The 144,179-nt window shown below is 39.7% G+C and overlaps 1 protein-coding gene across 1 annotated transcript; it reads left to right on the top strand.

Annotated features, from left to right (window-relative positions):
* Nucleotides 1–39,208: 39,208 nt before the first annotated feature.
* SEC24D (SEC24 homolog D, COPII coat complex component) lies at nt 39,209–139,938 on the top strand. Its single transcript, XM_046656664.1, has 23 exons — nt 39,209–39,436; nt 41,617–41,778; nt 49,577–49,706; nt 56,123–56,271; nt 57,481–57,756; nt 58,054–58,181; nt 65,872–65,983; nt 74,234–74,361; nt 96,324–96,462; nt 100,138–100,253; nt 107,194–107,318; nt 113,243–113,434; nt 114,028–114,121; nt 120,177–120,293; nt 121,083–121,253; nt 122,496–122,592; nt 122,722–122,867; nt 123,892–124,030; nt 124,825–124,943; nt 129,372–129,551; nt 131,903–132,094; nt 134,871–134,960; nt 138,359–139,938. The coding sequence occupies exons 2-23, from the start codon at nt 41,661–41,663 to the stop codon at nt 138,497–138,499; spliced, it is 3,099 nt and encodes a 1,032-aa protein (XP_046512620.1). The 5' UTR covers nt 39,209–39,436; nt 41,617–41,660; the 3' UTR covers nt 138,500–139,938.
* Nucleotides 139,939–144,179: the final 4,241 nt, after the last annotated feature.

Here is a 144,179-nt window from a genome sequence, read left to right as displayed (position 1 = left end):
AATAGAGCCGGTAATACGTAGAATAGACTATTATAGCTATGGTCATCTTATTTATACAACAGAATAATAATGTAACTGGCTTTTATGTCAGAACATTTTGAGTTTACTTTTCCGCTAACTGAGTTGAGGGCTATATGGGATTTTGGTATCCATTTAGTATGTTGATGTTAGTCGTGAGGAAAGATGTGGCCTCTAAGGCTTAACTGGCAGCTAAATTCACCCTTCCACCCTGCCTCCAGATAAGGCGTGAATTACTTGTTATGGGATGCCAGTGGTTGTAGTGCGGGTGGAGGGGGGACCTAAAACTGGAAGAAGTTTGAAAGGTTGTATGAAAGAGGGGATTTCAGTGACTTACTTATAAACCTTGATAACATGAGCACCCGTGGGCTAAACTAAGGATCCATAACCTTTGCCTCGTGCAGTAGGCATTATGCGTTAACAAAATTGAAGATTCACTCATTCAGGCTTATTTATTTTTATATCATCCCCAAGGTCCCCAGGAACATGACTATTCAAAGGAAGGTTCTAGACGTGGTAACATCATAGGGGAGCATGTTCTATGTTGAGTTGTGAGGCCATGAGAAGGGAGTCAAGACTGGAGGGCCCAGAGACAGGTATTCTGACCCTGATGCTCATTGACACCTGTCATTTTGCATCTTCAGGCCTCGGTACTGGGAAGGCAGGCCTTTATAGAGAAAGGGATCTTTGGACCTGGAAACAGGAAAGCTGGAAACACATGAAATCTGCCGCCAAAAATCAAAGAGCAGAGCAAGAGTCCTCAGAGATTCTAACCCTTCTAGCCATCTCAGAAAATTGTGAGGGACAACATGCATTAAAATGCTATGTGAATGGAGGCAGGGGTGTATGGGAGCTCCGCTCGTCTTCCTCTTAATTTTGCTGTGAACCTAAAATCGCTCGAAAAAAAATAAAATCATTAAACATAGTGCTATAAGTTTCTTAAACTTTGTAATTTTCTTAATCTGATTATTTTTATCCAGACTTTCTATCCCACAATGAGTAACATAAAATTCTTAAATAAAAAGTGTCTACTATGCTTATTTTCAGAGGAGTAAGGAAGTGGGAGCTGAGAGACGATGCCTCCTCATTATACAGCCAGCAAGCACCAGAGAAGATGCTAAGAGTTTTAAAGAGGATGGTAAAGGCTAAAGCCCTCGGGCCTGTACAGCAGGAAAGAAGTGAATGCGAGGAGAACCAGCTCAGCATCAAGGGCTGACCCTGGGAGCTGCAAGATCCAGGAGCCCTGTGGTTGTCAATTATGCAGAAGTATAAACTGTAAAGAAAGCAACAGAAACGCAAGCTAAACAAGGAACAACCACCACTGCTTGATTCCTGTCGCTATTTCTCCCAGAATTACTTTTACAAGTCAAGGTAGCCAAAAACCCCTCAAAAAGGCCATTTACTTTCCTTCTAATAAGTAAAAATGCTCTAAATGTATCTTAGTTATGACATAATGATCACTATTCAAATAAATGGTTCTAGAAAAATCCATATAACTGCTAGTGTGAAAGCATTTTACTCAACTGGACGTTAAATACAAACAAACTTTACACTTTATTTCAGAGATTTTCTTTTAGCTAATTTTCATGTGATGTTGATATGTGAAGACATTTAAAGTTTTAGTAATTTCAGATTACTTAAAACATTTGATTTTTCTTTTAATTCTATCCTGTTTCAATGAACCATATGCTCTGTGTAGCTCTTTACTGGAAAGTCCAGAAATTTCTCCATCAAAGGCTTTCTACTGACAAATGCATCCAATCTGCTATTAACTTAGGTGTCTTATGAAGTTTTATGAAGTTTCCTGGGGAATTGAGTTGCTCTATATGGCTGTTACTTATACACTATTACCAATAATCCCTTGAAATGAAGAATTTTCTCATGTTAGTGTTTCTTTTACACTACCTTCTTAAATTACCCCGTGGCTTTAAAGCAGAAACTCGAAGAAGTAAGGCTTGTCTATTTTGTTCCTTTAATGTTTGGAACAGAATGGGAGTGACAGGTTCTATAAAGATTGCTCCAAGGTTAATACAACATAATCATATAGATAATGACGGGGTTCAGGGCAGGCCACCCCAAGATGCACCACTCTGGTATGCAGATTATTTCGAGCTGAAGACAATAAGGGCTCAGACTCAGCAAGAACATTCCACCTTTCCCCCCTAACTGCCTAAAAGAAATTTAAAATAAAGGCCTGTCCAGGACAGGCCATCACCATAGATAACTCTGGGTTCCGGTAGACTGGAAGGATCCTTGCCCACTCTTATCAAAGTCCTATTTACCAAACATTTGCTTTTCCATTTCCATGTGGGTTACCTTCCTCCTCTTGGAAGCCCCAAATCACTACCCCAAACGTCCTCCTTGTCTGTAGCCGAAGATACTTAAGCAGGCAGCCTCGGCCAGTTGGCTGAGTCACTCAGTTTCTTCCAGGTTTCTCCCATGTATACATGCTATTAAAGTTGGTTTGATTTTCTCCTGCCAACCTGACTTTTTAATTATCTGACCAGCCGTAAGAACCTTAAGGAAAGGGGGTGAGGGAGATTCTCCCACTTCCTCAGCAATAACTTGGTTATACATTTATTAATAAATTATTTTGAAGTGAAGGTTTCTTTTTAAATGACAAAAATAAGAGTCTATATTTTGGTTTATACCTATAAAGGATAAATCTGTTGAATATTTTATAGACAGTTTTTGAAAACAAAGTAAATTCACATCTTTTCTTAAAACACCCTACAGAAGAAAAATAAGAGGAGGATGTCCATTGCTTCTATACAGTTGAAGGCTCTGTGCATCCTCTTATTCACACTAACAATAGAACAAGAGGAAACGCTATATATAGAATATACAAATTTGAAATACTCTATGATCACGAGTGATGTTTAAGCACCTCAGCACCAACAGTGGCTCTGTATGAAGCTGTGCTAGTGAGGAGGCCTTGATCATCCCGCGGTAAGGTTTATAATGCCCCCTGGTAAATCTATACTCATCACAGAACTAGCTATGCGCTTACTCCAAAGAACAAGAAGATACAGGGTTATACTTCAAAAATATTTATTGAGAGACATCAATGTGTTCAGCCCAATTAGATGATCCAATAAATAAACAGACCATTCATTTCACAGGACATTTGTTGAGAATCTACTGTGTACCTTGCACAAAGTGATAAGCGCTGGGGATAAAGGAGAGTAAAACATGGCCCCGACCCCCACACAACTCCCTAGCTAGTTGTGGGACTAGGTATGAACACACATCACAATCTACAATATGATGGGTGCCATAACAGAGGCAGATTCACTGTGTTATGGTATCTCAGAAGAATTTTGCTAGGGGTGCTAATGAAAGAGGTGTTTATGGAACACTGACAAGAGAAGAAATGATATTTGAGCTGGACTTTGTAGACGGACAGAGAGAGAAAGAAAGAGGTAGAAGTAAGGAGGTAGGTAAGGAGGAAAGCAGAGAAGAGAGGGAAAGAAGGAGGAAGGGAGGCTGAAGGATAAGGCAGGCAAAGAGAGAGAGAGAGATCCTAACGAGGACGTGAAGGCATACGCAGGCATGTCAGTTTAAGGCCTACTAACTGAGAGGGGCATAGAGAATAAAGGCTGGGGTGGGGGCAGGGTGTGATGCTAGAGCTGCAGCCAGAAGCGTTGACTGGGATCAGATTATAAAGGATCTTGGTGCCATGGTAGACTTTGGACTTTATCTTAAAGGCAATGAACAGCTACAGATGTTCTTAAACAAATAAATGAGAAATTGAGGGGGTTTTGGAGGTTATTTTGTTTTGTCATAGTCTGGGAGCTGCTGTTGAGATGCGTGCTTTAGAAAGTTGCTTTGGGAGTAGTATGGAAGTAGATGTGCATCCTACAGTGCCTCTGCTACTAATGACACTTGTCCGATATTGACAAAGAACTGTTGAGAGATGAAAGGATCTAAACTACATCAATGACAATAGAAATGAAAACTAATTATCAGCTATTGCCTCGAGAGGTGATATAGTGGGGTGGTAGGCCCTGGAAGCAAACAGCTTAGATTGGAATCCAGTGATTAATTGCTTAAACTTTGGCAAGTTACTTAACCTGTCTAGAACGGTTTCCTTTCCTATAAAAAAAGCAATAAAAATAATACTTAACTCATGAAGTTGTCAGGAGGCTTAGCTTAAATGAGTTAACATGTTTAAAGCACTTAGAATAAACAGTACCTGACACATAATGATTGTCATATGAGTGTTAGTGATTATTACCAGCACCTTTTCAGAAATAAATCTCGTCTTTTTGGAATGGACGAAGAGGAGAGTACTTAATTTGGAATGTAAGGTGTAGGAAAAATTCCAAAAGGCAAAGACGGCAGGAGCTGAGAGGGTACTCCAGGAGGGGGGAATAGCAAGAGCAAAGGCCCAGAGCAGAAACAGATAGGAGATGCTCAGGATCCAGCAAAAGGTTCGAAGGGTCATTCTTTGGCAGGAAAAAAATGTTTCTTTATCTGAGAGCCTAAGGGCAAGGAAGAATCAATATTGCCCTGAGCTTGACAGTTTCCTTACGTATTAATAAGGGACTATAAAAATTTATCATCCAGCTACGACACTTTGAGAGAAAAGAACAGTAAAAATGATGAAAACTACATAACTTAATATTTATTTTAAATATTATTTCAATATATTTTGAAATATTTATATATTGACCAAAAATTGTTTTATTCAAAAATTATTTTCAAATGTCTTTCTAGATACAAAACAATATATATCTATGTACATTAAAGGAAATTTAAACAAATTTTATATTGATTATATGAACATTTAAAAATGACCTAGGCATAATAATTATAAGAAAAGAAAATTATAGGTTAATATCTGTCATGAGCATAGATGCAAAAGTCCTGTATAAGAATGAGAAAATCTAATACAGGACATATAGAAAGGGTAATATGTCAAGACCAAATGGAGCTTATTCTAGAAATGCAAGACTGGTTTAGCATTCAAAGTTCAATCAATGTAACTCAATACATTAACAAAATAAAGAACATACAGTTCTCTCAACAGATGCAGGAAAAGTATGATCAAGAAAAAAAATACCTCTCAGGATGTGGAGAAAAGGAAACCCTTATACACCGCAGGTGGGAATGCAAACTGGTACAACCACTACGAAGGGGATGACTAGGCACGTGTGTACTGTATGGATGGAAATTAATCTTTGGGTGGTGCATATATGTTTACACATTCGTGTTTTCATGTTCTTTGGATAAATACCCAGCAGTAGAATAGCTGGATCGTATGGCTGTTCTATTCTTAAATTTTTGAGGAATCTCCATACTGTTTTCCATAGTGGCTGCACCAGTTTGCATTCCCACCAGCAGTGTATGAGTGTTCCATTTTCTCCACATCCTCTCCAACACTTGTTATTTCTTGTCTTGTTAATTATAGGCATTCTGACAAGTGCGAGGTGGTATCTCATTGTAGTTTTGATTTGTATTTCCCTGATAATTAGTGATGTTGAACATCTTTTCATGTGTCTGTTGGCCATCTGTATGTCTTCTCTGGAAATATGTCTGTTCAGATCTTTTGCCCATTTTTTAATTGGGTTGTTAGGGTTTTTTTTGTTCAGATGTATGTGTTCTTTGTATATTTTGGATATTAACCCCTTATCAGGTATATGGTTTGCAAATATCTTCTCCCAGTTGCCAGGTTGCCTTTTTGCTTTATTGATGGTTTCCTTTGCTGTGCAGAACCTTTATAGTTTGATGTAGTCACATTTGTTTAATTTTTCTATTGTTTCCCTTGCCCTGTCAGGCATGATACTTGAAAATATGTTGCTAAGACCAATGTCAAAGAGCGTACTGCCTATGCTTTCTTCTAGAAGTTTTATAGTTTCAGGTCTTACATTGAAGTCTTTAATCCATTTTGAGTTAATTTTTGTGTATGGTGTAAGATAATGGTCTACTTTCATTCTCTTGCATGTGGCTGTCCAGTTTTCCCAACAGCATTTATTGAAGAGACTTTCCTTTCTCCATTGTATGTTCTTGGCTCTCTTGTTGAAAATTAGCTGTCCGTAGTTGTGTGGGTTTATTTCTTGGCTCTCAATTCTGTTCCATTGATCTGTGTGTCTGTTTTTGTGCCAGCACCATGCTGTTTTGGTTACTATGGCTTTGTAGTGTATTTTGAAATCAGAAAGTGTGATACCTCAAGCTTTGTTCTTTTTCCTCAGGATTCCTTTGGAAAATTTGGGGTCTTTTGTTGTTCCATAGAGATTTTACGATTCTTTGTTCTATTTCTGTGAAAACTGTCGTTGGAACTTTGATAGGGATTGCATTGAATCTGTAGATTGCTTTAGGAAGTATGTATATTTTAACTATGTTGATTCTTTCAATCCAAGAGCATGGAATATCTTTCCATTTCTTTGTGTCTTCTTCAATTTCTTTCAGCAACATTTTATAGTTTTCAGCATATGGATCTTTCACCTCTTCAGTTAAATTTATTCCTAGGTATTTTATCCTTTTTGTTGCAATTGTAAATGGGATTGTATTCCTAATTTCTTTTTCTGCTGCTTCATTGTTAGTGCATAGAAATGCAACTGATTTTTGTATGTTGATTTTGTATCCTGCAGCTTTACCATATTCATTTCTTATTTCTGAAAACTTTTTGGTGGATTCTTTAGGGTTTTCTATATATAAAATTAAGTAATCTTCAAATAGTGAGTTTTACTTCTTCCTTTCCAATTTGGATCCCTTTTATTTCTTTTTCTTGCTGGATTGCTCTAGCTAGGACTTCCAATACTATGTTAAATAAGAGTGGTGAAAATGGGCATCCTTGTCTGGTTCCTGTTCTTAGAGGGATAGCTTTCAGTTTGTCTCCATTGAGAATGATAGCAGCTGTGGGTTTGTCATATATGCCCTTTATTATGTTGAGGTACTTTCCTTCTATATCCGTTTTATTGAAAGTTTTATCATAAATGGATGCTGGACCATATCAAATGCTTTCTCAGCATCTATTGAGATGATCATGTTGTTTTCTTCCCTCATTTTGTTAATGTGGTATATCACATTGATTGATTTGCAGATGTTGAACCATCCCTGCGTCCCTGGTATAAATCCCACTTGATCATGATTTATGATCTTTTTAATGTATTGTTGTATTCGATTTGCTAGTATTTTGCTGAGGATTTTTACATCAATATTCATCAGTTAAATTGGCCTGTAATTTTCTTTTCGTGTGTTGTTCTTGTCTGGTTTTGGTCTCAGGGTAATGTTGGCCTCATAGAATGAGTTAGGAAGCCTCCCCTCCTCTTCAATTTTCTGGAAGAGTCTGAGAAGGATAGGTATTAAGTCTTCTTTGAATCTTTGGTAGAATTCACCAGGGAAGCCATCTGGTCCTGGACTTTTATTTTTTGGGAAATTTTTGATTACTGTTTCAATCTCCTTACTGGTGACTGGTCTATTCAGATTCTCTATTTCTTCTAGTTTTAGTTATGGAAGTTTGTATGATCCTAAGAATTTATCCTTTTCTTCTAGATTATCCAATTTTTTGGAGTATAGCTTTTCATCATATTCTCATAATCTTTTGTATTTCTGAGATGCCTGTTGTAATTTCTCCTCTTTCATTTCTAATTTTATTTATTTGAGGCTTTTCTCTTTTTTTCTTGGTGAATCCAGATAAAGTTTTGTCAATTTTGTTTATCTTTTCGAAGAGCTAGCTCTTAGCTTCACTGATATTTTTCTATTGCTTTTTAAGTCTCTATTTCATTTATTTCTACTCTGATTTTTATTATTTCCTTCCTTCTACTGATTTTGAGCTTTGTTTGTTCTTCTTTTTCCAATTCCTTTAGGTGCACTGTTAGATTGTTTGAGTATTTCTTGTTTGTTGAGGTAGGCCTGTATTGCTATAAACTTCCCTCTTGGGACCACTTTTGCCATATCCCATAAATTTTGGCATGTCATATTTTCATTCTCATTTGTCTCCAGGTATTCTTTTATTTCTCCTTTGATTTCTTCATTGACCCATTTTGTTTAATCTCCACACATAAAGAAATTTTAATAGCATTAAAATGGCACTGAAAAATAAAATACGTAGGAATGTCTGAAAAATGATGTGCGAAACTTCTGTGCTGAAAACTAGAAAATATTGCTAAAGAGAATATAGTCACGTGGCACTTAATGATGAGGATACATTCTGAGAAATGCGCTGTTAGGTGATTTTGTCACTGTGGGAACATATACAACGTATAGAAGGGGAACAAAGTTTGCTGTTCGAAAATGTGTCTCTTTAACATAAAAATTATTTTAGGCTGATTATTTTTAAGAAACAACAGATTCAGGAAGTTTTTCTTGTTACCTCCCCCTTAACTGCCAAAAAAAATCTCATATAAATAACCTGTCTCAGGAAGCAAGCTCTCAGTTTAGCATAACATGAACTAGGTGGTAGACAGGGAGGAACCTAGAAAAGCCTGTTCGTTGGACTCCCTTCTGTGTTCTTCTGTTTCTTTGTGGTCAAACACTTGTTTTCCAAATGTTTGCTCCTTTTCACCTACCAGTGAGTTGCTTTCCTTCCCTTTGAAGTCCCTAACTCTCCCCACCCCCAACATCTTCTTTTGTCTTTAGCTATGGATGGTATTAAGGTGAGGGCTGTGGCCATTTTGGTGAGTTATTTGGTTTTCCTGGGTTTCTCCCATGTATACATGTTATTAAACTTTTGCGCTTTTTTTTCTGTTAATCTATCTTATGTCAATTTAATTCTTAGAGAAGCCAGAAGAACATAGAAGGGTAGAAGAAAATTTCTTCCTCCTCTGTAGTACTTACACAAACCTAGATGGTATAGACTACTATACATCTAGGCTATATGGTACCGATCTTATGGGACCACCGTCATATACACAGTCTGTCATTGACTGAAACGTCGTCACTGTATAAAACCACGACTGTATAAATGCCTAAATAAATGCGAGGATATTCTACGTTCATGATTGGAAGATTCACAGTAGCAAAAATGTCAATTCTCCCCCAAAGAGATTTATAGATTCAAGGCAATCCTAATTCAAAATCACAGGAGGCTTTCTTGTGTGTACCAATTGACAAGCATATTCTAAAATTTACATGAAAAAGTGAAGTACCTAACATAGCCAAGGCATCTTGAAGAAGAGGAAAAAAGTGGGGAGAACAAAGATATCAAGATTTGTTATGAAGCTACAGAAATTATGACAGTGTGGTATTGGTTCAAGGACAACATAACAATGTAAGGAACCCAGAAACAGATCCAAATGTAAACATTCACTTGGTTTATGACAAAGTCACCACTGCAGTTCAGTAAAAGAAATGGTAGTCTTTTTAATAAAAGAATGCCAGAAAAAATTGGATATAATACTGGAAAAAATTAAACATGACTCCTATCTCACAAAAAACTTAATTTGAGATGGATTCTTCTGTAGACTGAATGTTTGTGTCCCTCAAAAATTAATATGTTGAAACCTAATTTCCAATATGATAGTATTTGGAGGTGTGGACTTTAGGAGGTGATTAGGTCATGAGGGTGGAGCCCCCATGAATGGGATTAGTGCCCTTAGTAAAGAGACTCTAGCGTGTCCCTTACCCCTTCTGCCAAGAACCAGGAAGCAGGTCCTCACCAGACACCAAACTGCCTGTGCCTCGCTTGTGGACTTCCCCACCTTCAGAACCATGAGAAATAAATGTTTGTTGTTTATAAGCCACCCAATCTGTGGTGTTCTGTTACAGCAGCCCAAATAGTCTAAGACAGATTCTATACCTAAAGGTGAAAAGTCAAATAATGAATTTTCAAGAAAAAAACACAGAACATCTTTATAGCCTTGAGACAAGCATATGTTCTTAAATAGAATACAAAATTCAACTGTAAAATAAAATATTGATAAATTTGCCTCTATTAAAATTAAGAACATTCTCTTTATCAAAACCACCACTGAGAGAGTGAAAAGGAAGCCACAGATTGGAAGAAGACATTTGAAATACACATATCTCCCACAGGACTTGTATCTGGAATATAAAATAAACTCATATAAAACAATAAGGAAGAGACTCTTAGCCCAAATTTTTTTAAATGAGCAAAAGATTTGAGTAGGTACTCCAGAAAAGAAGGTATCTAAATCACCAATAAATATATAAAAATATGTTCAATATTATTAATCACAGTGAAATACAAATTAAAGCAGTAATAAAATACCAATGACACCCATTAAAATGGCTATAATTAAAAGGACCATAAATACCAAGTGTCAGCAAGGAGGTAAAGGAACTGGAACCTTAATATATTGCTGGTGATAGTGTTAGTTACAGTGTGGGAAACTGTTTAGCAATATCTACTAAAGCTAAACATCCCCAAACTATGAGACAGCAATATCCAACGTTAGGTATGTGTTCAAGACAGATGACTACCTATGCCTGCCAAATACATATACAAAAAATTTCCATAGATAATTGCTCATACAGGCCCCAAATTGGAAACAAACCAAATGTTCATCAACAGTTCAATGGATAACTTAAAGGTGGCATATTCATATAATAGAACAATATAGAACAAAAAAAGAATACAGCCTGCAGTACTCCAAAGCATGTATGGATCTGATAATGCTGAGTGAAAGAATTCAGAGACAAAAGAATGCATACTGTAGTGTTCCATTGATATGGAGTTCAAAAAGAGGCAAAATTAATTTTGGGGGACAGAGGTCAGAATAACGGTAACTTATTGGGGGCTAAATTGACAGGAAGGAGGCAAGAGAGAGTCTACTCTGGTGCTGGAATGTTCTCTTGATCTGAGTGGTGCTTGCCTAAGTGTATACATATGTGAGAAATCATCAAGCTTTAACATTGGTTAATTTTACTATATGTGTTATATCTTCACTTTAAAAAGATAAATAATATAGATAGTAAAAAAGATATAGGCAGAATTGTTATTCTTGCTACATCTCCATATATTTTAATCAGTTTCTTAGCCATATATGTTTGTAATGCCATGTCACTGGTATTTTCCTGAAGAACATTTTCTTTTACTATGGTCTTATTATTTTGTATGTTTTCCATAAAATTACCTGCAATCTTTAAAGTGGCATTTTATTGTCAATACATTTGAAATTGTTGACATTGTCAGTTGATTTTTTCTGTTTCAACCATACTATTGTCAACTATGAGAATTCTCTACAGTTGCTGTGGTACCTGTTCAGATCGAAAATAATGTTAAATTGAGAATATTCCCAATTTTAATTGCATTATATTGAAATGTGCTAATATCTCAGCCAAAATATTTTCACAGGTACTCTTTTTTTGCCTCAGGTATATTTATTCAATAAATGTTTTATCAAACAAAACTCATGAAGCAAATTATCTCTCTCTAAGATTCTTTTGAATGTTTTGCCAAATTTAAATTCCTTTAAATTTCACTCTATTTTGGCACAGAGAGTAATTTTCTCCAAATAAAAGTAGGTGTGCAATCAAAAGACATTCAAGATATTACAAAGATCTATTATTTAATTTCAAAATCAAATCTTGTACACCCTTTGCACCTCATTAATTCATACAAGTTCTTTTGTTTTAGTTAAAATAAATTGCAAAGAAATCCTGCTTGCAAGTCTTGTATTCAGTAATTGCAACTTGCTAAAAACTTCAAACGGTGAAGTTCTGGGCACTCTATTTATTGACTACTTTGATTTAATATTTCCAAGCAATTTTGAACACTTACGACAAAAGTCATTATTGTATTGCACTTACATTGGTTTACAAAGAACTTCTTTTAGGGTTCTAGCATTTTTAAAATTTGATTGATGATGAGTAGCAAAGAGAGAAAGCACCTCTCTCCATACTGAATTGGAATTATTTTTTATTTCAACATCCAGTTTGTAAAAAAAATTACATATCTCACTCTAATTGCGTGTATGTACAAAATATTTATAAAATTTGACAACTAAGCTTCTATTTCAGTTGCTAGATCATCATAGCTCTTTTAGGAGGCAATTATGAATTTTGTATGTACCACAACCAATACAATAAACACATTTCTTCATTGTATTTTTCTTAATTTAGTGGAACATTGCTTGTACTATGTTTCTACAAGGTTCTCCATCAAAATTTGTATTTTTTGTTATTGTATAAAGCAAATAATTTTATCTCAAGGTTGAACTTTTACACTAAATTAATAATGGCTTTAACAATACAGGCAGGTGTTTTATCTTGATAGAATGAACTTTAAATAGTTTTACTTTGATTCCATGATTTTTATGGGGAAAAAAATTGAAACATTTTTAATTGACGGTTTACTATTTGTAGCATCTGATATGTTGCTATAAGATTCTCATCATTTAACTTTCTGTGAAGTTATTCTGTTAATGGAAGCAATAAAGTGATAGTGATCACTTCACTTTTTGTATGATAATAAGAAAACTTGGAATCTAAAAAGCAAAATTTAGAAGTGAAATAGTCAGACCCAGATGGAAAGTCATGCTTCACGGAGCGACATGTAAATACCCCTTCTGCAGCTGTGCATGTGAACTCATGATCTCCAGGCTCAATTGTCTTAAAATAACATTAACTTTTGAAGTGGATGCTTTTGGTTTTCATGTGGTCAGCCATTACGCCCCCCTTGGACAGGGAATTTTAACATTTTTGAAAATTACACCTTCATCATTAGCTTTCTTGACAAATAGAAGCTCAGTACTTAATTTTTCACTAAATATTTGTCTCATTACTACCCAAAGAGTTTATTGTGATTTTTTTTTAAAAAAAAAGCATTGATAACAAAATAAAAATTTGAAGATTTATACTATAAGATTCTGACAAAACTGCTACAGTAAGAGCGTTCAGACCCTTCTGGATACACATTATGGTAACCAGCCTCTATTTCCTGTACATGTTTCATGAACATCTAATCCATAGTTACCCATATTTCCTAATGACCCTGGCAGCTTGTTCCACCTTGAAACGTGTAGCACGAACCATGGCATAATTTTCTGGACCACCAGACAGACCGCAGGAGCAAGTGTGTTGAATCCATCTTCCTCTACCCCCAAGCCCTAGGATTTAAGTGTTCCTAGCCACTTGCATCCAAGCACACGTTATTTTATCAGTTAAGACTCTGCTTAGTGTTCTGAACAGCAACTGGTAGTTATTTTGCACTTAGAAATGTTCTGGAATAGAAAGATAGGTTATCTCTGGTTGTCTTTATATGTGTTAAGGTGAGAATTCTTTTCCGTGCATATTAGTCTCACACTTCTAGATGAGACTATAGCGGAAATTGCAAGTACAAAATAAAAGTCCATCAAGTTGATCCTCATTTGTTTTGATACAACATTTAGTACTACTAGTGTAAATCAGGAAAAAAAAGTCTTAAACTGGATGGTATATGGAGGGAATAGGCATGAGTGGGGATGGCCTCAGGCAAAGTGGGGCATAAGTACACCCTGGAGCAGTTTAGATTCACAGCGGAAATAAATGCAATTCAAGTCCACAAATATTTGTGGAGGACCTGCTAAGCTCAAGAACCTCTGTTTTAAGCTGAAAGGAAAATACAAATAGGAATTAAGCCATTTCTTTCCTTTTCCCTCTAGAAAGATAAGGCATATATACAAAGGATTCATATTCAGAGTAGAAAGGTATGACATTTTCTTGAAAATGAAGAAAGTTCTCAAAAATACATTAAAGGAAATAATTGCTGGTATTTATTTCCAACGATAAAACTTGAGCTTTCAAGTGAAAATGAGAATTTGGAAAAGTTGTACTTGTTACTATGAGATTAATATTTAAAGCCTTTTCTGAGGAGATTGGTAGTCTTATGAACAAATGTGATAATGAAATGCATCAACATTTCAAAGAATTGCATAATTCAGTGAATCAATATTTTCCAAATGACAAATGTGTAAGCAATGTTACAAAAATCACGCATGGGTTAAAAAAAAAAATGGCCATTCAAATTCTAAGACAGACAAGTGGATTTTAACATAACAGTTTGAAAATTTTATTGATATGGTTTCAGAATCCATATTATAAGTAACCTTTAAGAAATAAATCCTTGTTAAGTTTTGGTGTATATCCAAAAAAGAAAGAGTACGCATAGTTTTCTGAAAAGGCTATTACATATACCCTTCTTCTGTGTAAGGCTACATTTTCTTCCCGTAGTTCAACCAAAACAGCTAATCACAACAGATTGAATACAGAAATGGTTATGATAATTCAGCTGTCTCCTATTAAGCCAGGCGTTAAAGAGATTCACAAAAATGTAAAACAATACTACTTTTCTCATTAAATTGTTCTGTTTTAGAAAATATATTTTTTCATTAAAATATTATTTACACTGACATGTAAAGGCTTTATTACTGCTATTTCAAAAGGAATTAATAAGGATTGCCTTAAGTAATACAGCTATATCCAATTTCATGATGCTGGGATTATTGGGAAAATAGAGGAGAGAGATTATGAAGGTGACGACCAGGAAAGCTTTCACAAAACACCTGGCATTCCAGTTAGACCCTGAAAAGTAGGAGTTTAAGAGGAACTGATTTTTAACAGATGAAAGGTCATGAGTAAAGGCTTAGAAACAGGAAAGCTACTGATATTCTCAGGTAGTGGTGAGGAATGAGTTCACTTGGCTGAAATATAAGGAAGACATCACTCTTGCTTGCTTCTCTTCTTACCTCTCTAACCATTCCTTTTGTCTCTCTCTCTTTTTTTTTTTTTTTTTGACTGTTCTGTTCTTTCTCTCTCTCTCTATAAATGTTGATGCTTCCACCGGTTTTGTCCTTGGATCTCTCTTCTCCCTCTAAGTCTCGCTTACCAAGCGCTCCACCCTCAAGACCGGAACTTCACTTTTTGGCTGTGGAATCCCAGATATTTATCTCACTTTCCTTCCTGAGCTCCAGAACTATACATGGTGGATGTATTGAAAGCAACAAACCTGCCATGGAATAAAGGCTTTCCTGGAGACCACTCCCTCTCCTATATCCCCTTTCTTGGCACTGCCCACTCACGAACAACTCAGGTCAGAGTCCTCTTAGTCTTCCCTCCCACCTTCCTCCCCCATATTCATTCAATTCCACCCCCCTCCATCACCACTGTTCCTTATTTTTCATTTCTGTACTATCACACTATTTTCTTAATTCTTTTCGGCCACTAGTCTCACAACCTTCCATTCCATCCTCCATATTGCTGCCGGAGCCAATAGTACAAAAACAAGTCTAATCGTATTTCCCTGTTTTGAAACCCTTTGATGCCCCCCTGCAGGGACCCCCTAACACATGAAACATAAAACGCCATCCTTTATCCGGTCTTTGATTACTCTTCCATCCTTAACGCTTGGCAGGTACACTCCTCAGCCCATGACAAACACATTCTTTGATTCTGCCATATCAAAGAGCTTGCGGTTCTCAAAATGTCTCCAGGTTGTTTTACGCATCTGCGGCCTTGTTCAGGTGCTTTCTCTTCCAGAAATGCCTTTCCCTGCTCCACGAACAAAGAATGCCAATTCGCTTTTCATGATTGTTCTAGAGACCTATTTCCTCTAAGAATCCTCCTCTTCACATTGGGTTAAATAATATCTTTATCTTCCTCTTTCAACAGTAACATTTTAAAAGTGATTATTAAATTTGAAATCTGTTTCTGAAACTATTCCTAACTAATTTACCCTTTCTTTAGCACAAAATACCACTGTATGAAATATTTTGCAGAGGCTCATGTTGTTTTAAATAAAAAGTAAAGAAAATTTAAATATCTAGCAGGGAGTACCCACATAGGTATTTCTTTTAACATTCTAACATTCTAACATATAAACTGGCAAACAAAGAGCTAAGGTTTATAAAACACATGTCCAATAGTGAAGTGTGTATTATGTCCTTTAAAAATTTATTTCACAAATGATTTTCTATTGTTGGAATTCCTTGAATATTATGCAAATTTAATTTTTGATAGATGACATTCTTTTATATCACAGAAGGTACTTTGTTTTGAGAGTTTTTTTCTCAAACTGAGCCAAATTTCTAGTCTTTCATATTAGCATAGCTGGTCATTCACAGCTCATTTTAAAAAGGATTAAAATTCTTAAGTGGCAACATCATAGCTGTATAGCCATCCCCTGAATTCAAGTGATAGCAGAGGTACAGATAAGCCTGCCAGAGACTCACTTCATTACTGGGCTCAAGTCCCCGTAATCAGTGAGCTCTTGTAGTTTTCTGTGAAAAATACAAGAACTTGGAAGAATGTTTTATGAAGTCAATTTGAAAAAATGGAACATGCTTAGTTTTATCCTAAGTTAGATGATTCACCTACATCTAACATTGCCTGTGAACACCTAAAGAATTGAACTTTAGAACTTCATTAAGATGTTTCCAAGTCTACTACTAAAAGCTAATCTATAGGAAGAATTTTGTTAAAGAAAAGATTTACAATAAGTGACACCACAAGGGTGTCATTCTCATACTTAAATTCTCGTTGCACTTTGTTTTCTTGGTCTTAAAGGCAGAATATTGACAATATTCTTAATAAGGTGCCTAGAGACCATGTTACATTGAAAATTGCCTAAACACAGAGCTAGAAATAACATGTTTAAGATCTAAAAATCAAAATTCGGCTGAGTAAATGTCAAAGATCTTATTGGCTTTAGTCAGTAATTCATGAATCAGGCAGCATCCAATCTGGCAGTTAGAAAGGAACCCCTTGGGGCTGGATGAAATGAAAGGCTTTTATAGGCAGAAGGGAGCAGGAACAAGGAAGTTATTTTAGGCGGAAAAGTGGATTGGTTGTTGCAAGGTTTTTTCCTTTAGGGGAGGGCAGGGGTCTATCAGGCAGATTACCTAGTGCCCATCGGGCATCTCCTGTTGACTGGTTTTAGATTTCACTTCTAGAAGAGCTGAAACTGTGTTTAAGTCTCAGTTTGGTGACTTGGGCTTAGCATGAGCGACTCCATTTGGGGCCGGTTGTCTTTAAAAAGACAAATTTGGGTGGAAATATACATGATTTACTGAGGAGATGCAAAATATTCACAGCTTATAAACCTAATTACATGAGGAAGACATTGTCCCAGTTACGCTAATGACAGGTTCCACATTTACACCTGGGTATAGACTTCAGGGTCTATTACATTCATGCTAAGAGCAGAAAATGTAGAGAGAGTTTGGAATCATGGAAAAGGCCTTGTCATGCAGATCAAGAGATCTGGGTTCCAGGCCCAGCTTTTCAAAATCCATGTGACTGTCAGCTTGACTGTCTGAACCTCAACTTTTCTATCAGGGGAATGAAAGTACTGGACTAGAATATCTCTAAGGCTTCTTCCAACCCTGACATTTGAGTATTCTATGACATCCGGGTGAAGTAGAGAGTCACCTTTCATGTAGCACGTTAATATCTGGCAGAGGCACACCTAAAGTGTAAAAGCAGGAGAGACAAAATCAGCTTCTGAAATACTGAAATTGCCCCCCTCAACAAAGCAGTAGCTTTGCTTGTTACTTTGTAACAAAGTAGGAATAAAAAGATCACATTAACAGCAACATGTAGTACTTGTTACAAATGAATAGTAGCAAATACCAAAGAATACAATGTATAAGATCACCAAAGTCATGTATGCTGGGCTGCCCTTACTAAATCTTCCAGGTGAGATAGATAATGCAAATAAAATTTAGATATCAAATAATGCAATGACAACACAGTAAAAAATCCAGTGAGAAGTGAACACTCTCCTTGGAACAGTGTTTTGACGTATCTTCTTGTGTCTATTTACTTGGCTTGCCCACTCACCAGCTGTGTGTACTTGGGCAAGTTAATTATGTGTTCATTGTAGGAAATTTGGAAAATATAGAAAAATATCAAAGCCTGAAAAAATAAAGCCTCCATGAAAGGAATTCTGGAAAAAGCAGTTTTAGCTTTTCAACCTTTATACTAAAGGAAAGCAAGTCAGAACAGGTGTTTTTGTATTTGCTATGCTTACCATCTTTACCTAAAACACATATGCTAAAGACATTTTCTTTAAGAGTATAAGCAGACAGAAATGTACACCACTAAGTTTATTAACCAACATCATTTTGGAAGTTCCGATGAGTGCGATAATAAAACCTAAAGGAAATAATTTATAAAACCACTGGAATAGAAAAAACGAAGGGCTGATGATGCAGCTGTACATCTAGACATCGCCCCAAATTGCAGTTTGGAGTAATAAAATAAAAAAGAGAGTTTGCTAATTCTATCATTTACTCACATAAATATATATTTAAAAATCAATAGCTTCTTCATTACTGTCAATAAACACATAGAAATGGAAAAAACCCAAACACATATAAAATAGATAATAGTAAATAATTAAGCTACATAGAAAAATACAGGGCCTATATGTTAAAAAAAACAAAACCCCCAAAATCTATACTAACATATCAAAGGGCTCAAAGGCAAAGCAAACCATGGAGCATGTTCTAGGTTGGGAAATCTCAATATCACACACACACAAAAAGTCTCTGGAAAAAATGATACATTCAATGAAAAAATTTAGCAGCTTTATTGAAGTACAATTGAAATGCAGTAAACTGTACATATTTAAACATACAATCTGAGACACACACACACACACACACCCCCTGTAAAACCATCGTCACAATCAAGATAACGCACGTTATCTATCACCGTCAAAAGCACCCCTTTGCCCACTGGAAATCCATCCCACCCTCCCTCTCTGCCCCTTTCCCATTTCCAGGCAACTATTGATCTACTTTCTGTCACTATAGATCAGTATGTGTTTTCTCAAAATTTATGTAAATAGAATCTTATAATACGTTCTTTTTGTTTGGCTTCTTTCACTTATAATTATTTTGAGATTCATCCATTCGTTGCCTGTGGTTCATTCCTTTTTATTGATGAGTATTTCATCGTATGGATACACCACAATTTGTTTATCTATTCACCTGTTCATAGCAATTTGGGTTAATTTCAGTTTTGAGCTTTTACAAATAAAGCTATTATGAATATTTGTATGGACATATTTTTTTTTCTTGGAACTCTGAAATTTCTAGAAGAAAACAGGAGAAAAATCTTTGTGATCTTGATTTTAAAGTTTTAGGTTTTTCATTTAGGTCTATGTTCCATTTTGAGTTAATTTTTTCATATGATGCAAGGTAGAAGACAGGAATTAAGTTCATTTTTTGCATGTGGATATCAAATTGTTCCAGCACCAATTGTTGAAAAGTTAAGAAAAATCTGTTCTTCTTTACATCTTTGTTGAAAATCAACTGACTGTATATATATATGTTGATCTATCTCTGGAATCTCTAATCTATTCACTTAATATTTTTGTCAATTTTGATGCTATAGCATATTGGTCTGATTATTGTAGCTTTATAATAATTCTTAAAGTCAGGTACTATACGTCTCCCAACTTTGTTCTTTTTCAAAGTTGTTTTGATTAATATAGGTCTTTTGTATTTCCATGTGATTTTTTTTTCTTTTTGAGGAAGACTGGCCCTGAGCTAACATCCGTGCCCATCTTCCTCTACTTTATACGTGGGACGCCTGCCACAGCATGGCTTGATAAGCGGTACATAGGTTTGTGCTGGGGATCCAAACCAGGAAACCCTGGGCTGCCAAACAGGAGTGCGTGAGCTTAACTGCTATGCCACTGGGCCAGCCCCTCCACGTGAATTTTTGAATAGTTAGTCATTTTCTCAAAAAAAGTCTTGCTGGTGTTTTGATTGGGATTGCATAGAGTCTATAGATCAATTTGGGAAGAATTGACTTCTTAACAATATTAAGCCTTCCAATTCATCAATATGTATATTTCTTCATTTATTTAAATTATTTAAAAAATTTAAATCTTCTATAGTTCCTCTCAGCAATGTTTTGAATTTTTCTGTGTATAAGACTTGCACATCTTTTGTCAGATTTATCTCTAATATTTCACATTTTGATTCTAGTAGAATGGCATTGCTTCATTATTTATTAAATATCAATTTCTAATAGTTTGTTGCTACTATATAGAAATATCATTGATTTCCAAATATTGATCTTGTATTTTTCAACCTTGCTAACTTTGTGTATTAGTTCTAATAGGGTGTTTTTGTAGAATCCATTGGATTTTTTTACATGGACTTATGTTGTGTGCAAATAAGAGTTTTCTTTCTTCCTTTAAACAAGATGACTCTTTTTTCCTTGCCTTACTGCACCAGCTAGAACCTCTAGTAAAATATTGAATGAAAGTAATAAGAGTGAACTCCCTTGTATCATTTCTCATTTTGGGGGAAAGTAATTCAGTTTTTCATCATTAAGTATAACGTTAGCTGTAGGTTTTTTGAAGATGCCTATCATCAGGTTCTTCTGAAGAAGTTCATTTTTATGCCTGATTCACTGAGAATTTTAATCACTATGGATGTGGATTTGGCCAAATGCCATTTTCTGTGTTTATTGAAATAATCATGTGGTTTTCCTTTTTAATCTGTTCATATGGTGAAGTACGTTGATTTTGGAATCTTAAATCAATCTTGTATTCCTGGAATAAACCCCTGTTGGTCCAAATATATTGTCCTTTTTATAATTTTTTTCATTTTATTTGTTAAAATTTTAAGGTTTGCATCTACATTTATGAGAAATATTGATTTGTATATCCTTCCTTTTAATGCTTTTGTCTGGTTTTGGTATCAGATAATGGTAACATTGCAGAATTATGAGGGAAGTATTCCACGCTCTTCAATTTTTTTTGAAGAATTTCTATAGAATTGATTTTTTCCCCCTTCTTAAATGTTTGGCAGAATTTACTAATGAGGACATCTGTACCCAGAATATATCTGTCAGAAAATTTTTAATCATAATTCCAATGTTATAAATGTAAGACTATTCAGGTTATCCATTTCTTCATGAGTGAGCTTTGCTATGTAAGTTATCAAACTCATTGGCATAAAGTTATTCATAATATTCTATTATCTTTTAATATTGGTAAAATTTGTAGTCATGTCATCTCTCATTCCTGATTTGGTAATTTGTGTTTTCTCTCTCCACCAACCTCCTTCCTGAACTGTCTGGCTAGAGGTTTATTGATTTTATTGTCTCAAAGAGCCATCTTTTGATTTTTACTGATTTTCCCTATTATTTTCCTGTTTTCTGATTCACTGGTTTCCCTTCTCTGGCTTTTATTATTTCCTTTTTATGGTTTCCTTTGAGTGTCATGTGCTCTTCTTTTTCTAGTGCATTATAATGGAAACTGGTACCATTGATTTAATATCTTTGTTTTTTCTAATATAGCATTTTAGGGCTATGGATTTTCCCCTAAATAATACTTCAGCTGCATCCCATAAAGTTTGACATGCCCTACTTTCATTTAGCTCAAAAGAATTTTAATTCCCTTTTTGATTTCTTACATGACCCACGAATATATAGAAGTGTACTATTTAGTTTCAAAAAATTTGGAATATCCCCAGATACCCATAATTGATTTCTAATTTAATTCAATTAAGGTCAGAGAATATATTTTGTATGAATTGAATCTTTTTAAATTTATTGAGATCTGTTTTATGGCCCAGTATACTCTATCTTCATAAATTGACTCCAAATGGATCATAGACCCAAATGAAAAACCTAAAACTGTAAAACTTCTAGAAGGAAACATGGGAGATGTCTTTGTGATCTCTAATTAGATAAAGATTCACTAAAAAAAAAACTAGCAAATTAAATTTCATCAAAATTAAGAACTTCTCTTAAAAGACAGTGTTAAAGAATAAAAAGCCAAGCCACAGTCTTGGAGCAAATATTTGTAAATTGCATATCTGAAAAAAGGCTTGTATCTAGAATATGTGGGGAAATCCCCAAAACTCAATGAGAAATCAAACAATCCAGTAAAAATGCACAAAATATTTGAACGACACTTCACCAAATATGATGTGCGGATGACAAATGAACTCATGAAAAGATGGTTGACAACGTTAGTCATTGGGGAAAGGCAAAATAAAACCACATCAGGATACCATTACACAACAATGACAATGTCTAAAAGAAAAAATACTGATCATAGCAAGTATTGGAGAGGATATGGAGCAACTATAGTTCTTATTCACTATTGGTGGTAACGTAAAATAGTACACTACTTTGGAAATATCTGGTAATATCTTAAAAAATTAAACATACATCTACTATGTGACCCAACTACTCCACTCCTGGGTAGCTGTCCAAAAGAAATGAAAGCATATGTCCACACAAAGACATGTGCATGAATGGTCATGTCAGCTTTATTTGTAATAGCCTTAAACTGAAATAACCCAAAGTCCATCAGCTGACGATGGATAAACAAATTGTGGTATATCCATTCAATGGAATACTACTCAACAATAAAAAGGAATGAACTACCAGTACACACACACAAAATAGGAATCTCAAAATAATTATGTTGAGTGAAAGAAGGCAGCCAAAAAGAAATAGTACATGTGATTCCATTTACATAAAATTCTAGAAAATGTGAACAAACCTTTGACATAAAGTAGATCAGTGATTTCTTGGGGATGAAAGGGTGGAGAGAGGAAGGAAGAAGAGATTACAAAGAAGCTCAAGAAGGCTTTTAGGGGTGGTGGACTTGTTTTAACTATGATGATCTCACTAGTGTATACATATGTCAAAACATCAAATTGAACACTTTAAGTATGTGCCTTCTATTGTATGTCAATTAAATAACAATAAAGCTGCTAAAAAATAATACATGTCCTACAACTGAAGTTCAATGCTAGCAACATAAATTTAATATTTATTTTATTATCCTTTAATTATCTTTTAGGTGTCACTTCAATTCCAGAGAATATATGAATTTAAATTTCATTCTTTGAACTATGGCATTTTCCTATGAAAGTACTCACAAAAATTGGTTTTCTAATGTGAAATAAAAGATATAAAATATAAAAAGTTTTATAAAATTGTATTTCACTACTAATATTTATATAATATGTCTAAAATTATAATGAGTTAAGAAATAAACGGTTGAATGAATTATTTCCACTTAGAACAGTTCTTTCACTTCCTAAGTACTTTCTCACTCTGAATTGAAGCCTCAATCTTTATTCAAGCTAAATTAAGATGTTTGCATTTTATTTCACCTCAAAACACTCTCCAAATAATGAAATATTCAATTAACTAAATATTAATTTAATTAGTAATAAAATTAAATATGAGTGCACTTTACTTTAAGAGTCAAGAAGTCAAAAAAACAATTTAAGAATGCAAAGCAAACATCACATTGCCTTAGAACATCTTTTATGAATCTACCTAGCTGGCGGTGCTTTGACATCACTCTATGGTGTAGCCAGGCCTGCATTCTTTAACTACCATTCAACACTCCTCTGAACTGCAGATCTGTGTATCCAGTCCCTAAAATGTGAAATAAAACTGGACATTTGAAGACGAACCTAAATTTGTTAAATATTACGGTTGGAATTTCACATTCAAGATGATTGTGCCCACGTTTGGTATTTCCAAATCAGACTTCTCCTCTGACTTCAGGTTAAAACATCCCAATTCATGCTTGATATTGTCATTTGGATGTCTCATATACATCTCAACTACAACTTGTCCTAACCCGAACCCAATTCCCCACCCTCATTCCTCCTCACATAGTTTTCCCTATCTCAGTAAAGGGCACTATTGCTCAAACCAGTTGCCTATAAATCCTTAGCAGATGTAAGTTCCACAGAAAGACTGTAGCCATTACATTCCTTTCTGGTGCCTGTTAAGCACAATGAACATAAATTGATACTGACATCATATTAGTTCTACAACAAAGACGTTCAGTCAACATCTTTAACCATTTAAAATGAACTCCTCTTTTCTAATTTCTGAGGCAACTCATAATCCCTACTTCATTTTCTTTTAGTAGTTATAAGAACAAATATTGAACCTACAGTTGCACAGAATGAGAAAAATCTCAACCTATAAACAAGTCTCAAAAATCTACCTATAGAGAGAAGATGTTTTCTCAGGAGCTGATAAACTATCACTTGCTGGTGAAATATACATATAAGTTGTTGGTTTGAAAACTGAACCTGTGCATGGAGGGCAAGGAGAGACCAAAGAAAGAGGCAGCCACTCCAGATTGGTAGGTGGTGCTTTTAATAAGCAAGGGAACTTACCTACAAGGCTTGTCTTCCATGGCCGCAAGACAGTAGTTGTCTGCACCTGTCTGCCAGAACCGTGAAGTCTATATAGAGGCCATAACGGGGCTCAGTCACACACACAGTCCAGACAGTTTCAACAACACATTACTCTCTCAAGGCTGTGTCCTTGAAAATGGCTCCCACTGTGAGAGGAAGGCACCCCCAAGGACAGGGGAGGAGGCAAGGAGCTTCCGACAGCCAAGTCCCACTGGAGAGTCAACCTGTGGTCATGTCCTCTCCATGACCTCCTCCAACATAAATACATATGTATACATAAAAATCTCACTAGGCTGTGATTACAAAATAAAGTTACACTTTAAAACATAACCCAAATTATTATGGGACAAGCCCCCCCCCCCCCCCTCCAGTTCCCTGAATTCAGTCCCCAGGGTGATGCAGCGGTTTCTGAAGGCTCCTCAGGGTGCTGAATTACATGTGCCTCTGAACTCAGTTCTCAGATTCTTCCACTCTGGCTGGGTCTTGCCACCATGCCCGGTCATCTGTGACTCCTCTATTCCTCAAATCTGAAGCATGAGAGAACTGTGCCCTCCTCGCCTCTAAATAATTGCTCTCACTCTTGTTTGTGGAGATGGGACTAGGAATGCTGCTGGGAGGCTGAAGGGTGCTCCAGAGGAAATGGGCTCCCACTGACTGCTGCCACCAACACAAGACCTTTGTGTGGCCAGGATGAGCTCTCCAGACCTGCTCCCCAGCTGGCATAGCTGCACACTTCTCTCTGTCTCCAAGTCTAGACTCAACTCTTACATGTATGGGAAAGGGGAAAAGGAAACATCTCATTTCTCCATCCAAAAAGTCATCTAAGTTCTTGACAAACGAAACATTATCCATTTTGATTAACAACAGAAACATCAGCTCCCTTCAAAGAAAACTCCATCCTTACCCATTAGGGGATGTTTTTAATGCTAGGCCCTTTTAAAACAATAAAATCACCAAACTGTCTACACATTTTCTGCCATGTGCTGAATTCAATCTCATCCATAGTCCTCTCATTATTCTAGTATATAGACTGGTCCGTTTGTTAGTTTATGTAGATTTACTCTGACTAGTAAAATTTATGAGTATCTTAATTTTTTAAATATACTAATTTAAAAAAGATGATTATTTGTTGTAAGAGGTCCCTCCCCCACTCAAAATTAGTGGCTCAACCTATAGAGAGTTTATTTTTCTCCCTTGTAACAGCTCGGCGGCAGATGTGGGGTTCAAGGTGAGTGGGTGGTTCTGGTTCATGGAGATACCCAGGGACCTGAGTTCCTTTTGTCTTATTTCTTCCCATCAACACTAGAAGATTGTCTTCATCTAGATGGTTGATTTGGCTTGACCACTACCACGTGTACATTCCAGCCTGCAGGAAGGTGAGAGAATCGGGATGAAAATTTTAAAGATGAGACAAAGAAGTTGCACACATAATTTCCACTCTGGTTGGAAGTTACAACCGGCTATAAGGGAGACAGGGGCTGTAGTCGCTGGCCGAGCAGCCACGCACCAGCTAAAACTCAGAAGAGTGGATATTCCTGAAGAATCAGCAGTCTCTGCCACAAACAAAATATTCCACAATCTAAGTTTCTGATATCTTCATTTATAATAATATAGGACTGCATAATTTTTCTAGGTAATCAAGTAAGTAGATTTGAGGAAGGAATCAAAAGAAAATCATTTCTTCTTGTTAATGATCATATAGTCAAGCACTGACTTCAATTAGATTGTTAGTTCCATTTCTGCTTCTTCCTACCATTATTTTAGCGAGTTATTGGGTGCTTTTTATTTCTCACTTTCAATCCTAATAGAAAAAGGAAATATTTGTGATAGAATATCACATAATAAGCTTTCAATATTATAAAGGTGAGAGTACATTCCTTACAAATATTCTGCAACATAAAAATTGGGTCTCATTCGCCTCTTAAGTGCCTGCTCTCCCGCCTTCTTAGACCAAGAAAACAGTGCCATGAAAAACATTGAGTCGTATCTCATTCGCTTCATCAATTGGAAAACCTTTCGAGTCCCCAGGAATGTGGTCTGAGTACAGAGGGAGCTCTGAATACAGCGCTATGGCCGTGCAGCAGTCACGACTCCATTTTTCTTTTTTTTTTTTTTTTTTTTTTATTAATGTTATGATGGATTACAAGCTTGTGAAATTTCAGTTGTACATTTTTGTTAGTCATGTTGTGGGTACACCACTTCCCCCTCCGTACCCTCCCCCCACCCCCCCTTTTCCCTGGTAACCACCGATCAGATCTCCTTCTCAATATACTAATTTCCACCTATGAGTGGAGTCATATAGAGTTCGTCTTTCTCTGACTGACTTATTTCGCTTAACATAATGCCCTCGAGGTCCATCCACATTGTTGTGAATGGGCCAATTTCGTCTTTTTTTATGGCTGAGTAGTATTCCATTGTGTATATATACCACATCTTCTTTATCCAATCATCAGTTTCTGGGCATGTAGGCTGGTTCCACGTCTTGGCTATTGTAAATAATGCTGCGATGAACATAGGGGTGCAACGGACTCTTGAGATATCTGATATCAGGTTCTTAGGATAGATACCCAGTAATGGGATGGCTGGGTCATAGGGTATTTCTATTTTTAAATTTTTGAGAAATCTCCATACTGTTTTCCATAGTGGCTGTACCAGTTTGCATTCCCACCAACAGTGTATGAGGGTTCCTCTTTCTCCACAACCTCTCCAACATTTGTCGTTCTTGGTTTTGGATGTTTTTGCCAATCTAACGGGGGTAAGGTGATATCTTAGTGTAGTTTTGATTTGCATTTCCCTGATGATTAGCGATGATGAACATCTTTTCATGTGTCTATTGGCCATATTCATATCTTCTTTTGAGAAATGTCTGTTCATGTCCTCTGCCCATTTTTTGATCGGGTTGTTTGTTTTTTTGTTGTTAAGCAGTGTGAGTTCTTTGTATATTATGGAGATTAACCCTTTGTCGGATAAGTGGCTTGTAAATATTTTTTCCCAATTAGTGAGCTGTTTTTTTGTTTCAATTCTGTTTTCCCTTGCCTTGAAGAAGCTCTTTAGTCTGATGAAGTCCCATTTGTTTATTCTTTCTATTGTTTCCCTCAACTGAGGAGTTACAGTGTACGAAAAGATTCTTTTGAAACTGATGTCAAAGAGTGTACTGCCTATATTCTCTTCCAAAAGACTTATTGTCTCAGGCCTAATCTTTAGGTCTTTGATCCATTTTGAGTTTATTTTGGTGTGTGGTGAAAAAGAATGGTCGATTTTCAGTCTTTTGCATGTGGCTGTCCAGTTTTCCCAGCACCATTTGTTGAAGAGACTTTCTTTTCTCCATTGTAGGCCCTCTGCTCCTTTGTCGAAGATTAGCTGTCCATAGATGTGTGGTTTTATCTCTGGGCTTTCAATTCTGTTCCATTGATCTGTGGACCTGTTTTTGTACCAGTACCATGCTGTTTTGATCACTGTAGCTTTGTAGTATGTTTTGAAATCGGGGATTGTGATTCCGCCGGCTTTGTTTTTCTTGCTCAAGATTGCTTTAGCAATTCGTGGTCTTTTGTTCCCCCATATGAATTTTAGGATTGTTTGTTCAATTTCTGTGAAGAATGTTCTGGGGATTCTGATTGGGATAGCATTGAATCTGTATATTGCTTTAGGTAGTATGGACATTTTAACTATGTTTATTCTTCCAATCCATGTGCAAGGAATGTCTTTCCATCTCTTTATGTCATCGTCAATTTCTTTCAAGAAAGTCTTGTAGTTTTCATTGTATAGATCCTTCACTTCCTTGGTTAAGTTTATCCCAAGGTATTTTATTCTTTTCGTTGCGATGGTGAATGGGATAGAGTTCTTGAGTTCTTTTTCTGTTAGTTTATTGTTAGTGTATAGAAATGCTACTGATTTATGCACGTTAATTTTATACCCTGCTACTTTGCTGTAGTTGTTGATTATTTCTAATAGTTTTTCTGTGGATTCTTTGGGGTTTTCTATGTATAAGATCATGTCGTCTGCAAACAACGCGAGTTTTACTTCTTCGTTACCTATTTGGATTCCTTTTATTTTTTTTTCCTGCCGAATTGCTCTGGCCAGCACCTCCAGTACTATGTTGAATAGGAGTGGTGAAAGTGGGCACCCTTGTCTTGTTCCTGTCCTCAGAGGGATGGCTTTCAGCTTTTGTCCATTGAGTATGATGTTGGCTGTGGGTCTATCATATATGGCCTTTATTATGTTGAGGTACTTTCCTTCTATACCCATTTTACTGAGGGTTTTTATCATAAATGGGTGTTGGATCTTGTCGAATGCTTTCTCTGCGTCTATTGAGATGATCCTCTGGTTTTTGTTTTTCATTTTGTTGATGGAGTGTATCACGTTGATTGACTTGCGGATGTTGAACCATCCCTGTGTCCCTGGTATAAATCCCACTTGATCATGGTGTATAATCTTTTTGATGTATTGCTGTCATCGGTTTGCCAAAATTTTGTTGAGGATTTTTGCATCTATGTTCATCAGTGATATCGGCCTGTAGTTCTCCTTCTTTGTGTTGTCCTTGTCAGGTTTGGGGATCAGAGTGATGTTGGCTTCATAGAATGTGTTAGGGAGTTCTCCATCTTTCTCAATTTTCTGGAACAGTTTGAGGAGAATAGGTATTAAGTCTTCTTTGAATGTTTGGTAGAATTCTCCAGAGAAGCCGTCTGGTCCTGGACTCTTGTTTTTGGGGAGGTTTTTGATTACCGTTTCTATTTCCTTACTTGTGATTGGTCTATTCAGATTCTCCATTTCTTCCTGATTCAGTTTGGGGAGATTGTAGGAGTCTAGGAATTTGTCCATTTCTTCCAAGTTGTTCAATTTGTTGGCATATAGTTTTTCATAGTATTCTCTTATGATCTCTTGTATTTCATTGGTATCTGTTGTGATTTCTCCTCTGTCATTCCTGATTTTGTTAATTTGCGCTTTCTCTCTTCTTTTCTTGGTGAGTCTGGCTAGGGGTTTGTCCATTTTGTTAATTCTTTCGAAGAACCAACTCTTTGTTTCATTGATCCTTTCTATTGTCTTTTTTGTTTCAATATCGTTTATTTCTGCTCTTATTTTTATTATTTCCCTCCTTCTACTGACTCTGGGCTTTGTTTGTTCTTCTTTTTCTAGTTCTGTTAGGTGTCGTTTGAGGTTGCTTACGTGAGCTTTTTCTTGTTTAGTGAGGTGAGCCTGTATTGCGATGAATTTCCCTCTTAGGACTGCTTTTGCTGCATCCCAAATGATTTGGTATGTCGTATTCTCATTTTCATTTGTCTCCAGATAATATTTGATTTCTTCTTTAATTTCTTCAATGATCCATTGTTTGTTGAGAAGCGTGTTGTTTAGTCTCCACATTTTTGCACCTTTCTCTGCTTTTTTCTTGTAGTTGATTTCTAGTTTAATAGCGTTATGATCAGAAAAGATGCTTGATATTATTTCAACTCTCTTGTATTTATTGATGTTTGCTTTGGTTCCCAAAATATGGTCAATCCTTGAGAATGTTCCATGTGCACTTGAGAAGAATGTGTAACCTGCTGTTTTTGGATGAAGTGTTCTATATATATCTATTAAGTCCATCTGGTCTAATTTTTCATTTAATTCTATTATTTCCTTGTTGATTTTCTGTCTGGATGTTCTGTCCATTGGTGTTAATGGTGTGTTGAGGTCCCCTACTATTATTGTATTGTCGTTGATGTCTTCTTTTAGTTCTATTAAGAGTTGCTTTACAAATTTTGGTGCTCCTGTGTTGGGTGCGTATATATTTATAAGTGTTATGTCTTCTTGGTGGAGAGTCCCTTTTATCATTATATACTGTCCCTCTTTATCTTTCTTTATCTGTTTTGCTTTGAAATCTACCTTGTCTGATATTAGTATAGCGACACCTGCTTTCTTTTGTTCATTATTAGCTTGGAGTATTGTTCTCCATCCCTTCACTCTGAGTCTGTGTTTGTCTTTGGGGCTGAGGTGTGTTTCCTGGAGGCAGCATATTGTTGGATCTTGTTCTTTGATCCATCCTGCCACTCTGTGTCTTTTGATTGGGGAGTTCAATCCATTTACATTTAGAGTGATTATTGAGACGTGGGGGCCTACCACTCCCATTTTGTGTCTTGTTTTCCGGTTTTTTTCAGTTTCCTTTGTTTCTCGTCCCATGGTTTAATCTGTTCTGATGTAGAGCTGCTACTCTCTGTTGTTGTCCTTCTACTTATCTCCTCTGCTCTTGGTTTTGTAGCCCCTTTCCTTTTTTGGATTTTTCAGGAATGAGGGTTTTCCTGAGGATTTCCTGAAGAGGAGGTTTTGTGGCAATGAACTCCCTTAATTTTTGTTTATCTGGGAAAGTTTTTATTTCTCCATCGTATTTGAAGGATATTTTCGCTGGGTAGAGAATTCTCGGCTGTAGATTTTTGTCCTTCAGATTTTTGAATATATCATTCCACTCTCTTCTAGCCTGTAAAGTTTCTGCTGAGAAATCTGCTGATAGCCTGATGGGGGTTCCTTTGTAGGTTAGTTTCTTTTGCCTGGCTGTCCTTAATATTTTCTCCTTGTCGTTGACTTTTGCTAGCTTCACTACTATATGCCGTGGAGTTGGTCTTCTTGCATTGATAAAGTTTGGAGATCTATTGGCTTCTGTCACCTGAAGATCCATCTCCCTCACCAGATTTGGGAAGTTCTCAGCCATTATTTCTTTGAATAGGTTTTCTGCCCCTTTCTCCTTCTCTTCTCCCTCTGGTATACCTATAATCCTTACGATGCATCTCCTAATTGTCTCTGATAATTCTCGGAGAGTTTCTTCATTTCTTTTAAGTCTTGCTTCTCTCTCCTCCTCTGCCTGCAACAATTCTATATTGCCATCTTCCAAATTGCTAATTCTTTCCTCCATATTATCGGCCCTACTGTTCAGAGCATCTAGATTTTTCTTAATCTCCTCTATTGTGTTCTTCATTTCCAATATTTCTGTTTGGTTCTTCTTTATTGTATCAAACTCTTTTGTGGCATAGCTCCTGAACTCGTTGAGTTGTCGGTCAGAATTCTCTCTTAACTCATTGAGAATCTTAATGATGGCTGTTTTGAAGTCATCGTCATTTAGGTTATACATCTCATTTTCTTTGGGATTGTTTTCTGTATATTTGTTGCTTTCTTTCTGTTCTGGAGATTTAATGTATTTTTTCATATTGCTTGATGTTGTTGATTTGTGCCTCCGCATGGAAATAGAGTTTAGTTGCTCCTTTCACTTGTTTCAGCTGCTGCGGTGGGAGGAGCAGCTGTTTATATTTCACCAACCAGGAATCCTGTCCGTAGTTGCTAACTGGGCCTGGGCCCCTCTTCGTAGCCACAGTGGCCCTTTGGATTCCCTCCTCTGCCGTGGGGGCCGTCACAGGGGGGCTTCAGGCTGCAGGTGCCTACTGTTGCAGCCCACCTAGATGTGCTCTCTCCTTGGGGTCTGCAACGGTGTTATGGGCTTTTCCAGCAGCCGGGGTGGGATCACTTATATTTGTCGCTCCGTTGCTGTCGGCACCCACCAAATCTCACTTGTCCTCTATAGGTCGCAGGAGAGCTATTGGCATCTTCTACAGTCTGTGGTTAGTACACCTAGCTATGCTGCTTTTGCCCTGGGGTCTTCCAGCCTTGTGGCTGGCGGCTGGGTGCCTTCTACTGGTGCTGTGCAGAGGCTTTCCCTAAGGCTGCTGTGAGCCTGTAGGGTTTCCCCCTAGGCTACTAAGCTGGGTCTCTGGAACTCTCTCCAGCCCCAGTCCTCTCTGAGATCTCCAGCAATCCCTAGCCTCACGGGGTGGGCAACGGCAGCTGGGGGTCGCCCCGCCCTCAGGGATTCTCTCCGGGCCTCTGCCGGAGCCGTGAATGCTGGGCGTGGCCCCTCTGCCAATGGCAGACAGAGAGTTTTGTCTGCTGCCCGGGCAGAGCTCCAGCGTTTCCCCTCCGGGTCGCAGGACCGGCCTTTGAAAATTCCCCCCGCCCCGGTCCTCTCCGAGATCTCCGGCAATCCCTAGTCCCACGGGGCGGGCAACGGCAGCTGGGAGATCTCCGTGCCCTCCGTGTCTCTCTCTGGGACCCTCCGGGCGCCCCGAGCACCAGGCTGGATCCCCCCGCCAATGGCGGGGAGAGACTCTCCCCGCGGGCTCAGGTGTGCAACTCCAAAGTTTCCCTCTGCGTTTAGGAGTAATTGCAGGGGGTTTAGGTAGGGTTCTGGTCACCTGTTTCCACCGTCGCTCCTCTGTTGTGTTCTCGCTCCTGCCCTAGACGTGCGTGGATCCTCTGGGGGCGTCCGTTGGAAGAAAGCCGCTTGCGGGTACCAGGCTGCCCGTCGGGGTCGGAGAGCCCTCACCTATTTCCACATCCTCCCGGAGGAAAGTCCATCCGCCTTCCGATGTATAGTCGCGTGGGTGTCTCAGACGTCCTGAGATGCTGTCTGGATATCCTTTGTCAAGCGATAAGTGTCCACATAATTGTAGACTCAAAGGGCGAGAGACAAAGAGGACTACTCACGGCGCCATCTTGGCTCATGGGTCCGACTCCATTTTTCACCTGCTTTTTATGGTAGGTTATAAAATGACATTTGCCTTTCTCCTCAAATCTTAGCTTCCGCCAAGAAAACCTATGTGAAACCAAATGACTGCAGGGTAAACTTCTGAGGCTTAAAATCTCACCGAAACTTTGTAAAATAAATGCTTTCTGAACACCATGTTCTTTGTGAAGAGATGCTGCCTCCCATATAATTTTAAAAAATACACTGAAAAATGTGGCAGATGACTTCGTTCCTCAGTTCAAAACGTCAAATGACCCATTTTATCACCAGGGTAAAAACCAAACTCTTTAAAATGGCCTTAAGGACTTACACCACCCGCTTCCCCTCTTACTTCTTGGCTTTCCTCTCCTACAACTTTCCCCCGTTCTCTCTGCTCCAGGCTGGTGGCTTCCTTTTGCTCCTGGAACATGCCAGGCACCCTCCTTCCTGACACAGGGACGTCCCGGGCTCTCTCTTCTGCCTGGAATGCTCCGCCCCCAGGTAATCTTCATGGCTAATTCTATTACCTCCTTCAAGGCTTTTTTTCAAATGTCACCTTCTCTGTGAGGCTGTGTCAGTTCAGGTCCCCCCAAAATCAGACGCCAACATGGAATTAGACATATAAGATGGGAGGACTGGGTAGGATGATCCTCAGATGGCAATGCAGCTCTGAGAAAGTCTTGGCCAGGGTGATGGGAAGCCCAGAGGAAAGATTTCTTCTTAGAGGCGTCCCATGCTGGGCAAAAAATACTCTGACTTTAGTACTCTCACTATGCTTAGTCATTGGTTTGGAACTATTGAGAGAGCGTTTGCTTTGGGATGGATGCTGTACCCAAAGGCATGCAAGCTGAAGGCTGTCAGCAGGTTATCTTGAAGGGAGATCTGAGTGTCCCACTTCCAGGGCCCCATAGAGCCCTATGCTAACTACTCCATGCAATCCTGCCCACTGCCAAGTCAGCATTCCCCATCCTCCTTACCCTGCTCTTCTTTTACTTTGTTCCATAATATTTATTTATTTTCTATCATTTAATGTTCATGATCACAGTGAGAAGAACGTAATATCTCAAATTTTCAAAGAGTAAGCCAAGGTTAGGAGGCTCAGAAAGTGCACCGCTGTACGGTTCCTTGGGGTTTCTTTTGTCCTTAGACTTTATCTACCTACATTCAATTGTCACAGGTGTGCTGTGAAGACTGACAATTACTGTGACCAGCCCGGTGACTGAGTGCTTAAGTTCATGCTTTCCACTTTGGCGGTGGTCCAGGGTTTCGCCGGTTGGGCACAGACCTAGCACCGCTGGGCACAGACCTAGCACTGCTCATCAGGCCATGCTGAGGCGGCGTCCCACATAGCATAGCCAGAAGGACCTACAACTAGAATACACAACTATGTACTGGGGGGCTTTGGGGAGAAGAAAAAAAAAAGATTGGCAACAGATGTTAGCTCAGGGCCAATCTGAAAAAAAAAAAAGGACGGTGATGCCATAACAACATTGTTCAGCACTTATTATGTACTAAATGCTGTCCTAAATGCTTTACCTAAATCATCTCATTTAATCCTCAAAACAACCTTTGAGGTTAGTAGTAGTATTCCTCCTATTTTTACAGATGAGGATACTGAGCTTTAAAGAGGGAACACACAGCTAGTAAGTGGCAGAATAAGACGCATGACTTGGTCTGACTGCAGAGCCCCATCCCTTGTCTGCCAGACGGATTTCTAAATCTTCATTTCCGGCTGCCTTCTCTTATCTCAAGTATAGATCCCTACCCCAGCTCTAGGCGTATATAGCTGGTGGACAACTAGATATCTCCACTCTGACGTCCCACAGATACCTCTGAGCACACATCCCCCAAATGGAACCCATCTCCCACCCCACATCTGCTCTTGTTCCTCGTTCCCCAGTCCCTTGAATAGCTCCACCATTCATCCACCAATTCTGCCCCATGAAAAGTCCAGGCACGGTCACCTTCACTCTGCCTCTCTACCCCCGCATTCTGTACCCAGTCCTATTGATTCACCTTATAGGAATCTGGCCTCTCCACGCACAATCCACTGCCTGTGCTTCCACCATCAAGGTTTCTTACCTGGATTGTTGCCAACACTGTCCCAACTGGTCTTCACCCCACCACTCTTGCCCTTCTTCTGCTCCATCCTTTCACTGACTCCAGACAGATCTTTCCGGGGGGGGAGGGGGGGAACCCATTGTGTCATTCCCTTGCTTAAAATCTTTGTCTCTCCAGTGCCTTTGAGGGACTCCATGAGCTCGCCTGGCCCACCTGCCTGACCTGACTCCTCCCTTCACTCTTCCAGAACCCCACGCTGGAGGTGCTCTGGACTACTCGCTCCTCTGAACGCCGATGTTCCTCGTCTTCCTTGACCTGCTCCTGCCAGACCTGCTGCCCTCACTCCTTTTGTTGCCTAACTTATTCCTGTCCTCAGGGCCTTGGCTCGGGTGCCAGCTCCACAGGGAGATCTCTCTCACTGTCCAAGTCGGAGTTTAGTGTGCCTTCTTACATTTTCTTACAGCAACTGGTGTCCCCTCACAGAACACCAATCCACTGTACTGTAATTGTAGGTTCCACCAGATCAGGGGTGGGTAAGCTTTCTCTGTAAAGGGCCAGGTAGGATATATTTTAGGTTTTGTGGGTCTTATAGTCTCTGCCACAACCACTCAAATGTGCTGTTGTAGTGCAAAAGCAACCACAGGGAGATTGTTAATGAAAAGCATGGCTGTGTTTCAATAAAACTTTATTTATGGATACTGAAACTTGAATTTCATATCATTTTCATGTGTCACAAAATATTATTCTTCCTTTGTGTTTTTTCAACCATTTAAAAATATAAAACCCATTCTTAGCTCGCAGGCTGTACAAAAGCAGTCAGGGGGGGGCAGATTTTGTAGTTTGCCGATTTCTGTACTATTCCATGAACTTTTAACAGCCAGAAGAGTGTCTCATCTGACTTTGTATCCACAGTGCTTAGTACAGTATCCAGTTTAGAGTAGGTGCTTAAGAAGTACTTGTTAAATAAATAAAACTTGCATAGCTAGTAGCGAGTGACAGTGTCAGGATTAAAACCTGAGTCAACCGACTTGGCAGTGGGATGTCACACTGCCCACTCTGGCCAAAGCCATAAGTGATGCAGTATTCTCAGCAAGATATTCGAGCTATTCTAAAGGTAATTTTACCTAGGAGTGTAATTGCACGGTCATTTGGTAACAGTATGTTTAACTTTTTTATTCTATTTCTTCTTGAATCAGCTTTGGTAAATTACATTTTTTTCCCTTGGAATTTGACAATTTTATCTAAGGTTTTAGGTTTTATTGGCATAAAGTTATTCATAATTTCCTTTTACCTTTTACTGTCTTAGTATCTGTAATGAAGTCAGATTTTCTTATTGTTAATATTTCTATTTGTGCCTTTTTTCTTGATAATTCTCACCACAGGTTTCTATTTTAATTAGTTTTTTATTTTCTTTTTTTAGGGGCATGGCACTGCATATTTTATTTTAAAATTAAAATCTCATACCGAATGATAACGTTGCACAGTTGCTAAGAGCACAGCCTTTGGAGCCAGACTGTCTGGGGTGTTTTTTGTTTTGTTTTTGAAAGTACATCGTTTATTTGGGGTTCCTAAGAGAAATGAAAATATATATCCAAGCAAAAACTTGTGCATGAATGTTCACAGCAGCATTATTCATTATAGCCAAAAGGGGGGAGCAACTTAAATGCCCATCAACTGATGAATGGCTAAATAAAATGTGCTATATGCCTACGATGGAATATCATTTGACAATGAAAAGGAGAAGTACTGATACGTAGTACAACAGGGATGAATCTTGAAAATACTATGCTAAGGGAAAGGATGGTCACAAAGGGCCACATACTACATGATTCCATTTATATGAAATGTCCAGAATAGGAACACCTATGCAGACAGAAGGTAGATCAGTGCTCGCCTGGGGCTGTAGGTTGGGAGGGTAGGGTGGGGGCAAAGAGGAGTGAATACTGAAGGGTAGGGTTTTTGGGGAGGGATGAAAATGTTCTAAAATTGATTGTGGTGATGGCTGTAGAACTCTGTGAATATACTAAAAACCATTGGATGGTACACTTTAAATGGGTGAATTGTCAATTATCTCAAAAAAGCTGTTATTAAAAAAAAAGAAAAAAAGTAATTCCAGAAACGCCCTGGTGTTGGGCCTGGTGACCACTTGAACTCTACTGTCACTGTTGTTGGTTGCATTCAACTTAGTCTACCATGCATCTCTCACCCCAACCCCACTTAGCTTGGCCTTATTTACTGGGCTTCCAAGTATTTACCATCATTTAGGTCCCAGCCATTTCAATTTTTTAAAATATACAGCTTCTTCAAACTGTAGCTTTGGAATCAGAAACCTCCAAACTGAAGTTACATAATGCTTAGAGCATCAGAGCTCTGACTTTCCAAAGAACCCTGAGTACTGTCAGGAATTGCCATCTCTTTCTATATAGTCTTTTACAGAATTGACTCTGCTTTCTTTTCTTTTTAAAGTTAGAACAGAAAGACCTGAAAGAACACTGAACCCCAGCACATGGACATTCCCCATGACCTCACCTTTCGATGAGGATATGGTTACTGGACGGAACAAGTTAATTACCTGTGGAACATCAGAGGCTGAGCTGAGGCAGCAGCAAGGCAGGTCTGACCAAGGAAGACTGGGAATCTAGGCTGACCTTGAGTCTGGCGCAGGCCAGTGACCCAACCACAGGAATAAGGTCACTTATTAACTTAAGTTAGTCACTGAAGGGGTGTACACCTGGGGCCATGAAAAGGGAAGCAGGACTGAAATCAAAAGTCCACTTCATAAGAAAAAGAGACTTGTGATTAGTAACTCCAATCTCTCTTGGAACTGTGTGGTCAATTAATATTTTAGTTATGTGAAAGCTTGAAATATAAGGCCATCACAGGAGAAAAAGGCAGAATCAGCTAACAGAGAACGGCAAATCAAGGATCAAAGAGGAAAAAACTATGAGGTGAAAGAGCTTTGGAGCTAGGATCAGAATCTCTAAAACTAGTAAGTCATTCTCATTTTCTAAACCTCAGTTTTACTAATCTGTAAAATGACTGGATTGAATTCAGTCCTCACTGAATATTGAGTTGAATATCCATATCTCTGAAATCTCTTCCAGCTTTGCACATTTAGGAATTCAAAACTTAGAACTGAAACCACAAGTGGTCCTGGAGCCCCTGAGGAAGGCGTGGAAGGAATTTACAAGTTCAAATCTAGTTGTTTCGCAGGACAACAAGCCAACCAGGTCATCACATGGTGTTCCTATTTCCAAGTGACTCTCCTCTCTCCTACGCTGTGACATAGCTGTGATACAACTTTTTTTTTGCTCCTCTTGCAAGCTGTACTGCTTCAACACTGGCCAAAATTTCCTAAACTCCATCAAACATTTTCATCATATTGAGAACAGAAGAAACAAATTTAAACCGTTGTGGATTTTTAAACCTGACCAGTACTGAAGCTGCACAGATGCAGGGCGTCACACCTTAAAATCTTATAAAGGGAGAGTGAGGAGAGGCACCACTCGTCTTCACCACGCTCAAACAACTTAAAACGCCTGCAACACTCAAGCAGCGTTTCAGCAGGAGCCTCATCGCCACGTAAGTTTTAACCTTGATATTTCATCAGTAAAGGAATTTGTCAAGTAGCTTTTATTTTCTTGTAGCCCCGAAGAAAGTATATTTTGGAAACAAAACGCTGATTTGGCTTCACTTTTGTAAGTTTGAGCAAAGCGGTAGCTATACCAAACTACGGCTCGTTGAAGGCCTTTCTATTTAGCAGTGGGAGTGTGAGAAACCAGGCAGATGGTGCTGATTTTTAAGGCTAGATAGAGAAGTCAAGTTCCAGGTCTCACGTAGGTTGCTGTCTTTCTCAGTTCCTTCTCACAGTACTGTGAGCTAAGTGCTGGATGCTTAGACATTTAGTTAGTGATCCCTGTTTTGGGGTGGGATCCAGCCATCCTATTTCACAGACAACGAATATGTGGACACTCGTTGGAGGAGCCATCCCAGCGTCCATGAAGACACCTCTTCCCACATACTTTTCGGTTGAAACAGCTTTTCCTCCCTGTGTTACATGTTGCCAGGCTGCCGGGGGCGTTCCTTCCTCTGTAGCGCGGGGCACGAGCACGTCATCAGATTGTCCATGCACACGCGCCAGATTTGCCTTTAAACTGTGACTCCTCGAGGTCCGGAATGGTGCACCTTCCTGTTCCGGCAGTGCAGTACCTAGAATGTCGTAGTTACTCAAGTAATATGTGATGAATGGATAGGTGAACCTGCAACCTGTTGCATGAAAGAATGAATGAACTCTCAATACGCACTCCCTCCTTCCTACGGGGCTCCACAGTGACAATGTGGCTGCGATTTAGCAACTGCGTTACAATCTTTGACCCGCTGGAGGGGAAAAAACAAACAAACAAAATAAAAAACCACGCCGGAAAGGGCGTAAAGAGAAAGATGGGAGAGTGAGCGGCAGCGCGCCGGCCCCGCCCCGGGCCCGCCCCCGCACCCGGCGTCTGTGCGCGTGCGCCGGCGGGTGCGCGGCCGGCGGTCGGAGCCGGCGCCGGGGGCGCGCGGCTGGGAGAGGGTTTGACGTGGCAGTTCCCAGCCCAGCTGCAACTCGGGGCGCGAGAGCAGCCTGTGGGGACGCCGGGCCGGGCGAGGCGCGGGAGCGGCGGCCGCAGCGGGAGCCGGGTCACCGGGGGCAACCGGCGCCAGGAGCAGAGCGCAGGCTCTCGGAAGCCCGGCGGCGTGCGGAGCCGAGCAGGTAATGCCCGCCCAGCCTGGCTGAGCTCGTGCGGGACGGCCCCCTCCCCAGGCGCCGCTGGAGCGGGTGCGGTGCCCGGCCTGCGATGGGGGTGGCGAGGGGCTGGATGCTCACCTGTGGCAGGGGCAACGGAGGAGACCTCATCCTTTGCTGCTTTAGCCCTTTCGTGCAGTTTAATAATGGGGGGCGGATTGGGGGGTGGGCGTGGGCATTTTTTACCCGCCCCATCTTTGTGTCTTGGGATGCTGGAACTGCCTGAATAGGGTCCTCAGTAGCCACAGTATTCCCCCGCCACTGCCAGCGGTTTTCTCGTCTCCGTATCAACTTAATTTCCTCTTTTTTTTGGAGGAAGGGAATGTTAGAAATATCCATAGTAAAAATGGCAACTGTATCTTCAGGCTCCGGGACATCCTGACTGTGAACCTGATTTGTCCACATCTGCCCTTCGTCCGGGGTGCGAGGTGCACCTGGCCTAGAGTTGTCGAGTGACAGTGGGCTGGGGGTGGTTCTGGGATTGGAGCTCCCCAGATTTTGATCCTAGGCCTGCTCGTGCCAAGTGGCTTCTTGCCATGTCGCCGCTCGCAGCTGACTCAGGTTTCTGTAACTTGGTGCTCTGTGTGAGGAAGTTTGACGTGGCAGGCTGGGTTGCATGAGGAAGCAAATTCCTCCCAGGACCGGTTAAGAAAGACCCGGCTGCTTCCTGCCCTTCGGAGTGAACATCCCTGCCTTCCCTCTCTGTCACTCAGCAACAGGCTGCTACGTAGGTGTGTTCCTGCTGACTTCCTAAATGCGCTTGTTTAGATGAGCTTGACCAAAGCTCGGGCTGCCACGTCTCTCTCTGCGAAGTGGGAGGAGGGAAAAGCGTTGTCAGGAACAAGGTGGACCGGCAGGCCTCTGCCTCTCTCTCCTCTCGTTAGTACTCCCCTTCCACGGAGAAGAAAGTGATTTTATAACATTTTTCCTTGGTTGCTTTAATTTTGGAAACGTATAGTTTAATGTGAAAATGAAACCAAATGGAGAATGCTGCTTCCTGAGTATATCTATTTCACATCTCAGCGGGTATCATTGATCTTTTACCTTAAAAGATAGCACCATAAAATAAGAAAAGGAAGGATATTCCTACGCTGGGTGAAGAAACTGAGGAGAAACTGTAGAATCCGTGTTTTATATCCAGAAAGGCTTTTAGAGGCTTCATTTTGTTAGGGGAAACTGAGGCCCAGAGAGGACTGAAGACAGCTTGTTCCATGCCACACAGCTAAGTATTGGCAGATTTGGAGTGAAATCCTGCTTCTCTTGTGAGGATTCAGAGCTTTTTCTGTTATAAAAATTTTTTGAGAATAGTCTGTTCTGTGAAATGTTTGTTATTTTGTGAAACCTGGAAAAAAAATGGAAAGATTAAAACAAATTGATGTTTAGCTTCTGAGTAGATTCAAGATGCATCTGTTGTCTTTGTGAGTGTGTGTGTGTCTAAACACATGAAATCGCACTTCTTTTCTTAGTTCATTAAATATATGTGCCTATGTTCTTAGAGGTGTGATATTTAAATCAGACAGAAAGTCTGTCATCTTTGAGAAACACAACTCTCAATGCCACCTGGCTTGGTCAATTTATCACTCATAAAATAAGTCCATTATCAACTTCTTTATCTTCTGTTGTATTTGTTGGACTACTGATTTTTCTTTGTCCTAACTGCCTGATTATAATGATTAATTAGGATAGCACTAAAATGACACAAGTCATAAGACATTTGATTGCAGACTCCTGCCAGTTCTGCTAGTCAGTCAATTGAATGACACGTGCCTATCGCCAGTGGCATGCTCTGTGCTGAAATGGGGCCGTGGAAACCAAAGGCACAGAAATAGTAGATACACTTATAAGAGACAATCTGTGAAACATTTCCATCTTCCAAGGAAAAAATGATTGGCAATTGTTACTCAGATTTCATGCCTGAGAATTTGCCCAGGACTATGTGGAAGTGAGTTACTGAGTTCCATAGAGCTATAGTTAAGAGCCTTTTGAGGGATAATGATTTGATATATTGTATAATATGACGATGTCTCATGTACCTGATAATTGTACCTTTCCTCAAACCGTCGTAAACATTTATTAACAGTGTTTATATTTTTAATAGCATTAAGTGACTCAAACCTTTTGTTGACATTTTTTTTCTTCTGTTGCAGAACCATCCCTTTGTAGAACCATCCCTTGGAATGATATTTTCATAATGAGTCAACAGGGTTATGTGGCCACACCCCCCTATTCTCAATCCCAGCCTGGAATAGGCCTTTCTCCACCGAATTATGGACACTATGGAGACCCATCTCATGCAGCTCCTCCACCAGGTAAAGTGCGTTATTTTGACTTTATGTGATTATTGACTTCTAAGGCTTAGAGACATAAGATGTTCTGAAAAAGCAGCTTGGGAGTGTTGAGTGGTCATTATATGATCCAATGGCTTGAGATTATAGGATCATTTAGAAAAGGCTCCCATAGAAGAAGCCTTCATCATTGGTTTGATTACTGCATGGATTACAACGAATTTGGTTTTTAAATATAGATTAAAACAAAGAGGTTTCCTGAGTGTTTTATTTTTACTGTTAGACTTGCTCTTGCTATTAATCAGTGGTGTAAGGTTATTGTAAACATCCAATAAAAAAATTTATATATATATAAATATATATACTATATATACTAAGTATATATTATACAGTAAATATATATATGTTATGTACTAAATATATACTAAATATGTATATACACATAGATACACACACACACTAAAGTGGTTTTTGCAATCATAAAATCAATTTTGATATTGAAAAAATATTAGATTTGCACACTAAAGTTTATTCACCGATAATAATGACAAAAAAAACTTGGCCTTGCCTTAAAATCGTTATTGAACGATATTGGTTGCTTTCAAATTAGGTACCCAGCAAGGAATCTTGGCTTTTAGGGCAGAGGTGGGAATAAAAGGAGAATGGAGTGGGACAAGTATAGCTCTGATGGTACTTGACACCAGGAGGCCACCTCCCTTTATCAAGGGGCTGCTCTGAGAGACCAAGTTTCAGGGTCAGAGGTGAGGCTAATACTAGCTTGTTTCAGATCTGATGGTCCCAAATTCCCTGAAAGTATTCGTGTAAGACAGTTCTTGGGGCTTCTGAGACGATGCTGAGGAATTCAGCTCCAGTCTTTGGTGTGCGTGGGCTGTGTATATGAGTGAGTATCTCTTGGGGCTCCTTGGGGCTCATTCAGACATGGGGGATCCAGGCTGTGGTGGATGTGCGTATGGAGCGCAGAGACAGCACAGGTGAGGAAAGCGCTGTGTGGGAGGCTTAATGGGAGCAGCCACACACAGTTTGCTGCAGAAGATGCTCTGAGACTGTGAATTTCCTGTGGAAAGCCACCCTTATGATTTAGTCTGCCCCTAATTTTTAAAAACCTCCTTTTTCCCAGGACCCATCCTCCCTGTAACATTTGCATCTTGCCTTTCTGGATTCTATAGGAACCATTAACTCATCTTTCTCCAGTTTGTCTCTATCTCGTGGTCCATTCACTCTCAGCATTTATATACAATAATAATTATAAATTATTCTTTTTTGAGTGCTTACCATATGTTAAAAACTGGTCCTAAAAGCTTTACGTGTATTATCTTGTTTAATCCTTATATAGTGGTATGCATCAGATTATTAGCCCTGATTTTATCGCTAAGAACACTGAAGGTCTGGTATACTATGACTGCATCACGAGCTAATGGCTTAGACAGGATTCATACCCAGAAGTCCCAAGAAAACAAACAAACAAGTTCCAATAAAGACCTGAGTATAACTCTCAGTGTTATTGCCCCTTCCTTCCTCTCTTCACAGTCATCTTCTCAAACAAGCACTTACTTCACTCGGTGGCTCTCCATCCTTGCCCCTCTTGTCCCTCCATTGTTCAGTACGGTCTCCACTCCAAGCTTGGGCCCCATCACCCTCTCCCTTCTCCCACCAGGGTCATCGGTGGCCTCCTTTTACCGAAAGCAGTAGACACTGTCCTGTCCTCTTTGAATTTCACATTGTTTACCGCTCTTGTTTGTAAAAACTCTCTTCTCCTTTGATTTCAATGACACTATCCTTTTGCTATTTTTCTTGGTGGCTTTCTGGAGATCTTTTTCTAAGGAGCCCCCCTTCTTCTATGAGACCCTTAAGCATTGCTGTTTCTCTTTCTTTGTTCTATCCTTATTCTTCTCCTCTCACTCCATAGATTTTTCCCTAAGCTGTGTCATTCCCATATGAAGTGCTAGTCTCAGATCTATTGCTGCAGCCCAGATGTCTCTCCTAACTCCAGACCCATATTTTCCATTGCTCACCTGTTTACATAGGTACATCAAACTTATCTTGTCCAAGACAATTCAGTATTTTTTCATAAAACCTATTTTTTCTGGTATTCCATATCTCACTCATTCATTTAGGCAAATTGGAAACTTTCATTATGTAAAAAATCTCTCCCTTTTACCTTCTTCAATCCAGTTGGTCTCCCTAATTCATTTGGATAATCGTAAACCTCTTTCCTACCTGCTTCCTCCTTTCTGTCCCCCGTCACTCTTATTGTTCAAACCATCCATCTCTCTTGGATTACTAAAATGGTCTCTTAACCATTATCCCTCTCTCCAGCACTGCCTTGCTACAAACAATCCAGTCCTGTGCTGGAGGGATTTTTATAGCATGCAAATCTAATTTTGACTTTCTTTTGCTTAAAACCTTTTATGGTTTCCCATTGCCCCTGATTGTGTTTGAAGCTCCTTAGGCCTTCATTAGTTTGCCTATTGTCTTTTTCTCAGCTCATGTGCCACATTCCCGCAATGTTACTCCAGTGATGCTGAGCTATTAGTTATTTGGGGGCTAGTTTGTGCTTGTGCCCTGTTTCGTCCTCCACGCCACCAGAAAGCCTCTGTGCCTCCATGTTGTCCTCCCAGCAGGGTTTGTCCTCAGGCTCGTCCTTCAGACTCAGTTCAAGTGTTGTGCTTGCAGGCATTTCTGACCACCATTCTTCCTCAAGCTTATTTATAAATGTTCTTCTCCTTTTGTGTTCTTATAATACCTGCGCAGGCCTCTCTACCATTTAGTACACTGTGTTATAATAGATGTCCCTGGAGCAGAGGAGGCCCTCATGAGATGTTTATTCAACGAACCAGTGAATGACAAGCCGTGGCATTCATCAGCGAAACACTCTGGTGTTTACCAAATATTTTTAAAAACCTGTCTTTGTTGGATTAAATCCTTCATGCTTTAAATTAAACCTGTTTCTCCTTATTTACTTCTCAGATGGATACCAGGCTGTCAGCCTCTGTGTAACTCTACCTTTCTGTAAATTATGGTGTTTTGTTTAATTATTTAAGGCTGTCACTAAATTACCTTAGCCTTTATTTCTCAGTGCTGAGTAGCCTTAGATGTCTTCATCTTCAATCATCATGTGCCTTCTTTTCTAGTCTTCTGGTGGCATCTTGTTGGTTTTCTGACAGACAGGTAACCTCGTTGTGGTTCCTTGAAGGATGTCTTCTACCACAGGTCTGGCCAGTGCTAACTCTTGCTTGTATTTCTCACATACTGTATGTCCCTTTGTGCCTATTACTTGTGTTTTTGTAATCCTAGTGCTATATAGTAACAGATTTATTGAGTGAGCAGAATACTAGTAGTGATATCACAATGAATTAAATAAACTTAATCTCGATCCTGAGAGTACTTACTTATCTAGTGGGATGTACATTAAGTAAATGGACAATTACAATTCAGGGGAGCACTGTCATCAAGGGAGTGGAGGGTGGAATGGAAGCACCCGGTGGGGACACCTAACCAAGATTTGTGGGTGAAGGGAATCTTTCTGGAGGGAATGAGTTGAAAGATGCGCCAGAGTCAGCCAGGGATGGAGGCACCTTGCTGGGGAATGTGATGGGGAGATGGGACTTCCGAGGACCTGCAAAAGGTTGAGCATGGCTGGGGTGTAGAGTGCCAGCAGTGAGAGGTGTGCCTGGAGTGGAAAGTGGGGCCATCTTGTGACTTTATTTAGACTTTATTTTAAGGGCAGTAGGGTGCCATTGAAGCGTTTTCACCTGGGAAGGGTTGTGCTCCCATACATATTTTAGGAGTTACACTCCACTTTAGAAAGTGTGGAGGAGGAATCAGAGCTGGGCACACTGCTCTCTGGAGCAGGGTTTCTCATCCTCAGCACTGCTGACATTTGGGGCCAGCTAATTCTTTGCTGTGGGGGGCTGTGCTGTGCATTATAGGACGTTTAGCAGCATCTTTGGCCTCTACCCATTAGACACCACTACTCCCTCTCCCACTGCCACCTCTGCCCCCAAGCTGTGGCGACCCAAAGTCCTAGACATTGCCAAATGTCCATTCAGGGGCAAGATCACCCCTGGTTGAGGACCACTGGTCTGGAAGCTGAGAGGCAAGAACTATTGATGTCCGGAGACTGGGGTAAGTGCGATGGGTGGGGAGGCTTGTAGTAAACAGCGAGCTTACATAGGCACACCACCACCACTGCAGTGCCTCGGGAATGATAGCCGTTATGATTCTGCCCGTAAACAGGGAGCTTATCTTTGTTTATTTTAGGTTAACATTTTTTTCACAAATGGTTTTTAATTTTGGTTTTAGTTTGTCAGATCCAGGGCCAAATTCACAGTATGCTTTTTTGTGATGTTGTTTTGGTCAGGGTTCTTTTGCTAATAACGGAAACCACTCTAGTGGAAAGGGATTTGTTAAAGGGTATCCGGAAGCTAAGATATTATTAGAGAGCTAGAGAACCAGGCTTGGGACTATGCCATCTATAGAAACGCATGTATCATGCAGGACTATTCCATCAGCATCGACTGCCTTTCTACTCCAGGACCACCATCTCTGCCCCCTGGCCAGAGTCTCTCCTAGGTTGCTTTGCTGAATTTAGATCACGTGGCAACCCAGTTTGTAAGGGAGTCTAGAAATGGAGATCCTGTCTTTCCAGCTCAGGACCATACGGAAAGGCAAGCCAGAAAGGAATTGGAACTGGTATTGGGTAAGCTAGTCTGTGGTATCTACCACTATGTTAAAAACCAGTTTGTGATTTTAGATATTTTTCTTGTGGTATAAGCATAGTTAGTTCTTTCTCATGGTATAGTTTTCCTTTCCTGTTAAAATTCTCATACTACTGTATAAAGAACCTGATTTCTCTTTACCTCTGATCAGTTTTGAAAATGCTAGTAATGTGGCCAGGGGAAGACTATGACTTTGCAGATAGCAATGATACTGGCATCGTCCCTTTGCCCTGAGGATAGAGTCCAAATGACACAGGACTTTATGGTCTGACCTCGACCAACCTGGACACCCTCAGCTCCAGCCACCTTCCTCTACGATCTCTCTATGCCGAGTCTTTTGCCAGTCTTTGGTCACGCCATGCTCTCTCACATCTGCTCAAGCTTTGCTCTCTGGCTGGAATCTTCTATCCTGTCTCTATACCAAGAAAACGCCTGCTTGTCCTTCAATTCAGCTCCAGCTGTCCTTCCTCTTTGAACTCTTCCTGACTCCCCTAGGAAGAACTAGGCAGTCCCTCTGCCTCTCGTGATGCTCCTCACATGGCACCCCAACTGCTTGTTTACGTGTCTGTCTCTGCCATGAGAGCTCTTAGGCGCATGAATGTAGGCTGAACGAGAATGAGTTCAAATCATTACCATAGAGCCGATTTCCAAAAATAAAAGAAAAGAGCATTTCAGTAAGATTGGTGTAAAACAGTTCTGCTTGAGCATATGAGAACTGTTTTTAGTTTTTGTTTTTGTTTTACAAACAGAAGTTTATTAACATGTGCGTTGTGCATACCCATGCGAATAACCAAACATGAGTAACTCTGAGAACTATTTTTTGATTCTCTAAACATATGAGAGTTGTTGACTAAATTGTTTACCTACTTGTTTAAGAAATGAGAATATCTTTGGTATCTTGTAATGCATGTAGTTACTATTTTAGCACTAGTATTATGAATTTTCTACTTTGTTCAAAATAATGTTTTAAATTAATGTTCAATTAATTTAATTTGAACAGATTAATGTTCAAATTAAAATAATGTTTAAATGAATGTTCAAATAATGTTTTAAAAAATGCAAGTGTGCATGTGATTATGGTGTATATATCTTGTTAGAATATAAATCCTTGAAAAAAGGAGGGCAGGGGATAAGGCCAGGAGAGGAAACTAAGATTTGTTGAGTGGTTACCTTTATATATCAGGCATTGTTCTGGATGCTGTCGTACCTATTGCTTCATGTAATTCTCAGAACAATCCTTGGAGACAGGGGATGTTATTGCCATGACACAGTGTTAAAAGTCCAGGTTTCAAAAGATCAAACTATCCTGTCAGGGTCACAGCTCTTAAATGGTAGGGAAGGAATTCAAACCGAAGTCTGTGTCACTGCAAGTCTCATGTTTTTCTAACTTTGCTGGGTTTGGGGTTTAGAACTTTATATAAAAATGTAGTGTTATGAGAATAATATTCTTGTTTTTGTTCTTGGTATCTGAACACTTGCTAAATAAAACTGTGACTGTAAAGTTCATATAAAATTTTTCTTAAGTTTAAGGAATCCTGTTTTAAGAGAAGAAAACTTTCATAAAAGTTTCAATATTATTATTCATGAAAACTGCCACTTCACTGGTTATATTTCATTCTAGATTACCCAAGCATTTGAAAGCATGCTCTCGAATATATTATGATGACACTATAAGAAACTCGTCACGGGCCACTGCCAGGTCTTCCACGCAATTCCCTTGTTGTCTGAGGGAATAAACTTTCTAGAGAAAGTAAAAGAAGAAAAGAGATGTTGAGTGTGAAATCCGTGATGAGGTCAGACGGAGCAGTGCACAGAAGGCAGCTAGGAGTCCATTGATGACGGTGCCCGAGAGGAGGGTTGGGTCAAAAGTCAATTGAATGGGCTGGAGCAAAAATAAGTAGGATGCGAATGGAGAGAGCAAATAGAAGAAATGTACTTTTTCTTCTTTTTATTTTAAAAGCCTGGAAGGGTTGTCATGGGGGATCTACACTAAGCCTTTCCTTTTGCAGTGAAGGGAAACAGCTCCTCAAAGATAAACTTCTTGCCCAGCACCACTGAGCTGCTAGTAAGTGGCCGGGTGGGGCCTGGAACTACTCCAGTGATTTTTCTAGCTCAATGATCTTTCTCCTGTACCACCATTTCTCTAGAAGAAAAGAGAAAAATGTCTGAGAACAATCCGAAGGAGAAATCTTTAAAGATCTCTGAGAAGAACTGCTTGTCAGTGAGCACACAGTCACTGCCAGGAGCATCTAGTAATCGCCTGTGATCCTGTATTTTGTATGAGTGAGTGTGATGACTTGAGTGGTCCCTCAGTTGTTTATCACCCCACTACTGGGGATCCTGGAGAAATTATTACCTCTGAGGGCTGTGCTCTGGATTTGCTGGAGAAACAGATGCTGCTCTCCATTTGCCTGCCTCATGCTATAACTGAAATAAAGGCATTTTTAGAAGTCTTTTTTTTTTCATCATACTTAGAGTTAGGACACTTTATGATGCCTCATACTGGTTTTTTTCTAGATTTATTTTCTGATATCCAACTGGCATTTTTCATCATGTATTCTGGCATTCTTTGTGTGATGGTGTGTTCCATCAAGGTGCCTCCACCAATGCAAAGGCGACTTCTTCTGTGTTAGTTTCTGTTTCATGTTAAAATGCTTCCTTTCTTTTGTGCTCTCCTATCATATGATGGTCAAATAACTATGCCAGAGCCTGGCATTGATAGGCCTGTGATGGTTAAAACAAGTTTCAAAGGGAACTGGCCCTGGGGCCCCCCTGGTGGTGTAGTGGTTAAGTTTGCGTGCTCCACTTTGGTGGCCCGGGGTTCACTGGTTTGGATCCTGGACGTGGACCTACACACTGCTTATCAAGCCATGCTGTGGCGGCATCCCACATAGAAGAACCCGAAGGACTTACAACTAGGATATACAACCATGTGCTGGGACTTTGGGGAGGAAAAAAAAAAGGAGAACTCGTCCTCACCCATTTTTCCCTGCCTCCCACTCCTAGACTACATTTTCACCTGATGTCTCTGCATCTGCTCTTGCACGTTCATACTCTTCTAAATTCTCGGCTTTCCGTTGCAGGTATGATGAAGCCAGCAGGGCCTTTGGGGGCTGCCGCTCCTGGGTGCATGATGCCTCAGGGTCCTCCACCTCCTGGACCCCATCAGTTTGGCCAGAATGGAGCTCATGCCCAAGGTCATCCTCCCCAAAGGTGAGCTGGGTAGCTTCCAACCTTCATTTGTAGATTCTACTAAAAATGTCTCACGTGTCTCTGCCAAACTTGCGTGTTTACTGATTGACAGTTTGACCTCGTGATACCGCTCACATCCTTGGAAGGATCTACTAGAAAACTGCCCCAGGAAGCAAAGCATTTAGAAAAGTTAGGAGTGAGAAAAAAAACCAATACCAGATGTTAAAAAATAACATAAAAAATTACTCTTATCAATGCCACACATTTTAGTTTTGGGTTATATTCATCTTATTTTAGAATTTTGTATTAATTTCTAATTCCTTCCATTGTCTATGGCCTGTGATCCTCAGTAAAATTTTAAATCACCTATTCTCTTGAAGCCTTCAGAGAACTGAAGTCAGAAGTGGCTCAATGCCAGTAGGTGCTTAATAAAAATATTTTAAAAATGATATGAGGTTGTGGCCAGTGGTAAACTGTAGATTTGATGTGGAAGGCACACAGGTGCCAGTGAGAGACTCTTAAGAGGCAAGATGATAGTTAAAAAAGACACAGGAAGTAGATCTTTGGTTTGTGTTTATAAGAAATTAAGGAAGGGAAAAGTTGGAGCCCTGCAAGCCACTCAGCACTGTCCCCTGGGAAGAAGCCAGCATCATACCTTCCCTGTTGGAGATCCCATTGTTGCTTGTCCTGGGAGGTGTTGCTGAGAATCCCAGTGCCAGGCTGTAGACAGTGTTTACTTGGGAGGTTCTCCAAGGATTGCCCAGAGGCTTTGTTCCCCAGCTTCCTTTCCCTGGTTGGTTGTTAGGCTGCAGGGTTGTAGTTGGGGGAGGAGTAACTTCCCAGTGTGAATCTGGACCCCTCTAATGGTAAAGCCATTTAGTTGCCTTTTCAAGGAGCCTATAGTCCCTAAGAGTGGGAAAACTCCCTCTGGAACTTTTTAAATCAGCCAGTTGATTCTCTCACAGGGCATCTGTGAGGTCGATGTATCCTGGCTCTTGTTTGTTGTGATAACATTTGCCATTGAAATGGTATCTGTGAAATGCAGAGTGAAGGCTAATGTAGGCAACAGAGGATGAATCTAAGTAATTTGGTCAATGTGTGACTGTGGTTTGAGTAAGGAGCCAGAAGTCAAAGGCCTGCTTGGGGACCTGACCCCCTGCCCCGAGTCTCACAGGTGTGATGGTGGGGCTCAAGGGGAGAGCAGACAGACTGAGAACCAAGAAGCCTCTTCTGGTTCCAGCAATTAACCAGCTGTGTGATGCTGGTGACGTTCCTGGGCCTCTGGGCCTCATTTCCCTCACCTGTAACATGAGCAAATGGAATTCTCAGTCCAGAGTAGAGGGAAGAAGATCTGGAAAAGTTCATTGTTGTGAACTGCCAAGCATCTCAGATTTTTATTCAGAAGAAATGCAAAGATTGAACAGCTGCTTTGAAGTTGAGAAAAGCTTTGGTCACTGGTATTAGCCTAGATTGGATTGATCTTTTTGGTTCTTTCCATTTGTTTCACTCGAGTTAGGCTGCTTAGGAGTAAACAGATCACAGACTTTGCCATCAGACAGACCCTGGCTGTGTGGTTGTGAGCTCAGCACAGCGTCTGAAGAAGAGCGCAGACTGTGGAGTCAGGACAGCTTTGCTGCTCTTGGCTCAGGCAGTCACTAGCTGAACAAGTCACCTCCATGTGCCTTGGTTTCCTCCTCACGAGTGTAACAATAATAATGTGGTTATGAGGATGTTGATGATCAAGACGTGCACAGAACCTTGCACAGTGCACAGCACCCGTGAAGGACTCGGTCCGTGTTAGCTGTTATCAATGCCGTTTCCACTGGATATAGAAAGTCTGGTGTCTGTAGCTTGTCCTACCTACCAGCTCCTCATGGCAGCTCAATTTAGGAATCTGCTTTTAGTGTGATTTCCAGGGAAACACTGACAGATTTTTCCCCCTCTCCTCCACTATTCACTTGCTTCAACTTGAACCATGAATTGAAGGTTGGAAATGGGGTTAAAAAACGGAAAAGTCAAGGAAAAGTCTGGTATTCAGATTACTGTGCTGCCTTGCCCTCCTGGCACGTACTTCTGTGTATATAGTTCAATGCAAGGGCAAAGGGCACTGTGATTAGACAGGTGAAATCATACCCGTCTGATGCCAGGGTTGTCAGAGAGCACAGATGGCCCACACGCCCTTTCTTTGATGATTATGGCACTTCACTGGAGTTGTCTGTGCTTAGGAGACTCATCAAAGAAGTCTCTTAATTTTTACTGGATCTAAACTGTTGAATGAAAACAAGATATGATTTGGAGTCATTATATTGACTTAAATTTAAAATGTATAATTTTTATTTTTAAAATGTTATTATTTCAAAGGTAATGTTTCATAAAATTTAAAATTCAGGGGCCGGCCTGGGTGGCGCAGTGGTTAAGTTCACACGTTCTGCTTCGGCGGCCTGGGGTTCGCTGGTTCGGATCCCAGGTGCAGACATGGCACCACTTGGCAAGCCATGCTGTGGCAGGCGTCCCACATATAAAGTAGAGGAAGATGGGCATGGATGTGAGCTCAGGGCCAGTCTTCCTCAGCAAAAAGAGGAGGATTGGCAGCAGATGTTAGCTCAGGGCTAATCTTCCTCAAAAAAAAAAAAAAAATTTAAAAATCAATCCTAGTCATGTGTCCTTTTGATCTTGGCTGAGGCAAGATCAAACTTTGTTAAACTTTACTTAAATTTTTATTTAAACTTACATTTAGTTTAATATATTTATATTAAGTTTACGTTAAACTCATAAATGGTATGAAAGATATCTTCAGAGGGTTACTGGCTGGGTAACTACTAAATAAAATGTACAACTTAAAAATCCATTTCTTAATTATAAGAGGAAAAGTCATTTAGTCAATTGTAAGCAACCTATTTTGACTGAGAAATGATGAATTGGGGGCCAGGGGCTAATAGTAGACTCATCTTCCTGAAATGAAGCTGATGGGTGTGATCTCCTGGGTAAGAAATTGGTTGTAATGGAAAAGGAGGGAGCAAGAAAAATAAGAGAAGTAGTTGTTTTCTCTAACTTTTTGTTTGTGGAAAGCAGTGATACGGTTTGGCACAGCTTTTGTTTTCTCTTTGGACTTTGTATTTAAAAATCCAGATTTTGTTTCAATCAACTCTTGAATATTTTGACACCTTATCTCCACATTCTAACAAACTTCAGCATGCAGCCCACTTCTTGAGCAGTTTGTGGCAAACTTGAAACGAGAAGTGTTTGAGGTTGAGCAGGCCACAGACAACTGAGTCAGCTCTGCAGAGGGTTAGGATTAAACCGAGGCTCAATTTTCATGTTTTATTAGTCCTCTGGTAGTAATTCTTTATTGACTATTCTTTTTGATGGTGAATCTGCCCTTTTCTGACATTCAGTGAAGCAGTAAATTAGAATATACAATTGAGTGCTTCTCGGCCCAGAAACAGATTAAATGAGGTAATCAACATAAGAAATATTTGTCTATATGATTCCTAATTTTAACCACGTTATATTTATAGCAGAGAAAGGGATCGGTCCATTCCTTTGGCTCATTTTTACTGTTTGAAAGCTGAGAGCTGTGGAGGTTCGGTGGCTTGCCCGTGGTCACACACCTGGTCTCCAGGCCAGGAGGTCCTAGGACCTGGATTCTTACCTAAGTTCCGAGACTCACAGGCTGTATGACCTTGGATAAACTAATTTAGTAAAGTCATGAAATTGAAAAATATTAAACCCCTTGTATGTTTAAAATGTTCTGTTAATCTGTTTTCCCTTATGGGTATGAGAGTTTGTGTTAGCCCTTTAATACCATTTTATTTTTAAGTTGATAAAATTGCTTTTAAAATTCAAGTCTGATTGACAACATTTAAGTTGGTCAGAAAAAAGAAAAATTTATTTGTGACTTTCTGAAGCCTAACCCCAGGACATATATTAAGCAATGAATGAGAAGTAGGCATTTATGAGTCAAAGAGTAATGGCTAATGATTGTACATTCTCTCATTATATATTTTAAATCTTTAACCTTTTGTGAAGTTAAAAAAATGATACTTGAGGCTACTTGTATTTGAAACATATTTCATCCTATTTATACTATGTAATAAATAATTCATACAATTTTATATTTTAAAAATAGTATTAACATTTGTGAAATATCTATGAACATCTTTTTGGGAATTTTTAACTCAAACAATTGAATAACACGCCTCCCCCCATTTAACCAGTCATTTCCAGTTCCTGCTCATCAGATCCAAACCCTGTAACCGTGTTTCACGCTGCACCACAAATATATTCTTACAGAGCATTTACAGTCTGCCTGTGTGGAATTATTCCATATATTTACCCCCCATGACTGAGTTTTTTAAAAAGACAAAAAGTATCATTTCTTGAAAAAAAGAAATATCTTTTTATGAAACAATGGGTTTACAAAGCATATATTTAACACAATTCTTGAAATCATTTCTAAGTGAGCACAATCTATTTTAAATGTGTCAAGTAAGCCTAGAGTTATATTTTGCCCCACCTTTTTCACCCCTAAGTGTCATTAATAGATGAGAGATATAAAGAAACCTTTTACCGTGGAAGTTAACTTGTTTTGTTGTTTTGGTGTGGAAGATTGGCCCTGAGCGAACATCTGCTGCCAATCTTCCTCTTTTTTTTATTCTCCCCAAAGTCTCAGTACATAGTTTTTTGTTTTGTTTTGTTTTTTGTTTTTTTTTTTGAGGAAGATTAGCCCTGAGCTAAGATCTGCTGCCAATCCTCCTCTTTTTGCTGAGGAAGACTAGCCCTGAGCTCACATCCATGCCCATCTTCCTCTACTTTATATGTGTGATGCCTACCACAGCATGACTTGCCAAGCGGTGCCATGTCCGCACCCGGAATCCAAACCAACGAACCCTGGGATGCTGAAACAGAATGTCCGAACTTAACCGCTGTGCCACGGGGCCAGCCCCAGCCAGTACATAGCTGTATATCTTAGTTGTAGTCATTCTAGTTCTTCTATGTGGAAGCCACCTCAGCATGGCTTGATGAATGGTGTGTAGGTCTGCGCCCAGGGTCTGAACTGCTGAGCCCCAGGCTGCCGAAGCAGAGTGCACAGACTGAACCACTACACCACTGGGCCAGCCCCAAAAGTTAACTTTTATAATTTTCTGTCTTTATTCAGTTTTTCTCCCCCAAAATTATTTAAATCAAAGGATGCTCAGTCTAACTGCATTGGTCTTTTTTCCATTTTTGACAGGAGAAAAAATTGACAGCTTTGCTTAGCAATATTTTTTGAGTTAAAACACTATCCATTCTAACTTTATAACCCTTTAAAACCAAGTTTCTGCTATAGGATAGCTTATACACTTACATAGAAAAAGCGTTTTGCTCATTCATCCGTTTAACTCAAAGTTTAGGATATCATCATTCTGAAATATGCTTAATACCATACAGAGTAATGGTTTGAAGATAAATTTTAAGTTTTGTTTATAGTAACTATTCAACTTAAGATCTATAGAGAAAAATGACAAGAGAATATTAGTGTGATGTTTTGGAAAGTGTACTCACTTAAGACCTGGGGAAAGGCTGGTTCCAGTTTTGTCACAAATGAGTTGTGGGACTTTAGGAGGCCCCTGGCCTCTCAGGCTCTGCTCCTGACCTTTCAGTGGCAGTGAAGGATGGAAGACAAGAGTGTGGGCCACTGGGAAAATCATTTCCAGTTTACAGAGAAATTGAAATCAGGGTGTCCAGCTGGGAAAATTTAATTTTTATGTAAAATTTAAAATTGATAAGAAGTCATAATGTGACTCTTAAGGGAAAACTTTACCCTCATTTGGCAGATTAACCATAATAGGAATGCTCATCAGATGGTGGTCACTGCTTCATGGAAAACAAGGAAAAATAAACATACAATAAGTTCAAAATACGTCAAAGGTAAAACATGACGAAATTATTAGATTGAAGAAAATGAGCAATTTCAAAACTTTTTACTTGGTTGCTCCTTTTCAAGTACTATTTTGCAGGCAGTGTCCTGCTCACTGAAGTTATAGTGCAAGTGAAATTTTGTTTTCAAAGGCTGGGTAGGCTATAAGGAGAATAGTCATAAAGCTACAACCACCAACCATTTGAATTTTCTTGGTTTCTGTTCTATTGATCATTAACTCTGTGGTGGGCTCAGCTTCTCAAATTGATTTCCAAAGCTGGTTCTGTGTTTACACTAGGAATTTTTTTTTTCTCTGAGTATCTTGACATGTTCAGCCTGTGAGCATAGATAGGGATGATGCTACATGGTTCATTTAGAGCTCACATCCAGATTAATTAAAGACTTAGCATATGATAGCAGTCATTTGCCTGGTGCCCGCTAGATGGACTTATTTAATCTTACGAGTTGCTGACATTTGTTGTATGTTATTTGCATATCAAACTCTATGATATTATTTACCCAGCTTTTTCTCTCTTAGATTTCCAGGTCCTCCACCTGCCCACAGTGCGGCACCCTCCTACGCACCGTATTCACCCTCTACACAATCGTCTTACCCAAGTCCTGTGTCCACTTCATCCGTCACCCAGCTGGGCAGTCAGCTCAATGCTATGCATGTCAACAGCTATGGTAACAGTCTCGTTATTAGTGTTCATTGACTGCCTTGTGTCATGAAAATTCTTAATGAGAAAGGCTTTCTTCATTTTCAAAATACACGTAACTCTGGCACACGACATTGAAATAGCTTTTTGGACATTTTTATATAAATCATCTGTATTATGTATGGCTATAATTAATTGTTTTTCCTGATCATGCTGCCATTTACTTCAGTTTAATTGAAGGACTCTCAGAATACCTTACAGTCAATACTAGAACAGTAAAAAACAAAAAAATGCTGACTTCACAAATAAACATTAGAACAGTTAAATTATTTTAAGAAATATGAGGGTAGTTTTAGCCTTGTGTTGTGTATGATGGGGCCCTAAAATAAAAATATGATACTCATTGTTTCACAGCACAGTGTAATTCTGTCTTTAGATCATGGGAAGAATAGAAGCTCAGATGTCCTGAGGCAGAAAGAATAACAGGAGGGAAAAGAGTTACGGTGCTGAGATTGACATCAATAGAAAGGCTGTGTGATACAGAGGCCATAGGAACCTCCACCAAAGGAACAGTGTAGTCAGCCATTTGTCTTGATGAACAATGTTTCCATTACTGAAAGTTAGTTTTTTAGAAGTATCAGTGAAAAACCCCCAGAATATTCTGTCTTTTACTGATTTCAAAATGGATATGTCTCCAAGCAGCCACGTAATTTCATGTAATGAGTAAGGAAAAAATAATCTGGTTTTACAACTATTTCCATGATGATTGGAAAGCATGTTAGAGGTCCATCCCTTCTCCCTGGTTATTTCTACCTAGTTCCAAAATCCTTGTACATTTATGGACTGTATCTGCAAATAATTTATTGAATGTGTAAGTTATCTGAATGAAGCTTGTTATGCAATAAAATATTCTTCTATATGATTTTCTATTGTACCAGTTACAATTCCTTAATTAATAGCATGTAATCATGTAAAGTTAATACAACTGAGTTAAAATTTATCCTACTAATTTTCTCCCTATAATTGTAAATATTGCTTTTACTCTTTTTAAATTGTCCAGTTAAAATGCCCCAAATAGCATTTGCGATCTCATGGCAAAAAAAGCAGTTTGTAAGGGTGCCTTCTTGCTCCTTCTTGCTTTGTATTCGGAAAGCGAGCGTCCCTGTTGTGTACTTTGTAGAAGTTGGAGAGTTGAGAAATGTGGTGTTTAGGTGGGCTGGTCTTCTTTCCCACACAGGTCCAGGCATGGCTCCCCCCAGCCAGGGGCCCCCTGGCCCTCTGTCAGCACCATCGTTCCAGGGTCCTCCACGACCTCCACAGCCATCCGTTTTGCAGCCTGGATCTCAGGTTCTCCCACCACCGCCCACCGCACTCAACGGCCCTGGCGCCTCCCCCTTGCCTCCGTCAACGCACAGGCAGGACGGGCTCCCCGGGCCTGCTCCTCCGAATGCCCAGTACCAGCCCCCGCCTCTTCCAGGACAGAACCTGGGCACTGGATATCCTCCACAGCAGGGTAAGGCGGGCAGGACTCAGAGGCAGGTCTGAGTTTCCTAGGAGTATACTTCACTGGAAATCAGCTTTGTTCCTATATTACTAGGCATCTGTCACTTACTTTTAAGGAAGGATAGTTTTTGAATAGTGTGGCAAGTGCAAAGAAAAGGGGAATCATAGATGTTCACACCTAATACCTTGCCTTATTTAAAGAGATGAGAAATGTAGCATGCTTGACTGAACAGCATGATGATATCAGTGAGTCCTACATCTGGGATTGGAGGTTATGGTCATTTCTTTTTAAATTTTTTCCACGCAGCCAACTATGGCCCCCAGATGGCAGGTGCACAGCTTTCCTACCCAGGGGGCTTCCCCGGAGGTCCTGCACAGATGGCCGGTCCACCCCAGCCCCAGAAGAAGCTGGATCCTGACTCTATCCCCAGTCCAGTAAGTGCTCTTCTCACTCTCTCAGTCTCCCTCATAAAGGACCATTCTTCATTCATTGTTCTCAGAAACTCTTCAGTGTGTAAGCATCTCTCCTGTCCTTTATTGTTGAAGCACAACACCCATCGCATAGAGAAGGCTTCCTTCTTTCTGTGTCTTGTGGTGGCAGGGAGGATGGGTTAGGGCCTGCTGGGGTCTCCATGAGAGAAACAGCCTATGTCTATTTTTTTTGGTATCATATAAACTTGGTAGTATCTATTGATGATTATATTGGCAGTATTTACTGATGTTTAAATGAGTAGTTCGTAGGAAGAGTATGTAAACATGCTATTTTAAATAACTAAAGGACCTTTTTCAATAAGGGTAAGAGGCCCATAGAGAGTGAAAGTACAAAGCATTTTACATTTTGCATATTAAAAAAGCAAAAAAATTGTTTTATATAAAATTAGAGCTATAACTTAATTCATCTCCACCCAAGGAACTTTCTTTGGAGGATTACTCTTTAGTAACTGTATCCATCAGCTTTTATTAGCTTATTCTGCATAACAGTCCCCAGCTTTACTCACGGCCACAAAGATTTATTTATCTCTTAGGTTACATGTAGGCTGCAGCAGTTGCAATTTGGCTTTAAGTACAGCTCTACATGCCCTTGTCATTCCAGAGTCCTGGGTGAAGGGGCACTCCATAATGGGGTCATGTTATTCTCATGAGAAAGGGGAAAAAAGAAGAGAACTGACCGAAAGGTGCAATAGCTGGTAAAGTTTCCACTCAGATATGGTGCATGTCACAGCCACTCATGTGCCCTTGGCCAAAACAAGTCCTATGACAAAGCCTGATGTCAATGGGACAGGGATGTATAGTCCTCCTTCAGGAGAAACTTCAGGTCTTGTGGCAATGAGCAGGATGTTGAGTACTTTTGGAATAATCATGAAATTGACACAGTTAACTTTGGTCTTTGAAGTTGTTCTATCAACATGAGTAGAAAAAGTTAGATAGACTGAGGAGCACAAAGAGCGGCTGCATTAGCTAACCCTTGCTGGTTAACAAACCACCACCAAACTTAGTAACTTACAACCGCTATTTATTAGGGCTCCTGTGTTAGTAGGTTCCCTGGGCGGTTCTCCTAATCTAGGCCAGGCTCAACTGATATGGGCCGGGCTTGCTGATGCGTCTGCCATCAGCTGGAGTTTTAGCTGGAGGCTGCGTGGGCTAGGATGGTGTATCAGTTCGCTGTGGCTGCTGTAACAAATTACCACAAACTGGGTGACTTAAAACAACGAAGCTGATTCTCTTACAGGTCTAGAGGCTGGAAGTCTGAAATCAGTGAGTTGGCAGGGCTGTGCTCCCTCTAGAGGCTCTGTGGGAGAATCCATTCCTTTCTCTTCTAGCTTCTGGGGGCTCCAAGCATTCCTTGGCTTGTGGCCACATCATTCCCATCTCTGCCTCTGTCATCACATTGCCTCTTCCTCTTCTCTGTGTCTTCTCTGGACATCTGTCTCAAAACTCCCTCTGCCTCACTTTTATAAGGTTACTGGTGATTCCATCTAGGCCCCACCCAGATAATTCAAGATAAGCACCTTCTCTCAAGATCCTTCATTTAATCAATTCTTTTGCTGTATGAGGTGAGAGTCACAGGTTTCCGAGATTAGGACGTGGATATATTTTCAGGGGTTGGGGGACCACAGTTGAGCCCACTACAGATAGTGTTGTTCCTGTGTCTGGTATTTGGGACCCATCTGTTAGTTGGAGATGATTGAGCTATGTCACCAAGCAGGCTAGCCTGGGTTTGTTCACTTGGCAATGGAAGATATCCAAAAGGGACAGTAGGAATATGCAAGGCCTCTTGAGGTCTTGTTTTGGAACTGGCACATTGCCACTTCCATGACATTTTCATAGCCAAAGCAAGTCACAAGACCACCCCAGAGTCAAGGGGTAGAAAAATATATTCTGCCTCTCGATGGGAGGAGCTGCAAAGTGCTTAGAAGGGGCACAGATACAAGGAGGGGTGGAGGATTTTGGCTATTTTTGTAATTTACCACTTATTCTATATTTATTTGAATATAAACTTGAAGATTTGTGATAAAGTCTCATTCTATAACATGTTGGAAATTAAGTTTTAATAACTCTTAGTGCCTTGATTGATAATCATGTTACCAGCCGTTACTTTCATGGTTTAATATTATTTCATTGTTCTAGGTAAAGAAATATCGTATACAGTGATGTGTCATTTAGTGATGGGGATATGTTCTGAGAATGGGTCGTTAGGTGATTTCATCGTTGTGCAAACATCATAGAGTGTACTTCCACAAACCTAGATGGTATAGCCTACTACACACCTAGGCTGTATGGTACTAATCTCATATATGTGGTCTGTCGTTGAGCAAAATGTCATTATGTGGCACATGACTGTATTGTGGCACATTGAGTTCATTTTTATTTCTTGTTTCTCGGCTTGTGTATAGCATCAGCAGACTCTCTGGGTCATTCTGCATCATTCTCTGAAGTTTTTAGCTCCAAGTTCACTGTTAATCTCTCCAGTACTATTTCTGTTACAATTATTGGCTATTTTACTCTCCATCCATAAAAGCTTTCATTCCCTGCCTCTCAATTCTTGATCTTTGCTTCCAATGTGCTTTTCATTTACCCCACCTTAGTTGTCCATAGTCCTACCATAGATCCTGTCATTACCAATTATGGTACACCTTCAAAATCTTGGTTGAAAGCATCCTGTTCTCCAACCACTGCCTCCTGTCTCTTTAGCTCATTCCCTTTAGGACTCAAACTCCAACAATAATTCACCCACCAAGACTTACAACCTACCACTTTATCTCTGACTCACGTTGCCTTCATCTTTTCAGTTCTCTTATGCAGCTTAGATTATGTGATCCATGATGATAAATGTCTCTTACATCCTCTACTCTCAAACTTCCTTGCCCCTCTCCCTCTACTGAATTCGTCTAGAAGAATCCCATTTGTTGTTAAACCTGCTGTACATTTATTCCATGCCTACACCTCAGATGCTGAATGTGACTTGAGAAAATGCACACCATGCTGACTAGTCTCATTTCCAGTTCATGACCACTAAACTAAGGTGAACTTGTAGTCATGTGATTCTAAAACCTGGCTGCTCGAAAGAATCACTGGTGGAGTTTTTAAAAGCTTGTACCCCAGATCCCGTCCTTATGGCCTCCTAAGAACGACTCTCCAGCAAATGTCCCCCTATATTAGTCAAAGTTCTCCAAGGAAACAGAACCAGTAGGATGTATATCTATATAGAAAGAGATATCAAGGAATTGGCTCACTCAGTTGTGGGGACTGGCAAGTCTGAAATCTGCAGGGCAGGCCAGCAGGCTAGAGACATGGAAAAGAGTTCATTTTGCAGCTCAAGTTCAAAGGCATCTGAACACCCTCTTCCTCCAGGGTCCCTCAGTCTTTTTCTCTTAAGGGCTTCAAATGATTGGATGAGGCCCACCCACATTGTGGAGGGTAATCTGCTTTACTCAAACTCGACTGATCAAGTGTTAATCACATTTTTAAAAATACCTTCCCAGCAACATCTAGACTATTATTCGACCAAAAACTAGGTGTTATTCCACCAAAGGCTAGGTACCATGGCCTAGCCAAGTTGACACATAAAATTAACCACACATCCCCTGTCTCCTGCATCATCTATACTTATTTGAAGATCAACTTCAAGTTTTCTCTGCTAAATCATTCTCATCAGAATATAAACATCCTTCAGCACCTCTCATTGTTAATCAAAGAAGCCTCCCTTGGCCCTTCTTGAAATCTCTATCCAGTTTCCTCCCCATTTATTGGCTATCTTTTATAGCAAGAAATCACCGAAAGAGTTGCCTATACCAAGTGTCTTCAGCTCATCTCCTCCATTTCCCTTCTGAACCTATTTCAGTTTAGATCTTGTCACCACGACCCCACCAATACCATGCTTGTCCCGGTTTCCAGTGACCTCCGATTACCAAATCTAGTGGTCAATTCTCAGATCTCATGTGTCTCGACACAGCAGCAGCGATTTGACACATCTGTTCATTCCATCCTCCTTGAAACACTTTTTCGTCTGGTTTCTGAGACACCACCACTCATTTACATCTCTGCTTACCTCACTGGTGGCTCTTTCTTGTTTCCTTTGTTGGCTTTACCTCACCTCTCTGACTTTCTAGTGTTAAAAGTGTCCCAGAGCTTAATCTTTGGACCTGTCCCCCTCTCCATCCACATTTACTCTCTAGGTCAACAGTACTCAGAGTGTGCTCCCAGGAAGGCACCATCAACATCAGCTGGCAGCTTATTAGAAATTCTTCTTCTCAGGCTCCACCCCAGACCTATGAGTCAGAATCTCTAGGGTAGGGCCCTGGACTCTGTGTTTTAACGAGCTCTCTGGATGATTCTTAGGCTCACTAGGAAGCGTTGCTTTAAGTGATCCCATCCATTCTCATGGCTTTAAATGAGAATGCAGATGTTCCTCATCAAGACGTTTTCCCTGAAATCCAGATTCCAGCCCCATTCTTCCAGTCCCTCAGCCCAAACAATTTGGAGTCTTCCTTGCTTCTCTCTTTCTTGCACATCTCACGTTTGGTCCTTTAGCTCATTCTGTTGGTCCTGGTCCTGCTCTATGAGTTCGTCCTGATCCAAGCCTTTACTATCTATCCACCCGGATTGTTGTAAGGGTCTCCGGACTGGTCTGCCTGCCCTTCCTGTCTGCACACAACAGCCAGGATGATCCACTGAAATTCTCAGTCAGATCATGTCATGGCTCAGAACAAAACCCTCCAGTAGTCCTGGAGTTAAAAACCAAAGTTCTTACAGTGGGCTGCAAGACCCTACGTATCTGCCACCCCTGGCTCCCCCATGCCTCCTGCTGCGCACACACAAACTTCTCTGACCTGGTCTCTTACCCGTCTTCTCCATCACTTCAGCCACACTAGCCTCCTTGTTATTCCTCAAACATGCCAAGCATACTCCTGCCTCAGGGTCTTTGCACTTGATCTTTCTTCTGCCTAGAATCTCTTCCCCTGGCTGTATGCAGGGCATGGCTCATTTCTTCATTTCCTTCATGTCTTCATTGCTCATCCCCAATCTCCTTGGCGGCCGTATCCATATCACTCCATACTCACAGCACTGATTACTCCCTGACATAGCATGTATCTGACTTGTACATTTGTTTATTTATTGCCTGTCTTCCGTACTACAGTGTCAGCTCCACGAGGTTGAGAACTTGGTTATGTTCACTTCTGTGTCTCCAGCTCCTAGAACAGGGCCTGGTACATAGTATGCATTCACATCTTTGTTCAATGAATGAATGAGTGTTAACAGCAAAAGCAATAAGCAGTATTTCTGTAATTCATCCAAGACTCTTAAAATACATACATACAAATCAGTCTAGTATTATTTTTTGTCATAAAAGTAATGAAATAGCAATGCCAGTTGGTACCTGTTTATGTTCCTATTACCCAAGCAACATGCTTGTGCTAACTAAATAAATTCTTCTTTCTGGAAAGAAAGTTGTAAAGTCATGCTTATTGAACTCCTGTTACCTGCCAGTCCGAGCTAAGTGCTGACAACAACCCTTTTTGTTGGTGGTATCGTCCATGTTTTGAAGGTGAGGAAACTAGTGTCTCCATCAAAACTTTTCCTCACTCTCTTTCTGTATCTGCAGAAGCTGAGTGCTTCCTGGTCCCCTCTTTCTCTCACCACCCAACGTTCGAACAGTTCTCCCTTAAGCAGCCCACCTTAGATGTGCACACACCTTCTTACCTCATTTCTCCCTTACTCTTCTTGCTCATTTATCTCAAGAGAATCATTCTTTTTTTCTCTTTCCTGATTCTGTTTTATGAACCGAGAATACTCTATGTACAGCAGATAATGGTGAAAGTAATTCTACTGGCACATCTTCTGAGGGAAAAAGAAATCTATACGTTTTGAGGTAGCTTAGGCATTCTCAAGAGTCACTGTCTTCAAATTGAAACCCTTTAAGTACCAAGTCACAGACAAAATCTCCATTGAAATTTCTGTGTGTTGTTTAATCCCTAAGCATGTTTTTTGAGAGCATGCATTTGAGGCAAATAAAAAAAACTATAATATATTTTTAAAAATTACTAGAACTGTTATAATACTTCTTACTCTTTCTGTAGTATTCTAGCCACAATGTGGATTAATTTAGAAATGTAATTACCACGTATGACACTGTTCTTTGGAGGCAGTGCTTGGTAAGTTGCAAATGGCTAATTTAAAAATAAACTTTTTGAACTATAGTCTAGTTGAAGACCAAGAACTGTGTTCAATATCTAGATCATCATGGCTTTATCTTTCTTTTGTATTTGACACTTCATTGGTTGAAATGAGTATAATTAATGTGGATAATATAAAAGCTACTCCCATTTTGGATGACCCAGGTTAACCTCGTGGTTGAAATCTATAATGCAATTATAGTGTTTTGATTTTTCTGTTTTCTTCTTGTCTCTGCCCATGGTAGCTTTTAGTCTCATTTGTGTCTTAACAGTAGTTATTTTTGGAGCATATTCTATATCCTTAATTTAATAAGAGTTCAAGTCCTATGAAATTAGAAAGACAGAAATTGTGTAGATTGAAAGGCAGGCTAAATCTATCTCTGATATGCCATAAAACCAATGATATCAGTGCCAACTCGGGCCTGGATTGGGTGAGATGGGAGAGGAAGAGGAGAAGGTAACATTTCAGAGTTTGGGGAAGACAGTTTGCATGTTATCAATAATTTCTTTAGGAATATAAAAAACTGCGTATCCTCCAACGCTGTGTGTTCCAGTCTGGCACCCATCTCATTTCTCCTTCTTTTCCCTCTTTTTGCTCCCTTCTTTTTTTTACCCCCTTGTCTCTTGTCTCTCTTATCCTGTGATGAAAGAAGTGAGTGCTGGGAGAAGGTAAAGAAGAAGAGGAAGATAATTATTAGGATTCCCTCTTGTTTTCTTCCTAACTCCATACTACTAGATTTTGCTCATTATTTTCATCCCTAGACAATTACAACAGAAAGACAAATTCATATCTCTATATTCTTTATCAATAAATATTTTAGTAGAGAATAGGATGTTTCCAAATTAGATGACAAAATATAGGGACTGTTGTTTCTTCTGATTTTATTCATAGGCAGAACCCACGTGAGAACTCTTTATATTGTTTGTTTCTTGTGTCTCAAGGAGCAGGAGTGTGGTGGGGAAACTTGAAAGGAAAATTGAAGATCAAGAGGGATTTGAGGAGACTAGTTAAGGCTTTTTAGGTTATATATTGTAAGTCGTTTCCTCTGAATTTTATGGTTTTTAGCCTTTTAGAGTTTTCTTTAACTGCAAGAAGTATCTTCTTTAATAAAGCTATTTTCAATTTCTTTTCCTACCAGAATCTTTTTTTTTAATTGCTTATCTATGGTCCCAATAAAAAATTGAATAAAAATAAAGTTCTCTGAAGGGTCAGGGTCGGAGCTCAGAGTATTACAGGATAGAATTAGAAACTGCAGATCTAAAACTGTGAAGGTAAGCCACAGCGGAACTGAGGGCATGGTTGGTTCTCATGAGAATTTGATCTGAAATGAACTGAAAGCATTTAGAAAATGCCTATTTTTGTGTGCGTGAATAATGAGAGGGCGGGAGGGAGAGAATATTGGAAAGAATCTTAGCTTCCTTTAACTTGCTCTTGATATCTTATTTATCAGATTCAGGTGATCGAGAATGACAGAGCCACCAGAGGGGGACAAGTTTATGCCACCAACACCAGAGGCCAGGTTCCTCCCCTGGTCACTACAGATTGTGTGATACAAGACCAAGGTATTTATTTTCAATAGTATTTTTGATTGAGGTTTTAACATTTACCACCGTTTTTTTTAAAAGCAAATACACTAACCCCCTTCGATAACACCATCAATGATGGGGAGCCTCTTTATAGCTGATAGTGGGGACCAATTCACCGTCAATCACTCAAGTACTGAGAAGATACTATCAACTGAATTCTAGTCTCTGCTTGTAGAAGTCTAGAGAGTGTCTGGTGCGATATAGTGCAATATATCAGTTTAAGAGAAGTCTTTCTTTTAATGTGTGGGTTTCTATTAGTTCCTACCCTCCTTTGGTTTAATTTATTTACTGCATTGGAGACCTGGCAGGACAGCATGAGCAGAGCTGTAGGGATTGAACACTGAGAAGTCAGCACGCCTGGTTCCAGCTGGAGTGATCTTATTTTTTATTTTCATCAAGTCCTTTAGCATTTGGGTTCTGTTTTCCCACTTTTCAGTTGGGATGGGGAAGGGCTGAGCTCTCTCTCCACTGACTGTTCTGTGTGTGCAGTCAGTTTAATGTATCTGTTCTTGTGCGGGTTTGGTCTTTCTGGGAATATATCATTCTATTGTTTATGGCAAGTTAAAACACAGCCTGATGAGATCTGAAGTCTCAGATTCTGAGTATACTGTTTTAATGGCTCATGTACTCAATCCTAGAAGTATAATTTCGGTACCCAGACAAGCATCTCATCTCAGAGTTATCAAGCCAGCCACGTTCTAGCTGGGGGTGCCCTCTCTGGTCCATCCTCTGTGCTGCCTTCAGTGCTGTCCTTATAGAGCAGGCAACACAGTGAGGCGGAAGGAGCTTTGATTGAGAGCCTTGCACACCCCCCCGCACAGGAATCCAGGCTCCCCTCCTTACTGCTTGTGTGAGCTGTGCTCATCTCACCCTTTGAACCTCAGTGTCACCTCTGTAAAATGGGAGGATTAAGACCTGCCCTGCAGGGCCAGGGTAAGGCTTAGAGGTGACTCTGTGTGTGTGTGTGTTCATGTAAGTATGCTCATGTGTATGCAGGGTGCTTGACATGTAGAAGGGTTTAATATAAATTACGGATGATGTTATTGTTTTAGATATTAATATTAAAACACAATTCACATTACGTTATTTCCTATTCTAAAAATAATTTGTCCCTTATTACTTGCAGAATCCATTCAAACTTGTTAGTTGAGTTCCCATTAGTAAAGCATGTAGGACTTGGTATATAGTAAGTTGGACCTATGTGAAATTTCTGATATTTTCCTATCATTGTTGATCCACAAAAATGGCAATTTCGGGGCCAGCCCGGTGGCGCAGCGGTTAAGTTCGCACGTTCCGCTTCTCGGCGGCCTGGGGTTCGCCGGTTCAGATCCCGGGTGCACACATGGCACCGCTTGGTGTTCTGTACTGTAGTAGGCATCCCACGTATAAAGTAGAGGAAGATGGGCACGATGTTAGCTCAGAGCCAGGCTTCCTCAGCAAAAAAGAGGACTGGCAGTAGTTAGCTCAGGGCTAATCTTCCTCAAAAAAAAAAAAAAGGCAATTTCATTTTAATCTAATAGTATGTTACATAAGTGCTTTTAATATTTATTTGTTCATTTAGTATTTTAAATAAATATGAAATAGTATTTGAGGCTCCTTACAACCTAAATAATATTCCTGAACAGCCTCATCTCCCACCTTTTCCTCCTTTATGTCTGCCTCAGGTTTCCCACTCATCCTTCCCCTCGTGTCTCTGATTCTCACTTTGTGCTATTTTCTCTGCAACAGACTACGGACTGTTTATTGTTGGCCGTTGTATTCCTAGACACTCACCTGGTATCTAGAACATAATGGTTGCCCAGTACATATTCCTGAACAAATGTCCTTGGAATATATAACTGTCACCCATTTACTTGGGAAATTCTTAGTTCGTCCAAACTCAGCTTAAATTTTTTCTTTGAAATCTCCAATTGCTTCCCCTACAGTGCTTCGCATACACTTCCATTATAGCCCCATCCCGTTAGATTTTACTGTGGTTTGGGTCTGTCTTTCCCAAGAGACTGTGAGCTACCTGGGGGCAGGGCCCCACTTGTTCATTCATTCATTCACTCATTGATGCATGCATTTAGCAAGTACTTATTCAGTACCCATTACTATTGTGGTTTATGTTTATAAGTGCTTGCTATGCATCAAGACAATCTTCTCAACACTTTATCTGGATTAGTTCATTTAATCTGCCCTATAACTTTATGAGATAGGCATTAATATCATCCTCATTTTATAGAGTGTGAAACTAAGGGACAGTGTGCTTAGGTGACTTACCCAAGATGCATAGCTAGCAGGAAGCAAAGCTAGAATTTGAACCCCAGCATTCTGATGCTAGAACCCATATTCTTAACCAATCACCTGCTGCCTCTATTCAGAAATAAAAGACAAGCTTCTATTTTTAAATGAGTACACAATCTGGCAGGGAAAAATATAACTAAATATTAATACAGTGTGGTAAATGTTGTAGAAGGATAAAAAGCATATTGCCATGGGAACCTAAATGTGAAGTAACTAACCAGATAACTCACCCAGCCTATCCTGCTGGAGTGGGGACAGCCAAGCCGAGCCTTGAGTGAGCACGTGTAAACCAGAGGAGAAGTGGGGAGATTGCGAGAGGAAAAGGGTGCCAGGCAGAGGAGGTGGACTACGTGAAAGCATGGCGGCTGGAGAGAGCATGCATATTAAGGAACAGCACATGCAGAGTTCTTTGTGACTTTTGTTTTGTTTTGTTTTCTTTTTGAACTTACAGATGATTTTTTTTATTGTGATTAAGTACACGTAAAGTAAAATTTGCCATTTTAACCATTTTTGAGCGTACAGCTCAGTGGCATTAATTATATTCATGATGTTATGCAACCCTCGTTATTGTCTATTTCCAGAACATTTTGATCATCCTACACTGAAACTCTGTCCCCGTTAAACAGTAACTCCCCAGTCTTCCACCCCACCAGTCCCTGGTATCCTTTATTCTACTTTCTGTGTCTATGAATTTGCCTATTCTGGGCACCTCATGTAAGTGGAATCATACAATATTTGTCCTTTTGTGTCTGGCTTATTTCACTTAGCATAATATTTTCAAGGTTCATCCGTGTTGTAGCATTTATCAGAATTTCGTTCTTTTTTAAGGCTGAGTAATATTCACTTTTATGTATATACATTTTGTTTATCCATTTGTCTATTGAAGGACATTTGTGCGGTTTCCACCTTTTGGCTGTTGTGAATAGCCATAGCAGCTGTGTGGCTGCAGCGAACATCAATGTACAAACATCTTTTTGAGTCCCTGCTTTCAATTCCTTTGGGTCTGTTCCTGGAAGTGGACTTGCTGGATCCTATGGTACATGTAAGGAAAGACTGCGAAGGGAGGAGTAGGAAGAGAAGGAAGGACTAGCGAGGTGGTGGGGTCCAGATCATCATCATCTCTCCTTAGCCTGCAGCCCAGCCCCTGGCAAGAAGAGAGAGCTGCCCTGGAATGGAGCCCTGAATTGGCCCAGTCACACCCCTTTGCTGTGAAGCCCCTTGTCTGGCCTGGCTTATGAGCTAACACTTACTAGTACATGGTTTAGGATGTAGCCCAAGGATCTCAGATGTGCAAAAATTCACAGACATAAATAGAATATAGAGTCAGAAGGAACCTTGGCCTTCATTTGCTCAGCTCTCCCACTTTGCAGATATGAGGGCACTAAGGCCCAGGGAGGTTACGTGACTTGTCCACGGCCATGCAGCTGGCTAGCGGTGGAGCCAATAAAGAAAAGCACCTACTTTACAAGTATTACTCCTTTGCCTTTGGCTACGGGATCTAATTTAGGACTCAACTTGTCCCTTGGTTCTATGCTTCTGCCCATCTTACGAGACCGTGTTCAAGCACCTCATCATTTGTGTAGTCACCTCTGATCCACATGGCCGCCTCTTAATCGATTTGCTCTTCTGTAGTACTTACCATGATTTGTTGCAGTTATCTGTTTTTATTATCACTCTTTCCTACTAGTCCTTGAAATCAGAGGCTTCACTTTCTTGTCTCTCTAAGCCCCTAGTATGGGGCTTAGCTTCATAAACATTTGTTGAATGAACAATGTATTGAATGTTTTTCACTCAGATTATCCCATAGTGCTCTTTATTAAGCATCTCAAAGAGTTTTGAATATTAATTACTGAGATTGTTAAGTTATCTACTATAGCCATATCTCTCGTACCCCACTTTTGCATACCTGTGTATATAAAAACACTCAATTGCTTTTTAAAAATTTTATTCTTTGTGTGCATTATCTTCCTGAAACAAAAGTTTGTTTAGTCACCGTCATGAGCTCATTCATATGCATATTTCCCTGTAAAAAAAAACCATTTAAAGATAACAAATACTTGATTTCAATATGTTATTGGTAATTTTAACTAGTAAAAATTGAGTGCAATTAAAAATTAAAATATTCCAAAATTCTTATTTCACAGTCTGTATAAAATTGTGTGATGATAATGAGGAAGATTTTGTCTAAGTTATATGAAATAAACAATAACAGGGGTTGAAGCATATTCACATTTATTACTTTCTTTTTCTTCTATTCCTGCTCCCCAAACTCTTGTTTTACCCTGTATTAGTATTCACTTGGAATCTTACGGCAGTGGACCAGTCTTCCTGTCTCTAATTTTTTCCTGCTCCCAGAAGCTGTCTGCTACATTCTGGGTAGTTTAGTTTTCTTCAAGTATTTATGTGATCATCTTGCCCTTGCTGAAAAAAATGTCGCATCATTGCTCATGGGCAAACAGGACTGGCTTAACACCTCATCCAAAATTCACAGCTTTCATGACCTGGACCCAACTTATCTGGGATACAGTAGAGGATTGTGAGAGGGTCTGGTACCACTTTTGTCACTTACTAACCTTTTGACCTTTGGCAAGTCACTTAACCTCCTGGGGTCTCAGTTTTCTTCTCTGCAAAATGGGGTCCTAAGGGTGTCAATCTCCTAGCGCTATTGTGAGACTAAAATGAGTTTACACGTGACATGACATGTTTATAGTGATGCCTGACACATTGGCACGTACTGTTGTTATTGTTATCCTTGTTGTTGGTACCACCTTTCTGCCGTCTCTCAGACCCTCTGCCGCAGAGCCCCAAACCGGATTCAGCCTGCAGTCATGTTAATTTGTCGTACACAATATTTTGTTTTGTTTCTCTTTGAAGTAGTTGCCATGATGTAAAAATCAGAATATTTTATGTGAAAAAATATTTATAATAGAAATATTTATAAATAGAAATATTTATAATAGAAATATTCCTATTTCTAGCTGGTCCTGTAAAACACATAAAATCTGGCAATAATCGATTGAAGATGAAAAGAAGAAACTCAGCTTTCTTAGGTGCAACCTTCCACTCATTCTGGGCCCACTTGTACAGCAGCACACGGCCCAACAGGCTCCCAGCCCGCTGCAGCATCTGTTTGAACTCAGGACCACGAACTTCCCAGCGCCCTGTACCCCCTGAGTCCTCTCACTTTTCTACTCCAATTAGTCACTGCTTCATACTCTCTCCTGAGATCTGGGACGCCTCCTCTCCTATCCCTTTCTTTTAGCTGCTCTTAATTCCTCCTTTCTGAGAAAACTGCACAATCAGAAGAGAGCTTCCAGGGATTCTCCATCACATCCAGCCCCTGTGTCATGTGCCCCTGCTTCTGGCCATAAAGGAGCGACCTGTGCTCTGGCCGAGAGCCAGCCTCTCCCACTGTGCACCACTCCAGTGTATTCTTACCATAAGTCTCCTCTCGTTCTCTCATATTATTGGTGTTTCTCTTTTTACAGGATTATTCCCATCTTTTTAAAAAAGCCTTCTCCTATCTGAAAAAATACGAATGTTTTCTTGATCCACTTCCTATACCAGTCCCCCCTCTATTCTTTGCTCCCCTCCATAGCAAAACTTGAAAGGATAATTGCCAAGTCCCCCCCTTTCTTTCTCTCTTAAACTCTCTCTAAGCAGACCCCCCCCCCCCCAACTGCCCCATTCCACCAAAACTCTCTCTTCCTCCAGCTCACCAGACATTTCTCGTTTTTATCCTTCTCAATCCTTTAGCTGGTTTCCCATTTCCTCTGACTTCTTTATGTTGGAGGACACAGGGCCCAGTCCTCAGGCGTCTTTTCTTCTCTGGCCACGATGATTCCTTTGGTGGTTGTCGTCTAGTTTTGTGGCTTCAAATACTGTGGAGATGCCAAGAACCCCCAAATGTGTATTGCCAGCCCAGCTTTCCACCCAGTGCCCAGACTCACATATTGAATTGTCTACTCAACATCACTTGTGATTGCTTAATAGATTTCCCAAATTCCATGTGTCCAAAGTCAGATTCCCAGATTCCTGATCTCTGCCCATGTGTACCCATTGAAGACCCCGTCCCTGCAGCCCTTCTCGTTTCATTTCATGGCAACTTCATGCTTCTGGTTCCTCAGGACAAAAACTTTGGAGTCATCCCTGACCCTCTCTTTCTTTCACACCTCCTGTCTTTTCACCTCATACGTCATGCCCATCAACGAGTAAGTCACTGTCCCTTCAAAAATCTGTCCAGACTCTGGCCACCTGTCAACACCTCTGCTGCTATCAGGCTGGTCCCTGCCGGCAGCATTTCTCACTGGTTGCTGCACAGCCTCCAAACTTGTCTCTCTGGTTCTCTTCCTCCCCATTGCGGTCTGTTCTCAAAACCATAGGCAGAGTGAGCCTAGGTCAGATCATGACACGCTTCTGCTCAAAAGCCAGCAGTGGCTCCCCGTTTCACTCGGAGTGAAAAGTGGAGGATTTCAAATGGTCTCAAGCATCTACCTGATCTGGTTTCTGCTACTTCTCTGAACTCCTTACCAGCTGCTGTGCCCCACTTGTGCTCCATTCCAGCCGCACAGGCCGCCTGATGTCCCTCCACCAGGCCAGGCGTGCCCTACCTGCAGGTACCTGCCTGGGTAAATCCCTCGCCTCCTTGGAGTCGTTGCTCAAATGTTACCTTTTAAATAAGGCCTACTCTGTAACTATTTAAAATTGTAGTCTGCCTCCCACTATGGTACCCCTTAACCGCATGTGCTTTTTTCATAGCATTTATCATCTTCTGATGGCCTATGTAACTCACTCATTTATTAGGTTTACCGTTTATTGTCTCTCTAAGAACACATGCTCTACAGGGAAGCTCTTAGGCCAGACCTCAGTACGTGTTCGTTTGATGATTACGTTCTTTTGATCATAATGTATTATAATTTAATTTCAAAATTTATTTTAGATAAGTTATTCTAGTGATTCAAAAATATTCTTCATGCCATGGATATTGTTTTAATACTCATGTATGCCATGAAATAAAGATACTTGGTCAGAAAACCTAATGTATATTAAAAATAGATTAGGGTGTTTTTAAAAATAAGATTTCTAGTGGCTGGCCCGGTGGCCGAGTTGTTAAGTTTGCGCGCTCTGCTTGGTTGGCCCAGGGTTTCGCTGGTTCGGATCCTGGGCGCGGACATGACACCACTCATCAGGCCATGCTGAGGCGGCGTCCCACATGCCAGAACTAGGAGGACCCACAACTAAAATATACAACTATATACTGGGGGGATTCGGGGAGAAAAAGCAGAAAAGAAAAAAAGAAGATTGGCAACAGTTGTTAGCTCAGGTGCCAATCTTTAAAAAAAAAAAAAAGGATTTCTAGTACAAGTAGAATTTTCATTTCTAATTCAGTTCCCAAGTTTAGAAAAAAAACCCGTCAAATGGTATCATGTTTGACAAAATATCACTTGCAGATATGAAATGGTGTTCAAATCCTTACCTTTTCCATAGCAGATGTGGTGATAGAAGAGGATGAAGAACAAATTTTATTCTTTCATGTTTTTGTGCCTTTGCTTTATTTCTTCCATTGAGTGTAAACACCCCTCAAGTCTGTGAGTTGACTATTAAGACCCTGTTTATAATAATAATAATAATAATAGTAAAATATGTAATATACTACATATAATAAAATATATTACATATAATATAATAATAATTAAAGCACCTCTTTTATATTTTTTGCACTAGGATTCAGAGTGTTTTATTTCACAAAAAACCTATAGTTTGCCTAGAATATAGATTGTAGAATTGCACAGTACTGCCCTTCTTCTGTTTTGACAATCATGAAGAAAGTTTTACAAATGAGGCAATGCATTGTCTAGAAGTACCTTTATAAATATTTAAATAGTGTGGGGTAGATTTTTTTCTAAGCACATTTTAAGTGTATCCCTTTGCATGTTTCAGGCAATGCTAGTCCTCGATATATCCGTTGCACGACATACTGTTTCCCGTGCACGTCAGATATGGCCAAGCAAGCTCAGATTCCGTTAGCTGCTGTCATCAAACCCTTTGCCACGATTCCTTCAAATGAGGTAAGAATGATAAAAAATAGCAATTCAGTAACTTGCCAATTCCAAAATTCTCTTTTCATCATTTCTTATCCATTATTCTGTATTATAAATAGAAAACTGAAGTATATTTATATAATGCAGAAACGTCTAGTCATTCAATTCATTAGGAAGCCAAAAATCTGCTAAGCTATGTTTTTCAGCAACCTTTATACCAGATACTGATGGACTGGGTCACTTTTTGGCCTGTTGTAACAATGCACATATACAGAAAATACCGAATGTCACAGAGTGACCAATACAAAGACCTCTTGGGTGGCCCTTATGCGCAGGGCCCCACCTTCTAGGTGTTCTGGTGGAGGAAGATAACAGAGCCTGAAGGCCTTGGTCTTACTACATCTGCTTTAATAATCACTGGGCCAAGATGCTCAGAAACTCCTCCTTAAAGTCAGTATGATTGGGAAGCATGAGGTAAAGAAATCCTGTATGTTTAGACTTGGAAAGATGTACCCAATCTATAGTTAAGGGGGAAAAAAGGTAAGAAATGGTATATATTTAAAATTTCTGATATTAGGATGCTGTTAGTGGATCTTGTGATCAAGGCGTCTGCCCTACCCTGCTGCCATTCCTCCTATTGATGCCCCTGAGTGATGGATACCTGCGTGCACGCAGAGACACAAGGCACCATGGCAGAGCTAGTCAAAGAGGAGGTGAGGAAGGGCTTTGCGTCTGGCTGGAGCTTTGACCGTGACCCCATTGCGCTAGTTCAGTAAGCTGGGCTGAACCCTGGATTGCTTTTGCTGTGCTAAAGGCCAGAGCCTCAAATGCTTTTCCCAACTTAAACCTCAGCTTAGCTTTAATGATCCTGTGAGGCTGGCTGATCTAGTGTACACCTAGCAGCACCTGAGCAAGAGGCAGAGCCTTCATAAGAGAGAGCAGATGTGTCCCTTTCTTGGGCTGGCCATGCCAGCTCATGTGGAGGTAAAGTGGCATGGGGTCGGGGAGGGGCCTGCTTTACGCCACCTCAGAGAACGAAGCAAGAGAAGAGAGATGGTGTCCATGGAGACAGTGGCTTTCATCCCCTTTGAGATGACCACTCACTCTCCTGATGAATGTAGCAGAATGCCGCTTTCTCTTCTTTTGGCGAGTAGGGTGAATGGTTAGAGTTGGCCATGGAAGAGGCATTGGGCTGTTCCTAGAAGCCAGTCTTACGTGCAGTGTGGTTTCATGTTTGTAAATCAAGAAGTACGTTCAGTATTTACTTTACTTATTTTAAGTAGAGTCTCTTATGTGATGGTCCCAGAAATTTAATATAATGCCCATAAAGTCCCCTTGAAAATCACTGACTTAATAAGGTAGACCAATATGTAATGACAAAGAATTCCCTGCTATATGTAATGTGTGTGTGTGTTAAACAACTTAACTAGAAGTATGTTTTAGCTATTTTCAGCATATTATGAAAATTTTCAGACATACAGAAAATTTGAAAGAATTTCACAGTGGACATCTCTATACCTGCCCCCTAGATTCTACCATTAACGTTTAACCATTCTTGTTTTATCTCATGTTGATCCATTTGTGCATCAATCCATCTTTTTTTATGCATTTCAGAGTCAATGCACCATCAGTACACTTCCCCCTAAATAGTCCAACACGCATTATTATTAACCAGAGTTCACTATTCACTTACAGATTATTTTTCCTTTTGAGGCAAAATTTATTCACAGTAAAATGCACATATCTTAAGTAAACGTTTACTGAATTTTGACAAATAATACAGCTGTGTAACCCAAAGCCCTGTCAAGCTATGGAGCGTTACTGTTACCCTAGAAAGTTCTCTCATGCGCCTTCCCGGTCAACCTCCCACCCTTCTCACAGCCTCCCTCCCCGGCAACCATTGTTCTGATTTTTCCCCACCATAGATTTATTTTGCCTCTTCTAGGTCCTCATGTAAATAAACTTGTAGAGTATGCATTCTTTTGTGTAAGGTTTCTCCCACTCAGCATAGTGTTTTAGAGAGCCGTAAATATGTTATTGCATGTCTCAGTAGTTTGTTCCGTTTTTATTGCTGACTAGCATTTCTTTGTATGGATGGACCAGTTTGTTTATCTAGCCTTCTGGTGATGGACAGCTAGGCTGTTTCTAGTTTTTGGCTTTTGTGAAAAGCTTCTGTAAATATTCTTACAAGTCCTTCTGTGGACATATATTCACTTGTCTTGGATTAATACCTGTGAATAGATTGCTGGCCCATGGGGTACGCGTTCATTTAGTTTTATAAGAAACTGCCAGACCATTTTCCAAAGTGGTTGTACCATTTTACAGTCCTGCCAACATTGTATCAGAGTTCTAGTTGCTCTATATCCTCTCCAACATTTGGTGTTGTTGCCTTTTTAATTTTAACAGTTCTGATGGCTGTGTGTGGACAATGGCTTTCATCCCCACTTTCATCAGTAGTACCCATGAAATGTTATTTTTATTTCAATTTTTACACTTTGAACAAGATTTTTATTCAAAAAAGTACTGGTGAATAATATCATACTCATGTACATACCACTCATCATTAACAAAGTTAATATTTTGTCATATTTGCTTAAGATAATTTTATGAGAATTAAAACTTCACAGCTGGACCAGCCCAGTGGCACAGTGGTTAAGTTCGCACATTCTGCTTCGGTGGCCTGGGGTTCGCCAGTTTGGATCCTGAGTGCGGACCTATGCATCCCTTCTCAGGCCATGCTGTGGTAGGCATCCCATATAAAATAGAGGAAGATGGGCACGGATGTTAGCTGAGGGCTAGTCTTCCTCAGCAAAAAGAGGAGGATTGACAGCCGATGGTAGCTCAGGGCTAATCTTCCTCAAAAAAAACAAAAAAAAACTCCACAGCATCATGTGGTGTCTCTTTTCATCAGACCATTCCTCTCCCTCCCTCTCCTTCAGGGGCAAGCACTACAATAAATTTGGTATGTGTCCTCCCTATATGTAATTTTGTGTATTCACTTCATGCACATGTGTCCATAATAATATGTAGTGTTCTTTTTTGCTTTTTAATGAATCAATTACTTTTAAAAAAGTAAAACGTAAACATTCAAAAGATGAAAAGGGTATATACAATGAGAAAAGGTCCCTTTCTACTCTCCACCTTCACCTTTACAGATAACCTTTACCTACTTTTTATAATTCCTTCTACAAATGAAAAATGAGTATACCAACATATAAGTATCCACACTTTAAAAAAAAATATATAAATGATAATCTAGGACACACACTGTCTGTACTCTTCTTTTTTCAGTTAGTATGTCTGGCACTCCTTCCGTGTCGCTACCTATAGAGCTGCCTTATTTCTAACAGCTGCATAGCATGATATGATAATAAGACAAACACTATTGTAACTATATCTATCAATTTGAAGATGCAGACAGATGTCAGAAATGTGAAAAATTTAAAATATGAATGCTAAAATCAAGGGAAATGGATTAACATGAATGTGTTTGGAAGAATGTTCTACCAAACCCTTGACACATCTTCTCCTGGGGGGAGCTATGCACTCTCTGCCTCGTCCCTTCCTATGCTGTCTGCATCTTTTTACGGTGATCTTCTATGATCTTCATAATCAGGAGAAGGTAACATTTCTACCTTGAACGAAACCTAGGCAGCAGGTTGATTGCGTATCAATATGGGATGCTTGGGATTTATGCCCCTGGGCAGTGTTAGTTTCAGGGCACCTTGTTCGTGGCAATGAATTTGCACAGTTTTCAGCTGCATGCTGACAAAAACTCTCCTCCCTCCCTATCCCCTCCCCAGAAGACAGCTGAGGTCAAGTGTGCGTGGAACACAACTCAACAGGTATTCGTATCCAAAACCAGAATCCACGACCACCTTCTTGTCATCACCAGTTAGTACTGACGATGAAATTATTCAGCGACGCATTCCCAAAAATAGAACCTGGTATTTAGTTTTTTGGTTGACAAAAGCTTTCAAGCATTAGTTCAAGGCTCCCCCCAAAATGCATATACACATTTCATATACACGTTGAATGTCCGTGTGCTTTCTATTTTCCAAACTTGTTTGATCTAATCAAACAAACAACTCCCTCCCCACCAGCTCACCAGCAGGAGGTTTTCCTTTAGTGAAAAGAAAACTTATGCTGCATTTTAGTCTCTGTGCTTTCCAAAGTCATAAATGGATGAGTTTAGAGTGGTGGCTTATTTTTGGAGTCTGACTTAGGGAGAAGCTCTACTTGAGAAAATAACACGCTCTCTTCTTTTAATGTTGCTAGAGGCTCTGCATAGTGAGCAGGTAAATGTATCCTGATAGTACTATTTTCCCTATTGAAGCTCTTTCTACAGAAGCCCTTCCTTTTTCCTTCGACCTTCAAGAGCAAGATTGCTCTGAATATACCATATATATTACCATATATTTTTATTTGTTGAAATAGAGGTAAAAAATGAGAAATGTGAAAGGGATGCTAAAATACCAGAAAGCAGTCCCTAAAGGTGGTACTCTCAAAAGAATTGTCTTCCTCCCTGAACATTAACTGGACCTAGGAGAGCCACTGGCATTAGGGACCCACCATTGCTACACCACCCCCGCCAGCTGGATGGGAGTCTGTGTCAGCAAAGATTTGGGCCTTCTTCACAGCCCCTCCTCTGTGGCTTCCATGACACTTTCCCTACCTCACAGACAGGGAACCTTTTAGTTCCCTTTGTTGTTTTCCTGACGTCTGCTGTTGGGATTCGTCAAGGTGTGGACTTGGGATCTCCGTTCTCCTCTCTTCTTTCTTTAGACTCTCTATCCCCCCCGAAGACTGCATATCATCTGTAGCAGCAGCTGCTCTTACTGATGAGAATAATAACAGTCAAAAAACGTAGACAGCACTTAATGAGCACAATTTTCAGTTTTTACTGTATGTTTATTTATTTAATCATCACATCGACCTATTTATTATCCCATTTTTGATGCAATGAAATGAGCCACAGAATTAGGTAACTTGTTAAGGTCAACAGCTACTGAGTAGCAGAGCCAGGTTACAACCCGGGCAGTCTGACTGCCTTAACTCTTGGAGTCCTTAACTCGAAGTCACCGAAGTCACCGTGTTGTTACTCCCCCTCATCTGCTCCCACTTCCTCAGCCCCGTATGCAGACATCCAAATGCTTTTCTGAAATCTCTCCTTGGGCACCTCATAGAAACCTCAAACTTAACATATTCAAAAGCTAATTTCTGACCTCTGTGCTCCTGTTCATTCTTCCACCTATCCATAAATGGCACTGTAATTTATTTAATTACCTAAGCCAGAAACCCAAAACTAAACAATTATAGTTAATAACAGAAAATGAGGGACATGCTGAGTTTTGATATTTATCACCTATAATCAAGGAAATAAGTTTTAAAGTATATTTCTTAGAGGTAAATGGATTACATGAATACAGTTATTCTCCACATGCATAGCATTTTATTTGCCTCTATAATAAATGACTCCTCCTTAGGGATAGTAAAATTTTAGGATTTTATTCCTTATCTGGCTAATATTGCCATCATTACTGCAATTAAAAAAAAGATACCCTTAAAGATCTCCTGATTTGGCATCTATCAAAAGGATTTATTTAGTGCAGATTTTTCTTAAGTTGGTTCTGTTGTTTGACAGAACCTTGTAAAGCATGCCATTGTGTTAGCAACGACCTATAAAAATAAACCTACCCCGAGCAGGGATGATCAGAGAATGTTCCCTGTGAGCATTTGCTTTGGAGATGTGAGATGTATGCTATTTCCAAGGGCATATCGATGTCATCATTGTTTAATATTTCAGAGTCCTTACCATAATTTTAATTTTTTGTGAGTGTTTCAGGTGAAACCCATTGCCACTTTCAATATAATTAAGTATGAGGTATTTCTTCAGCAAAAGTAATAGGTTATCTTGTGAGCTTTTTGGTTTAGTCCTCTGTGATTTTATTTTATTTTATTTTATTTTTGAGGAAGATTAGCCCTGAGCTAACATCTGCTACCAATCCTCCTCTTTTTGCTGAGGAAGATTGGCCCTGAGCTAACATCCCTGCCCATCTTCCTCTACTCTACATGTGGGACGCCTGCCACAGCATGGCTTGAGAAGCAGTGGGTAGGTCCACACCTGGGACCCGAACCAGTGAACCCTGAGCTCCCAAAGTGGAGTGTGTGAACTTAACCACTGTGCCACCAGACCAGCCCCCTGTGATTTTATTTTTGATGCTCTATTTTAAGAACTGAGGTAGAAATGGTATAGATTTCCTATGCAAAAGGATTGAAGATTATACTTGATTTAATTTTGCATTTTCTTTAAAATAGGAAATATTTACATTTTGGACAACTACATACATCTAATTATACATGAAATTAAGTAATTTCACCTATAAACCAGATGGCAGAAGCTTTTACTCCATCTGTGACTAGATTCAGGAATATCTGTAGATATTTTTGTAGATTATAGACGGATATATTAGTCAAAGTCATTTCCTTTCTTATTGAATTAATTAGTGCAGATAAACTTTTATCCAAGACTTTAAATTTCGCTTGATTTATAATCCCTTACTTATTCTGTGCTAGGAACTGAGGTGGACTTTAGGGATAAGGAGAAAAACAAGACTGACTACTTGCGTCTAGGACTTACAGAAAATCTGGGAGCACACAGCTAAGGTTTGTGCAATGTGAGAAAGGCTCTGAGAGGGGTAACTTCGTTCTATGAGGTTTACTTTCAGGGAAGTTTTACCTTACTTACGACTTAATGAATAAAGAAGTCTGTTCTGTTATTAAATACTGTTTAAATTCTTTTTTCTTAGTGATTGTTCATATTCTGATAGATTTAGTAGATGTGAGAAGATGCCATTGGAAAGAAAAAGGAATGGATGTCAACGAACTGACAAGTGGGGTTAACAAGAAAGGCAAAGACATGGGGCTGGCCCTGTGGCACAGCGGTTAAGTGCGCACATTCCGCTTTGGTGGCCTGGGGTCTGCTGGTTCGGATCCCAGGTGCAGGCATGGCACTGCTTGGCAAGCCATGCTGTGACAGGCGTTCCACATATAAAGTAGAGGAAGATGGGCACAGATGTTAGCTCAGGGCCAGTCTTCCTCAGCAAAAAGAGGAGGATTGGCAGATGTTAGCTCAGGGCTGATCTTCCTCAAAAAAAAAAAACAAAGAAAGAAAGAAAGAAAGGAAAAGACTGTCAGAGAATAAACCCAGCACCAGAACATGACGCCAGGCATGGACTTCGTATCGATTGCCTGCAGGATTGCTCTGTCATGCATTTGACTTTTCAGCCTTCTCATTGGCCTGAATGGACAGTTTTAGCAGAGTTTACACTGCTGTTTGATGCATCGAAGGAACAAAATTCTGCCTTACTGTAGTATTTTGTCTGTGTCATCCTTCTTTTAGGAACATAGCAGCTTGTGAAGTAGGTGTTATCTGAGCTTTATAGATGTAGAAACTCTGCAGATTCTGGGGCTTATTAAAGTCATGAAGCTAATAAGTAATGCTGCTGGAACTTGAGATTCCAAACTCCAAGTTCTTTCAAACTACATCTGGCCGTAAGTGAGCTTGTTGAGGTTTTATTTGGTTAAACACATAAAATAGCATTCCTTTTTCTTCTTGGCAGTAGTTTTAGCAATGAGCCTTTTGTTTCTGCAAGCTCATGAGTTATCTTGAAATGTTGGTCTTAGACCTCTTTTCTTGAAGTCTTTTGGCTTCAAGCTACTGCTTAGTACTCCTTGAAGGTGGGGACCATCTGGCATCCGGTGGTGGGCTGGGCATACAGTAAAGGTCTAGTTGAACAAATGCTCTCTCCTCAGGGTTGCTAGATATTTAAAAGACAAAGATAAACCTAACTACAGAACAGTGATTGATTTCCAGTTATTTTAGGCCTCTAAATTAATATTTTTGGCACAGAAGGTCTTAATCATTAAGTTCCTTGGCAACAGTTTGAGACCATTAATAAGTATGTTGCTAATGAAGTATAAGTTTTTGTCCTACTTTGGCTATTTTATTTCATACTTTTAAATAACTACACACTTCACTTGTAAGCTCATCCACCTCTCTAACAAACTCTATGGGTAGAGAAAAAATCGTTTGAGAGATCATAGATGTGTTCTATCACATATCAATGAGAGAGGTTATATTTCATTATGAAGAGCAGAACAGCAAGACAAGTAGGAATAATTTTTGATCATATAAAGATATTTTAGGAACCAGTAAAGACTGACTTTCTCCAAAGCACAATAGATGGTAACCAAATGGTGGGACACTGGATTAGGAGCCAGGAAATGGCTTTAGGTTTCTGCTGTGCCTTATATTGTGACCTTGGATCTCTGTTCCCAAGAGGGAGAAGTCTGGCTCTGATGTCCTATAAATCTAGAAGTCTGCTAGTGTCTACTTTACTTTTCCACTCTTTGTCAGGCATTCAGCGTGGATTACAATGGGTTTATCACACATTCTATATCTTATTAGAAATTCTTGTGAACAAATTGCACAACCCAACCCAGAGTGGTTTCATTTATATTATACTTTTAGGAGAAGAAATCTGGAGTGTATTATTCACTTAAAAATCACATGAAGATTATGAGACTATGCATTTTTTACAGACAGCCTCAATTTAGCTAGCTTTAGTGATAAATATGCTCTGAAATGAAACTGATTACTCCATAATTTTGTGTCCTTTAAAGAACTTAAAGAAGATTTATAACTTAAATTATTTTTAAATAAAACCTTCAAAAGCCTAAATCTGTTTGTTAGTATGTGCATTAGAATCTTAAGTTGTCTGCTTCAATGCAGTATTTTAAAGATATTAAAAACGTGAAAAAATAATGCATGTACTCAAATAGAAATAGAATTATGAATATAACATTTAAAATATTTTAATGTATAATGTTACTTTAGAATCTGAGTCTTACCCCTTAAGGATTTTGGTCACTGTTGATGCAATGCTATGAAAAAGTGTTGTGAAAAAGTTTGGCAGCTGAAGAACAGAATGTTATCCCTTTTTAGAACGGTCTTACAGCAGACCTCCAGGGAGAATCCCATTTGTCGGGGCAAAGGTTGTCAGGATTCTATTTTAGGATACAGTTTAGAAGCTAAATGCACCACGCTTATTTTCTCAATCACAAAATTACTCATGTATATCTTTATTTTTTATTAAATGGAGAATAACTTCAAGAGAAACAAGAATAAAAAAGAAAGCCTTCTGCCTTGATTAAATTTTCAGTGAGTGTAAGTGTGGGTTTTACCATCTTCATGACCAGGTGGTTGAGGGCACGGTGTCCGTAACACGGGAGCCAAGGAGACCAGCCCCCTGGACGTGGGACGCTGGGCATCCGTGAGGGACCACCACAGGCGGGGAAATATTTTAGAGCCTCTTGCTGTCATTTTTGTCAATTCTGAGGCCCACATTTTCTCACATCTTAACATTTCTGAAACAGGAATATGTCTTATTAACAATGACTTCTTAGCGCTGTTTCATGTTCGGTTGGAAGCTTTGGTATCTCTTACGATTGATAGGATTTTGGAATCAGTGGAATGCACTGTTTATACCCTGCTTCATGAGTCTAACTTCAGTCAACTTTTCTCGATATTTAGATCATACAAAGGCTTAAAATGTATGTGGTTGATGCGTCCCCTTAGTAATCAAGTAGGAGAAAATCAAATATTTGAAGGTTTTATATATATTTGAAAGTTTCCTACGCATCAAATTCTCACTGACTAAGAGAAAAAAGGCTAAAAAGATTAACAAACTTAATCTTATTTTTAAGAAGGAAGGGAGGAAGGAAGGAAAAGAAAACCCTATGCAAACCTTTAATTTGAGAACATCTGCAATTGACACCCAAGTTTGTCTGAAGCATAAGAGACTTTTGAGGTGATTCTTTGTCAGGACTTGAGCATCATTCTGAGTGAGGTGGTAAGGGCAGGAACTGGGGGGTCACTTGAGGTTGGGCGCACAAATGGACTCTGCCACTTCTGGCAGTGTGACCTTGAAAAGTGGACTTAACTTTTGGGGCCTTGTTTTTCTCATAAATAAAATTATGATAGCACCACTTAACTGATAGTTGTTTAAAACTATGATAAGCTGTTATAAGAAAGATAGTTACTCTTATCATCTTTATCATTATTGTTATGATTATTTGCTAATATTAAATTCCTCCTTGGAATTTACTAAATGACCTTATTAAATCATTAATTTTGGGAAGTCTACTATATACAAGGAAAAGAAGTATGCAAACTACAATAATTTAGGTTTACCTGAAATGTGTACATTTACGAGGGGTATTATTGTACCCCTTCAGTGATTCTAGCTACGTATCTTATATTAGAAGAAGGAGGAAACTGATGTGGACCCTACATTTATATTCACATATAAGGAAAAGGGCTACTCATTATATTTTTAAAAAGAAGTGTTGCCTGGTATCTGCCATTTGATATTGTATCACTATTTCCTGTTTTTATTTTTCAGATGATAAGCGCCCACCGTTACATAAACATTTATATAGATTTTGGTTTTGCATAAGGTGCTTCAGGAGCATTTGCTGGAATAATTTTCCCTCAATCTCTCACGCACTATCCTGTCCTTTTAGCCTGGTTAAGTCCTATTCAACTTTTAGATTTTAGTTCAAAGTCACCTCCTCAGGAGAGCTTTCCAGGATTTCCCACATTATGCTCCTTGTAGCTCCCCTCATACCATGTATCACCGTTTGCAATTTTGTATTTGTATGTTTGATTAATGTCTTTCTTCCACTAAGTTCCATGAGGGTAGGGGCCACATCTGATTTTTCCCCACTATTGCATTCCTAGGACCTAAAACAATTCTGCGAAGATTTTAGTGCTAGGGGCTGGCCCCGTGGCCGAGTGGTTACGTTCGCGCGCTCCGCTGCAGGCGGCCCAGTGTTTCGTCGGTTCGAATCCTGGGCGCGGACATGGCACTGCTCGTCAGACCACGCTGAGGCAGCGTCCCACATGCCACAACTAGAGGAACCCACAACGAAGAATACACAACTATGTACCGGGGGGCTTTGGGGAGAAAAAGGAAAAAAAAAAAAAGATTTCAGTGCTAAATAAATATTTAATATGATATTTTCGTTACACACTATCATTTATATATGGAAGTAGGCTGGCCTTTTGAGGCCAAGTAATTTGATGAGATTTTCACCATAGAGATCCATGCTCATTTATTGTATTTATTGTGTACAAATGCTGTATTTGATACTGAATGAGTTACAAAGCAAATAAAAAAGAAACTGGCAATCGAGGAGCCAAGCTAAGGCAGGGACCTGCATTTTGGAGTCATCTCCATCTAGACGTCCGACATTTACTTGAATTTCCATTTTTCTCTATCAAAGAAAATATTTTATTTCCTGCATGTATGTTCTTATGAAAAATAGTCATTTGAGGACTCACTGCAAATTATCCTTGCTTTTAGCATTGCTGGCAGACAAAAACAGCTGTGCCAACTAGGATAACGGTTGCTTAAAGAATTTCCTAGACAGTAAAATTCCTTTATAAGTTTACCTTAGATTTCACTTTTATTCTTTCTTCCAACATCTGTTTCTTTCACTATCATCTCACTATAAATGTGGAGATATAGTATATATGTGTGTGTGTGTGTGTGTCTGTGTGTGTTTATGAAATAAAGAGGGGGAGGATACATGAGACATATGTGAAAAAAAGGAGGATTAAAATTTTCAAAATGTTACTCATCATATGGGAAAATAAAAGCATCATTGACTTTATTCTACAATATTTCTGCAAAATACAGGTAAAAAGAGAAGAGCCATAATTATAAAATCTAGTGTATGTAGATATCATGAAACTCCTCCACCACAAAGATTGCTTTTCTTAATCCTAAACTGACCTACTGAGGTAAAGGGAAGTATCTTATGGTCTTTACCATGGGAATGAGAGTTAAGTTTCTTTTGGTTTACTTCCTTCCGTACTCTCTTGTCCTCTATAGTTTAAAAAGTTTTGAAAAACTCTTTTATCTAAATAACTTCAAACATATGGTTTTGTTTACATTTCTCCTTTCTTAAAGGAAAAGGATAGATGTGTATTACCACATATTTATCAAGTTTTACTATTTATTTGATAAATTAAGACTTCATCTTCCTTCTCCTTCCAGCTCATTTATATGATAAGTATATAAATGTATTTATTTCTCCAGATGCTTTTCAATTGGTCACACACATTTTTTAAAAGAAAATCTTTTTCTCAACTTTCTTTTAACCCTATTTTGAAGTCTTTCCTCCAAATGACTTTGACTATTTGATCTAATTAAATTAACTCACAAAAGATGATTTGCTGCCTCACTTGGGAGTGGCCCAGCCAGTGCACCGGGCTGCCCACGAGGGAGGGTCACTAAGCAGTATTTACATTGACGGCAGCTTGGACTGCGTCACTCTTAGAGTCTTCTATTTTTTCCCACTCTAAAAGCAAGTCATATAAAAAGCTTCAGGGGCTGGCTCCATGGCCGAGTGGTTAAGTTTGCGTGCTCTACTTTGGCAGCCCAGGTTTTGCTGGTTTGGATCGTGGGCATGGACCTATACACTGCTCATGAAGCCATGCTATGGCCATGTCCCATGCAGAGCTGGAAGGACTTACAACTAGGATATCCAGCTATGTGCTGGGGCTTTGGGGAGAAAACAAAAAAAAGAGGAAGATTGGAATCAGATCTTAGCTCAGGGCCAGTCTCTCCTGACCAAAAAAAAAAAGCTTCAGATATGTTTGGATAAATAAATAGCTTTCATAGGTATTTACTCTGAAAAGGGAAATGGTAATTTGACTTTTCTGTTATACTTATTTACAGAATCAGTTTTTTAATTGTATAATCACACCTGGACTTTAGGAGTTTTTCAGTTGTTTTGTACACCACAATCTGGGCAATAATGCATTGTTATTTAATATGATAGTTTATGAGATGATAGTTTATGAGCAGTGTCCATTTTTATGGAACACTATTTATTTATTCTACCTTATTCCAACAAGGATTTAATTCAACAAGTATTTATTGTTCGCCCAACGTGTGCCAGATACTGTTTTTGGTACTGAGATATGTCAGTGAACACAACAGACAAAGATCTCTGCCCTTGTGGAGCTCACATTTTAGCGGAGAGAGGCAAGACAATGAACCTGATAATACAAAAATTAACGTATGGAGGAAGGAAAAAGTAGAGCAGGGGAGAGGGGTGAGGACTGTCTGGGGGCGGGGTAGCATGCGGGTGTCCCGTTAAATAGAGTGGTCAGGTAGCCCTGCTGGAGAAGGTGTCATTGAAATAAAGACTTGACTCATGCCCAGAGCAAAATATTTGGAAGGTGTTTTCCTGACCATATAAAGTGAGATCAATGGAGGGAAGACTTTTCTAACTTGTAGTTCTGCCGGAGAGACAAAGGGAGTTTGCCTCTAGGCTTATTATCTTTAACCCTTTCATCTTTAAAGTGGAGTATTTTACAGCTTTCCTTTGTGGAACAGAAAACTGCCAGTTATTTTATAATGGAAGAAACAAACATGATTCATAGGGTTTTTAAGTCTAAAATGTATTTTCATCATCTGTGGAATGTTGTGCATTCTTATAGCAATTAAATATGTCTTCTGCAAGTGGTCTATACTTAGACAACAAAGTAGAATTCTCCCTTAGGGGTTAAAGATAAACTATAATAGGTCAAGGTTTAAAAGAAACGTGCGAAAATGTCCCTCAGCTATGGAATTCCTGAATATCGTGAGTGGGAGTGTCTTACTCAAGTTTCCAACATTTGTTCTGGCAAAACAACTATGCTGATCTTTGCAAACAGAACCATAATGTGAAAGACTGAATCAGCATAACCCAATCCAAACAGACCATTTTTGGGTTAAGAATCGTTACGTATGGTTTATAATTTAGTCGTGAGCTACGACTTCCATTCGGGAAAGCTGGTATGCTGGTGCTCTCTTAACTGTACTGATATTTATTTTCCTTTTGAAACTATGGATGCCCTGTCACCAGGAGCAGCCCTGTCATAGACATCAGCATAGAGTCTGATTTGACCTTGCCCCTAGAAAGCCTTCCTGGCATTACAGGACCTGGTGAAAAGGTCACAGCTGTGTTTGCTTTACGACCCTTTTGGCCATTCCAAGAGAAGAGTCTCTTAATCTGGTTATTTGTATTTTGTATTTTGTATGTATTTTGTATTTTGGGCTGAACTTCCACATATTAGAGCTTATCAGACTCAGACCTAATCTTCTCTGATAAAAGGACTGGCAGATATCCTCAAGTCCAAACGTGACTTCCGTATTTTCCTCTTCCTTCATTTTTTTTCATTAGACTTCAGTTTTTCCCACCTTCTCTCCCTCCCTGCTTCCTTTTCTTGTCATCCATTCAACAAATACCTATTGAGAATCTACTCTGTAACTTCGGCCTGGGGATCAGTGGTGAACCTGAAGCTTACCTATGCTGTTAAGGAGTGAATTCTTATAGTTAGAAATTTAATTTAAAAATTAGAACTAATATTCAAATATCTTTTGTGTTTCTTTTTTAAAGGGTGTTATGAATGGAATAAAATATAGGAGATGATGAAACAAACCGAAATTCTAAAAATCCCTCATGGTAACTGTAAAACATGATAGAGTTTACTAATTTATAAGCAGGTTTCAAAACCTATAACGAATGTACCATTTTTCCAAAGACGTGATTTTAGTTTAGATGTTAGAATGGTGAAATTTTAGTTGGAATGGTGAAATTTCAACTATCTTCTGTCACAATAGTTACCATGCAGTAACAACTGATTTGAGGTGAGAGGGAAGAGAGGGAGAGTCTGTATGAAACCTGGCCGGTCAGGACGTACGCCCCACCTGGTTTTGAAGGCTCTGCCCAGCATTACTCCAGCTTCTTGATCCCCCTTCATCTCAGCTCGACTTGGCTTCTTGCCTGCTAGCCACCAACACATCCCAGCTTTTTCTCCTTGTTATGCTGCTCTCACTGATTGAGAGTGTCAGTCCAGTGGAAGTAAAACTCCTTGTAACTACCCATGCCTTCCTTGAAAGAAGCTTTTTTGACCAGCCCAGCTACCCGCTGCAGTCATTTCTTCTTTTGTTTGTGTCTTTTGCTTCAGCTCCTATCATGAGCTGCCCTGGCTGTATGACAGTCTGTTTGTGGGTACCTGATAGATATTTTGTTCATTCATTCAAAAACCATGACTGCCCATTCTCTCAGGTGTTGTGCTGTAGGGGACACAACAATAAAAAAAAAAAAGTTAGACCTGTGAGGCGTGGATCTAAGCATTTAGTAATGATACTGGAAAGTAAACTGCTGTGGTGAGGTTCTCAGGCACAAGGTGATATGGGAACACACGACTGCGATGCCTAAGCCAGTCCTGACGGGCCGGATTGAGACTCGGTCCCACTTTAGACGGGGTCTTGAGAAGAGTCAGAAGGAGAGAGAGATACCCCTTCTACTGGAACAGAGAAAGAGAGAGAAAGGAAAATATTAGGTAGATGCTGGTAAATTCATGGGGGGAAAGTCAAGGGAATTCCTATCTGAAGTTTTCTATTTTCTTTGTTAACGAGGAAGGAAAATTATCTGCTGAAGGAAGTGGAAGGGGAGCTTATTTGCAGGATGAAGTAGGGTTGAAAAGATATAAAATAACTCCTGTAGAGAAAGAGAGAGAGAACTGACAAGAGACGCTTACTGGTTGCCAGGGGCACTGAGGGCCTGATGCACATCACAGACCGTGGGTAGCGGCAGTTTCTCTGAGTCTGCATGCTCTTCTGCAGAGCAGTCTGCAGGCAGCGTGTGTGTGTAGAGCACAGAGAGGGTCCATCGCTGGGATGAATGAATGAGAATTCGAGCTACAGCTCTGCAGCTTGTCAGACAAGTCACTTCCCATCACTGACCTCCATTCCCTCTGAACCACACGGATGGCAGTTCCCACTCCCTGGGTTATCAACACCTCGACATCAAGTTGAGATTTTCTGTATATGAAAGCATTTTAAACTACAAATCAAACAGATAACACTTATGATCTTACATATATTATAAATTTGAATCAGTAAGATTTTTCAAGATTTTCGATACTGGATAGACAAAAAACAAAAAAAAGCCCCCCAAAACAACAAAGACTAATTTCTAAATTAAAGAGATACTCAGATCCAATACAAGTTCTAGACATAGTTGTAACAAGAATAAATAAACTCTCTAACAGCAACGTTGAAGAGAAAAAAATTGATAATAGTCTCTCAAGTACCACAAACACTCAAACTAATTTTCTGGAAATATGAAAACGTGAAGTTTTAGATTAACAAGAATCAGCTAAAAACATTCTTGGAAAGTATAAATATATATATATATATATATGTATGTTCTTAGAGTTTATACAGTATGTTGTTTTATTATCAGGCTCTGTTTCTTTTTAGAAGATTCATAATACGATTTTTAAAAGGCATGCAGAAAATATTATTCTTTTATGCTATACTTATTTTAAAAAATTGAACAAAACAGTGCTGCTATGTAGAAACACGTGTACAAGAAGAAACCTATTGCTCTGCACCTTTTCTGTCCGTGGAGGCTGACCGATTGTCATATATGGTAAAGCTAAAAATAGAAGACACATCCAAGCTGCTTCTCGTTTCTCTTCCTATGGTGATGTCTTTAATAAGCGCAGTTGATCCAGACTCTCCTTTCATTTTAGCTTCTGGGCATAATCCTCTGAGAATCTGACTCTGCTTGTCTTCCAGCATGCCTAATAGTCTGAATGTTTAACATTTTTAAAGGGTAGTTGTTCATCACAGGTTCTGGATTATCTTTTCACATACCATTTCCATGCTTCTACTTATATCCCCCAATTAATCCAAATTACCAACTGACCTCCTCCTGAGATAGATCCAAAAAATAAGCAGCGCTCCAATGCCAAGGAGTAGCCGCGTGCCAAAATCGCATTTGATGCTATGAAACTGTTGCTGCTAGAGACATGCGCTGACAGTGATGGGCTGGGGAATATGGTCTGACGTTGAGTATGATGCGTTATCAAGTTGCAGGATCATGTCACATTTTGGGAGTCATCTTGCTGTAAATCTTGTGATCTGATTTAAGGACCACTGTAGGCAGAACTTTCGCTCTCATTGCAAGGAACTATTTAGATGAGATATGTCTTTCAGGCACTTAGTTAAGTAGAGTGGTGGTCACGTGGGGGCAACTGTATCGTCCTAGGACAGCAGTGGCTTTCCTGGAAACTTCTCATGAAGGAACTAAAAGAGGAGAAGAAAGGGAAGAGAAGTGTACGTTGAAAATGGAAAATAGGTTTTTTTTTTCAAAATAGTGAACAAGTACGAGAAGACAGAGAAGAGTAGGTGGTTAAGGAGTGAGTCTGTGTGTGTGTGTGTGTTAGCACTCGGGTGAACTGTGATGCTGAGAAATAAGGAGGTGGGTAGTGGAGCAAACAGGAGAAGAAAGGGGCCATGGGGACAGTTTTCATTGAGCAACATCGTGGATACAGGCAGGTGTAATGTGGCCAAGTCAACGTGTTCCTGAAAGCTCAGGACTGACCACTGTGTCTTGCCTCTCTCTTCATCCACACCATGGCCTGTGATTTCATGTTCCAACAGGAAGAAGGATGTTTGCTTTAGAAAATCATTTCATCCTCACAGTGTACTGCTGAGCGCCACTCTTCAGGCCTGCCTGTCTCTGCTTTGTCATTTTGGACCTGGGATGCTGATGTGGAGAGCAGGAGGTGGACGCTGGCCACAGGAGCAGTAGCTTCCTCTGCCCTTTGCTTCCCAGACCCCCTTTAGGCTGCCTGCTGTCCTTTGGGGCTGCCATTCCCAACAATGCCTCTCTTTTCCTACATATAGTCAAGGAAAAGTTGGTAGAAGATTAGAAACTTTTAAAATAAGCTTTTATTGGCTATTATCTTCAGTAAATTTGGTACATTCTGTGATTTCTATACAATTTATGCTTAAAATGGCCTGTATTTCAGGTTTAATCTTTTTGTTTCATCCAGACTATCTTTTAACCATTGGCTTTTTTCAAGAAAAGTATAGGTTTCTTAATTTTGTGGTGGTAATATCTGACATAAATCCAGTTAAATATTATTATAGTTACATAAAATGAATGTAGCATAATTATCTTGAGTATTTTATTACCTGACGAGGGCATTACTGTTATAATTTGGTTTTGGTTTTTAGTTGCACAGTGCCACCTACTGGATCTATGCTACAAAAACACCGTCATATTTTCTTCAGCTTTCCAGATTTGGTATAATCAGTTTTTAGTATTTAACTGCCTTCTCTGATTCTTCACTTTTCTGAAACAGAGACTATATAGCAAGACTTGTGTATTCAGACTTTTCTTTGTTATATAGATGCCCAAACAAAAATATGTAGGCTACAAACTTTACAAAAATTCTCCAAGTGGGATCTTTCTATGTTGTGCTTCATTTTTCTATTTTTGCTTTGGAAATACAATCGGTGAATAGGTTAACATTGCCTTTTAAGCTGAAGAGAACTTTTATTAATGATGATTTCCCAAGTGTTCTTTCTACTCCTGCTTTTCTCTTTTAATTGCATGTTTGCTCACTTGTTTGATAAATGTCTTTCTCCCCCATTGGACTGTAGGCCTCACCGAGGCACGCAGGATACCTGGCACTGACTGCATGGATGTTAAAGTTATGTGAGAGAATGCCGGGAAGACTTGGAAAACTGATACTGTATTAAAATCAGAAAACTTTAAAAATTGTATGAGTAGTACCAAGGAGCTACTGAGTGATTCGTCTTGTTGTCTACTCCTTTTACATGGAAAAATAACCTCAAGTTTTTTGTTTTGTTTTGTTTTTTAAATCACTTATATCATCTTAACACTGAACATCATTTTTCAGCAGATTATATTCTTGCTTGGGTTCCAAAATCGACCGTTATACATGCACAAAAAAGAGAGACATTTTATTCAATTAAAGCATCTTCATTAAAATTAGTACCAATAAAGCATTTGGCATAGCCCTGGTAATCTAAAAATACAAGCAAAAGATTCAAATATTATTCTCCTCCTTCTTTCCTCAGCTTCCTCGTCACTTTCGTGCTGTATAAAGTCATGCCACACAGGACCAGAACCAAGAATAACCAGATGAGGCTTTTAGAGCTAGGCTCTCCATCCTTTCACTTTTTCCATTTAAGAGAAGAACAGAAAAGAAAGAGCAGGCAGGAATACTAGAGGCCAAAAGATTAAAGTACATTTATAAACAAAATTATAAAATTTGAAAATATTCCTTAAGTAAGTATGATGCAATGCCCTTGGTAAGGGGGGAAAAAAAAAGCAACTTAGGGAACTTTTTGGAGAGTAATTTGATTTTTTTTAAAAAGCTACATGCACTAAAGCTGAGCTCAGAAGAACATGAGATTAGCTGTTTATGAGCTCATGCATACTACCGTAGAGTAGATAAGCAGCCGTCTGCAGAGAGCAGAGAACAATCTCTGGTGGTTTTCAACATAGCCTGAGAGAGATGAAACAAGACAGTGTAATGTAGAAACCCTTCTCCTGTTGCCCCAAAAGAAAATGTAAACAGTTAAAAAGCTTTTAACATTCTTTACTGTCACCTCAGTTGTCTGAAGTCCTTACTTACCTCTCCATCATCCGGTTTTCAAAAGAGTGAAAATAGAAAAAATGTAAGTGTATTTAACAGCCTAGATGTAGTCGTTACCCGACTCCAGGTTGTTACTCGACATTCATTTCGGATCTGCAAGTTTGCATCTGCCAGGACTGGAATGCTTAGGTGTTAGCTGCCCACAATTTCACAGTAATTTTAGGCTGGGCCTGCTTTTAAGTAAATCATATCAGTAAAAATAAGGTTAGTCTTCCTTCCATTACCTCTGCCTTCTCTAGCAAATAATTGCCTCATATTTTGTTTCTAACATCTCCCAGGGAATTGATTATAGCCTTTGAACTCTTTGAAAATAAAGGATGGGAGAAGCAAACTGGGCTGGAGTGAATGCCAAGTGCAGACTTTCTCCCTCGTTTAACTCTTGAAAGCATCTCCTGACCTCAGGAGTGGAAGCTGTAGAACAGAACAGCAACCAAAGGCACGGTTGATGAGTGGAGTTTGGATCCAGAGAAAGCTCCTTCATCTTCACGTGTTTGTGTCTTGCACGTCTTACCCTAATTCTGTATTCCTTGTCTAGACTGCCTGGTACACTACTACTGCATCCGCACCCACACCTTCTTGTTTGCTTCCCTTTGTCCCCTCAGATTATTTCTTATAATTACCAACTAAAGAGGACAAGCTTTTGTCACTTTATGCCTTTCAAACAAAAAGTTTGTATTAAAAAATGTTGTCTATGTCAATATTCGAATGTGTGTGTGTACATAAATCAAATTCCAAGAGTGTTTTTAAAATCTACTGGACCCCTCAACTTTTAGCCATTAGATTGTATCAAAATCTCCTGAAAGGCAGATTCCCGGTCTTCTAGGTCATTTTTACAATAACATTTTATCACAAAATGTTAGCTACTTTAAATATTTATATAATGAAATGCCTTTAGAAACTCCAGCCTATCTCAAAACCTATCAAACTATAATTTTCCTACTAAGTATAATCACTCCTGAGCTGAGTGGTTTTGAGAGAGGAAAGGTTGTTCTGTACAGATATGGTAACAGTTACCATTTATCCAATAATTTGGTGCCGGGAGTAATAGTCTGTACTGCACATATATTCTTCATTTAATCCTTGTCACAACCCTCCCAGTGGGGCACCAGAGCTGCACCCATGCTAGGGACCAGAAGAGACCATAAACAAGAAAATCCAGTCCATCTCCTGGCTTCCTTGAGGCAAGAGGTGGGGGGCACGCAGTGCAGAGGCAGTGGGGAGTGACTGTGAATGTGATTTTTTATTTTATCCTTTCCCTGGTTCTTTTATGTATTATACTAAACTTCGTTTTTCCTGCCCTGAGACCTCACAACTCATTTCTGAAACCTCAGTGGTGGATTAGTTTTCGCACTGAACATCTGGGCAGGGACAAACAGTAGATCTTGGTTTTCTAAGATGAGCAGAAAATGGCCTTATTTCTCCCGCACTCCCATTGCCACCTTCCTCCTGCTCTTCAGGCCTCCGTTAAAAAGCAGTCTGCTTTATTTATATCTTTTTCTTAAAGAAAAACTTAGTTGATGTGCCAAACAGTAATTCTCAAGCTTTTCTAGAAATGTTATCTTTAAGGAGATTTATAAAAACAAGAAGAATCTTTGTGGTTTTATTCTGAAAGCTGGGAGAGTTGAGAAACAAGGCAGACTTCTAATGCTGAGCTTTTTCACTTTCAAGCTGTAAAAAATGTGTAATGGTTTCTACGCATGTTTATGAGGAAGAAGCAATTGAAATGTTTATTTTTCAGTTCTGGCAAAGCATGACCAGCCACATTGAGAGGACTTTGTGGAACATTTTGTCATGGGATAAAGTAACAGAAAGGCAGAATCAACCTCCTTGCCTAAATAAGTGAACATTGTTGAATAGTTCTTCAGATAGTTGCGTTTTTGAAGAAACATTTTGTATACTTTGATGGAACTATCTAAACAGCACATGGCTATGCAAACTAGAGCTTACAGGGCTATGCAAACTAGAGCTTTTAAAATCAGACACAATTTACTTCTTTATTTATAGTCAATGAACAAACTTAACAAAATATGTGTTACAAGGTGTCCAGGACATTTCTAACATAAGCTTTATTAAGTATTATTACATTATTGTGTTTTCTCGCTTTCTGTCTTCACACACATACAAGTGAATATACATAAATATACGTATATACGTATATGCTTATAAATGAGATAGAAATTTAAGTTAATTTTTGTTTGGGTATTGCCTTGAGTTCACAGGGTATCCAGAGAGGCATCCTCATTCTCCTCGTGAACACTAAGAGTTAAGAGTTCCTTAATGAGTGCCATTAAACCACTTTCAAATTACCATTATTATGTAGGATTTCTAAAATACCTAGAAGTCCTATACCTACCTATTTCCTAATTTGACTTGCTTCTTACAGACTCCCCTTTACTTGGTGAATCACGGAGAGAATGGACCAGTCCGATGCAACAGGTGCAAAGCCTACATGTGTCCGTTTATGCAGTTCATTGAAGGAGGAAGGCGGTATCAGTGTGGATTCTGCAACTGTGTGAATGACGGTGAGTGCTGCCAATAAGTGCTCATAGTGAAAGCTCTTTATTAAATGAAACATATTATACTTCTCAACTTAGAAAAAATATGCATGTTAATGCTTAGTTATCCCTGAGCTTTTCCTAAATACTGATGAGTTCACATTCAAGAATAACTCAGAGGAATGATGAAAGAGGAAAAGAATCTGTCAGGTTTATCATCTGTGAACATAAGAGGTAAAATTTCATTTTGCCTCCAACTGAGCCTTTGTGGAAGGAGATTGAGAAATAAAATTACTTCTCTCCTTTTGAGTTTTCTAAGAAACACGGCAACTTCCATGTGGGTCTCATGCTTTTCTAGGAGGCAAACAGGGGCTTGGATTTCCCAAAGGAAGCGTGTGGTTTCCTTCCAGGGAAATTATAAAGAAGCACCTTCTCTACCTGTATTTATCTATGTTTACAGATGATAAATCTGAGAGGTTTTTTTTTCTCTTTCTCATTCCTCTGAAATATTCTTGAAGATGAGCTCATCGGTATTTAAGAAAAGCTAAGGTATAACTGAGGGCTTTAACACATATATAGATTTTCTCCCCAATATGAATGTTGGATTGGTTAAGAAGGAAAAAAATTATTATGAAGGGCTTTCCCAGATTCACTATATTTTTAATTTCATACTAGTGTGAATTTACTGATGTTGAAAAAACTGCAAACTTGCTAAAAGCGCTTACATTTATTATGTTTGTAACATGTCTATAGTTTTAATTCTTTGGTGTCAAATAATGCATATTCTCAGGCTGAGAATGTTCCCACATTCGTTCACATGTATAGAGTCTTTCTAGAACCATATGATGATTATTAGAGCATGAGTTTTCTCTGTGTTTTCTTTTTTTTCTCATCTCTGTAGACATGCTTTCCTGCAGGTTGTTAGATCTGAGGAATGTGTAGCACTCTGCCCAGGAGCTGTAACTCCTGTGGCTGCTTGCTACTGCCTAAGGGCGAGTGAACTCCAGCACAGTTTCTGCCTATGTTCTTGCATTCATAGCATCTCAGCTCTGTGCGTGTTCCTGGTGGATGAGCAATGCTTGTCTCCTTGTCCACCCTCCTCCCCACCCCCACATCATGGTCCATGGCCTTGCCCACCTTAGAATGCCAGAGACGGGCATTGTGAGGCTTTCTCACAAAGATCTTTCGTCTATTCTTAAAAATACCTTGCTGTGGAGTGGAATCTTTGGTTTCTAGCCTCACAGACTGTGTTATGGTCCTCTTGGGAGTCTCTCTCCTTGCTCCAACTGTAGCATATACTCAGTACAACTTGGATATACCAATGAGACCATGTTCTGTTGGTTCTCCACCCTTACTTCTCTTTCTAAGGAAGATCTTGTTCCTTCTGCCATCCTGATGAAATCTGCAACCAAATCCTTGGCTATCACGCAATCTTGAGACCTGGATTTCAGGAATCCTGTGACAGTTCACCTCCCTGTGCTTTAGTTTTGGGGGGGGAAAGGCATGAGAAGGCAGAGGCCTTTCCTGGAGCATTTTGATAAATGCCTCCACCAAGGTGCCCAGCTCCTCAGTGTCTTCACTCAAGCCCTCAACTTTCTTAGGAAGGTGATCAAAAATCTATCCAAGATCTGTCCACGTAGAACATCCAGGATCTTCAATGTGGTGTGACTCCCTGGCCTCATACCCAAAGTATCAGCTCAGAGCCTTAAAAGGCCCAGCCACTTCCTGATAGAGAAAAACCACTCACTGTTCTTGAATGTCTGCACAAGAAATTCCTCTCCCTTGGGTATCTGCTGCTAGGAGGCTGCTGTGTTCACTTTCCAATAGGGTTGTTCATACTAGGCTCAAATATTTGTCTTTGCAAGGAAGCCGGACTCCCTTAGATTTATATTGCCACCTACATTCTTCATTTAGGGTTAGAGAAGACAGAGGTTTGTTAGAGTTAGGAAGAAGCCAGCAGGCTTGGTCACATGGTTTCACTCTATTTCTCTCCAAAGTGTCCAGAGATTGCACAGTGGGAAGCATGTGAGGCCAGAAGGCATGCAGGAAGACAAGTGTCATTTGGCAGTGCATAATTTATGGGGTGACTTGAATTTTGGTTTATAAAATGTGACAGATAGTATTAAATGCTAATGAATATAAAATTACTTTATTTATTTATTTATTTTTTTAAAGATTGGCACCTGGACTAACGACTGTTGCCAATCATTTTTTTTTCTCCTGCTTTATCTCCCCCCCCCCCCCCCCCCCCCCCCCCCGCCCTGTACACAGTTGTATATTTTAGTTGCAGGTCCTTCTAGCTGTGGGCTGTGGGATGCTGCCTCAACGTGGCCTGACGAGCAGTGCCATGTCCGCGCCCAGGATCCGAACCCTGGGCCGCCGCAGCGGAGCGTGCGAACTTAACCACTCGGCCACGGAGCTGGCCCCAAAATTACTTAATTTTAAAGGAAAAGAACTTTCACGTATTACATGCAGACTTGTAACTGGAAAAGAATTATAGAAACTGTATAGAAATTACTGCACCACACATCTTAAAACAGCCAATGCAGCATCACCCATCTCATCTGAATGTAACCAAATAGCAGTTTAAGCCTCTCATGGATCACTGAGCTCAGCTGAGACTGTCTGTTTCCCACTTCCGTGATCTTTTTAAGACATTGAATTTTCCCAATTCAGAGATCCATGTGTACGCAGGAATCTTATAAAACTTGTTTAAAAAGAAATAGTCATGAATGGTTTAAAAAAAAAAAATCAAGCCTCAGTGATTATTTTTAAGCCCAATCTAAGGAAACAATCCTGTTGTAATCCACATGTTAGTTCCCAACTGAAAATAAAGAATACTGAGTTGCTGGGTTTAAAACAAAAGACATTACTTCTGTGGTTTTACAAATGAAAATGTTGTTCTTTACAAAGTGCTTGAAACCAGAGCATTGCTGGTTATTCTAAATACGTCTCTTGTCAGTGGTTTCAGAGCCAGCCCTATTAATCTCGAGGCAGCAACAGTTCATTTTCACAGAGATACCAAGCCATATTTGTCCAAGTGTTCAGTGTGTGACTCATAAGTGTTCCTGTGCTACTGGATGACTTCCAGGTCTTTGCCAGAACCAACCTCTTTAGACATTTGAATCAAATTAAGAGTTCCTCAGCTGAGATCTTCCTGGTGTGGTCTTTCCCTAATACAGTAATCCTCTCTACTCTGAAGCCCAAACATTAAAAGATGACCCTGCAAACTCCCCATGGCTGAAGCCATCTCTTAATTAAAGGATAATAAATATCATAGTTAATAGTATAATCCAAATAACCAATGTGTATTTCTGTTAAGTGTATTGAAAATTTAAATAGTTAGAAAAGCTAGAATTCCTTTTAAAAGAGGTAATTAAATAGGGACAGTTATGTTTTGGTTGTGGCAACTTAAAAACACAAGTACTATAACACCCTGTTTCTCTACGGTGGTCCAAATCATAAATGTTCTTTGTCATCAATAACTTGTAGAAGGGTACAGAGGACTTTTTTAGAAAACCCTCATTCTTTCCAAGACATACTTTTTAAATAGAGGCTATTTAGAATATGCCACATTCCAGGTTTCAAATACTTTTTTATCCTCATACTAAATCCTTTCCTCCCATAATAAATTTTGAGAACTTATTAAATTGTCTGTGTTATGAAAACAAAAGATTTCCTTTCCTGTTTTGTTTTTATTAGTTCCACCATTCTATTTCCAACATCTGGACCACATTGGAAGAAGACTGGACCACTATGAGAAACCAGAGCTATCTCTAGGATCTTATGAATATGTTGCTACTTTGGATTATTGCAGAGTAAGTGTTCCCAGACTTCAAGTGTTTATACATTGATGTCAAATACAAACAAGTGAGTGACTTTCATACATAAAGAACTGACTCCTGACTCACAAACAAAGCATTTTGGTGGTGCCATGGGGATGTAGAAATGCCTAAAACACAGTACAAGGCTTTGAGGCTGTTAACATGATTGAATAACCAAACCATCCATTGCAGTGATCATTTTTAGAGACTAAAAAATTGTGCCAGAAAGAAAAACAACAATTTAATTCTTATGTCCCTACCAGATAGAATATTCTGGGTTCTTAATACAGCAGTTCCATATAGTGCCTGTGCCTTATTTGTTTTGTCAGTCATCTCAGAAAAATGTCCTGGGCTGGCCTGGTGGCGCAGCGGTTAAGTTTGCATGTTCCGCTCCTCGGCAGCCCGGGGTTTTCTGGTTCAGATCCCAGGTGAGGACATGGCACTGCTTGGCATGCCATGCTGTGATAGGCATCCCACATATAAAGTAGAGGAAGATGAGCATGGTTGTTATCTCAAGGCCAGTCTTCCTCAGCAAAAAAAGAGGAGGATTGGCAGTAGTTGGCTCAGGGCTAATCTTCCTCATACCTGTTTTAGCAGTTATCCTCATGGAATTTAAATCTTCTTGCGTGTTTTCCCTCTTCATAGATTCTGATATCCTTGGGGACAAGAATCTTGTCCTAGTTTTGTTTATGGCATCTACCGCAGTGTTCTGACACAGAGTAGGCAGTTGATAATGTTTGTGGAATGAATGAATGAATTTGCAGTTGTACTGCTATCCCAGGACTGGCTGCTTCCCTTCTCTAATGTCATGGTAATAGTGTCATCATTATGGGTACCTTTCAGGGCTTTAAGATTCTTCAGTGATTTGAAAATATCTTCTTGGGCATCAGTTCAGACTTCAGCTTATATCTGAAATACCATGTAGGGACTTGAAGAAATGGAGTCCTTCTGACTTATTTCCTTACTTTCCCATCCAAAAAATGAATGCCTACTAGTGCTCAGTTCTCAGAATACGGCCCCTGACCCACGGATGTCTTTCAAAGATGTTTGCTAAGGGAGCAGTCCATGTATTGAGTATAAATTACAAAGAACATTTTTCCTAACCAGAAGATTTTTTCAATCGATTGGATTTTTAAGTTTTTTTTCAATTAACGTAACTTTCTCATTTATTTTAGTGTTTTGTATGATTTTTTCACAACGTTACATATAACTAGTTATTAAAGGAACGTTAACGCTTTGTTGATTTAAAATGTTGTAACATTTGAACATATTTAGGGAAACATAAGAATATTTTTGGTACAAATGCTTTATTTCAGGCAAAAAACACGTGCTAAAGTGCTAATTACTTTTGGACAGTTTATTTGTTCTTCACTGCTGTTGACTGAAGGAGAATGATTAGGCAGAACATAAACATTTGGAGTTGTAATGAAATGTAATAAAGCCACTGTAACTAGTGATGGAAAATTTATTCACTGATCTTTGCACCCATAGTATAATTCTAAGTATGTTCTCAGTTTCCATTTCTCTGCCAAAAAGTCTACATTATCTTGATTTTATTCTTTTTTTTAGTAGAAACTTAGGCAGAGAGTCAAATCTATTTCTGGGAACTAGAGCCTCAGTATCTTCAAACTCTGTTATCTGGAAACGCTCCAGATGTCTAATTGATGGGAAATCTCACCCAGCAGGCAAGGAACCAAATAAAAATAGTACATTTTGAAGAGTTTTTTGTAAGTTTAATCTTCCTTTTATTATTCCAAGTAAGGTTCATAATAAAAGGTGCTATAGGGGCTGGCCCCGTGGCCGAGTGGTTAAGTTCGCGCACTCCGCTACAGGCGGCCCAGTGTTTCGTTGGTTCGAATCCTGGGCGCGGACATGGCACTGCTCATCAAACCACGCTGAGGCAGCGTCCCACATACCACAAGTAGAAAGACCCACAATGAAGAATATACAACCATGTACGGGGGTGCTTTGGGGAGAAAAAGGTAAAAAAAATAAAATCTTTTTAAAAAAAAGGTGCTATAAATATCTTCAAATTTAATTATAATTTAAAATGTAAATAAAGTATAATAATGAGTTGCCATAGGGATTTAGACAATGAAAAAGAGCTTATTTAATTTGTAGATGTATTTTTTAACACCATACAAACTTAAGGAAGAACTACAAAATCACGTTTTCCCCTATTTATTTAGTTCCTCTTAATACCAATTTTAGATAATAAAATGAACACCATTGGTCATTTGCTATGTGGGATGCTCTATGCTAAGTGCTTTCTACATATGGCATCATTTAGTTCTCACAGTGAACCCATGTGGTGAGTGCCACCATTATATGGGGAAACGAAGGCTTAGAGAGCTTAAGTACCAGCCTCAGGTCAGACATCTAGACAATGATGGAGCCAGACTGAAAACCATGTCTGCCTGACCACAGAACCTTTATTCTCTATCAATACACTGCAGATATGTGGGCAAGTATTTACAGAATCACCAGGGAGTTCCCTTAGAAAAACAGATCCCAGTGCTGTCACATAACTGGGAGTTTTTCACCTATCAGTTTACAGAATATATCTGCATATAAAATGTATCTGAGGGACCAGCCCCATGGCCAAGTGGTTTAGTTCATGTGCTCTACTTTGGTGGCCCAGGGTGTTGCTGGTTCGGATCCTGGGCACAGACATAGCACTGCTCATCAGACCATGTTGAGGCGGCGTCCCACATAGCACAACTAGAAGGACCCACAACTAAAATATACAAGTATGTACTAGGGGGATTTGGGGAGAAAAAGCAAAAAAAAAAAAAAAATGTACTTAGTATGTAAAATCTCATTACAAACCAGCCTCTTTTTTTTTTCCTGAATAAAATATAGTTTCTCTACTTCATTTTAATTCTCTTTGACATTTATTGGATAGCTCACATATCCAAGGCGCTTGGGCTCTGTGCTATGAAGGATACCAAAATTAGCAAGGTAATGAACCTGATCTCAAGGTGCTTACCATGTATAGACCTGACCGGAAAACTATGTAGTTATGATATAAGCCAAAATGTAAGTGTTGCAAATGCTGTGAGAGTAGAATAATCAGAGGGCCATAGAAAATAGTCAAGCAATAACTTATGATTTGGAGGATCATGGGAGGGATTCAGAGAAGTGACATTTGAGCTAGTGAAACCATGAGCAGAGCGTGGACATGTGGACATGTTAGGGGAAACTAAATGGTGAGCATAAGCAGTCGCACAAAGGTCTTTGCAACTCTGCCTTCTTCAGCAGCAGGCACTGTCGGCGAGTCACGGGGACCTAGCATGGAGACTAGGATAACTGGAGAGTGTATTCCCCTTCCTCCAAAACACATTCAAATTCAAATATTTTTAAAACTCTATGCCAAACAAAACACTTTTCCGGCCAAATTCTTGACCCAGGCCTGCTAGACTGTGACTTCTGGATAGGAAATGTTTTGAAAATGGCAAGCACTTAAATTAGTTGGAGGAATGTGTGTTGGAGAATGATGACGGGAAGTAAAGCTGGCAAATTGTTTTGAGACACACACTATCCTTTTGTTTTCCACTGGTTTGGCAACATATCTTTGATCTCTTAGGTTTGTATACATGTTTGCCAAATAAGTATTATGGAGAGTCTTGAATGTCAGCCCATTGAAGAATTTGTGTTAATTCAATAGGCTATGAGGACAATTAAAGGTAAGGAAGGAGTTGTTTCCATTAATCCTTCCATCCATCCCCTCATCCATTCACTCAATTAATCCACAGTATTGAACACTCTTTTTTGTGCCGTGCTCTGAGCTTGGCTCTGGGGACTCAGTCAACTTCTTGTTCTCAGAGGCAGTAGCGTTGTCATCTGTATTGTGCCTCAGATAGTTTTTATTCTGACAGCAGTCTGTATAAGGAGAGGAGAGAGATTGGAGGCAGGGAGGTATTAGAAGTTAATGTACTACCTTAACTTCTAAATGTCCAAGCAAGAGAAAATGAAGATAGTATAGCACATCTTCAAAAAATTAAAAATAGAATGACCATATGATCCAGCAATTCCACCTCTGGGTATATACCCAAAATAATTGAAAGCAGAGTCTTAAAGAGACATTTGCACACTCATGTTCATAGCAGTATTATCCACAATAGCCAGAAGATGGAAGCAACCCAGGTGTCCATTGATGAATGAATGGATAAGCAAAATGTGGTATATACATACAATGAAATATTATTCAGCCTTAAAAAGGAAGAAAATTCTGACACGTGCCACAACATGGGTGAACGTTAAGGACATTATGCTAAGTCAAATAAGCCAGTCGTATAAAAGACAAATACTGTATAATTCTACTTATATGAAGTACCTAGAGTAGTCAGATTCATAGAGATAGACTGTAGAAATGTAGGACGGTGGTTCGCAGGTTCTGGAGAGAGGAGGGAAGTTGTTGTTTAACGGGTACAGAGTTTTGCTTTTGCAAGATAAAAAGAGTTCTAGAGATGGATGGTGGTGATGGTTGTACGACAATGTGAATGTACTTAATACCACTGAATTGTACACTTATATATGATTAAGATGGTAAGTTTTATGTTATGTGTATTTTACCACAATTAAAAGTAATTTAAAAAGAGAAAATGAGGGTCTGAATTTGAGTACTGGAACTGGAAGAGGCACAGAGGGCTTCACGATTAACCGGGTATGGGTGGTTAGGGAGACGGACAGTTTGGTGGAGAGGATGAGATTTCAAAACCAGCCTATTTTAGAGGATTGTGTTTTTCCGTAAGTTTCTTATAGAAAAGACCAGTATAGTGGGAGAAATGTCGTCTTCTAAAATTTTGAGTGTAAGATGCTGGCAGGTTCTTTCCGTGGAGGTGAGTTTTGGTTAATTGGAACACTGGTCTGGAGCTCAGAAAAGAGCCCTAGATGAGCGAGAGTTTGAGGAGTCATGTGTGAAGATGTGCTGGTTAAAACTGAGTGAACGAATGAGATTTCTGTGATGGAGCATGTGGTATAAAGAAAGAAGAAGGTGTCCTTTAGAGAAAGATAAGAAAATAAAAAACAGAAGCAGCAGTCAGAAAAGTAGGAGAGGAAGTGACAGCACAGTCTCTTGGTGGCTAAAAAAGTGGAAGCGGTCTTCCATGCCTAAAATTGCAAAGAGACAAAAGAGATTTAGGATGAGAGCTGGATTTTATTTGAAGTCACTGTAGTTTGTAGTCAGGAGGTCTGGGACCTTTAAGAGAGTAGTTTTAGTAAGATGTCATTTAAAACCACGTTTTTATAGAGTTCATGCTTGTTAAGCTTGCCTGGACAAAGCAAGCCAGATTGAATGGGTAGAGTAATTGATTAAGGAAGCCAATGATGAAGCCATTGCAGTTCTCTAGGAACAAGATGACAAGTTTCCAGAGGGTTAAGAGTAGGGATCGGGTAAAAGGTGTGAAAGAAGCATTTTGAAAGAATAAATCAATGGGACTCAGCGATTGAAAGAAAAGGAATAGTCAAATCTAATTTTATGTTTTCAAGCCTTTGAATTGGTATGTAGTCATGTTATTGATAGAGAAAGAGATGTTGGAAGAGAATGTCATTTAGAGGAATGATGAATTAGTTTTGCATACATAGAAAATAAGTTACAGTGAAGCATTCCATAGAAATGTGTAGGTTGGAGATACGGAAAACATTCAGTGGGGACCTGCTAATGCTGAACTTAGGAGAGAATATAAGAACGGTAAGGCACATTTGGGTTGGTCCTATAGAGGTTTTGGTTTAATGAATGGAAGTGATTGTCATTTTCATGTATAGATCAGCACGAGACTATGTTATGAATTAGATTAGGTGAGGATCAAGAATTATTTTCAATAAAAATTGTTCACATAGATAGCAGTACAGGTCTTTTATTTCTTTGTTGGTCTGATTTTCGATGTGGCAAAGTGTTAAAGTTTTCAGACTGATGATTTTTAAGGCCTGTAATTTTTTTATTATTTCAAGTGAAGGACTTTTATTGGAGGAATCTTATGTCTCACCTTGTAGTGGTTATAGAATGAATCAGGAAGATAATTTGGAGATGTTATCATCTAATTTTATAATTATAACCATTAAAATACAGTTTTATTTTAGAACATTTTTGTCATCTATCATAAAGTTAACAATTAAATTAGTCAACTCATTATTCTCTTGTGTGAGTCACTAACGTGTTTTGCCTGTGGCTCTCTTTTCTAAATATTTTGTAAGATCCAACTGAAGAATCGCTTCCTAAGAGCTGTTTGAACACCAGCCAGTAAAGGGACCAACAGCTACAAAATATTTATGTAGCAGCTGCTTTATGTTACAATGATTGTTTAAACACATAGAGAAAAGGGCCAATATTCCATTTTTTTACCATAAATGTGTTAGGAATAGCTAAGTATTTAACAATATACTACAATTTTTTAAAGTATACAATTACATTTTAGTATGTAATTTCATGTCTTTAGAACTGAAAAAGCTTATAAAGGAAGAGATTTGAAAATAGCAATATCAACAAGTTAATGAAGTTTTATGACAGTTTCAGAAACAAATGCTAATTATTGTGTGTACTTCTTTTGGGCACAATTTGCCAGGGTTCCAGGCACATTTCTTCCAATAAGGCAGAGTGGTATAAGCAGGGCCGACTACCAGACTTGCTCACCATGAGGCAATTGGAGCAGCAAGGTCGTTGGAGCTTTACAAAAGCGAGCCTTCTCTGCTAGACCTTGTCATACTGTCTAATTCGATAGTGGGACCCAGGTCCTATCCTGGAAGAGAAACAGCTTCATCTTTTTTATGGCATCAGAGACTGTGTTCCAGAAAATGATTTAGTTCCACAGGTGTTATATCCTCAATATTAGATGAAAAAACTGATGACCTGTCAGAGTTTCTGAGTGTTTGCATTTGATTGTGAAATGTATGTACTTAGTGACTGCATTTCTGTGATGTCTTTGCTCTCCTGTAGAAGAACAAGCCTCCTAGCGCCCCAGCCTTCGTCTTCATGATCGATGTCTCCTACAGCAACATCAAGAACGGACTCGTGAAGCTCATTTGTGAAGAACTGAAGACCGTACTGGAAAAGCTTCCAAAGTAAGGAAACTGCCTTTCTTTTGACAACTTGTACGATCTTGAGAATTAATTTATGGGCCAGAAAACAAGTGCTGAATGACCCATTGCTATCTTTTGCTAATGAGGACATTGGGTAATTATTTATAAATCAAACAGTACCATTCTTAGAGTCCTTAAAAAGTCAGAGTGATCTTTCATACAAAGCAAAAGAAACAAACTGGGAAAAAATGATGCTGTGGTAAACAACATTCAAAATACAGTATAAATTATAAGGAGAATCCCAACAGTGTGGTGGAAAAGACTCTGGAAGTCTGTTATTCACTTTTCAGAGGCATTGATTTTCCGGTGGAAACTGGTAGTTGCTGGGCATGGTGGAGAGTCTAAGGGATGCCAGAAAACGAACTCTTGTCTTATGGCAGACACAACGGCTTTTTCCCAAAATTTCCTTTTGCCCTTATGCTACACCATCTAACCCCTTTGCAGCATCCAGGCTTAACGGCACAAGGTATATCACTTTCCTTGCTACTGCTCAGGCAGTACACGAAAGGAAGGGTGGAAAGGTATTTTAGCAGAAGTGGCTATGTTTCAGAGTGTGCAAACTAGTTGTTTAGGATGGGAAGTAGCATCTAGTAAGGAGGCTCAGGAGCAGGGAGAACGCCTTCCTTTATGAGAGGAGGACATACTTAAGAAGATAAGAGGCGAAGAAATACTCTGAAACCTAGTGTCTGCACCAGTCTCAATGTCCTCCTCTCCTCCCTATCTCCTGAACAGAAGCAGTCTCTGCTCTGGAAAGAGATGCTTTGAGGGCTGGGTTGTCTGCAACCCTTAGGGCTCCCGAGTCCTCGGGCGCCCACTCCCCAGTATTCGTTCCACATATGGCTGGTGCTTTGGTGCATGTGAGGCTCAGATGAGTGAACTCTGGACCTCCCAGAAGTAGTTTTGTTTGTATCTACGAAGCTGAAGTCATAATATTCTCGAGGATGGTTTGGAAAAGCAGTGGGAATGTTTAAAAAACATTGAGGTGATTTCAAACTGAATTCTAAGATGAAGAATGAGCTTGGAGTGAGTTGAAGATGGGGCATGAGAAAGGCATCCGACGCCTCCCCTTGTTAGTGACTGTAGTTTCTGTTACCTCGTTCTCAGGGAAACCTGAGAAGTGTGGAATTTCTGCTGACTATGGTGAATTTATCATAGACCTCACTCACAGGGCTGCTTTAATTCTCAATCTGAATTTTGAGCTTGATTAGTATGAAAGAAAACTAATTTCTGGAAATGACTGCTCTCTCTTTCCCTTCTCTCAAACTGGTTCAAATTGTGCTAACCTATTTTCCTAGTCACTTCACCAGCCCCTCGTTCCTTTTAACTCAGTGGTGATCTGAAGCTTGTGGTCTATTGACATAAGTTACCGAATCACACCCTTTCCTTTGGTATCATCATAACTTTTATATCCCATTGGAGTAGATGTGTGACTTTGGCAAGAGATAGGAGAAAACAATAACAAGATCCTGCTGGTTATTCCCTGCCACTTTTCAAATCTCTCTCTTAAGAGTTTTTCTTCAAACCAAAATACCTTTACTTCCTTGATCTTTTAAAAAATATGTGGTTTTTTTCCTGCCTCAAAATTTATTTTAGGCTGTGTATATGTATAACTTTATATTTATTTTAATGGTAAGATTTCCATCAATTTGATTTACTTCTTTGAACTAAAGCAGGTAGTATGCCAAATAGCCTTTTTAACGCACAGTGTAAGTCCTGATTAATGTCCAAGGCATGTTCATCTCTTAGCTAATCTTTTGAAAGAGAAAGGCTCCATCCTTTACCATTTAACTTTGAATTTGTGTCTTTGATATTGCCAGATTAATAGACTTTTCTGTCTGGCCTCTCTGGAATAGGAAAGAAAAGATTTGAAGTGTTTCACCTGTTGGTCAGATCAAGCTCTTGGGTTTTTTTCTGGTTGTTTTTAATGCTGCTGTAGCTAACATGTTCAAAATGCTTGATTTGGGAATGTTCTGGTTCATCTAGTTACTAATATCTTCCAGTGTTCCTCTGTCAGATTCATTCCATTAAAATAATAGGGGCAGGTGTTAAGGGGTGGGTCATTGAAAAGCAGAAGAACAAAAACATGTCATTCTGGATGATATTGCTTATGTAACTTTACAAAATTTGAATAGAATTAATATGAAGGAGAGGCTAAGAATTAGTTTTCTTCTGGATATAATTTAACAAGGAAGTTAGACCATTGAAAAAATTTTAAGATAGTCCTTTGTTTCTCAAACAAATATTTTGAAAAAACATTTTCCCATGGAGACATGTACTAATATTTTTCAATTATGTAAGATGTTCTGATTAGATATTTTTGAAAAATATTAATTTAGGTTTTAAGTGAACCCTATGAATTCCAGGATACTCCTTTCCCATCATTTGAAAATCTCAAATCCGATGGGAAATAGCAATCCAGATTCCTTTCTGTAATTTTTCTTTTGCATCTTGTTCCTTAGTTGACTCCAAATTAAATATTAAATGAGAATAAATACCCTTAATGATTTTCTGGACGTTTTCCACTTTATGTAATAAAAGGTTTACTGGGAAATGAGAGTTTAACCAGTGGTGGCTTGGTCAACTGGCTTTCAAATCAGTAAAGCCTTCATTTGTAGTGTTTGCTGATTCCTGTGGTGTAAATACTTCCAGCCAGCCTCATTTTAAACTATCAAGGCAGTGTCACTGAACTGGAGTTGGGAAGAGACACGTATAATCAGTTTACCGATCAGTTTGGGCTCTAACTTACCTTCTTTTTTTTTTTTTTTTTTTAATTGAGATAGTGATCGGTTACAATCTTGTGAAATTTCAGTTCTATATTATTGTCTGTCAGTCGTGTTGTAGGTGCACCCCTGCACCCCTTCACCCTTTGTACCCACCCCTCACACCCCCTTTCCCCTGGTAGCCATTAATCTTTTCTCTTTGTCCACAGGTTTAAATTCCTCATATGAGTGGAGTCAAACAGAGATTGTCCTTTTCTATCTGGCTTATTTCACTTAACATAATTCTCTCAAGGTCCATCCATGTTGTTGCAAATGGGACGATTTTGTTCTTTTTTACGGCTGAGTAGTATTCCATTGTATATATACACCACATCTTCTTTAGCCAATCATCTGTTGATGGGCACTTAGGTTGCGTCCATGTCTTGGTGATTGTAAATAATGCTGCAATAAACATTGGGGTGCATAGGACTTTTGGAATTGCTGACTTCAAGCTCTCTGGATAGATACCCAGTAGTGGAATAGCTGGATTGTATGGTAGTTCTATTTTTAATTTTTTGAGGAATCTCCATACTGTTTTCCATGTGGCTGCACCAGTTTGCATTCCCACCAGCAGTGTATGAGGGTTCCTTTTTCTCCACAACCTCTCCAACATTTGTTACTATTTGTTTTAGTTATTTTTGTCATTCTGATGGGTGTAAGGTGATATCTTAGTGTAGTTTTGATTTGCATTTCCCTGATGATCAGTGATGATGAACATCTTTTCATATGCCTATTGGCCATCCATGTATCTTCTTTGGAGAAATGTCTGTTCATGTCTCCTGCCCATTTTTTGATCGGGTTGTTTAATTTTTTGTTGTTGAGTTGTGTGAGTTCTTTATATATTATGGATATTAAGCCTTTGTCAGATATATTACTTGCAAATATTTTTTCCCAGTTAGTGGGTTGTTTTTTTTGTTTCAATCCTGTTTTCATTTGCCTTGAAGAAGCTCTTTAGTCTGATGAAGTCCCATTTGTTTATTCTTTCTATTGTTTCCCTTGTCTGAGAAGACATGGTGTCCAAAAAGATCCTTTTAATACTGATATCAAAGAGTGTACTGCCTACATTTTCTTCTAGAAGCCTTATGGTTTCAGGTCTCATCTTTAGGTCTTTGATCCATTTTGAGTTTATTTTGGTGAATGGTGAAAAAGAATGGTCAATTTTCATTCTTTTACGTGTGGCTTTCCAGTTTTCCCAGCACCGTTTGTTGAAAAGACTTTCTTTTCTCCATTGTATGCCCTCAGCTCCTTTGTCGAAGATTAGCTGTCCGTAGATATGTGGTTTTATTTCTGGGCTTTCAATTCTGTTCCATTGATCTGTGCACTCTAACTTACCTTCTTAAATACGGTGCTTCACCGTCATGATAATCATCCTAAACAAAATCTCTAATCCTCCATCTTGTACTAGACCCTTGGAGGAGCAGAGAGCACAAGTTCTGGGCCCTGCCCTTTACTGATTTATAGCTAAGGATTCATGAAATGTTAACTGAAAGGCGCTATGTACTAAGAGCACAATGAGAATGATTTGTAGAAATTTAGAAGAAGAAATAACTTCTGGTTGGTAGCCTGAGGGGAGGTTTCACAGAGGAAGAAGGATTTGAGCTTGGTCTTGAAGAGTAAAATTCTAATAATTAGGGAGGGGAAGGAAACAGTGGATGCATGTGCATAGTGGTTAGTTGCGCAAAGTCATAAAGTTTAGGCTACCAAGGGGTGTGTATCTGTGTCACTGTGTGTACAAGTCTGTGTCTGTGTAGTAGCAAAGGATAAGGATTCCCATTTCTGAAAATCGTGCAAGAGTCCAGAATATAAACATTTACTAAGTGCTTTAGGAAGGGATTCTGAGGATCTGTTTAAACTGCCCACCCATTTACCAAGGACACAGTGAACAATAAATACCCTCAGTTAGCAAAGGACGTAGAGAAGTAAAACAGAATTTAAAGTCAGTAGTTCGTCAGCCTGTGCTCTCCTGAACATCAGTGAAATTGGGAAGTCTGCAGTGGGATCAGCAATTTGAACTTCAGATACTTTCATCCTGATACTTTCATTTTCCTTTCTGTTGTACTCAAGTAACTATGCTGTGTGCAAAATTTAGAAACTAAGAAAACTAGGTTCTTTTTCAAAAAGTTGTCCCCCAAGCAAAATAAGTTACCAATATCTACGGGTCAAAGAAAGTTTTACCAAAATCTATGGGTCAAAGAAAATGGCATATATCTTTTGTGGCATTCATGTAGCCATTGAGTATTATGTTACATCCACCACTGAAAATTAGTGAGAGCACAGGTAGTGTCTGGGTGTGTTATTTTAGAAGGGAGAGAGAGAGGGAGGGAGAAAAACTTGAGTAAACACACAGCTCCAGTCTAGACCACTCAGTTCTGAATATATTCAGTATAGACTTGAATGAGAACATTTATGCGTTTCTACTCCTTCAGGAAGACTAAGGCCTGGTCTTGGAATTCCTCCAAAAAATTTTACTTTTTGTTACGGTTTTGGAGCTTTTACTACTTTGATTATCTTGCTGCAGCCATCACAAATGGTTACCAAAGAAGAATTACATCGTCAATTCATATATGTGATTTATTTTATATGTTTATACTACATGTTTATATGGTGTATAGCTCTCAAAATCTAGCCCATTTTCTATTGAGATTCTATAGAATGTGTAAGAAAAGAAGCACACAGGAGGAGCGAGTCCTTTCTTCATAAAAATAGCTGTCCTGTTTGTAATCTGAGGGTGCCTTTCTCTTGCTTTAGGTATTCCATTTGTTCTGACCTTCTGGTGACTTCTGAGAGAGCTTTGTTTATAAAGAATGTAATAAGCCTAGCTTGTTTATGGAAAAAAAAAAAACACCTTGTAATTGCTATGGATTGAGAATAAATATATTAAAGAAATGTGAGCAAATGTTTTCATAATATCTATTTGATTGTTTTTACCTAGAATTTTTTTCTTTATCAGCTTACTTATTTTTGTAATATCTATGCCCCATCTCCTACCACTGTGACTGAGCACTGTTTAAATCTGGTAAACAATGATGACCAGAGCTTTAAACATGTCTTCCATATATTTTATAGAAGGTGTTCTTACCAAATTTCTGATAGAAACCTCTCTCGTAAATCTGTGAAAGAACCTCAAACATTTCTTTTTCCTCCTAGGGAAGAGCAAGAAGAGACTTCTGCAATTCGAGTTGGTTTTATCACATATAACAAAGTTCTGCATTTCTTTAATGTGAAGAGTAACTTGGCCCAGCCTCAGATGATGGTGGTGACTGATGTTTCTGAGGTCTTTGTTCCTTTGCTGGATGGTTTCCTTGTCAACTACCAGGAATCCCAATCTGTGATTCACAAGTAAATATCAAGTGTTTTATAATTTAGTTACAGGTCAGGTATCTGTTTTAATTGTGTCAATTCAATCACGTATTATTTTGTTTTGTCGTTAGCAAGGAGGTTTTAACACATGGCTTATAAAACTCTATCGTTTATGTTTGTTCTGTCTCTTTTTAATGTAGACCAGTATCTAAAAGGAGAGATATTTTTAATACTCAAACGCAACCCTATCGACCCCTTGTCTTTGCTGGAAAGGTAGTGCAAGGGAGGTATTTTCTGTAAGTGGAGGAATGTATTCAGTGATGATGATAATAACTAAAGATATATACCCACTGTTCCAAGAATTTATAGTCTAAGAGATCAGAAATGTAGTGAATAGAAAACATATCTACACAGAGTGATTTTGTAAATGTTCCGAACAAATCATAAATTTTGGTGCTGAACCATGCCTGAAGATCGTTCCCTGAGGAAGGGCGTGTGAAATTCACCCATAGGTGTGCAGCATAAGATAAATACCGTATGTGTTTAGGCTTGAAATGTTAGTGATTCATCTCTTGAAGTTTATTACAAATATGCTAAACATTTAGAACCTTTTGGTCATTCATTTCTTACAGTTTATTGGACCAGATTCCGGACATGTTTGCAGACTCGAATGAAAATGAGACTGTCTTTGCTCCTGTCATCCAGGCTGGCATGGAAGCGCTAAAGGTGAAAAAGAAGCTTCTTTTAAGTGCTAGTAAATAAATTTTAAAAACAGACACATACACACATGAAGGAAGTTTCATCCATGAAAGAAAGTTCAGCCTTCATGAAAACACGTAGGCCATTCCAAACTTCCCCACAAATCTCAGGAGGAAATGGCCCAAACCACAGGTCGCTCCCAGCATTTCTCTTCCAGCTCTGTTAGCGTCTGAGCAACTGATTTTGTCAGGATTTCCAGTTTGGTTCCTCCCTTTGGCTTTTCTATAAACTTTATGTTATCTATTTTAAGATTATTTTAACAATATGTGAACTACCAGATATGAAGTGAAAAGTCCCCACATCACCCTCTCCTCCCCTGGGATTTTCAAACATGCGGGGCATGTGACAGCGAGTGACTATGCAGGGCCTTTCCGAGTGCCCAGAGCAGACACTAGGTTGGCCGTGTCTCTGACCGGGAAGCTGAGCCCAAGAGGCTCTGGTCATTTTCATAGCAGTAAAGACAGTTATCTGAAGAAGGCAAAATGATTGAAAAGCACTTACTCTTAATCATTATTACCTTAGTGCAAGAGTTAAACCACTTTGACCTGGACTGCTAGTTCCTAAAATTGACTTTTAAATTTTATTAAGTTAGGGGCTGGCCCCGTGGCCGAGTGGTTAAGTTCGCGCACTCCGCTGCAGGCTGCCCAGTGTTTCGTTGGTTCGAATCCTGGGTGCGGACATGGCACTGCTCATCAAACCACGCTAAGGCAGTGTCCCACATGCCACAACTAAAAATAAAGGACCCACAACGAAGAATACACAACTATGTACTGGGGGACTTTGGGGAGAAAAAGGAAAAAAATAAAATCTTTAAAAAAAAAAATTTTATTAAGTTAAATTTAAATTAACTTTTAAAATGAAATAGCTTATAATAATAACAATAGCAATAATAACAAACAGCAACAACAATGCTACAGAACTGAGTTTATGAAACACTTCCACATAAATTTTGGGTCTAAACATTGTAGCTTGGGTCTAGTACAGCAATTCTTGCTGGGGTTATTTGATCTTCAGAGCATTCACTCATTGGATGTCCCCCCAGAAGCCTCAGAATACATGTTAATTTAACATAAATTAAAAATGTTTTACGTCATAAAGCAATTTGGAGATATTAGAGTTCATCCATGGAAGTCAATGGTAATGATTGGTTGGGCTACAGAAAGACTTGGGAATGCCTATTTTATTCCACATTGCTAAAAACAAATATCTTCTATTTCAATTTGAAGGAGTTTTGTTATTTTTGTTCTCTCTTCCAGTAAAGTACCTAGAAATCCATATGTAAGTTTCCCAATATATGATGAGTCATACATGACCCTGCAAGGCTTTCTACACTAAGAAGTTAGGACTGGGAATAAAATTGTATTCATGTGCTCATGTCTGGGAGGGAAGATGAGCGGATATTCATAGGCTATATGCCATCAATTAGGATAGGGAATGGGAAAGAAGAGAACGGCATGGCTTACAGTGGACCTGAGTACCGAATCCCAGCTCAACCCCACATTCCATTTCTGCAAGGGAGCTATACTGTTTTATGACAGTGGGTTCCATGTTGGCAATCCACAAGATGTCTAGAGGCTGCTTAGCATAGAAAAAATGCATAAAGCAAATTTGTGTACATGCATTCCGTGTGTCTGAAATGTGGTATTATTTATGATACGTTACTGAAAAACCCTGTGTTCTTACTAGCCGTAGTGTTCTTTGAGGTTGCTCACACACTGCAGTGACCACAGCAGTGTTCTCAGCTATCAGTCACTTACCAGAGGCCAGTTCATTGCATCCAATGTATTTTCATGTCTTTCGCATGTTATTTTTTGTTATATTTATAATTTTATTGTTAGAGTAATGTATACTTTTACATTCAAGTTTAAAAATCAGAAGAAACTGATATCTAAGTATAACAACTCAAAAAAACTTCATAAATATCGAAGTTAATAAGCAGTAGTATTCTTGCAAAGTAGAATGACCTATCTTTATAAAAGGTAAATAATCGCCTTTTTGAAAAGATAAGGAACTACCTTTATAGAATGGCACTGTTGGACATAATGTCAGTGGCAGTCGCTGTCGGCATGGCGCCCCACTGTTGCAGGGGATAAGGCAGCAGCTCCCCAACCAGTGAGTATGGAGTCAAGTGTTCAAGGATGGACACTTTAAGAATGTGGATTTCTGGCCCCACTCCTAGAGATTCTGATTCCTCAGCTCTCCAATTTGTTCTGCTGATTCTCTGTATCTGGGAACCACCAGCGTAAGAAATTGTTCTCTATTCTGCAGTATCTGAGAATATCCTTACATTGAGTCATCTCACCAGGAAATTGCATACCTGACCCATACGACTTTGTACGTTACTTTTGCACTAAGAATGCTTTCACTTACCCATGATTTAACATCTGGCCCTAAGCTTTTAATTAATGGTGAAATTAAGAAATAACACTATGAAGAAAGTTTCTTTCTTGTGTAGAACATTAAGTGGAGACATGATTGTGTTATTCAATTTCTTACATGTAGAAAAATTCACTATCTGGTCTTCTAGAGTCGGTTATTACAGTAATTCCAACTCATAACATTTCTTTTAGCGTTAACTACCAAGAAAGATACAAATAATACTTACAGTAGATTTTCTAATATAATTATTTTCTTTCCCTGACGTTTTTACTGATTTCTAGGTCTTTACTTCTGCCTTAGCGGTTCCATTGTGTCTGTGCCTTTAATCATGTTTCCTCAGAACTTTTTTTATAAATAGATTGTTGATGTAAATAACAGATTAATGAAGGCGTTTCTCCTGCATCTGCAAGGAAGATTCTGGGTGATTATAATTGCTTGTAAAAGAGCAGAAACTGCTACAGTGTAATTGGAGCTTGTCTGCAGTTCGCGCTTTCTGTCTCATAGCAAACCTCTACCCGGTTTGGAAGAAGAAAAGATTTTTCCAACAGGATAAAAGAGTTTGTGTGTGTGTGTATGTGTGTATGTGTGTATATAAATGTCTGGTGTGTGTAGGATTATTTAGCTACCTCTGACAGTCATATTGTCTCATTATCTTTTCAAGCCCTGTGTGGCTAAAAATCAGCCAGACTTAAATTTGTGTGACTTATATATAAGGGGATAAAAATTCTTGCCTGAAGTCATTCTTTGGCTAAGAGCTAAGGCTTTTGAGAATTTGCAGGGTAGTATCTAAATATTGAAGAGACCACCTCATTCCTTCACTCATTCTTTCAATCAGCAAAGATTTACTAAGTGCCTGTGTTTTGTAAGGCAGTGTAAGGACTGCTGTCCTGGCTTCTAAGTTGTTTACAGTGTGGTAGAAGAGGTGTAACGCTGTGATACAAGACTTGACATTTATTGCTTGTATTCCGGAGAAGGGCGATGGGGAGGAGAGCAAAGAGCGACTTTGGGAACCCCAGGACTGCAGCTGGTCAGCCAGCTAGCTCAGGGTATTCTGCACAAGAGGCCAGAGATGAGAGTCTCGTCCTCTGTGGACAGGGAGCAGAAGCTGAAAGAACATCAAAGTGCAGTGTTTCTCATCGTGTGTCCGAGTAAAGACGTTTTAGAACTGGACTCCCCCATTTGAATTATAGCTTTACTGTCTATCAGATAGATGCCAAGTAAAATCTATATATAGGCAGTAGTAATAAACTTCTTTATTCAAGCAAAGAGAGCAGACAAAAACCAACACAAAACAGGTGCTGATTTGTCACAAAGATAAAGAGGGACTGTTGGGAAAGTTCTTATGCATATTTCCTCAGAAGTCCTTGAACTAGCCAATGAAACGCTTCGATACACTATTTTCTCTTGTCCACAGCATCTTGTACTCTTAGTGTCTTTTTCCCCACATAGTTTTTCAAAATCCGCATCTCCTTCATAATCTGACACTTATAATTCAACTCCGTGTGAATTTCTGGCATTCCCGTTTAACTTGGCCAAACAGCAGTTTTCCGAGTTAGCTATTACTTCCACCGTAAAACTAGATAAATAGAGTTTGGCAAAAAGTTGGAGGGAAATGGCCTTTAGTAGTTAGACTGCAAATTTATCACTAGTTGGGGGGAAGTTATCTTTAAATTATCTTAATATATACCTAAATTTGATTTCAAGATGATGCATCGTAGCATGCCTTCCACAGCAGTTTATGGAACATCGATAGAGTGAAGGGCCCTGGACCCGATGGGGCTTAGAGAAACACAGTGTCCAAAAGTCAAGGAGCCTGTGATCTGCAGAAGACAGTAGAGTAGATAAAGTTGTGATGTGGTGTCATTAATTCTAGAATAGTCTTATCTACAAAGTAGAGTGGGGGCATAGAGGCAGAGGCACCCTGCTCTGCCGAGAGTGATAACAACACTTCTCTTAAAGGAAAGGACGTTGGGGCTGAATTTTGAACAGTGGGTTCTCCAGGCCAACCTTTCGCAATTTGTTTTCCATCGCAATAATGCTGATCTATCAGGAATTTTCAGTTGAAGGCCCGTGCAACAGTAGGATTGCTGCTCACTACTGGCCACAGCAAAGACAAGATGGGGCGTGGGGTCACCCACCCTTCCCAGTGTGTCAGCTGTGACCGCACCTCTGTGACCCGCTCCACAAAGCATATCAGAATGTCACTCAGTAAGACAAATTCAGACAGGGCTAACCTTGACTTCTCTCCATTTATTTCTTAAGGAAGTTATTTGCAAACCCAAGTGCCTCGTTATTAGTAGCAAATAACTTAAAACACTTCCAGCTGACTAAGGCATACCAGTGTGTGCTGCTAAACCCAGCCTTTGCAAACAACAGCTCCAGGCCAGGAAAAGGGAGATGTGGATTCCAGACTGAGGGGATAGAATACGCAAAGACATGAAAGTGTCTAAAGCGTGTGGTGTATTCCAAGAAAGCAAGAAGCTTGTGTGGCTGAAACTTCCAATGCAAGGGATGGCAGGGGCGAGGCAGTGTTGGAGATTAGACTGGAAAGATAGATTCAGACAAATCTCCAAAGGCCTGAAGCTGTCATTTACTGGCTGTGTGAACCGGGCAAACTGGATGAGCCTCAGTTTTCCTCCTTGAAATGCAGGCAATAGTACCTTGTTCACGAGGTTCTGAGTATAGAATAAGAACTGTGGGAAGGGTCTGGCACAGAGCTGCACACAGCAAATGTTGGTAGCAGCTCATCTCACTGTTTCCTCCCCTTCCTGCTCCCACCCGGATGAAGGAGTGTGGACTTGATCCTGTAAAAAGTCCTCAGGATTTTTAAGGAGAAAAGCCCCGTCCATGACCAGACCAGTAGCCTTTGTTTCAGAGAGCGCTCTGGCAGCGATGTGCCAGGAAGGTTTGGAGAAAAGCAAGGTTGGAGGGGAGCAATCTGTGGAATCATTTAATTTCAGTAAATTTTGCTTGGTAGGTTACTTCTTAGCTGCTTAAATAAGATTTTAAATATTCTTAATGCTGAATTGTCTTTCGCAGAGCCTAAATCATCCTTTTATTGCTTCCCAGGGACTACAGATATAATCTTGATCCCACATTTTCCCTGTCTCATCTTGCCTAATAACTGGTTCCTGGTGTCGACTGTTGCCACACCACCGCCACATTCTTGTGCATTCTTGCTTGAAATACTGCTTTAGGTTTAATCTATGTTTACTAAAGCTTTCGAAGAAGAGCTTCTGTTGCATCATGACCTGGGAATCTCATCAATTACTGTTGCAGCATGGGCTTACCTGGTCCTGAAAGACTGTCCTGTAGGCTACACTAGAGAGTATTTTCACTGTAACGCATCATCGTAATAGCTTTTTAAAGCATCATGGTATATAGACCTACATTTAAATATTGGTGCTCTCATTTACAACTTGTGTGACTTAAGGCGAATCTCTTATCCTCTCTGAGCCTCAGTGTTCCCATCTGTAAAATGGAGAGAATAGTACTTGCCCAATGATGCAGAGGTTATTGTGAGGATTAAACGAGAGTTGTACAGTGATTGGCTCTTAGAAAGTACTTATATTTTAATTTATTTTCTGAGTCCCTTAAAATAAAACTTTCCCACCCAAAACATTTTCTGTGATTTTTTTTTCAGGCAGCAGACTGTCCGGGGAAACTGTTCATCTTCCATTCCTCCTTGCCGACTGCGGAAGCACCAGGGAAGCTCAAAAACAGAGACGACAAAAAGCTGATTAACACAGACAAAGAGAAGGTACTTGTAAACAGTTACCCTTTGAAGTGACTATATGTCAGTTCTTAAAAGGGAGTAAGGAAAGAGGGAGTGTGTCCTTTGTGTAAGAAAGAGGAAAAGCTAAATGTAATGCATAAATCCAGGACATTGTATATGATACAAATATTATGAATCGCAAATAATTTAAGAAATTTTATATTCCTAGAAAAACTGATGTCCAAAATGTACCTAAATTAAAATAAGGTCTCAAACTTTTTTCACGTATAATCTGTGTAAGAGACCGAGTAATAAGACTATTATAGAAATGGAGGAAATGGGGGAAATGCAGAAAAAAAGTAAAAGGGAGAGGGAGATTGTAGATTGCACCATCTGACAGCACTCCTGAGGCTTGAGGCAGAGGGCCTGATGCCCACAATAGGCTTTGCTCACACCCTCGGACAGTGGAGCCATGAGAGGGGCAAGTCAGCGGGCAAGGTAAGACCAGGACGGAGGCATCCAGCTACTGGCCACGTGACAGCAGCCAGCCTGCCTCCTCTAGGCTTCGACGGGAGGACAGCAATATCAGCTTCATTAGCGTTGTGGGAGGATCACATCAAATTGTGCGCAGCTGAGCCGACCACAGAATGGCTGCTCAGGAAGTGTCTGCTGCCCTGATGATGCCACAGTTCATTTCTTCAGCCCAGTTCACTTAACGGGAAAATTTTTTTTTTTTTACTTTAAGAAATTTAATACGAATTCAGTGGATATTAAAAATTTTAACCAAAAACATTTTGTGACTCTCTTTTTCCTCACGTGCATCTTTCTCTTTAGGTACTTTTCCAGCCCCAGACAAATGTCTATGACTCGCTGGCCAGGGATTGTGTGGCTCACGGCTGCTGCGTGACGCTCTTCCTCTTTCCCAGTCAGTATGTGGACGTGGCCTCCTTGGGTCTCGTGCCTCTGCTCACTGGAGGAACCCTTTACAAATACAACAATTTCCAGGTAAATGCCAGCAGTTTGTTCACCTCAGTTTTCTACTGCCATTTGACTTCTGGTGCTTAGATTATAGGTTGAGAAAGCTGTTCCCCCCTGTGGGAAACTGACAAATGTTCATTGTAGAGCCAGTGGTAAACAATGGATGTATGGTTAAGCAATTGCTTTCCTGCTCCCTAAGTGTTTGGCAGCAGATTGTGCTCCTTCAGCCTCAGAGGTGAATATCAATATAAGCTTCTATGATGGAGAAAAATATATTTTACATAAAAGTTTTATACTTTATATTAAATATATTTAAGATATTGTTTTAAAAAGTGACTATATCGGGGCTGGGCTGGTGGCGTAGTCGTTAAGTTCACGTGCTCGGCTTTGGTGGCTCCAGGTTCACGGGTTTGGATCCCAGGCATAGACATAGCACTGCTCATCAAGATGCACTGTGGTGGCATCCCATGTAGAATAGAGGAAGATTGGCACAGATGTTAGCTCAGGGCCAATCTTCCTCACACACACAAAAAATGAAAATGACTATATATTTGTTTTAAATTGTTCCAGTTTGGGGGATCAATTCATCATACCCTCTCTTCTAAGCCTGAATTGAGAGACAGAGTCAGGAGATGATCAAAATGTCAGCACTATAGTGGCCCTGGGTTCGTTGACAAGTGGATTCACTAATGCTTCACTCTCAATGTGACTAACTTATACACTCAGGCCCAGGGTGGGCACAGCTACAGGCTTCTCCTGTGGACAGCTGTGCCTTGAAAACTTACTATCCTGAGGGGCGGGAAACATGTGCCTCCTGCAGATAGGCTGCCTCCGCAGACAGAGGATGCAGAGAGGCTCAGCTGTGCCCACCCAACTCCTTTTCCCAAACTACTAATCAGACAAGTCACCTGCCCTCACCTGAGGACAAGGGGTCAGGGTCTGCCGTCTAGTTCATGCACCTCCACTTTGAAACATGGAGTGAGCATGAGTGTTCCCCCAAGATAATAATAAATGTTAATTATCATCTGTTTTTATTTATCATCAATAAATTATTTTTAATTGCCTAGCCACATATTTATATTGAAACTAGTTAAAGGATTTGATAAGACCAAAGATTGCAAATGAAATAAAATTGAAAAAACTTTAAAAACCCTTTCTAAGATTTCTGGATAAAGTAGGTTTTAATCCAGATTTAAAAAAAAAATAAGAACTGTTTGTTTAAGTCTTTTACTGCCATCTGGTGGACATTGATCATACTTTATTTTTTAGATGCATTTGGATAGCCAACAATTTTTGAATGACCTCAGAAATGATATTGAAAAGAAAATAGGATTTGATGCTATTATGAGGGTTCGTACCAGCACAGGTAATTTTCACTTAGACTATTTTTCAAGTCTCTGTTGTATAATTGTTTCTTCTTCAGATGGACAACAGGCCACCAAAGAAAATAACAGTAAAATAATGAGAAGCAAAATTTCTTTTTCTCCATCCTTAGGTTTCAGAGCCACTGATTTCTTTGGTGGGATTTTTATGAACAACACCACTGATATAGAAATGGCAGCCATTGATTGTGACAAGGCAGTGACCGTGGAGTTCAAGCATGATGACAAACTTGGTGAAGACAGCGGAGCCTTAATCCAGGTGATTTAAAGTACATTCTCATCGTTTTGCTTATTAGTTTGTTACTGACAGAGATCAGTGGGGAGACTAAAATACCATCAACTGTGTTAGTCTCTCCATAAAGAAATTCCACTCTATTTCTCCAAAAGCAAAAGTCATTAGAGTACTCTGTTGTGTATTCTCCATACTCTGATTCATATATGCTGTCTCTATGAAGTAGCAATCATACGTCATTGCATGAGAGGCCTGCAGACTCGTGGTCAGTATCGCAGGCATCAGCTCGCTGACCGCCACTCGTGTTCAGTTCTTTCTGGCTCAGCGCCCGTTCACTCATTTGTTGCTCTCCTGCCACATGTCAGACACCATGGTGAGCACATGTTATCATGTTATAAGCAAGTATAAATAGGATTTGGCTTTGTAGTAAATAAAATTAACTAGAAGCCATGGAAACTGTGAGTTAAAACAAGAAAATTATATCTAATGGTCATAGTTTTCAGACATGAGCGTCATCCTTAAAGAATGGAGAGAGGCTGGCGTTACGCTAAGGAAGAACTCTAACCAATGTTTATTTTAAAGTCTCAGATATTTGGGGAGATAGTTACGTGTTTGCAAATGTGTATGTTATCAGCATAAAACCTAAGTGCATCCTCAGAGCTAGTGGTATGTTTTTAAGGGAAGTGAGCCTTGAGTAGGGCCATGAGAACATGAAGGTATTATTTCTGGACCTGAGTCCTTGGTAATGAAATCTGAGATAGGCGAAATACAGACTAGTTGTGGAAATGCAAACAGATATTTACTTGTGAATAGCCGTATTAAAATTTGTTTAAATCAGTGAAATCCTACATAGAAACCCAGTGTATGAATTGGTCCTTATTCCTCCATCATTTGTTGCTGTTTGACTTTTAGCAATAATAGAAAAAATCCTCTGGAAAAATTTAGAGGGCTTTCTGCTGTACACAGTGTTCTGTAAATGGAAATAAGATCAGACTTGCTTGGGGGGTTATGTTGACCTGAAAAACACGTGTCCTCGATGTTGCCTCTGCAGTGTGCTGTGCTTTACACGACCGTTGGGGGTCAGAGAAGACTTCGGATTCACAATCTCAGCTTGAACTGCAGCTCCCAGCTAGCTGATCTCTATAAGAGCTGTGAGACAGACGCCCTGGTCAACTTCTTCGCCAAGTCAGGTAACCTTTGCTAATCCTGTGGTGCAGTATACCCTGCCTAGTAAGTCAGTCAAGACTTATTGGATAATTGAGTTAGTAGCTGACAGGCACTGTGGCGGTGCAGCCTTTTGGTGGGTAAATTCAGAATTTAGAAGCAAAGGGTCAAGGAGAATAGTCAGCATCTCTAACTCTAATAATGAGATAACTCAGTTCAGGCTCAGCTATAAACTTTTATTTAAAAAAGTTTCCTTCCCTAGGGGTCTGAGTTGAAATTTAGAAAGGTGATACTTAGGTCTTAGTATGGGACATGAGCGTGCCCTCTGGCACATGGGGATAATGGAAAAAGACCGTCCCTAACATTATCCATACCGTGATAATTATGAAATGGGAGGGGCCCAAGGTGGAATTTTCTTTGGCTCCTTCTCCCCCATGAAAGGTTTCTACACTTCTCCTTCTACACTGAGGTTTAGAAGCAGCAGCAATCCAGCCTGTTGGAATTCAAGACATCAGAAAATGGCAAACTGGTCTGTCTTTTCTCTGTGTGTAGAGTTCTGTCTCTAATATTCCAAGGAAAAATCTGGACCAGTTACCTACCTTTTGTTATAGGTAGGCCATTGTTCTTCATTGGCCAGATCATCATACTTAGTCAAGCAGAGATCATTAGCAAATGATATTAACATTTTAAATCCTGTCATCCCTTGCTGGGTAGTCTGAAGATAATAGCAATTTGGGTTTTTTTATTATTCTTATTATTTGAAGGGATCAATTTCTAAGCTTAAAACTTTGATGCCCTTTTCATTGTTTTGTGCAAATAGCTTTTAAAGCAGTTCTGCACCAGCCCTTGAAGGTCATCCGGGAAATTCTAGTTAATCAGACTGCCCATATGTTGGCATGTTACCGAAAGAATTGTGCAAGTCCATCTGCAGCGAGTCAGGTAAGCTACCTGTTGTACGAAGATGCTAAAGTGTTCCAAATGACCACTTGTTCCTTCAGCATTTAACTGTTGAAGGCTTATAATATTCTATGGATTTAGATGCCATATAGTAAACTATTCTACCAAAAAGAATGAGAAAGCCAGCTTTGGGGACTGTGGTATTTTTATAGCCAACAATAAAAAGCTTAGTGGCTTTACAAGATGCATGAACCAAAAAATGTGTATGCATATTGAGTTGACATTCACTACATTATGTATAAACAAAAGAATGTTATATGTAAGAAATGTCACGATACAAATGAGATTCTTTTTTTGTCTATGAAGATGGATATATGAAGATGGATATTTGGTTGTGAAATTTGTGTTCTTAAATACTTTTTAGACATATTAATAATCAAAGTTAACATGAACTGATGGCAGTAATGACTTCTTTATATTTTATAAGCATAAATATAATTTATAAAATTGGAATTTTTTATATTTAAAAGTTATTCATAGGTATGAAGAGTTTTGAAAGAATTGTCTCTGGCCATCATCTACTAATATGAATTTGAGAATGTCCTTTAAATAAATCTCATTTAGACTCTCTCCTGTAAAAGAAAAAGGAGAACCTCATGTCCACATTTATATTTGCATCTGTTCTCTTGTTCACACTCTTCCCTCTGTCGGTCAAAGCTAGCTGCCATTTCTCATAGCTGTGTATTGAATTTCTGAGTATAGAATTTGGATTATAAGAGAAGAGATACGAAGAGATGGGAAAACTCTCTAGTTCATTCACTGTCAAAAGTGCATGCTGAGGGGACATCTGAAACCCTACCCAAAGTAAGCCCCCAGCAACAAAGACAGTACAGATAAATTTGGGGGCCAAATTCATAATCTGGGTAAAGAACAAAAATAAAACAAACACAGTTATTAGCTCGGACTTTTCACAAAAATCTCTTTCTGTGCTGTCCAGAGTGATTCAATCAGCTGCCCATGCTCTCATCCCCTGTGTTGATAATCACATAAGCAGCTCTTGAATCTATATGAGTGTCAGTCCTCTTTCGTATTCAGAAGATTGGCCGCTTTGGTAAACTCTGATATCAGTACCGTGTCACAGTGTGCTTGTTTAATTTAGACAAAGCCCACCAGGTGCACCTGGATAGAGTCCAATGATGAGCACTTTACACCCCAGTTTTACTGTTTGTTTTAGAGGCCTGGAACATTCTTCTGTGTCTGGAGTATCTCACTCTTCAGAAGGATTAGTTGACAGAGAACAGGTACAGTTAGCATCTTCTCAGGAAGTTTGCCAACGGTGAAACGATCAGATTCAGAGACCTCAAGTTAAAAACAAATCTGTTCCCTATTTAAGGAAAGAAAGAAAACCTGTCGGTTCCTTCTGGTTTAAAAGTTAAAAGCTTTGTCTCTACTACTAGATCATCTGTTTATTACTGTTTAATTATTTTTGGAGTAAAAACATTATAATGACCAGTTTTCTTTTAAAAAGTTGATAGAGATTATTCCTGTTCTTATGAGATTTTTCTTTCCCCATTAGCACATTTCAAGTGTACCTTTTGACCAATGATATGCTTTAAGATGTGATATAACTTAGATATCTTGCAGTTATCCAGCATGGAGTCTGGAAAATGTAGGGATTATAACATATTAAAATATACCATTAAGTAAAAACCTAGAATGGCTGGACTTGGGCTTCTCTTCAGAGAATGTAACTTCAGACTTGGTGCCTCTTGTAGTTCGCTTGCGAGAAACAGCATTTGTGGAGAAATTCCTAAAGGAATTCCACTGTTTTTCTATAGAGACCAAAGTTTCCTTGATCCAAACAAGACCGTTAAGGAGCTGTATACTTGGGTTATGTGATGCTGGACCTCAGTCGAACTGCTTTTACTGTATGCCAGGGCCAGGACTAGGTTGAGGCAGAGAGGTGCTTAGGGGTAAAGGAGTGTAAGGAGCGTAACCCAGCGTATGACCCCTCAGGCTGTAAGGAGGCACTAAACTCTGGGGGTCACATGCTGGGTTAAGACATATAACTACAAACAACATTAAAACAGTTTTTTAAGCTCACATAAGCAAGGTAGATTCTTTTTATTAAATCTAATAGCTCACTGTTCTGAATTTAAATGTATTACGTTATTTGGAAGTATAGCGATTTCAGAAATGCAAGTCAAATGACTTACCTGCAAAGTAATAGGTTTAGTATGCGTGCTTCTATGTGGGAATGGAAAACGTTCTTCATTCATAATGTGTTAGAGGCCTAACTAGTTAACTAGCTTAGAAGTAGCATCGAGGCCGTTTGGCTCTGGAGGATGACCATGATCTGGCTCCTCCATCTTTGGATCATGATTTTCCTTGGTTGAAAAAGTAATCCAGTATCAAAGGTTATCAAATAAAAATATTTTATGCTAGAGAAAAAATTATAAGCGAGTGTTCTACTCATATGAGGAAACGTGTATTTAACTGTCTTTGGTTCTTTGAAAGGAGATTAGAAGTTGATAAGGGAAATAAACTACAAAGTAGAATTCTGAAATATTCTGAAATATGTTTGCCTGAACCAGTTAGAAAGGTCTGCCTTACACATGCCTCAACGTAGTAGGTCATGAGAAGAGACGTAGGACGTAAAGGGATTTGAGTTGAAGAGTAAATGTTAAAAGAGCCCCGAGGGAAATTTTCTTTTCAGTGTGGATTCTGATAAATGTACAGCCATGTAGCCTATAATGACGTTTTGGTCAACAACGGACTGCATATAGGAAGGTGGTCCCATAAGATTGGCCCCGTCTAGCCTAGGCATGTAGGAGGCTGTACCATCTAGGTTTGTGTAAGGACACTATGATGTTCACACAGTGACGACATTGCCTAACAACACATTTGTCAGAACGTATCCCTGTCATTAAACAACACATGACTATATATTCTTTTTCATCATTAAGATAGAAAGCTAAAAAGAAATCACGAATTTATAGACCAGATATTTCTGTTTACAAATTATCATTATCTCCTCTGTATTCTGGATTATGTATTCTGGATTATGGATCTACGTATTATGGATATTTCCCTGTCCATTGACCTACTGATAAATGGAAGGAAGTGATACTCAGATTGGTCAATCTTGTTTTTTAGCCATTTTTATAAAATTGAGTTGGGAGAAGGTTAACACAGGCCAATTATTTGTAATTTATTACTCATCAGGTTGTGTTTCTAGAATTGCTGCATTGTGTTTATTTGCAGCATCACATTACAAAGTATGTCCTTTGAGGTAGCTAGAATGAGGTCATGTGAGCCAAAGTGAGGATGGAGAGGAGGGTACAGGTGGATTATTAAGGTAGAATTGAGAGAATTCATTTACTAATGGAGAGTAAAGAAAATGAACTTCAGTTTCATCTGCTGGTTCCAGTATCTAAAATAGGAAACATAAGAGGAAGAACATATATGTGGAATTGTAGGAGTTTTATTTTGCCTTATTCAGTAGTGATACATCTAAATTCATGAAGCATTTCCTGTTTTCATTTGTATCTGTAGTACTACAATCTCCTTATCATGTTTTACCTGTTTGTATGTCTATCATCCCTAACAGACTTCGAGTACCTTGTGACGTGGGCTATGCCTCATTCCTCTGTAGTTGTGCATCGCTTAACAATGGGGCTACATTCTGAGAAATGTGTTGGTAGGCGATTCATCATTGTACGAATATCAGGCTTACACAAACCTAGATGGTGTAGCCTACTACACACCTAGGCTGTATGCTACTGATCTTATGGGACCACTGTCCTATATGCAGCCCGTCCTTCCCTGAAATGTCATCGTGTGGCCCAGGACTGTACGTCCTCGACACTTTGCACAGAACCTGTGACATAGTGGCGTTTAATAAGTATTTGATGAGTTCATGACTAACTGTGTGAGTTTAAGATGCATAAAGAGAATAAAGGAAGAGATAGCTCATGGGAAGTTGGAAATGCTTGAACTCAAGAGGTAGAATTCAGTAATACAGATTAGGAAATCACTTAGTTCATTTTATGTAATAAACATGTATATGATACTCTGTGCTAGGCACTATTTTAAGTGCTTCAAAATTAATAATCATTTAACCGTCAGAACAACCCCATGATCATGAAGTCGGTGCGCTATTATTCCAAGGAAAAGAGAATAGGTAATTTGCTCAGGGTCACACCCCTAGTAAGAGGCAGAGCTGGGATTGCACCCTAGGTGGGGGGTGCTGATCACCACTGCATCAAGCTCCTGCAGCGCTAGATGAATAAAACCAACCATCGTTCTTGGGATACCTACTCTGTGCCAGTTTCTGTGCTTTGCATGGATTGCCATTTAAACCTCACAAGGACCTCAAAATCAAGTGATGTTTCCATCTCGCAGGTAAAGCTCGGCAGGTCTTTCTTAGTAAAGCCCAAGCACCTGAAACAAATATCTCTCTTTTTGCAGTTTATTCTACCAGATTCCATGAAAGTATTGCCCGTGTACATGAATTGTTTGTTAAAAAACTGTGTGCTGCTCAGCAGGCCAGAGATCTCAACAGATGAGCGGGCATACCAGAGACAGCTGGTCATGACCATGGGTGTGGCCGACTCTCAGCTTTTCTTCTACCCACAGCTTCTGCCAATAGTAAGCACATGGTGGTGGTGCGTTTCCCGGAGGAGTCTGCAAGGCAATCATATTTTGTCCTTTGCCATATGTTATATCTGAAACATTTTGTTCTTAAGAAGAAATTTAGTCACGAACGCCTTCAGAATGTGTAGTGTGGGACTGAGGACAGGCGCTCTGAGTATGTTGCCTATCTGTGTCACCACGTGCAGAGTGTGGGGGGCGGAGGCGGGAGCAGGATTTGAGGAGTTCCTACTTCATTGTTCAGATGAGTGCTTTTCTTCCCTCGTTCCCAAATTGGTACTCTTCAACTGAGGCGGCATATTGACAGGTCAGTAAACAAGTTGGAGCAAGCCAAGCTTCGATTGTTGAAGAAATCTACCTCATAGCGTTAAAGGAGCTGATGTGTGTGCAAATGGGATCCCATGTGCATGCATGTATTTATGTGTCTTTATACGATGTACGAATGTCTGAGAGTCACCACATTTAATCAGAATGGCTACGATTAGCCTTGACCAAATTCAGTCAGGGGTTAACCAGCAGCGTATGTTTGAGGATGCCTCCACTGCACAAGGGACCTGCTGCCCTGGCCCTCAGAGAATTTACTTGGCATGTATTCTGCTCGTTCGAAACCAGTCCTTCATGTCTTGCGTTCCCCTGTACTGTGTGATTAGGTTTTTTTCCCTTGAGACCTAACAAGTTAGAATTGAGGGATAAGAACAGGGAAAACTAATGGCTTATTTCTAATTCCTGTATTCAAATTCATACTCAGGCTCTCGGTAAGAGTGCAATCAGTATTAGAAAGAGTTAAATTAGGTTAGAAATAAAAAAGCCATTGATTCTTTCAATCACTATGAATGTTAGGTGTAAGTTATTACAAATGACTGATTTTCAGGTCAAATTGGATTATTAAATCTATACACCAGAGAAACCAGAACTCTAAGGGTCAAGAACATCACTACTGCACTCAAATTCCTTTGCCAAGGTCACCGCTGACCAACATATTGCTCAATCCAGTGGGCAGTTCTCGGTCCTTCCCTGTTCTATCTAGCGACAGCCTCTTACACAGCTGACTTCTCCCTCTAGAAACACCTTCTTCATTTAGCTTCTCCTGCTTTCTCTCCTGCTTCCCTGGCTTCTGCTGCTGCCTTTACTAGTTTACCGTTTTCCCTGTCGGAGTACCCCGGGGCTCAGTCCCTGGGAAGCCCCTCTTATCCCTCTGCACTCAGTCCCTTGGGGGTCTTATCTGTCCTCATGGCTCTCAGGGATGCTGATACACTGCTGATTCCCAAGTTCATACCTCCAGCCGTACCTCTGCCTGAACTCTAGATGTGTCTGTCCCTGTAGCCTCCTGAGCATCTCTCCATGGGTGTGTAAGGGGCATCTTAAACCAAGCCCTGCTTCTCCAGCAGGCTTTTCCCCCTCCATTTATCACTACTCCTTCCTTCCAATTCTTTAGACCGAAAATCTTGCAGTTACCCTTGACTGCTTTCTTCTTCTCATCCGCCACATCTCATCCATCAGCAAACATGTCAGCTCTCTTTTCCGAGAATATCCAGAGTCCAACCACTTTTCACCCCCTCATCTGTCATCACCCAGATTCAAGCATAATCGTCCCTCCTGCTGACGATTGCAACAGCCTCCAGCCAGTCTCCTTGCTTGCTCCTTTGCCTCTCTGGTCTGTTTTTGGCACAGAAGTTAGAGTGATCTTGTTAAAATAATTGTCAGCTCATGTCCCTCCTCTACTCAGAACACTCCAGGATTTCCATGTCAGTCAAAGTCAAAGTTCCTCCCACCCTGGCCCAGTGCTATCTGCACTCTCCTCCCCTCCTTTCTGTCTGACCTCATCTTTCATTACTTTCCCCTTGCTCACTCCACTCCAGTCATGCCGGCCTCCCTGCTGATCCTTGAACATCCCAGACAGGCTCTTACCTCAGGACCTTTGCACCAACTGGTCCCTCCATCTGGAATGCTCCTCCCTAGATAACCCCATGGCTCCTTCTCATCTTTCCAGGTCTTTACTCAAAAGTTAACTTCTCAACAAGCCTTCCTGGGCATCACTATTTAAAACTGTACCACCACCACCACTGACATGCCCCACCCCACTTTCCTGCTTCTTTTCTTCATAGCACTTAACAACATCCAAAATTCTGTCTATTTTACTTATTCATTGTCTCTTCTTCCCTCCAAAAAAACTGAACAAGGCAGGGATGATTGACTAGAACAATGCCTAGCACACAGCAGGCACTCATTAAATGTACGCTAGAAGGAAGGAAAGGCGGGAGGGAGGGAAGAGGAAGGAAAAGAAGAGAGAGGAAGGAAGGAGGGCAGGAAGGATGGAGTTTCTGACCCTCGTGTCTTTGCCTGCACAGCACACGTTAGACGTCAAGAGTACGGCGTTGCCTACTGCGATTCGCTGCTCTGAGTCCCGGCTCTCAGAAGAAGGAGTATTCCTATTGGCCAACGGTCTGAACATGTTCTTATGGTTGGGAGTCAGCAGCCCACCAGAACTGATCCAAGGAATATTTAATGTGCCATCTTTTGCACATGTCAACACAGATATGGTAAGTATTTTTTTCGTTGTTTTGGGGGTAATATACAAACAAAAAAGTCTTATGCTTTTTGCTCATGTATTACAAAACCATGTATTACAAAGAAGAAAAAACGGTAAGGCATATAGTCCTGTGTAAGAATGAGAGAATCTCATGTTTTAGTGAGTAACAATGAGCTGGTATAAAGTTATTTGTATAAAGTATTATCAAACAACCAAAATATGGGCTTTAATACAGGGGCCGGCCCAGTGGCGTACTGGTTAAGTTCACACACTCTTCTTCGGTGGCCCAGGGTTCACAGGTTCACATCCTGGGAGTGGACCTAGCACCTCTCATCAAGTCACGCTATGGTGGCATCCCACATAAAGTAGAGGGAGATTGGCACAGATGTTAGCTCAGCGACAATCTTTCTCACAAAAAAATAAATATATATATATGACTTTAATAGAGAATGCCAGCACTTCTGGATCATTGACTGTGTGTCAGTCACCGTGCTCTAAATACTTTAAATATCCCATTTCATTTCACCCTCCTGACGAATCAGTGAGAAGGGTATTGTTATCAAGCCCTCACAGAGGAACCGCTTGAGGCTTGGAGACAAGTTCTTCCAGGCCGTAAGAGGCAGGAGTGGGAACTGCACTCAGTTCTTATGCTCCGGGCTCATCCCTGGTGCTGAGGCGCAGAGTCAAAGGCATACAGAACTCTTCCATCCATGTACAGACAGCTACGGACTAGGTCAGATCACTGACTTACAAAAGAATCACCCCACAGAAACAGATTATATACCCCCCTCTTGCAATCATTACCAAAGCATTGTGGGTTTGATGTGGAATGAATACAAATGACTTTATTTTTAAAGTATAGTAGGAAAAACCAGCAATTAGAATTTGTTCTGGAGTCAACACTTACTGCAGACCTTATTTGCAGACGATGGTGGCAGGAACCCCATTGCTCTGATGGTTATTGTCTTATGCTGCTGGATGGCGGATTCCTTATGAATTCACGTGTAGAACTCAGCAGATAGTTTGTTCCCTGAGGCCTCACTTATGTTATGGCAAGATGGCTTCAGGCTAGTTAATTCCCCAGTTTCTGGTGTGAGGGTAGATACATAGCCTCTTGGAGGAAGGGGCAGGATTAAACTTCCAGGCCAGATGGGCAGGCGGTAAGTTTAGAGAGCTGCACATTCATATGACTGTCAACAGTATGCATAGATATTTTGTTTTTTGTTTTTGAAGACTGGCACCTGAGCTAACAACTGTTGCCAATCTTTTTTTTTTTTTCTGCTTTTTCTCTCCAGATCCCCCCACTATATAGTTGTATATTTTAGTTGTGGGTCCTTCTAGTTGTGGCATGTGGGACGCCACCTCAACATGGCCTGATGAGCAGTGCCATGTGCATGCCCAGGATCCGAACCAGTGAAACCCTTGGCCACCGCAGCAGCAGAGCAAGTGAACTTAACCACTCGGCCACGGGGCCAGCCCCAACAGTATATTTTTAAAGGAATGAAAGGTGTCCATATCCTATTAGGAGACTAGTTTTAAGATGAGGATGAAGATTTAGAAATAGTAAGATGTCTGCATGTGGCTGAAATTAAGGGATGATTAGAAATGCAATTTTTAAAAAATTAAAATTCAATAGGCAAAGAGCTATGAGCCTGAAGAATATTTATATAAAATTTAAGGAAACCTCCTGTTATTTCACAATGTATTGATGAAGTAAACGTTCAGTGCATATTTGCTGAAGTGAATATATGTATGAAATAGCCCCAGTCTCTCCACCACACCGCAGCTGATCCGCAGGTGTGTGCTTCTGTCAGCATACCTCTTCTCAGCCTTCTTGAAAAGATACAACAGAAGGAAAACCAAATGTTGCTTTCTTTTTAGAGGCAGTTGGCACTTCGAGACATGTGCATGAAGTATACTTATGTTATTTGTTGAATAAAAAGTTCTACTTTAATGTCAAAGTATACACACAGGGAATGGAATGTGAACACAAATGATGAATTTCCTGCTCTTTTTTTTAACAAGTCCTGTGAAAAATACTGGTCATGATCTTTTCCTGAGACTTGTGACTTGTAAAATGCTCTAACTCACCTTTTCAATGGCTAACTCACAGAGGATGTGTTAGCTCTTGGTGTCCTCTTGCTGAGAAGGAAGCATTAGCATTTTACTGTCTTAATGGAAGAAATCGAAGTCCAGAGCCTTCACGTCCCCCAGAGGCCACGTGCACCTGGAGAGTTTTGTAGACCATTAACCAGATTTCAGGGAAATCTGAGAGACTATATTCCCCTGGAGAAATCAGCATTTGGTGGGTGGTTTCCACATTGGGCCAGTGGTATTTGGATGGCATTTTCCAAATGTGATAATGCCTCAGGGTCCTGCAGCTATCTACTGAAGGAATAAAGTACATCCTTTTCTCTCCCAACAGAGCCTTCAAATATCCACCCTGCAAAGGGATTAAACATCTTGGTGAATGGTCCAAAGACATCCTTTGCATAAGACATATAGAGGTTGTGTCATTTCAGTGACATACATGTGTCAAATTCCAGAGAAGGAGTCTTACTTTCAAAAGACAGATCACTGGTAGAAATGTATTCCAATACGAATGAATAATTTTTAGTGCATTTTCCCACATTTTTGGTTTTTAGGTAAATGAACTAAGCCAATAGTCAAGTATATGGCTTAAAAGGATGTTTTTTTAACTTTAACATTCTAATAATCTCATTGCTTCTTCTGTCTAAATGTTATAAATTGTATTGAAACTTAAACTTTGATTTTCTTAAATGTAGACGTTACTGCCTGAGGTGGGAAGCCCGTACTCTCAAACGCTCAGAATGATAATGAGTATTATCCAACAAAAGAGGCCATATTCAATGAAGGTAAAAAGGAGATTTTATTTCTTTCTTTCTTCAAGTGTTTTTTTAAAAAGTTTCGTTACAGATTTTAAAATACAAGTCCTGTATTTTTATAACATGATCTTTGACAGAAAGCTCACATTAACCTCTATCTAGTTACTTAGCAATCACAAACATGAAAAGATAAACAGCTATCACCACAGATTAACCATGGGTTATCTTAGTAAGTGTTAATTTAGTAATCAGGAAGAGCCTCTTTATGGTTTAGTAGTAATAGATATCATTAACAGGCTTGGAAATGACTTACCCTTCAGTGCTTAAAATTAATTTAGAAGTATCAGAACATTTGTTAAACTTGATTTTTACACCTTTTGATTTATTATCTCTGAAAAGTTTTGTTATCCTAGTCTTTCTAAGCCTTCTAAGCCTTTTCCAAGTTGGAGTAATAGAATTTAAAATGTCTGTGACTCAGGAAAATCGTGCCTTGTTACTCATTCCCAGCCACTCGCCTGTCTTCCTTCCCAAGCTCAGTGTTAGAGTTCCGTGGAATTTGGGACGTACAGATGATGATGGTCTCTTACTGTGCCACTTCCCACAGAGGGATAGGACCGTGACCTGGACACAGGCCTTGACAAGGGCCAAGATATTATGGGGCCAATTTTCCCCTGAACCGTAAATGTGGTACCAGTCTATCAACATTCTTAACCGTGAAAGATACTCAGGCATGGAAGTATCCACTTTAGGTAGAGCTTAGGTGAACTGAACTAATGAAGAGCTTTACAATCTCTAGGACATCTGGGTGAACATAGAACCTTTCCAGAATTGCTTTCACACCACACAGCACCTACTTGGGTTCAGTTTTAGGGCAGGACCTAGAGATGGCTGAGAACTAAACACGTTCTTCACGTGACACTCTCTGAACACCTGGGAGATACGTAATCAAATCTTAGGGTCTCATGAAACACAAATTGAGGACCATTGGTATTCAGAATGAATAGCAATGATAATCCATCTTTATACCAGTGGCAGCAACTGCGTCTCCACAACTGGCCCCATTTGCAGAGAGGAGGCCAGACTAAACATGGAGGCCATCCCTGTGCTCAGTTCTCCCTCCTTCTCCTCTGCTTTGTCCCACCTGCTCCAGTAACCGCCTATCAAGGTCATGTTAGCTCTGGTTATTAAAACATCTGGCGTAAGCTCCGAATATGGCATGTGAATAAAATATAAGCAGTTGCATGGCAAAAAAATTTCAGCTTAAATACTTAAAGAATCAGATTTTCTTATGTGCCACTTGCAAATTTATCTGTTGTTTGTAAGATCTCTTTGACATTTTCAGGGTACCATCTCCATAAAGAATTTGAAAATCTAAAATCTACACATTTCTCCCAAGGCTGAAAATTCATTCCCTATGCTATTTCTCACCTTAGATCATGGCCAGACACACTTCATCAGAGGAGGTTTTACAGTGAGCACCACATGAAAGCCAAAAAATAGCCCAAGTGAACGGCAGCACTAGAAAACAGCCCACAGATGAGCAATATGAACTTCCTCCCATTAATTTCCACGGAGGAACTACATTCTAAAGGAATTGGAGCCTCAAATCCTTCCATCCACAATATCTCATTCTGTCCCATCTCAGCCTGAGTTGTATCGTGGAGGGCAGACCCACACTGCTGTTGCCCACAACGGACAATGGCAGAGTCCTAGTGGCATGTGGGAGAAGGTGGATATAACCCAAGTCAAAAGAAAATAGCCTTGGCTTCAGGCTCACCGGCATGCGAGCCTCAAACTCCTTTGGAGAAGTTTCCATTAAGGAGTTATTGTGCTTCCCCACGTCAGAGAGGAATGTGCCGATCCACACAGCTGTCCTCGTGTTGCCTCTCAGTGCCTAGCATCCGAAAGCCAAGACATCACACATGTCCAAGTCCACGTGGAAGTAGCTGAGTTGCAGTGGTAGTAGCAGTAGTGGTTGTTAATGTTGTTATATTATTTTTATTAGGTCAGAGGTAGTTTAAAGCTTATCAGCCTAGGGCCTAGGCCAAAATAAAGGACAAAAAGCAAGCTGTGTTGACAAAATTATTCCACTTGATAACTAAAAAGCATATAAAGCAAAAGTAGGGAGGGCTGGGCCCTCGCAGCCAAAATGTACCGTAGCTTCCCCTCTGCTGCACCTGGCGACGCTGGTGATGGCAGGCCCTGCGGTGGCTTCAGGACGGGGGAGCGAGTGGGGGACGCGCTGGCTTCTCTTAGTTATACAGGAGGCAGGTGCAGAGACGCTGTTGTGCATGTGGGGCTCCATTAACCGCACTCATGGCTGAGGAGCTCTGAAATTCTACCGTGCTGATCATCTGCTGTGACTTCCTGACAAGGAGTGAGGAACGGGGCCGCCAGAGGGCTCAGAGAGTTCAAGACAGAACGGCCCCCTCCCAGGCCTCTTCCCTGGGCGTGTCTTCCCTAGTGCAGCACTGGCCAGGAAGGCAAGCGCCTGTGTAATTCTACACTCTCTAGTAGCCACATTTAGAACAAAAAACTCATTTTAATAATATATTTTATTAACCCAGTTTATCCAAAATATTAACATTTCCCCATGTCATCAGTATAACCAATGACTGAGTTTTACGTTTTCTTTTTCACACTAAGTCTTAGAAACCCGTCATGTCTTTTACATTTATGGCACAGCCCAATTCGGACTAGCCTCGACTCAAGTGTTCAGTAGCCACCCGGGGCTGGGGGCTGTAGCATCAACAGCACAGCCCTAGAGCAGCTCGATGTGCAAGGAACAGAGTTCCCTTGGCCGTCCACCTCTGCGCTGTCTCTCAAACCACCCCCTCTTCCACCCACACTACGCTAACCCGGCCTCTGATCATCGCCCACCGACCCGCTTCCAACTGCTTCCTACCTGGTTTCCTCCTTCACCAGTACATTCTGTCTGCTGCTCCCAGTTCTTCTGGGGCACCTTCACTGGGTCACGTTTCCTACAAAAGCCCAAACTCATTATTAGTGTCATTTGTCCCTAACCTCCCACTGACTTTTAGAAGCCTGTGCTAATTTACATGCCAACCATGACTGTCTTTGGCACATGGCACGTGGTTCCCAGGTATGGAATGTTCTCTACCCTCACCCCCATTCTTAAGGAACTCCTACCCTGTCCTCTAAGGCTCAATGCTAGTCACCACCCTTGGGACGCCTTTCCCATAGCCCTCTGCCTACGTTTCATTGTTGCCATTTATCATTATACATCTTGGTTTTTGTAGGTTTGGGGTCAGTGCCTCCCTCCACTCTGGGTAATAGGCACTTTCCCGTCATCCTCCAAGGCCTCACATTCAGTGGACATTCTGTAATTTTGGTGAAACTGAAGCATACAAAATTGAGTCACCGTCAGAGAATGTTTATAACCCGCTACCTTGTTCTTTTTTCCCTAGCTCACGATAGTAAAGCAGCGTGAACAGCCAGAAATGGTTTTCCGACAGTTCCTGGTAGAAGACAAAGGACTTTACGGAGGATCCTCTTATGTGGATTTCCTTTGCTGTGTCCACAAGGAGATCTGCCAGCTGCTCAATTAACTGCACCTTCTCTCTTGCTGCTGTTGCATTTCTAAGGAGATGCTCTCCTCCTTGGTGCCTCATTCTCCAGGTGGTAACAGGCTAGCTTTGATTTCCTGCTCATTTTCAGAATAGCTCTCCGAGACGGCCTTTAGAACTCAGCTTTGGTGCTCAGGTATAAAGCCAGTGAAGGTACTGTTGTACCGTAAAGGGAACAGTCTATTTCTGATTGCACAATTTTTAACTGTTAAAACTGATGCAGTTGGCATTTCATGAAAGGCAGAGTTTACAGAACTGTAAACATTCTCAATTTTCTTTCTTTGTGCTAGACATATAAATTATTTTTCGAAATGTATAGATTTGGGGTAAAAAGTTGTCCTGGTTCCTCTCCCATTTGCAGTGAGGGAAAAAGCTTAATTTTTACATTATACTTAATTTTTTTAAACCATGTAACCCCATTGAACACATTTTTCAACTTAAGGTTTGCATAGTGGACTTTTAATAAGCTTGGAATCTATTTGGTAGGACAATTTGTGTTCTATGTTTTTTGCATAATTATATGGTTGTGTATGTTAACACTATTGTCCAGTTGTTGTTTTGTCTATAAAACTGTCTTTATCAATATTCTTAATGGTTCTCTGTACAATTTTGAAAGTTTCTACCTGTATATAATGGATCTTAACCAGTATCAATAAATCACTTCATGTGCTCTTACTCAGCAGGTAGAATTCATTGTTTAGCTATTTTGAGATTTTAAAAAGAAATAGGGTAGTACTCAGTGTCCTGGAAAACAGTTGTTTGTATGGATCACTAAGAACAAATCAGGACAACTGAATTCTTTTTTTGAGAGTTGAGGAGTATTAGGTAAATAAATAACCTAGGAAATATCAGAGACAGTGTATTTGAGAAAGGCATTTTAAAAATTCTCTAATATGTCCTTGTGGGCAAAATAAAAACTACATGAGACCATTACTGATGAATATACACACCTAGGAGGGTGGTTTGAGTGGTGTGACTCTGGCATCTGTCGTTATCTGCCCTGTTTAACTTTGATATCAAAGGTATGAATAAATAATAAGTGCTAAAGTACACTGAGTCCATGTAATGTCCCCAAGAATCGCACCATGTGTTTTGTGAACATTTCCACATTTCTTCCTCACAGCAACCCTAATCTTATTCTCAGCCCCATCCACAGATGAAGAAGCAGGCCTCAAGCGGTTATGTACTTTGTCTATGATTGCACAGCTAGTAAGGTTTATTTACAAATTTGTAGATGCCATGAAATTGAGTAAAATAACAAATTTACTGACAGGATTATAATCTCCCCACAAATTAGCCAATTGGCAATAATGTGTCAGATCGACTTGGATGAGTTTAGCAAGAAATGTAGGATCCTGAACTTGTATCCAAAAACCAAATGCACGTGCAGATACTTCCTGGAAACAACAGCTTTTGTTTTTGTTTTTGTTTTTGGTGAGGAAGATTGGCACTGAGCTAACATCTGCTGCCAATCTTCCTCTTTTTGCTTGAGGAAGATTGTCGCTTGATGAGCAGTAGGTAGGTCTGCGCCCGGAACCTGAACCCATGAACCCTGGGCTGCAGAAGTGGAGCAGGTGAACTTAACCACTATACCAACAGGCAGGCCCCCAGCAACGGGTTTTTCAAAAAGAACTTAGAGAGTTTGTCAGTATGACTCAGTAGTGGAATGAAAGCACACATGATCTCAAGCTACTTTATTACAAGGATAGCCTGTCAAATGAGTACAGCAATGGGCCTACTCTACCCTGAGGGCAGACCACACCTAGAGGAGTGTTCAGTTCTCAGCATCACACTGTGTGAAATAGAAGCCCAGAGCACATTCCTTAATTCACCTGAAGATAGTCTAAAGGTTGCTCTGTGTGTTCCCTGGATATAGAACCAGAACCAATAAATAGAAGTGATAAGGTGCTGCTCAGTTGAAAGAAGAACCTTCTAAGTAATGAGGTGCTTAAAGAATGTGCCATTCTAGGAGGTAGCATGTTCTCACTTAACAAATATGTACTGCTCACCTTCTGTGTGCCAGGCACTATGCCCTCTACTGGGGAGACAGACAATAGAGAGCATTAACAATCTGCCACCTCTACGATTACAGTAAAGTCTCAGAAATGCCATGACATGTATATATATGTATATATAGCATTTATATATATGATTTTATGTATCATATAGTATTTTTATATATACCCCTGCTATGCTAATATATATAGCATTGTATATATAGCAGGGATATCTGACCTTGCCTGGCCAGGGGGCAGGGTAGTCAGTAAAGATGTCCCAGAAGTGGTTATACTGAAGCTGGGAGCTGAAAAAAATTAGACATTAGCCAGATAAATGGGAGTATTGGTAAATATTCCAGGAGAAGGAAAAAAAAGCACAAAGGCCTAGGGTGGGAGAGAGCATATATTTCCCTTTCAATAAACTTAAAGAACTCAAGCTTTCAGTTACAGTTGGCTGGAACTTACTAGGGAGAGACAAAGTGGCAAAGGATGAAGCTGGAGGGATGGGTAGGGTGAGGCCCAGCCAAGGGGAGTCTGGATCCTGTCCTAAATGCAAAGTGAAGACACTCAAAGTGACTTCACTGAGAGTGACCAGGTCGCCCTTTAGGAAGATCACGGTGGGTTGTATGGGGCAGAACTTGAAGCAGAGAGACCGTCTGGAGGTTACAGGAGTAGTCCATTAGAGGACATGGTGGCCTGAACTAAAATAATGGCACCTGACAGGGGAGATAGGGAGGAACTGGAGTTACTGAAGGAGACGAAAGTGTCTGAAAATGATTTCTGCTTTGGGCAGCTGGGTACACGGTGAGACCATTCCCTAAGAAAGAAAACACAGGAGATGAAGTGGATTGTGTGTGTCTCTCTGTGTAAAGGGTGGTAGTTACATTTGTACTTGTGAGGTAGCTTGCAAGCAATGCAAGTGAGGTAAACTATGGCACCTAACAATGTGAATCTGAGGCTCAGGAGAGACCTCTGGGCTGGAAATTTGCAAACCATCTACATATGAAAAAAAAGAAGCCACACACATGGATGAAAAAACCTAGAGCAATTGGGTAGTGAGAGCACAGCAAATCCCTGAGACAGACAGTCAAACAGAAACCTGAGGAGACTGGGGAGGAAGGGCCAGAGAGGTAAGAAGGAAAGCCTGGCTGGAGGATGTCACAAAGCCAAGGTCAAAAGAGTTCATGGAGAGGGCGGGCAGCCAAGTTACAGGCTTCCCAAAGACAAGTGAAAATAAAGACTAAAACGTATGCTGGAATTAATAAACAGGTCAGGGGTGACTGGTGAGAGCCGTGTTACTGGGATCAAGGAGCTTGAGTGCTAGACTGGAACTGGCTGAGGAACGGGAGGCAGAACGGAGGCAACTCAAGGGGATGAGAGAGGGTCCCAGGTGGAAGGGAGGAGTTCCTTGTTTTCAGACAGGCAAAGATTTAACATCTAAATTGTGGTGGAAGGCCGGTATTATGTTAGAAATAAAAATAGTGGCAATACTGTTTCATTTTTCTACTCCAAAGAATGTTGAAGATTGAAGAAAGAGGGAAAAGATACTTAAAAAAGCAAGACTCTTGGAAGACAGAAGGGAATATAATAGAGAGTGCAAATGGAGAGATTAGCTTTCAATGGGAGGTGTGACTGCTCTGTGGTGTTCTGAAATAGTACTTCCCCTCCCCCCCTCCCCCCAAACCATGAGAGGCAAGAGAGCATAATGACTAAGTGTGTGGGCTCTGGCACCAACAACATAATGGTATGAGTTTCTATACTAGCTCCACCACTAGCTGTGTGATGCAGGGCAAGTTAGAAACCTTTCTGTGCCTCGGTTTCCTACTTGGTATTTCCAGGATTAAGTTAATAACTGTAAAGGGCTTAGAGTAGGCCCTGGCACAGTGCTATTATTTAAATGTTCATTGCCGTTATTATTTTATTAGATTTTTTAATTAAACTTGCTAAGGATCATGAAAACGAGGGCTAATCTGACTCCTAATTTTATTTGCTACTATGCCACGAGTATCTTAACTGATATCCCCCAAATCAAGCTATCTTTAAATGCTATAGAAATGTCTAATTAAAAGATGGTTTCAGAGATTAAAATAAATTCACCAATATGAGAAAACTGTAGCCTAAGCTGCTTTGAGTGTTAAAACCCAAACCTTCAGTAATATATAAACCAAAGGTAAGAATTTGTATTTTGAATGTTGAGGAGCCATTATGAAAAAAGGCGCGTTCACTCACTCAAGAAGGCACATCTTTTGTGGTACATATATACAATGGAATACTACTCAGCTGCAAAACAGAACAAAATCATTCCATTTGCGATAACATGGATGGACCTTGAGGGAATTATGTTAAGTGAAATAAGCCAGCTAGAGAAGGATAATCTGTGTATGACTCCTCTCATATGAGGAATTTAAAAATGTGGACTAGGAGAACAGATTAGTGGCTACCAGGGGAAAGGTGGGGTGGGGGGTGGGCACAAGGGCTGAAGTGGTGCACCTACAACATGACTGACAAACATTAACGTACAACTGAAATTTCGCAAGATTGTAACCTATCATTAACTCAATAAAAAAAATAGAAATAGAAGAAGGCACATCTTTGAGGAAGTTACTAAATGGCACTAACTTCACTCCTAAACTCTAACCAATGACAGTAGACTGAGAATAGTTAGGAATGGTATGTTAATTTTGTTTTAATGTTCAACAGTCAGATGGAAACTTGTCTATTAATAAATCAATGAAGAATAAAGATCAAAATTTAGCTCATGTTTTTGACATGGAAAGATAATCTGAAACTGAACTTCAGCTCCCCTAGGAGGCATTATACACTACAGTGTCTGAAACCTTCCAGAAAGGTTAATTAGTAATCTTCCAGAGAAGGCATTGCTTTGGGGAGAACTGACAATGTATATTTTAATTGCTGAAAACACAAGATGTAATACTGACTAATCTGGATAAAAAGAAAAAAATCTTAGTTGAAAGAGGCGATAGAAATCCCGTTGTCGTCATCTCTAACGGATGGTTCCTGGCCTCTGTTTGAGAAACAGTGAGAGCAGCTCCCTCCTTCCCAAGCAGCCATTTATGAACAGTTCTGTTCGTTGGAAAATTTTCTTTGGCAGGCTGTCTTCCTGAAATTTCTCCTTTTTGTGCAAGCTCTGTCTTTTGAGGCCACAGGTGAATTCTTCCTTCACTTGATGGCAGTGGTCAGAGAGTTCAAAGGCTATCCCATATCCCTAACATGTCCCTCGTCCAGGCCAAACTCTTGCAATCCCCAAAGTTTGTCCTCACAGATACGGTTTCCAGAGCCACTGTCATCCAAACTTAATGGCTGAAAATCCAGTTTTACATCACATAAAGAACAAAGTCACTTTGGGGAAGCAAAACAACTAGTGTCTAGTTGAGGAAACTCCCATGACAACAATGGGGACAGCAGATATCTCAAGAGTACGTGAGCTGTGCAAGGATTTTTAGGGTGTGCTTTTTATTTTGATAACATGTTTAAAAATTGTTACCAGTTATAAATACAAAACTCTTTTGCAGTAAGAATCTTCCATTAAGACTTTTTATAGAATAAGACTAGTTTCTCAAATCAGTATTTTTCAATTTTCAATTGGGTCCATGAAAAACTGTTTCTTTAAAAACATATTATTCATATTTGAAAAATAGTTTGAG

The sequence above is a fragment of the Equus quagga genome, chromosome 3 (assembly GCF_021613505.1).
Source record: "Equus quagga isolate Etosha38 chromosome 3, UCLA_HA_Equagga_1.0, whole genome shotgun sequence".
NCBI classification, from domain to species: domain Eukaryota; kingdom Metazoa; phylum Chordata; class Mammalia; order Perissodactyla; family Equidae; genus Equus; species Equus quagga.
The sequence above is the reverse complement of the archived record's forward strand: the minus strand, read 5'-3'. Positions and strand labels throughout refer to the sequence as shown.

Coding starts and splice junctions, on each gene's coding strand:
- SEC24D (XM_046656664.1), top strand. CDS start 41,661: ATGAGTCAACAGGGTTATGTGGCCACACCCCCCTATTCTCAATCCCAG. Junction 58,182..65,871: donor CTGACTCTATCCCCAGTCCA/GTAAGTGCTCTT, acceptor CTTATTTATCAG/ATTCAGGTGATCGAGAATGA. Junction 114,122..120,176: donor CTGGCATGGAAGCGCTAAAG/GTGAAAAAGAAG, acceptor TTTTTTTTTCAG/GCAGCAGACTGTCCGGGGAA.